The sequence below is a fragment of the Coregonus lavaretus genome (assembly GCF_964263955.1).
Source record: "Coregonus lavaretus genome assembly, chromosome: 10".
Classification (NCBI taxonomy): domain Eukaryota; kingdom Metazoa; phylum Chordata; class Actinopteri; order Salmoniformes; family Salmonidae; genus Coregonus; species Coregonus lavaretus.
Genome location: NC_139997.1, coordinates 39,801,264 through 39,945,442, shown reverse-complemented (window position 1 = coordinate 39,945,442; position 144,179 = coordinate 39,801,264). Strand labels below are relative to the sequence as shown.

Sequence of the window (144,179 nt, the reverse complement as noted above, 5' to 3'; positions counted from 1 at the left end):
ACTTCAAGTTAACACGCACAAAACAAAAGTCTCCACAACACTGGAGGAGTAACACGCTCAGTGCGTAAAAGGCGAACTAGATATGCCGAACATCAAACAGGACAAAATGACAATAACACACAAAGGCCAAACGTAAAACAAGGGAACTTATATGTTACACAATCAACACAAAATAAGTAACAGGTGTACAAACTAGACAACACAAGACAAACACCGAAACATCGATCGGCAGTAGCTAGTACTCCGGGGACGACGAACGCCGAAGCCTGCCCGAGCAAGGAGGAGGAGCAGCCTCGGCGGAATCCGTGACATATATACATATGAGATGAGTAATGCAAGATATGTAAACATTATTATTAAAGTGATTTCTATAGGCAGCAGCAGCCTCTAATGTGCTAGTGATGGCTATTTAACAGTCTGATGGCCTTGAGATAGAAGCTGTTTTTCAGTCTCTCGGTCCCAGCTTTGATGCACCTGTACTGACCTCGCCTTCTGGATGGTAGCGGGGTGAACAGGCAGTGGCTCGGGTGGTTGATGTCCTTGATGATCTTTTTGGCATTCCTGTGACATCGGGTGCTGTAGGTGTTCTGGAGGGCAGGTAGTTTGCCCCCGGTAATGCGTTCGGCAGATCGCACCACCCTCTGGAGAGCCCTTCGGTTGTGGGCGGTGCAGTTGCCATACCAGGCGGTGATACAGCCCGACAGGATGCTCTCAATTGTGCATCTGTAAAGGTTTGTGAGGGTTTTAGGTGCCAAGCCACATTTCTTCAGCCTCCTGAGGTTGAAGAGGCTCTGATGCGCTTTCTTCACCACACTGTCTGCGTGGGTGGACCATTTCAGTTTGTCAGCGATGTGTACGCCAAGGAATTTGAAGCTTTCCACCTTCTCCACTGCGGTCCCGTCGATGTGTATAGGGGGGTGCACCCTCTGCTGTTTCCTGAAGTCCACCATCATCTCCTTTGTTTTGTTGACGTTGAGTGAGAGGTTATTTTCCTGGCACCACACTCCCAGAGCCCTCACCTCCTCCCTGTAAGTTGTCTCGTCATTGTTGGTAATCAAGCCTACTATTGTTGTGTCATCTGCAAACTTGATGATTGAGTTGGAGACGTGCTTGGCCACACAGTATCGGGTGAACAGGGAGTACAGGAGGGGGCTGAGCACGCACCCTTGTGGGGCCCCAGTGTTGAGGATCAGCAAAGTGGAGGTGTTGTTTCCTACCTTCACCACCTGGGGGCGGCCCGTCAGGAAGTCCAGGACCCAGTTGCACAGGGTAGTGTTCAGACCCAGGGCCTTGAGCTTAATGATGAGCTTGGAGGGCACTATTGTGTTGAATGCTGAGCTATAGTCAATGAACAGCATTCTTACATAGGTATTCCTCTTGTCCAGATGGGATAGGGCAGTGTGCAGAGTGATGGCGATTGCATTGTCTGTGGATCTATTGGGGCGGTAAGCAAATTGAAGTGGGTCTAGGGTGACAGGTAAGGTAGAGGTGATATGATCCTTGACCAGTCTCTCAAAGCACTTCATGATGACAGAAGTGAGTGCTACGGGACGATAGTCATTTAGTTCAGTTTATTATTGCCCACAGAGTCCATGCAACTTATTATGTGATTTGTAAAGCAAATGTGTACTCCAGAACTTAGTTAGGCTTGCCATAACAAAGGGGTTGAATACTTATTGACTGAAGACATTTCAGCTTTTAATTTTTTATTAATATGTCCATTCAAATATTCAATAATAATAAGCCATTTAGCAGACGCTTTTATCCAAAGCGACTTACAGTCATGCGTGCATACATTTTTTTTGTGTGTATGGGTGGTCCCAGGGATCGAACCCACTACCTTGGCGTTACAAGCACCGTGCTCTACCAGCTGAGCTATAGAGGACCATTCACACAAACAGTACATGTTTCAGTAATCACTGAACAGTTAAATTGCCATAGAATATGTTATTTTTCTCAGGACCACCTAAAGCTGCAATACTGACTTAATCGTTTTCAAGTACAGGTGCTCTCAATTAAGTCATTATAAGATTTAATTGATCTGTGATGACCTTCCATTAAGTTTAATCGCATCAGATGAAAATTGAGAGCCATCACTGACAGTTTTAAAGTGACATAGCCCCAAAGGAAGGCAAAGCCACTCTGACAAAATCATGACTGCACGTTCAAAATGTCAATTTCCAGGACGTTGAGACAAGGGTGATGTGAACACTTAGGTATTTTTAATCATACTGTACAGGTCTAACCTTCACATCCATTGGAAAGTGCCACAGAGCATCCCTGGCTTCTCAGAGAGACATTTCCTGAAATTCTCCTCCATGTAAAATTCATGGCAATTGATCATTAAAAAATATATTTTTTTCCATTTACTGGGGAAAATGTAGTACTTTTAAATTAAGGGAGGCATAGTTTCAGAATGTGTCGGAGTCCATTGAGAGTTGTTCATGTTTCTATGTCTTCTCATCATATTGGTTTCAAGCAGTGTTTGTACATTAAAGGAGACTACGCCAGTGGGCTCGCAAATGCTCCAGATGTGCTAGTTTTTGTTTTAGGGTTTTTGGCATTGTGTCAGCGTCAGTCATTATGTGTTAAGCTGTCCCTGTGGTAAAGCACCAATGTATAAGCACCTGGAGGCAAGTGTCAGAGCTGGTCTGTGATGCACTGCACTGCTCGCACGCTCACCCAAAATATCACATCAGATATGCTAACCATGGCTCCCTAGATCCAACAAAAAAATGTGTGGCTGTACCATGGCATGCAAGACCACATAGCCTAGGCCTAGGTTGATTTGAAACATCCGTCATTTAGCCACATTCAGTAGACAGTAGCTATGCATTAGATGTGGCTGTAAAGTATACAGTATAGTATACAGTGCTTTCAAAAAGTATTCACACCCCTTGACTTCTTCCACATTTTGTTGTGTTACAGCTTGAATTTAAAATGGATTAAATGTAGATTCTTTGTCAGTGGCCTACACACAATAATGTAGAATTAGGTTTTTTGAAAGTTTTACAAATTAATATAGTTGAATGGACATATTCTCACAGAGGACAGTATAAGCCCAATGCTCACACATGTCAAAGGTATTCCCTAATGTTCTTAACTCCCAGGCTAATCCTGTTATAGAGACGGGCTGAAATGGAGAAAAAGCATTTAGTAAATGAAATCCCTTCTCTTAATGAGAAATAGCATGCTTTCATAAGCTTTTATCAATTAGCTGGCACAGTAATGAATATGTAAATGAGTATGCAGTAGTCTTTTCGTATCCTCCTAAATTTAACAACCCAGATGAAAGTATTATTAGCTTATTCATATCAAGAACCAAGAAATGGCTGTTGCTCAGGTTCTGCATGTTTGTCACTTCATGTTATAGGTGCCATTTGTATCGTATGTTAAAGGAGTTTACATTTTAGAGATTTATATGTAAACAGGCATGTTTTGATTACAATTCCAGTACTGTGAAGGAAGCAAACGCTTGAGTTTGTTAAGTCCTTAAATAGAAAGACTTTGATACTTTCTACAGAAATTCCCTCCCTTGGGAAACTTTTGTTTGGGGAAGCATGTACATCACACCGACACATCTGTCTATTCCATCTCATTCCCTTAAAAATAAACCCATCTTTTCCCAGAATATCTAAAGTGAAGGATGATAAATAGCAAATTCATGTCTGGTGTCAGCCTTAGCATTCATTATTTAGAATATATACATGTGGCTGACCGCTTTGACAGGTCACAGGTTACTTGGTCCAATAAATAGCAGTGGAGAACCCAACACCTCTGTAAACTAACAACTTGAAATGTGCACTCAGGAAGATGTGACAAGAGCTTTGCATAAAACACCTTTGTAAAAAGCCATCACACCATGTCCCTGATCAATTTAGAGTATGAGTCTGAGTTATTCTTGTAAAGAGCTAGGCTCTTTCCTGTAAGATTTATGTCTACAGTAACGAGGAAGCATGCAACTGGTATTTCATAATGTTTCATAATTGAATCTGTGTGGCATCAGGAGAGGCCGGACATAGATAATGTACAGTATGTGGCCAAAGCATTTGTATTTAAAGGAGCCTGTTTATGTGTCTAGTAGATATGATCAAACACTTTTCACTTTATACATAAGAATGAATTGATTAAAAGTGAGCCGTAGTGTAATAACTGCAGTAACTCTGCCCTGCAGGCTGCTCTATAGTGGCTTGCAATAGTATTCACCCCCTTGGCATTTTTTCTATTTTGTTGCCTTACAACCTGGAATTAAAATGGATTTTTTGGGGATTTGTATCATTTGATTTACACAACATGCCTACCACTTTGAAGATCCAAAAGAAAAAAATTGTGAAACAAACAAGAAATAAGACAAAAAAACAGGAGACTTGTGCGTGCATAACTACCCCCCCCCCCCCCCCCCCCCCATTAAAAATCATCCCAGTTGCTAGATGTGCCAAGCTTATAGAGACATACCCCAATAGACTTGCAGCAATTACAGCTGCAAGTCTATTGGGGTATGTCTCTATAAGCTTGGCACATCTAGCAACTGGGATTTTTGCAAAACTGCTCCAGCTCCTTCAAGTTGGATGGGTTCCGCTGGTGTACAGCAACCGTTAAGTCATACCACAGATTCTCAATTGGATTGAGGTCTGGGCTTTGACTAGGCCATTCCAAGACATTTAAATGTTTCCCCTTAAACCACTCGAGTGTTGCTTTAGCAGTATGCTTAGGAACATTGTCCTGCTGGAAGGTGAACCTCCGTCCCAGTCTCAAATCTCTGGAAGACTGAAACAGGTTTCCCTCAATAATTTCCCTGTATTTAGTGCCATCCATCATTCCTTCAATTCTGACCAGTTTCCCAGTCCCTGCCAATGAAAAAAATCCCACAGCATGATGCTGCCACCACCATGCTTCACTGTGGGGATGGTGTTCTCAGGGTGATGAGAGGTGTTGGGTTTGCACCACACATAGCTTTTTCGTTGATGGCCAACAAGCTCAATTTTAGTCTCATCTGACCAGAGTACCTTCTTCCATATGTTTGGGGAGTCTCCCACATGCATTTTGCAAACACCAAATGTGTTTGCTTATTTTTTTCTTTAAGCAATGGCTTTTGTCTGGCCACTCTTCCATAAAGCCCAGCTCTGTGGAGTATATGGCTTAAAGTGGTCCTATGGACAGATACTCCAATCTCCACTGTGGAGCTTTGCAGCTCCTTCAGGGTTATCTTTGGTCTCTTTGTTGCCTCTCTGATTAACGCCCTCCTTACCTGGTCTGTGAGTTTTAGTGGGCGGCCCTCTCTTGGCAGGTTTGTTGTGGTGCCATATTCTTCCATTTTTTAATAATGGATTTAATGGTGCTCCGTGGTTTGTTCAAAGTTTCTGGTATTTTTTTTATAACCCAACCCTGATCTGTACTTCTCCACAACTTTGTCCCTGACCTGTTTTGAGAGCTCCTTGGTCTTCATGGTGCCACTTGCTTGGTGGTGCCCCTTGCTTAGTGGTGTTGTAAACTCTGGGGCCTTTCAGAACAGGTGTATATATACTGAGATCATGTGACACTTAGATTGCACACAGGTGGACTTTATTTAACTAATTATGTTACTTCTGAAGGTAATTGGTTGCACCAGATCTTATTTAGGGGCTTCATAGCAAAGGGGGTGAATACATATGCACGCACCACTTTTTCGTTATTTATTTCATTTCACTTCACCAATTTGGACTATTTTGTGTATGTCCATTACATGAAATCCAAATATAAATCCATGTAAATTACAGGTTGTAATGCAACAAAATAGGAAAAACGCCAAGGGGGATGAATACTTTTGCAAGGCACTGTATATGGGTCAATGATAGGAGTCCCACTGATGTAAAAGGGATTATCAAAACATAAGACTATAGATATCATGGACTATGTTCTTTAAGTCTGAGAACAACCCATGCGGCTTCACCCTCAAATATGATGAGCACTTCAAAAAGACTAAAAGCAAGTCACTGTGAGACAGCTTCACTAGCTAAGAGAAAGACAACCTACTGTACGGAGATAAAAACCTGAATGCATGGCCCTGTCTGCTCCTTTTCTTTACTCTATTACTACTGAGTACAAAAAGAAAATGGCAACACTCATTAATGAGCCCACCCACATTAACATACTAATATCCATGAAAGCTGATAAGGATTCCCCATTTCCTCTTGATGGCTCTCTGTGTTAGTATCATTCATTCACATGCAAATGATATCAGTATGGTTGGCTCACCTGTGGTGTAATCACAGGGCCAAGTATTCAGACATTATTTCCCACTTATAGGCTCATAAAGAAGGAGATTTATGTAAAAAGAAAAAGAGATCCCATCTGGTGTGATACAGTTTATAGGGGCATATACAACGTGATCTGCAAATCCTGCAGATTAGATTTTGAATTAGTATTTTGTTGCTACCTAAAACGCTTTGTGAAAGACTGTTAATGACGTAGAGGGGACTAATGGGGAGGCTTGCTAGCTCGATGACATGACCACATCTACCCCTTGTGGCGGGAACCATGTACAACAGTTAGGGCAAGAACCAACAGTAACACAAATTACTAGCAATGTATTCCTGCACTAGAGGTGTGTGCTCATTTTAGTAGAGCAAATCAGGATTTTAAAAAGTAAGCCTGTTCATTAATTCTATTCTCTAAAAGGGACTTATATTTGCTTCTATTTTGCTTTTTACGAATCAGATGTAGTGACTCCCTCACCAACCCTTACCCCTGTTACTTAGCTCAAACAGTCAAAGTTCCCTCCCTTCTACAATGGTGGATTTTAGAGGGTCTGAGGAGGAGTAGACATGGGTTTGGGAATTGCACTCATAACTTATTATCTTTCTGTTGACACAACCCATTGGGCACAGACGTCAAATCATCATCTATTCTACGTTGGTTCAACATAATTTCCTTGAAATGATTTGGAAACAATGTTGTTTCAACCAGTTTGTGTCCAGTGGGAGTTGGCTTGGACAACAGCAGTGACCCCTCAAAAATGTATCCTCAGTGACTTCAAATGGAAAAGTTATTGGACAAGCTTCAGCATATTTGATCATCGTGAAAGCGAAGGATTCTACAGCCATACAGTGCCTTCAGAAAGTATTCACACCCCTTGACTTTTTCCACATTTTGTTGTGTTACAGCCTGAATTTAAAATAGATTAAATTGAGATTTTTTGTCACTGGCCTACACATACCCCATAATGTCAAAGTGGAATGATATATACAGTACCAGTCAAACGTTTGGACACACCTACTCATTCAAGGGTTTTTCTTTCTTATTTTTTTTACTATTTTCTACATTGTAGAATAATAGTGAAGACATCAAAACTATGAAATAACACATTTGGAATCATGTAGTAACCAAAAAAGTGTTAAACAAATCAAAATATATTTAATATTTTAGATTCTTCAAAGTAGCCACCCTTTGCCTTGATGACAGCTTTGCACACGTTTGGAATTCTCTCAACCAGCTTCATGAGGTAGTCACCTGGAATGCATTTCAATTAACAGGTGTGCCTTCTTTAAAGTTAATTTGTGGAATTAATTTCCTTCTTAATGTGTTTGAGCCAATCAGTTGTGTTGTGACAAGGTAGGGGGGGGGGGGGGGGGGGTATACAGAAGATAGCCCTATTTGGTAAAAGATCAAGTCCATATTATGACATGAACAGCTCAAATAAGCAAAGAGAAACGACAGTCCATCATTACTTTAAGACATGAAGGTCAGTCAATATGGAACATTTCAAGAACTTTGAAAGTTTCTTCAAGTGTAGTCGCAAAAACCATCAAGCGCTATGATGAAACTGGGTCTCATGAGGACCGCCACAGGAATGGAAGACCCAGAGTTACCTCTGCTGCAGAGGATAAGTTCATTAGAGTTACCAGCCTCAGAAATTGCAGCCCAAATAAATGCTTCAAAGAGTTCAAGTAACAGACACATCTCAACATCAACTGTTCAGAGGAGACCATGTGAATCAGGCCTTCACGATCAAATTGTTGCAAAGAAACCACTACTAAAGGACACCAATAATAAGAAGAGACTTGCTTGGGCCAAGAAACACGAGCAATGGACATCAGACAGGTGGAAATTTGTCTTTTGGACTGGAGTCCAAATTTGAGATTTTTGGTTCCAACCTCTGTGTCTTTGTGAGACGTGGTGTGGGTGAACGGATGATCTCCGCATGTGTATTTCCCACCGTAAAGCATGGAGGAGGAGGTGTTATGGTGTGGGGATGCTTTGCTGGTGACACTGTCTGTGATTTATTTAGAATTCAAGGCACACTTAACCAGCATGGCTACCACAGCATTCTGCAGCGATACGCCATCCCATCTGGTTTGGGCTTAGTGGGACTATCATTTGTTTTTCAACAGGAAAATGACGCAACACACCTCCAGGCTATGTAAGGGCTATTTTACCAAGATGGAGAGTGATGGAGTGCTGCATCTGATGACCTGGTCTCCACAATCCCCCGACCTCAACCCAATTGAGATGGTTTGGGATGAGTCGGACCGCAGAGTGAAGGAAAAGCAGCCAAAAAGTGCACAGCATATGTGGGAACTCCTTCAAGACTGTTGGAAAAGCATTCCGGGTGAAGCTGGTTGAGATTATGCCATGAGTGTGCAAAGCTGTCATGAAGGGTGGCTATTTGAAGAATTTCAAATATAAAATATATTTGATTTGTTTAACAATTTTTTGGTTACTACATGATTCCATGTGTTTTTTCATAATGTTGATGTCTTCACTATTATTCTACAATGTAGAAAATAGTACAAATAAAGAAAACCCCTTGAATGAGTAGGTGTGTCCAAACTTTTGACTGGTACTGTATATATAGATATATACACTGCTCAAAACAATAAAGGGAACACTTAAACAACACAATGTAACTCCAAGTCAATCACACTTCTGTGAAATCAAACTGTCCACTTAGGAAGCAACACTGATTGACAATAAATTTCACATGCTGTTGTGCAAATGGAATAGACAACAGGTGGAAATTATAGGCAATTAGCAAGACACCCCCAATAAAGGACTGGTTTTGCAGGTGGTGACCACAGACCACTTCTCAGTTCCTATGCTTCCTGGCTGATGTTTTGGTCACTTTTGAATGCTGGCGGTGCTTTCACTCTAGTGGTAGCATGAGATGGAGTCTACAACCCACACAAGTGGCTCAGGTAGTGCAGCTCATCCAGGATGGCACATCAATGCGAGCTGTGGCAAGAAGGTTTGCTGTGTCTGTCAGCGTAGTGTCCAGAGCATGGAGGCGCTACCAGGAGAAAGGCCAGTACATCAGGAGACGTGGAGGAGGCCATAGGAGGGCAACAACTCAGCAGCAGGACTGCTACCTCCGCCTTTGTGCAAGCAGGAGCAGGAGGAGCACTGCCAGAGCCCTGCAAAATGACCTCCAGCAGGCCACAAATGTGCATGTGTCTGCTCAAACGGTCAGAAACAGACACCATGAGGGTGGTATGAGGGCCCGACGTCCACAGGTGGGGGTTGTGCTTACAGCCCAAATTTGCCACTGGCGCCCTGTGCTCTTCACAGATGAAAGCAGGTTCACACTGAGCCCATGTGACAGACGTGACAGAGTCTGGAGACGCCGTGGAGAACGTTCTGCTGCCTGCAACATCCTCCAGCATGACCGGTTTGGCGGTGGGTCAGTCATGGTGTGGGGTGGCATTTCTTTGGGGGGCCGCACAGCCCTCCATGTGCTCGCCAGAGGTAGCCTGACTGCCATTAGGTACTGAGATGAGATCCTCAGACCCCTTGTGAGACCATATGCTGGTGCGGTTGGCCCTGGGTTCCTCCTAATGCAAGACAATGCTAGACCTCATGTGGCTGGAATGTGTCAGCAGTTCCTGCAAGAGGAAGGCATTGATGCTATGGACTGGCCCGCCCGTTCCCCAGACCTGAATCCAATTGAGCACATCTGGGACATCATGTCTCGCTCCATCCACCAACGCCACGTTGCACCACAGACTGTCCAGGAGTTGGCGGATGCTTTAGTCCAGGTCTGGGAGGAGATCCCTCAGGAGACCATCCGCCACCTCATCAGGAGCATGCCCAGGCGTTGTAGGGAGGTCATACAGGCACGTGGAGGCCACACACACTACTGAGCCTCATTTTGACTTGTTTTAAGGACATTACATCAAAGTTGGATCAGCCTGTAGTGTGGTTTTCCACTTTAATTTTGAGGGTGACTCAAAATCCAGACCTCCATGGGTTGATAAATTTGATTTCCATTGATCATTTTTGTGTGATTTTGTTGTCAGCACATTCAACTATGTAAAGAAAAAAGTATTTAATAAGATTATTTCATTCATTCAGATCTAGGATGTGTTTTTTTTGTGTTCCCTTTATTTTTTTGATTAGTGTATTTTAACAAATTGTATTAAAAATGAAACGCTGAAATGTCTTGAATCAATAAGTATTCATCCCCTTTGTTATGGCAAGCCTAAATAAGTTCAGGAGTAAAAATGTGCTTAACAAGTGACATATGTTGCATGGACTCACTCTGTGTGCAATAGTGTTTAACATGATTTTTGAATGACTACCTCATCTCTGTACGCCACACATACAATTATCTGTAAGATCCCTCAGTCGAGCAGTGAATTTCAAACACAGATTCAACCACCAAGACCAGGTAGGTTTTCAAATGCCTCCCAAAAAGCAGACATTGTATATCTCTTTGAGCATGGTGAAGTTATTAATTACACTTTGGATGGTGTATCAATACACGCAGTCACTACAAAGATACAGGCGTCCTTCCTAACTCAGTGGCTGGAGAGGAAGGAAACCGCTCAGGGATTTCACCATGAGGCCAATGGTGATTTTAAAAGTTACAGTTTAATGGCTGTGAAAGGAGAAAACTGAAGATGGGTCAACAACATTGTAGTTACTCCACAATACTAACCTAATTGACAGAGTGAAAAGAAGGAAGCCTGTACAGAATAAAAAATATTCCAAAACATGCATCCTGATTGCAACAAGGCACTTTATGTCCTGAATATTAAGTGTCACGTTTGGGGCAAATCCAAATACAACACAGTACTGAGTACCACTCTCCATATTTTCAAGCATAGTGGTGGCTGCATCATGTTATGGGTATATTTGTAATTGTTAATGACTGGAGCTAAGCACAAGCAAAATCCTACAGGAAAACCTGGTTCGGTCTGCTTTCCACCAGACACTGGGAGATGAATTCACCTTTCAGCAGGACAATAACCTAAAACACAAGGCCAAATCTACACTGGAGATGCTTACCAAGAAAACAGTGAATGTTCCTGAATGACCGAGTTACAGTTTTGACATAAATCTACTTGAAAATCTATGGCAGAACCTGAAAATGGTTGTCTAGCAATGATCAACAACCAATTTGACAGAGCTTGAAGAATTTTGAAAATAATAATGGCCAAATGTTGCACATTCCAGGTGTGGAGAGCTCTTAGAGACTTACCCAGAAATATATGGCGTAGCAGTGCGGTCATGTTCTTTGTTGTGTGTCCGTGTAAATAGCCAGTTTTTTGTATTTTTTTGTATTTTTCGTACATATTTCCCTATCACACTTTTCATCCTTCTACAAAATATACTTTCCTGCAACCCGCCTCACTCAATGTGGAACGGATTCTATTATTGACTTACCTTTTATCTAGAATCTCCAGTTGAAACTAGCTAGCCAGCTAACTAGCTACTTGCTATTAGCCACCGTTAGCGCTTTTCACCCAGGACATCTGATTTTCTGCCGGAATAACTGAATCACTGGACATTAACACCGGATCGCAACTAGCTAGCCGCAACCGAATGTATGTTGCTGTTGGCTAATCACCACTGCCCCCAAAGCAAGCACCAGTTAGCCTTGAGCTAGCCTCGAGCCAGGCCCATATCCCGGCTATCTACCTCTCTGTCTACCGGTCGGGAGTAGCCAGCTAACTAGCTACTTGCTATTAGCTACCGTTAGCGGTTTTTCACCATTGTCCGTGGCCTGCACTACCTACTAGCCAGCTCTAGCCTGGACTATTATCGGCCAGTCTGCACTGTCTGCACAGCGCGTTATAGACCCAGAACATATCGGTTTTTCTGCCGGAATCACTGAATCGCTGGACCTTTAACACCGGATCATTGCAACTAGCTAGCTGCAACCAAATGGATGTTGTTTTTGGCTAATCATCCTTTTTATTTATTTATTTTATTTTTATTTTTTGATCGATTAGTTTTCTTGATTTATATATTTATTTATTTATTTTTTATTTTTTATTTTTTTGCCTCGAGCTAGCCTTGAGCTAGCCTCGAGCCAGGCTCATCTCCCGGCTATCTACCTCTCTGTCAACCGGACGGGACCTCCTAGTGTTGACATGGAGCCCCGCCGATCCAACATGACTGGTCTGCCGACGAAATCGTCTGATGTGGTTTCAACAGGCTTCCTGTTACGACGTCAACCATGAAGATCCATCTGCTAGCCCCGGCCCGCTAGCACACGCAAGCCGTGGCCTCTTGCTCGCCAGTGCTGTAGCAGCCCCCGAACTACCTCCAAAATCTCCTATTGCTGTTCACCGGACCTTATGATAACTCAGCTATACAGCTGATGCCTGCTGGACTGTTCCTTTATACGGTACCGCATCCTGTTTATGTTTAGCCTCAGCCCAAACTTTGTCGCCATTAACCAGTTGTTGTCTTAGCTCTCTCGAATAACACCTGTGATTGCTTTATGCCTCTCCCATGTCAATCTGCCTTCCTTATTGCTGTTTCAGTTATTTCTTATTTTACTATTTCACTGTAGATCCCCCAGCCCAGCTCAACCTGCCTTAGATATCTCCTTTGTCCCACCCCCAATACACGCGGAGACTGACTCAATCGGTGCCTCCAGTGATGCTATCTCTTTCATCGTTACCCAACACTTAGGTTAACCTCCACTGTACTCATATCCTTCCATATCCTTGTCTGTACATAATGCCCTGAATCTATTCTACAACGCCCGGAAATCTGCCCCTTTTTTTCTCTGTACCCAACGCACTAGAAGACCAGTCCTTAAAGCCTTTAGCCGTATCCTTATTCTACTCCTCCTCTGTTCCTCAGGTAATGTAGAGGTTAACCCAGGCCTGTAGTCCCCAGTATCAATCCTACTCCCCAGGCGTTATCATTTGTTGACTTCTGTAACCGTAAAAGCCTTGGTTTCTTGCACGTTAACATCCGAAGCCTCCGACCTAAGTTTGAGTTATTCACTGCATTAGCACACTCCGCCAACCCTGATGTTCTAGCAGTGTCTGAATCCTGGCTTAGGAAGGCCACCAAAAATTCAGAAATGTCCATCCCCAACTACAACATTTTCCGTCTCGATAGATCTGCCAAAGGGGGTGGGGTTGCAATCTACTGTAGTGATAGCCTGCAGAGCTCTATCGTACTATCCAGGTCTGTGCCCAAACAGTTTGAGCTTCTACTTCAAAAAATCCACCTTTCCAGAAATAAGTCTCTCACTGTGGCCGCTTGCTACAGACCCCCCTCAGCCCCGAGCTGTGCCCTGGACACCATATGTGAACTGATTGCCCCCCATCTATCCTCAGAGTTCATACTGCTTGGTGACCTAAACTGGGATATGCTTAACACCCCGGCCAACCTACAATCTAAACTAGATGCCCTCAATCTCACACAAATTATCAACGAACCTACCAGGTACAACCCTAAATCTGTAAACATGGACACCTTCATAGATATCATCCTGACAAATTTAACCTCTAAATACACCTCCACTGTCTTCAACCAGGATCTCAGCGATCACTGCCTTATTGCCTGCGTCCGGAATGGGTCCGCAGTCAAACGACCAACCCTCATCACTGTCAAACGCTCCTTAAAACACTTTAGCGAGCAGGCCTTTCTAATTGACCTGGCCTGGGTATCCTGGATGGATATTGACCTCATTCCGTCAGTAGAGGATGCCTGGTTGTTCTTTAAAAGTGCTTTCCTCTCAATCTTAAATAAGCATGCCCCATTCAAAAAATTCAGAACTAAGAACAGATATAGCCCCTGGTTCTCCTCAGACTTGACTGCCCTTGACCAGCACAAAAACATCCTGTGGCATACTGCATTAGCATCGAACAGCCCCCGCAATATGCAACTTTTCAGGGAAGTAAGGAACCAATATACACAATCAGTTAGGAAAGCAAAGGCTAGCTTTTTCAAACAGAAATTTGCATCCTGTAGCACTAACTCCAAAAGGTTTTGGGACACTGTAAATTCCATGGAAAATAAGAGCACCTCCTCCCAACTGCCCAATGCACTGAGGCTAGGAAACACTGTCATCACCAATAAATCTACAATAATCGAGAATTTCAACAAGCATTTTGCTATGGCTGGCCATGCTTTCCACGTGGCTACCACTACCCCGGCCACAAGCTATGCACCCTCCGCTGCAACTTGCCCATGCCCCCCCCCCCCCCCCCCCCCCCCCCCCTCTTCTCCTTCACACAAATTCAGACAGCTGATGTTCTGAAAGAGCTGAAAAATCTGCACCCCTACAAATCAGCTGGGCTAGACAATCTGGGCCCTTTCTTTCTAAAATTAGCCGCCGAAATTGTAGCAACTCCTATTACTAGCCTGTTCAACCTCTCTTTCGTAACGTCTGAGATCCCCAGAGATTGGAAAGCTGCCGCGGTCATCCCCCTCTTCAAAGGGGGTGACACTCTAGATCCAAACTGTTACAGACCTATATCCATCCTGCCCTGCCTTTCGAAAGTATTTGAAAGCCAAGTTGACAAACAGATCACCAACCATTTCGAATCCCACTGTACCTTCTCCGCTATGCAATCCGGTTTCCGAGCTGGTCATGGGTGCACCTCAGCCACGCTCAAGGTCCTAAACGATATTATAACCGCGATCGATAAAAGACAGTACTGCGCAGCTGTCTTCATCGACCTGGCCAAGGCTTTCGACTCTGTCAACCACCGCATTCTTATTGGCAGACTAAATAGCCTTGGTTTCTCTAATGACTGCCTCGCCTGGTTCACCAAATACTTCTCAGATAGAGTTCAATGTGTCAAATCAGAGCGCCTGTTGTCTGGACCTCTGGCCGTCTCTATGGGGGTGCCACAGGGTTCAATTCTCGGGCCGACTCTATTCTATGTGTATATCAATGATGTCACTCTTGCTGCTGGTGACGCTCGGATCCACCTCTATGCGGACGACACCATTTTGTATACATCTGGCCCTTCATTGGACACTGTGTTAACAAACCTCCAAACGAGCTTCAACGCCATACAACACTCCTTCCGTAGCCTCCAACTGCTCTTAAACACTAGTAAAACTAAATGCATGCAATTCAACCGAACGCTGCTTGCACCCGCCCACCCGACTAGAATCACTACTCTCGGCGGGTCTGACCTAGAGTATTTTATTTATTTATTTAACCTTTATTTAACCAGGTAAGCCAGTTGAGAACAAGTTCTCATTTACAACTGCGACCTGGCCAAGATAAAGCAAAGCAGTGCGATAAAAACAACAACACAGAGTTACATATGGGGTAAAAAAAACATAAGGTCATAAAATACAACAGAAAATATATATACAGTGTGTGCAAATGTAGCAAGTTATGGAGGTAAGGCAATAAATAGGCTATAGTGCAAAATAATTACAATTAGTATTAACACTGGAATGCTAGATGTGCAAGAGATTATGTGCAAATAGAGATACTGGGGTGCAAAAGAGCAAAATAAATAACAATATAGGGATGAGGTAGTTGGGTGGGCTAATTTCAGATGGGCTGTGTACATGTGCAGTGATCGGTAAGGTGCTCTGACAACTGATGCTTAAAGTTAGTGAGGGAGATAAGAGTCTCCAGCTTCAGAGATTTTTGCAATTCGTTCCAGTCATTGGCAGCAGAGAACTGGAAGGAATGGCGGCCAAAGGAGGTGTTGGCTTTGGGAATGACCAGTGAGATATACCTGCTGGAGCGCAGACTACGGGTGGGTGCTGCTATGGTGACCAATGAGCTAAGATAAGGCGGGGATTTGCCTAGCAGTGATTTATAGATGGCCTGGAGCCAGTGGGTTTGACGACGAACATGTAGTGAGGACCAGCCAACAAGAGCGTACAGGTCACAGTGGTGGGTAGTGTATGGGGCTTTGGAGACAAAACGGATGGCACTGTGATAGACTACATCCAATTTGCTGAGTAGAGTGTTGGAGGCTATTTTGTAAATGACATCGCCGAAGTCAAGGATCGGTAGGATAGTCAGTTTTACGAGGGCATGTTTGGCAGCATGAGTGAAGGAGGCTTTGTTGCGAAATAGGAAGCCGATTCTAGATTTAACTTTGGATTGGATATTCTTAATGTGAGTCTGGAAGGAGAGTTTACAGTCTAACCAGACACCTAGGTATTTGTAGTTGTCCACATACTCTAGGTCAGACCCGTCGAGAGTGGTGAGTCTAGTTGGGTGGGCGGGTGCCAGCAGCGTTCGATTGAAGAGCATGCATTTAGTTTTACTAGTGTTTAAGAGCAGTTGGAGGCTACTGAAGGAGTGTTGTATGGCATTGAAGCTCGTTTGGAGGTTTGTTAACACAGTGTCCAATGAAGGGCCAGATGTATACAAAATGGTGTCGTCTGCATAGAGGTGGATCTGAGAGTCACCAGAGCGACATCATTGATATACACAGAGAAAAGAGTCGGCCCAAGAATTGAACCCTGTGGCACCCCCATAGAGACTGCCATAGGTCCAGACAACAGGCCCTCCGATTTCACACATTGAACTCTATCTGAGAAGTAGTTGGTGAAACAGGCGAGGCAGTCATTTGAGAAACCGGGGGAGAAGCGGGGGGGGGGGGGGCATGGGCAAGTTGCAGCGGAGGGTGCAGAGTTTGTGGCCGGGGTAGTGGTAGCCAGGTGGAAAGCATGGCCAGCCGTAGCAAAATGCTTGTTGAAATTCTCGATTATTGTAGATTTATCGGTGGTGATAGTGTTTCCTAGCCTCAGTGCAGTGGGCAGCTGGGAGGAAGTGCTCTTATTCTCCATGGACTTTGCAGTGTCCCTAAACTTTTTGGAGTTAGTGCTACAGGATGCAAATTTCTGTTTTAAAAAGTTAGCCTTTGCTTTCCTGACTGCTTGTGTATATTGGTTCCTAACTTCCCTGAAAAGTTGCATATCGTGGGGGCTATTTGATGCTAATGCAGTACGCCACAGGATGTTTTTGTGCTGGTCAAGGGCAGTCAAGTCTGAGGAGAACCAGGGGCCATAGTGGAGTTTGGAGTGTGACTGTTTGAGGTTGTGGACAGGTGTCTTTTATACTGATAACAAGTTCAAACAGGTGCCATTAATACAGGTAACGAGTGGAGGACAGAGGAGCCTCTTAAAAAAGAAGTTACAGGTCTGTGAGAGCCAGAAATCTTATTTGTAGGTGACCAAATACTTATTTTCCACCATAATTTGCAAATAAATTCATAAAAAATCCTACAATGTGATTTTCTGGATTTTTTTTCTTCTCATTTTGTCTGTCATAGTTGACGTGTACCTATGATGATAATTACAGGCCTCTCTCATCTTTTTAAGTGGGAGAACTTGCACAATTGGTGGCTGACTAAATACTTTTTTTCCCCACTGTAAATAAAGGTTAAATTAAATAAATTTAAAAAAGACACAGCTGTAATCGCTGCCAAAGGTGCTTCTGCAAAGTATTGATTTAGGGGTGTGAATACATACTTATATTTCATTTTCAATACATTTTCTAAAATTCTAAAAACATGTTTTCACTTTGTCATTATGAGGTATTGTGTGTAGATGGGTGAGATTTAAAACATATTTAATCCATTTTGAATTCAGGCTGTAACACAACAAAATGTGGAATAAGTCAAGGGGTATGAATAATTTCTGAAGGCACTATATGTCCTGCGATAGTGATACAAAACTCCACCAAAATAAAGTTAGCTAACTTTATGCTTTGTTTTTCAAACAAAAGAACACCACATCACATGAAAACATTATTTTCATTACCAGAATACAGTACATTCTGCGGGAGTATAGCTCATAAAATCCAGAGAGCTTTAGTGGGAGGGATGGGACAGCTAAAACAAAATAAATATGCTCCAAGCCCATTCGCTGTGGTCTTCACACGCATGCCAAAACTAACAGGGGAACTCACAATCCTGAGATGACTGCCACGCCTTGACTTGCTCCACAGCCTGATAGGGTCAGCTGCGAGAGCCATTTTTACACTGCGTATGCAAATTCATGGCAATATGGCATTCTGTTTTTACAGTTTTCCATGCAACCTCTCTGTGCCCCTATAAGAGGTTAGAATAAATCTGCTGAGGGTGATGCGAAGCCTTTGAGAAAAATGTGCAGCGTGGTCCGAGACCATGAACCCTGATATGCAGTGAAATCTGGAAGTAATTTCCATTGCATTTGGGGATTTAGGATGACATGCCCGCTTAATTTCCTTTGAGGAAATACAACCCGCGGGTATAATTATAGCGTTATTGCATATACAATCCCATATTGTTTATTCAATACAAATTAAAACACAGCTCTCAAACTTATAATGCCAAGCAGATAAAGAAAGGCCAGGCGGAATTCATTAGGTTGTGGCGCGTCCTCTGCTTTCCCTTTAGATGGCAGAAATTAGGGAAATATGATTAGAAGAGACAAGGGAAAAGAAGAAAAAAAACTATTCCTGTTCTGATATCCTTGAAAATCTAAATAAACTGAACATAAGAAAAGGAAAAACAAACCTATTTAATGGAGCGATGTGACTTCCAATCACTCTAAAAAATGTGAATACAAAAAAAAAAATAAGTTCACTTTAACATGTTTATATTCCTTTGTGCATTTATTGGTCTACAAGCTATTTAGAGATTTAAAAGGGAATTCTATGATCGTGTGAACACTCAAGTTAACCTGAGGGAGAAAAAGAAAATGAGATGAGAAGTTCTCCATAAGATTGTTTTGCTTTAGGGGTGTGTGAAAATAATCACAATGTGAAACAGAAGTTCTTCCACCTGCCCAAAGAAACCGTGCTAAAACTTAATAATAACTGTCATGAATAAGCATTAATAAATTATTTATAAATAATGTACATTGTACTAATTACATATTGTTAAAAGCATTCAAATTAATTTATAACATGTATAATTCTATATAAATATTTACTAATTTATTTACATTTATAGAAATGTATATTGGCTTATTTATGAAAATTATTATAAGGTGTAACAAATCCTTTACTGGTGTTTAGTGTCATGGTGCAGCCACAGCAGTGCCCCGGACCCCTGCTCTGTTGAGCGGCATGACACAGTGAGAGTGAGACATAAAAGGCCTTCAGGTCAAAGCAGTGAGAGGTGCACTTCTGAGCATGCCCTACCAAGTGTAAAGTGCACTGAGCAGATGTGGTTCATGTGCTGAGGTCATGCAGGCTACACGTCTGCCTAGGGAAAAAATGCATTTGAAAAGAAAAAGGTACAAGGAGAAATTATGGCACCCATTAATCACCAAGTTCAATCTAGCCCTGAGGGTGAGAGACCAAAAACATGGTACCTTTTTGAAGGTTGTTGAGAGGGCAGTGGTAAGGGAACACAAGGCATGATGGTTAGGAGGGTTATCGTATAACATTTGAGGGCTAAATAAAACAACAGCTAAGACTGGGGAAATAAATTGAACAACACTTTTGAGATTGTTACTTGGTGCATCACAAACCCTGTTCAACTAACTGGATTGGTCCCAACAATTTCCCTTCCTACTAATGTTTCAAATAGCGTGAGTAATTGTCAATCCAACCCTAACTGCTACTTTTCATGCCCCAAAGTAGCTAAACAACTAGATAATCACAGTAATTTTATTTTGACTATATATGTTTTGTTTAATCATAGCTGTAATTTGTAAATTGTTGTAAATGTATGTTTATACAGTATATTGTGTTAAATCAGGCTGTTTATTTTATGTACAGTTGAAGTGATACAGCCCTCCTACAGTAATTGAGTTACTACTTTTTTCCCTATCCCACATATACCATTGTAAAAATAGGTTATCTGTCTAATATTGCTGTCTCATTTAATGTTCATGTCTGCTCGTAGAGACCCACTTCAAGTCTCTGTAGTACCTATGTAATGAGGAGTCCTCTGTTGAGCAGTGAGGGTTTGATTACTTTTCCTCTTAAGTTCATGTTCCTGTGGAAGATGAATTTCCTCCTATGTGCTCCCACAGTAGATACACATCCATTAGGGGAGCCATCTCATCCAATCATTCCCTCATCCTGATCAGCAGCACTCAGCTAGGCTCCACTAGCAGCTGCCTGGTTGCCTTCTCTATTAACCTCTCATTGTTAGATTGGGTCAGGGAACATACACCATACACAGTACCGTGTTGGTCAAATCTAATGGCTATAGCATACATTTGTACAGTTATCTGTTTAGGTACAAACCAGGCTTTTATCAAAATGGCACAGAAGCTGTAAAAGCTTTGAAAAATACTGAAATTATCAAATTAGAATTTATTAGTAATTCAGACCTGTTCAGGTAAAGTTCAAAGTCCAATCATTTATCCAAAACTTTGATATTGCATTCTTTGGCATATGTGTAATGCTTTCATTGATTTTTTTGTTATTTTTACAATTATTTTTGATTGCCATGAGTGCATGGTCATTGCTAGCTTTTTGGAAATTACAGTACCAAACGGTTAGTTTAAATCTAGACATGTATACAGTTACTACTACGAGATTCTTTTTTTGCCCTGTGCCAGTAGTGCAAACTGATCATTATATGTTAGTATGTCATAATTGCAACGGTTGAGCAGCTTTCTTAAAATGGGGCCTTGTTTCCACTTTAGACTATGGACTGCGTGGGGCTGGGGACGCTTTCCTTTTGTTTTTATGTTACTGTAGCTAACACAACCCCTCTAACAGAGTGTGCCACAGGGGCTGTATGGAGCAGGGGACAGAATGCTATTTATTAGCTGAAACTTCAAGTAAAACAGGTGATGTCATGTGACAGAGTCGGCGAAGGGACATTGCTGCAGGTCAATACAGCCAGGTTGATAAATGTCAGTCCCAATCTGAGATTTCACTAACACGTTGTCAGAAAGAATATAATAATTGTGGCTTTCAGTATGGGAGTCCATGGACAGTGCTGTCCCTTCTAAAGGTTTCCCACAAGGGCAGAACAGCCTAAATGCCAAACATCACAGTTTCCCAGCAGGGTACTGAGGAAATAGCCGTGTCGTCGTTCTCCTTCAGTGATTTTTTCAACGCACTATAAACATCAAAGCGCTAGATTACTGATACTGTTGTTTTTAGTCATCATTGTTATTCGTTAATCACTTTGTATTTATTACTCGTGTCATTGTTTATATTTAATTTTTAATTTTTAATTGTTGCGTTGTTGAAAAAGGACCTGTAAGCATTTCACTGTTAGTCTACACTGGTTGTTTACGAAGCATGTGACAATAACATTTGATTTGATTTGATTTGATACTGCATAAACACAGTGCTTCTTAGCTTCGTTTACATGCACTGTATGGTCTCTTCATTTTCTAAATGTTAATCCGATCATGATGTCTAATTTTTTTCCTAAACAAAATGTGCCTTTGTCTCTTTAAGAACCCAACTAGGTCGCTAGCAGAGCTTGCATTCCCAGTTTCCCACTGTCTCAGAGGAGCTGATATGATTGGTGCTGATGAGGTCCATTTCACATAACTTAGTTAATGTGGGCCCAATGTCAGGAAGTATCACTTCCACACGAATGCTTCTCAATGGAGAGCACAAAAGGCCTGCCGCTTGAACTTGTAATCCAAAACTTGCATGTCTACTTACTTCAAAATAAACAGTTTGCTTACGTAAGGGGTTCGAGCAAGGTCCTCTCCAATGTTTTTTTGTTTCATTGGCAGTTTCACTAGACTACATAGAAGCAACTTTGCTCGGAAAGCTGACCAAATGTTGAAAGGTTGATAGATTACAAATTAAGTAACAAATGACCATATTTGAATCACTTGTTGTTTTATACAGCTATATGCCTAGTAGCTGTTGTTTGCTAGTGTTTTGCAGTAGGCCTGTGCTCACTTTTAACGAGCATTGTTGACTTATCTGTTCTGCAGGAGGCAGGGATGCAGCAGACAGGCATTCAAATTAATTTCAGAGTTTTTCATGGTGTAGAGAATCCACTGCAGCCTAATTAATTACATGGGTAGATAAATGATAGTGTTGTGGGCAGCCAGTCCACCATCCAAACCTCCCATGAGCTGTAGCTCAGTCGAGGTTCTGGAGGGCTGGAAGGCAGGTTTCATAGGACTATGGGGATCTCAGCAGCAAGCCAAATATCATAAGACATGGCAAACAAGCCAGTAGATGCCATGCTTTAGTCATGAGTAGAGAAAATGTCCATGCAAGATAGGATTTTCAATGTAATTGTAGGGGAACCTCCCATCACTTTGGACTATTCATTAGGGCTGAGGGGTTAACTTAGGGCCAGAAACATACTCAATATCAGCAATGACATGATACTCATCGTCTTGTAACAGAAAGCCCTTTTGATCTTAGGGTGTAAATCAATTAATAGTAAATGCTCCATTGGGACTTGAAGAGACATCTGCCAAGTCTGACAGTCATATGTCATTGCATCCTTTGAGTCTCTTCTCTGGTTTTATCTCAAAGGCGTTCTTACATTTTCATTTACATTTTCGTAATTTAGCAGACGCTCTTAGCCAGAGCGACTTACTTCTCTTTTGATATGATATATTCATGGTAATTTAGAAATGGAAGTGCATAATGGTTTGATATACATCCACCTTATTCACATGTCATTAAATAATTCACTATATTTGACAAGATACATGATAATGAAATTATTTTCATCATTTTCAAAAGACAGTACGGTGTACATACTGCATGCAATGACAAAAACTGTCTTTGATTGTAATTCCTCCATTTATGTTGGAATAGGTATACCAACAAATGTAGGTATTCAGACAAAGTAACCTACTGTAGGCCTATGCTTTACAAATTAATGTAACATGAATCAACTTGAATTATTCAGAATTTTACTGCATTTTACTACATTATCTGTGCTACTGTACTACTGTACTGTAGCTGTACTGCGGATGGCATTACCCCTACCTACATGTGCATAATACCTCGACTAACCTGTACCGCCGCACATTGACTCTGTACCGGTACCCCCTGTATATAGCATCGTTATTGTTATTGTGTTACTTATTTTTATTTTTTTTACTTTAGTTTATTTAGTAAATATTTTCTTAACTCTATTTCTTGAACTGCATTGTTGGTTAAGGGCTTGTAAGTAAGCATTTCACGGTAAGGTCTACACACCTGTTGAATTTGGTGCATGTGACAAATACAATTTGATTTGATTTGATACATTCATTTGTACCATGTGACCGACCGAGCGTACATGTCTGTTTCCAAAGCCTCACTGTTCAGATAGATAGTGTGTGATAGTGATAACCAGGAACTCACCCTCCCAGTGAAACAAAAGGAGCATGTGATCCCTCCCCCAATTACTGCGCTCTAATCGGATCATAATGCGTGGCCCCTCGGTGAGGCAGGCCTGATCACACGAATAATGAGAGGATTAATTGTGTATCAACAAGGTGCCCTTCTCGCTTGATTGAGATGCGCTCAGACCCGGATGGCTCTGCCATCTGAAATGGCCATTTGTCACCGAGGCTGCAGACTGGTGCCCGTCTGTATTAACCACATCAGTGAGCCATTATCTCCACAGGGCAGCATGAGAGAGAACCCCACTGTTCCTGTCCTCTCAATCACCAGCCAGCGCCAAGGACAGCACAGCATCATGCAGCTCTATTGAGACTTGTTACGCTCACTTGTTGTGTGGTACTTTATGGGTGGTACTAGATAATTGTATTATAGATCTATTACTGTGTTTGCAAATATTGAACAAGGCTTCTTGCCATTCCATTGCTTAGGTATTTCTCCTCTAGTCCATATTCCAAAAAGCATTAAATGTGCTATTGACTCTCCAAATGTATCTCAATTGTTTTCTACACCTGAACACAAAGTGGAAAACTGCAGGACTGACATACACCTGGACTGGCTCAATTTGGAGGCAATCACACATCAATGTATATCATTGTAGCACTATGGCATGATTTCTGTATTGTCTTCACAGTTTAAGAGCCATTAAAAACAACAAAGATTAAGACTGGGGCAAAGGTTCCTCATTTACTGGGTAAATGCCTGGTCTGTGGTCTCAGTCTGGTGTTACTTGACATGCTGGACTTGCACTTTCGTGGTTTTGAGTTACACACTCAATTCTCCAAACGTGAATAATGCCTTTCATGCCATAATTTCCTATATTAATGGCCTAACCCACTTCATTAGTCCCTGTTAAATTGATCTGATATTCAACCTCTAGGTCATGTAGTGTACATGTAATCTCATCTATACGTTCTGGTGCTGATATGTAATGCATGCCAATATTAGCAAGATTGCTTGTAGTGTCAGATTTCTCTAAAGTATCACCCCCTACCATTAACACACTGCAGTATCGCTCCACATCAATGATGTGACTATTTCCTGTAATGCAGGATGGATAGAATAAGAGCTGATCTCCCCCAGGGAAACAGTGAATAATGGAGGGAGAGAAGGTCAGTAAGAAACACATGAAAGTCAGCAGAGCAGAGAACTTCTGACTGAAAAACACAATAACACTGTACTGTAAATGAAACACGAACTGTATGCAACCTTTTGACTTTTCATATCATCAGATTGTGTAGAATTATGAATCAACTCCAAGTTTACACCATCTTCTGAAACATCTCTGCAGTTGTTTAGAATCTATCCAAAAGACATTTGCTTTTTGAAGTTAAATTGAGAACACTGATCCAAAAATGTTTCCCCTTGAAAATACAACAAATTGGGAGAGTTATTACTTTCAAAAACTCTGGTGCGTATGCCCAAACAATCAAGACAAATTAGGGAACACTGAAGCTTAAATGTTGTTTATAACCTACTTGTGCTTTGAAATTTGCAGGCATGCCAATTTTGGGTATGTAATTGTAATAGGACACCCTGCTGGGTACTGATTGCGCCCAATCCTGATTTTTTTTTTCTCCTGCCATTTAGGATTGACAACACTGTTAGTTAGCCCTGATGTATTTCAAAATGTGTTAAGTTTCCTATTCCAACATACTGACATTTTGTTTTACTTCATTGCAAAGACTCACTAAAAAAAGGGCACTGGTAAACTGAGTAGGCCTATATATTTATTTCCAATGTACATTATTCAATGTATAAACATCTTTCAATAATTTTGCCTAGTTACTTGGCTGGATAACCCTTTGACCCCTAAATTCAAAATAAACTGAGTAGTTCTGCTTCTCCTTGAACAGTCTCATCAATATCCAGAACACAACTTTGACTTAATGCTGCCACCAAGTGGAACTATATAATAAAAGTATATAGGTCGTCAGCTGCTGAGCAGTTGTAAAGTAAGATCATCATCGTATCATCAACTCCCTCTCTCTACCGCACCTGCTGTCTCGACCTCTGAATGCTCGGCTATGAAAAGCCAACTGACGTTTACTCTTGAGGTGCTGACCTGTTGCACCCTCTACAACCACTGTGATTATTATTTGACCCTGCTGGTCATCTATGAACATCTTGAAGAACAATCTGACCTTAATGGCCATGTACTCTTATAATCATCACCGGGCACAGCCAGGAGAGGACTGGCCACCCCTCAGAGCCTAGTTCCTCTCTACACTCTAAAAAGTAAAGGTTCCTGGAGGATCCTTTAGGGGTTCTTCAAATTGAAACTGTGGGGGAAATCCTGTAAGTTCTTCAAATAACCCCTTTTAATGGATCCTCGAAGAACCTTTTGAATAACCTCCCCTATTAATATTATTATTAATAATACGCTTAACAATAACAACAATAGCACAATATTTCAGTTGTCAGTGTTTATAATGATTTTAGTGGCAAAGCAGAATATTTTTTTTTTAAATATGAGGTAAACTCCCAGCAGAGCCCCAAGTCCAATGGGTATATCCTCTGGCGTGTTGATGTTAATGTGTTGATGTTCTCCATATCCATAGCCAGAATGATTTTTGCAGTGCATGGTGATCGAGCAAGTTTCCTGTTATATTCATCAGAGGTGTAAGGAGGGTGAAGTCTGTAATCCAAAAAATTGTAGTTATACAGATGATTAACAAAACATGCACACGACAGTATTCATACCTTGGTTTTTGTGGTAAATGTGAATGAAAAAAACTGTTTTAATAATGGTTTTCATACACATACCTTGTCCATAATGTAGAGGCCTATGGGATATGCATTGTAGAGGTAAGGGAGAAGGATGGTAAATGTGATCTGCATAACATACCAATACCAATTGACATACCTTTGTATGCCTCCTCGTCTGTATACCTGCAGACACAGACACAAAAGTGAGCAGTTCAGTCATCTGCACGCAATACAGCTAGCCTTCAACATATTCTTATAGCCTACAGTACATATCCTTACCTCTTTGTTGATTGATATCCATTGAATTGTGTCCATTTTCTGTTTTAGAAAGATTTGCACAAATATGAAAAGATGGATAGTGTCATCAGAAAACAATATCAATTTAGATCATACAAAGGACAAACCTAACCTTAAATTGAGGAGATCTTTAAATTGTTCAGTTAAGTGCCTGCACCTGCTGTCCTTTCAAATTCAAATCCAAATGAAGAATCCCCACCAACTAAGGAGGCTCCTTGATGAACCCCACCTCATATGGGGTTCTTGGAATAACCTTTTGGGTGCAATTTTCAGTGCCAAGGACCCTAAGGTTCTTCAATGAACTTTGAAGATCTTAGAAGAACCCTTGTTGAACCTCTAATTTTTAGAGTGTGTGTTTCTTCCTAGGTTCCTGCCTTTCTAGGGAGTTTTTCCTAGCCACCATGATTCTACACCTGCATTGCTTGCTCTTTGGGGTTTTAGGCTGGGTTCTGTATAAGCACTTTGTGACATCTGCTGATGTAAAAAGGGGTTTAATCCAGGCTCTGTCGTAGCCGGCCGCGTCCGGGAGACCCATGGGGTGGCGTACAATTGGCCCAGCGTTGTCCAGGGTAGGGGAGGGAATGGCCGGCAGGGATGTAGCTCAGTTGGTAGAGCATGGCGTTTGCAATGCCAGGGTTGTGGGTTCGTTTCCCACGGGGGGCCAGTATGAAAAAAATAAATAAATAAAATAATAATGTATGCACTCACTAACTGTAAGTCGCTCTGGATAAGAGTGTCTGCTAAATGACAAAAAAAAAATTTTTTAATGTAAATTTTTTTTTTTAACAATTTTTGGGATTGATTGATAGGATAGTAAAACCCTACGAAGACAATATATAAAATCAACAATTACAGAACATAAAAGCATAATGGTAAAACACTACAAAATGTAGGCTGTAATTCAATCGTAATGGCCTAATTTAGAAGTCCAGCTTGGTCACTACAGCTGTGGTGGCTATAAGGTGACAATATTGCATTCTCCTCCCCTCAGCAAGCCCATGTCCTATAAAAACAGATCAATTTAACATAACCCATTAAGTTAGGAATGACAGCTTGTCAGTATTGAACACCACACAGTTCTTATTTCAACATGCCCCTGTTCCTCCTTATACAGCTGACACTTCTTGCACTCATTATTCTTTATTCTAGGCAAAACGGAGATATTTCACATATTTGTACAACATGTATGCTACAGCTTTAGTTCAACAATGTTAAATACTGATCTACACATTGCTCTTATTACAGGAATGGATGTGCTTCTTTACACCACCAGGTGGCAATCCAGCTCTGTAAACGCTTCATCTGTTCTTGCCACATCAACCACGTCAGGCAATAAACAAGTCTTACTGTATGTGTAGAAACTCCTATTTCTTCTTGGAGAACATCCTACCACTGATGAAAACAGGCTGCTACCAGAACTCTCCTATCCCATACTAAACAAAATAACATCAACATGCACACAAGTTTATAAATCTGCCAATATATATTTGTATTTTGTCAATCATAATCACATGTATTGTAACATTGTAGGTTTATTATACTTTGGGGAGATAACTTATAGTTGTAGGCCTACTGTAAGTTCATGCATGTACTGTAACTATGTCCTGTAAATTGGCATACAATACAGTCTATGACTAAACCTGTGGCTGTTCTGTAAATAGTGGATAAGATCTGTCCTCAAAAGCAATATTCTTTAAAACGTCATATTTTGTACATTAATTGGGTGGAGTGACTTGGGAATTGGATGATTATTTTCCTTCATCCATACATACTCTGGTTAAGCCTAGAGCAATTATTTTGAGTCCTATCCTATTGCATTCGTTTGCACAGCCAGACAATTTTAGGTGGTTTCAAGAATTAATAAAAAACCTAAGATGTATTAAATGTAGGCTATAAACCTCTTATTAATACACAGCTGCTGGTGTAATGTAATAATTTAGACTTGATCCCTCATAGTTTTACTTACAATCTGAGTATTGCTACATGCACACAATAATGCGATTATTGTGGATAGATTAATACACTGCTCAAAAAAATAAAGGGAACACTAAAATAACACATCCTAGATCTGAATGAATGAAATAATCTTATTAAATACTTTTTTCTTTACATAGTTGAATGTGCTGACAACAAAATCACACAAAAACTATCAATGGACATCAAATGTATCAACCCATGGAGGTCTGGATTTGGAGTCACCCTCAAAATTAAAGTGGAAAACCACACTACAGGCTGATCCAACTTTGATGTAATGTCCTTAAAACAAGTCAAAATGAGGCTCAGTAGTGTGTGTGGCCTCCACGTGCCTGTATGACCTCCCTACAATGCCTGGGCATGCTCCTGATGAGGTGGCGGATGGTCTACTGAGGGATCTCCTCCCAGACCTGGACTAAAGCATCCGCCAACTCCTGGACAGTCTGTGGTGCAACGTGGCGTTGGTGGATGGAGCGAGACATGATGTCCCAGATGTGCTCAATTGAATTCAGGTCTGGGGAACGGGCGGGCCAGTCCATAGCATCAATGCCTTCCTCTTGCAGGAACTGCTGACACACTCCAGCCACATGAGGTCTAGCATTGTCTTGCATTAGGAGGAACCCAGGGCCAACCGCACCAGCATATGGTCTCACAAGGGGTCTGAGGATCTTATCTCGGTACCTAATGGCAGTCAGGCTACCTCTGGCGAGCACATGGAGGGCTGTGCGGCCCCCCAAAGAAATGCCACCCCACACCATGACTGACCCACCGCCAAACCGGTCATGCTGGAGGATGTTGCAGGCAGCAGAACGTTCTCCACGGCGTCTCCAGACTCTGTCACGTCTGTCACATGTGCTCAATGTGAACCTGCTTTCATCTGTGAAGAGCACAGGGCGCCAGTGGCGAATTTACCAATCTTGGGGTTCTCTGGCAAATGCCAAACGTCCTGCACGGTGTTGGGCTGTAAGCACAACCCCCACCTGTGGACGTCGGGCCCTCATACCACCCTCATGGAGTCTGTTTCTGACCGTTTGAGCAGACACATGCACATTTGTGGCCTGCTGGAGGTCATTTTGCAGGGCTCTGGCAGTGCTCCTCCTGCTCCTCCTTGCACAAAGGCGGAGGGAGCAGTCCTGCTGCTGGGTTGTTGCCCTCCTACGGCCTCCTCCACGTCTCCTGATGTACTGGCCTGTCTCCTGGTAGCGCCTCCATGCTCTGGACACTACACTGACAGACACAGCAAACCTTCTTGCCACAGCTCGCACTGATGTGCCATCCTGGATGAGCTGCACTACCTGAGCCACTTGTGTGGGTTGTAGACTCCGTCTCATGCTACCACTAGAGTGAAAGCACCGCCAGCATTCAAAAGTGACCAAAACATCAGCCAGGAAGCATAGGAACTGAGAAGTGGTCTGTGGTCACCACCTGCAGAACCACTTCTTTATTGGGGGTGTCTTGCTAATTGCCTATAATTTCCACCTGTTGTCTATTCCATTTGCACAACAGCATGTGACATTTATTGTCAAGCAGTGTTGCTTCCTAAGTGGACAGTTTGATTTCACAGAACTGTGATTGACTTGGAGTTACATTGTGTTGTTTAAGTGTTCCCTTTTTTTTTGAGCAGTGTATAATAATTTGATTAAAACATTTACATGCTTTGCAAGAAGATAGATTTCCCAAATAATCCTGTTACATGGACAAATCTGAAATCAGGCTACTTGATGGCACTCTGATGAACGCAGAAAATCGCCAATCAAAATAAACGTTCTATCACAGCGAACATGTTATTTCTGGGTTCGACATAATTTATAAAGTTTATATGTGAAAACGACTTCCACTACGCTTACATTCGTTGTTCCGAACTCACTCCACGAGCACTAAAGAGGGAGGCTCCCTCGGCTGGTACCAGCACATGCGCAGAACAAATACACCGCTGGAACGCCGATTAAGGTGTTTAGATGTCCTAATAATTCGAAAGATTGCTCAGAAAACAAGGTGTAGGCTTACTTCGTTTTTTACTTTACGACGATTAAGACAAGCAGAGTAAGGTGTTTACATGACTATTGCATCATCTGCCTGCTGCCATAATCCGTTTAATATCGAACTATTAGTGTGCATGTAAACGTAATTAATGAGAAGCAGCCTCAGCTCGTTACCTGTGCATGAGTGACTTTCCTGAGCTTCACATCTTCATTGCTTTTTAAGCGAGTCCCAGTGCAACCCAGCTGGAATAGGGATAACCTTTTCCCTTAACAGGCAGCTCAACCAGGGTTGTTTCCTCTCATGCAGAGAGGTTACTTAAAATTCATGCCTTCCTCCTGGTATAATCACGTCTGCTGAGTATGGTTGTATTTGCCTTATGCTCATTAATATATATGTTTGATCTCAGATGTCTTTTTGTACAGCCTCAGTAAGATGCTTCATAAAAACCTTTCATAGCATTTTTGACACTAAAAAATTATCTGGCAGTGTGGTAAAGTTCAGTGATGTCCACCTGACATCATCTCCTCAGTCACCACTTTCTCTTGTAGTTTCAATTCATATCAAAATATTTTTGATCATATGAAACGAAATTAAACTATTAAAAAGCATATTTTTTGACATGAGATAGATATTAAGCTGCTAACTGCCACTGCATTTCTCTCTTTTATTTTTTATTTTTTTTATTTCACCTTTATTTAACCAGGTAAACCAGTTGAGAACAGGTTCTCATTTACAACTGCGACCTGGCCAAGATAAAGCAAAGCAGTGCAATAAAAACAACACAGAGTTACATATGGGGTAAAAAAACATAGTCAAAAATACAACAGAAAATATATATACAGTGTGTGCAAATGTAGCAAGTTATGGAGGTAAGGCAATAAATAGGCTATAGTGCAGAATAATTACAATAGTATTAACACTGGAATGCTAGATGTGCAAGAGATTATGTGCAAATAGAGATACTGGGGTGCAAAAGAGCAAAATAAATAACAATATAGGGATGAGGTAGTTGGGTGGGCTAATTTCAGATGGGCTGTGTACAGGTGCAGTGATCGGTAAGGTGCTCTGACAACTGATGCTTAAAGTTAGTGATGGAGATAAGAGTCTCCAGCTTCAGAGATTTTTGCAATTCGTTCCAGTCATTGGCAGCAGAGAACTGGAAGGAATGGCGGCCAAAGGAGGTGTTGGCTTTGGGAATGACCAGTGAGATATACCTGCTGGAGCGCAGACTACGGGTGGGTGCTGCTATGGTGACCAATGAGCTAAGATAAGGCGGGGATTTGCCTAGCAGTGATTTATAGATGGCCTGGAGCCAGTGGGTTTGACGACGAACATGTAGTGAGGACCAGCCAACAAGAGCGTACAGGTCACAGTGGTGGGTAGTGTATCGGGCTTTGGAGACAAAACGGATGGCACTGTGATAGACTACATCCAATTTGCTGAGTAGAGTGTTGGAGGCTATTTTGTAAATGACATCGCCGAAGTCAAGGATCGGTAGGATAGTCAGTTTTACGAGGGCATGTTTGGCAGCATGAGTGAAGGAGGCTTTGTTGCGAAATAGGAAGCCGATTCTAGATTTAACTTTGGATTGGATATTCTTAATGTGAGTCTGGAAGTTGAGTTTACAGTCTAACCAGACACCTAGGTATTTGTAGTTGTCCACATACACTAGGTCAGACCCGTCGAGATTGGTGATTCTAGTCGGGTGGGCGGGTGCCAGCAGCGTTCGATTGAAAAGCATGCATTTAGTTTTACTAGTGTTTAAGAGCAGTTGGAGGCTACTGAAGGATTGTTGTATGGCATTGAAGCTCGTTTGGAGGTTTGTTAACACAGTGTCCAATGAAGGGCCAGATGTATACAAAATGGTGTCGTCTGCGTAGAGGTGGATCTGAGAGTCACCAGCAGCAAGAGCGACATCATTGATATACACGGAGAAAAGTGTCGGCCCAAGAATTGAACCCTGTGGCACCCCCATAGAGACTGCCATAGGTCCAGACAACAGGCCCTCCGATTTGACACACTGAACTCTATCTGAGAAGTAGTTGGTGAACCAGGCGAGGCAGTCATTTGAGAAACCAAGGCTATTTAGTCTGCCAATAAGAATGCGGTGGTTGACAGAGTCGAAAGCCTTGGCCAGGTCGATGAAGACGGCTGCACAGTACTGTCTATTATCAATCGCGGTTATAATATCGTTTATGACCTTGAGCGTGGCTGAAGTGCACCCGTGACCAGCTCGGAAACCGGATTGCATAGCGGAGAAGGTACGGTGGTATTTGAAATGGTCGGTGATCTGTTTGTTAACTTGTCTTTCAAATACTTTCGAAAGGCAGGGCAGGATGGATATAGGTCTGTAGCAGTTTGGATCTAGAGTGTCACCCCCTTTGAAGAGGGGGATGACCGCGGCAGCTTTCCAATCTCTGGGGATCTCAGACGTTATGAAAGAGAGGTTGAACAGACTAGTAATAGGGGTAGCGACAATTTCGGCGGCTAGTTTTAGAAAGAAAGGGTCCAGATTGTCTAGCCCAGCTGATTTGTAGGGGTCCAGATTTTGCAGCGCTTTCAAAACATCAGCTGTCTGAATTTGTGTGAAGGAGAAGCGGGGGGGGGCATGGGCAAGTTGCAGCAGAGGGTGCAGAGTTGGTGGCCGGGTTAGTGGTAGCCAGATGGAAAGCATGGCCAGCTGTAGCAAAATGCTTGTTGAAATTCTCGATTATTGTAGATTTATCGGTGGTGATAGTGTTTCCTAGCCTCAGTGCAGTGGGCAGCTGGGAGGAAGTGCTCTTATTCTCCATGGACTTTACAGTGTCCCAAAACTTTTTGGAGTCAGTGCTACAGGATGCAAATTTCTGTTTGAAAAAGTTAGCCTTTGCTTTCCTGACTGCTTGTGTATATTGGTTCCTAACTTCCCTGAAAAGTTGCATATCGCGGGGGCTATTTGATGCTAATGCTGTACGCCACAGGATGTTTTTGTGCTGGTCAAGGGCAGTCAAGTCTGAGGAGAACCAGGGGCTATATCGGTTCTTAGTTCTGTATTTTTTGAATGGGGCATGTTTATTTAAGATTGAGAGGAAATTACTTTTAAGGAACAACCAGGCATCCTCTACTGACGGAATGAGATCTATATCCATCCAGGATACCTGGGCCAGGTCAATTAGGAAGGCATGCTCGCTAAAGTGTTTTAGGGAGCGTTTGACAGTGATGAGGGGTGGTCGTTTGACCGCGGACCCGTTACGGACGCAGGCAATAAGGCAGTGATCGCTGAGATCCTGGTTGAAGACAGCTGAGGTGTATTTAGAGGGTATGTTAGTCAGGATGATATCTATGAGGGTACCCATGTTTACGGATTTAGGGTTGTACCTGGTAGGTTCGTTGATAATTTGCGTGAGGTTGAGGGCATCTAGCTTGGATTGTAGGATGGCTGGGGTATTAAGCATATCCCAATTTAGGTCACCAAGCAGTACAAACTCTGAGGATAAATGGGGGGCAATCAATTCACATATGGTGTCCAGGGCACAGCTGGGGGCTGAGGGGGGTCTGTAGCAAGCGGCAACAGTGAGAGACTTATTTCTGGAAAGGTGGATTTTTAGAAGTAGAAGCTCAAACAGTTTGGGCACAGACCTGGATAGTATGATAGAGCTCTGCAGGCTATCTCTACAGTAGATTGCAACTCCACCCCCTTTGGCAGTTCTATCTAGACGGAAAATGTTATAGTTGGGGATGGAAATTTCAGAATTTTTGGTGGCCTTCCTGAGCCAGGATTCAGACACTGCTAGAACATCAGGGTTGGCAGAGTGTGCTAACGCAGTGAATAACTCAAACTTAGGAAGTAGACTTCTGATATTTATGTGCAAGAAACCAAGACTTTTGCGATTACAGAAGTCATCAAATGATAGCGCCTGGGGAGTAGGAGTGATACTGAGGGCTGCAGGGCCTGGGTTAGCCTCTACATCACCAGAGGAACAGAGGAGGACTAGAATAAGGATACGGCTAAAGGCTTTAAGAACTGGTCTTCTAGTGCGTTGGGTACATAGAATAAAGGGGGCAGATTTCCGGGTGTTATAGAAAAGATTCAGGGCATTATGTACAGACAAGGATATGGAAGGATATGAGTAAAGTGGAGGTAAACCTAAGCGTTGGGTAACAATGAAAGAGATAGCATCGCTGGAGGCATCAATTGAGTCGGTCTCCGCGTGTATAGGGGGAGGGGCAAAGGAGCTATCTAAAGGCAGGTTTAGCTAGGCTGGGGGGTCTACAGTGATATAGTAAAATTAGAAATAACCGAAACAACAATAAACTAACCATGTTTGGGATGAGGCTAAACATAAACAGGATGTAGTACCGTAAAAAGGAACAGTCCAGCAGACATCAGCTGTATAGCTGAGTTATCATAAGGTCCGGTGGTAAACTAGTGAGTAAGAGGCCACGGCTAGCGTGTGCTAGCGGGCCGGGGCTAGCAGATGGATGGAATCTTCGTGGTTAACGTCGTAACCACATCAGACGATTTCGTCGGCAGACCAGTCGTGTAGGATCGGCGGGGCTCCGTGTCAACACTAGGTGGTCCCGTCCGGTTGACAGAGAGGTAGATAGCCGGGAGATGGGCCTAGCTCAGGATGATTAGCCAGACCACAGCGTCTGTTTTGTTGTAGCTAGCTGATAGCGATGAATCCGGAGTTAAAGGTCCAGTGATTCAGTGATTCCGGCGGAAAAACTGATATGTTCTGGGTCGATAACGCGCTGTGCAGACTGGCCGAATATCCGGTGATTAATGTCCAGTGATTAAAATTAATCCCGCAGAAAAAATCCAATGTTCTGGGTGAAATACCGCTAGCTGAGGCTAATAGCAAGTAGCTAGTTAGCTGGCTAGCTAGTTTCAACTGGAGATTCTAGATTCTAGATAAAGGTAAGTCAATAATAGAATCCGTTCCACATTGAGTGAGGCGGGTTGCAGGAAAGTATATTTTGTAGAAGGATGAAAAGTCTGATATGGAAATATGTACGAAAAATACAGAAAAATAGGGTATTTACAGGCTATTTACAGACATACGATAAAAACACAACTGCACTACTACGCCATCTTGGAACAATTTTTTTCTCTGGACATTGCTGTAAGCAGCAGGCATGATAACTGGGGTCTACTGCACAGCATATGTTATCATGCAACTCCTGGAGTCTTTGTGCAGTGAACTGTATATTATTTAAGACCAGAGTCACAGGGTCCTTAACAACATGTGACATTTGATCAATGGAGAAGTATCTAGTGAGCTTTAGTAACCTCAAGGGATTAACAGACATTTGCAGGAGAATCAATGTCAGGAGAGATGATCCAGGTGATATTGCTCACCACAGAGACAGACAGAAATTTGGTTCAGTCAAAAGCAAGCTACTCTACCAGGCAAGGGGCCATCAAATGTTGCAAACAGAGCAGTACCTTCACCTGCAATTTCACTAAGGAGTTTAGTTTATTAGGATCCATATTAGCTACCGCACATGCAGCAGCTACACTTCCTGGGGTCAACATAAAACATACAAATACATGACATGGTACAGAACAGAGTTGTGACAAAATAATACAAATTGGAATTCAGGTCATGCAAGTGTGCATTCCTGTTAAAGCCATAGCAACCACTTTTCCTGCTGTGGTTTCCATATATAGTGCGATACTACTTCAAGCATCTACTTATTTCAAGCAGTCATTTTATTGTCTCAGCTGAATAGACAAATGAAACTCAAAATAACATTACTGTACGTCACTGCTCCACATTTAATTTTAAATCAACATAAGAAAATTGGTACAGTATATAAAACATAGCCAAAATGCTTCATAATACATTTCCAAGGGGCCATAGAGTGCAATTCTCTATGTACATTTGATTTGAAAAGTATGTACAACTGTCCTGCTTCTCTCACATCCCTCTATTTGAACTGGTTATCGATGAGGGTGCCTTTCATCTTGGTTGTCTTTACCTCCAGTTCAGCCTGTTGATAGAAATAAAATTATAAAGGCCCAGGCAGACAACATTCTATTTTTCCTGTGTTTTGTATCATATTGTACAACAGCTGATGAAACTAACACTGTAAAAGTCTGAACAAATTTGACCAGTGTTATTTCCTGATAGTACAATCTACACAGGACCTTCTAAATCAGCAGGTTTTGCATGGGTGGAGATTTGGCTTGCCTGGTGACATCACCAGGCGGTATACATTTTATTATAAACTGGGCGGTTTGAGCCCTGCATGCTGATTGGCTGACAGCCGTGGTATATAAAACGGGTATAACAAAACATTTATTTTTACTGCTCTAATTACGTTGGTAAATCAGTTTATAATAGCAATAAGGCACCTCGGGGGGGGGGGGGGGGGGGGGGGTTGTGGTATATGGCCAATATACCACGGCTAAGGGCTGTATCCAGGCACTGCGCGTTGCGTCGTGCGTAAGAACAGCCCTTAGCCGTGGTATATTGGCCATATACCCCACTCCCCCGGGCCTTATTGCTTAAATAAACCATTAACAAAGAGAGTTCCAAACCTCTGCCAAGCTATTTGTTTCTTTTTGACAATTTTAAAATGGGAAACTATTACAGTAGGGTACTAAAGTGTTAGCCAGAAATGATTTGATGTTGAGATAACAGTTGCATTGGGCCTTTAAAAGGAACATGTAATATTTTAGCCATTATTATGATTTCCTCATGGGTTTTTTTTAAGGACACTGCTTAGAAAAGGTTAGAATGGCTTTATATTGCTTCTTACCTTATCATAATCCAAAAAACATCCATTGCCAGGATGTGAAGAAGTTTGTATTGCTAATGTTATTGCTATTGTTGTCAACTTTGTGAATGAGAACCAATTGTGATACAGGAAGTTGTATACACAACAGCCTGAATGGCTAGTTGGGATTTTTTTTTTAAAGAGCTAATTTGCAGCGTCACGCAGCGTTCTAAACAATATATTTTACTCTTGTGGATTTCTATTCCTTTGCTACTGCTGGTATGTACAGTGCATTCGGAAAGTATTCAGACCCCTTGACTTTTCCACATTTTGTTACGTTACAGCCTTATTCTAAAATGGATTAAATTGTTTTTTTCCCCCCCTCATAAAAACGTAAATATCACATTTACATAAGTATTCAGACCCTTTAATCAGAACTTTGTTGAAGGACGTTTGGCAGCGATTACAGCCTTGAGTCGTCTTGGGTATGACGCTACAAGCTTGGCACACCTGTATTTGGAGAGTTTCTCCCATTCTTCTCTGCAGATCCTCTCAAGCTCTGTCAGGTTGGATGGGGAGCATCGCTGCACAGCTATTTTCAGGTCTCTCCAGAGATGTTCAATCAGGTTCAAGACTGGGCTCTGGCTGGGCCACTCAAGGACATTCAGAGACTTGTTTATGTGCTTAGGGTTGTTGTCCTGTTGGAAGGTGAACCTTCACCCCAGTCTGAGGTCCTGAGCGCTCTGGAGCAGGTTTTCATCAAGGATCTCTCTGCTCCGTTCATCTTTCCCTTGATCCATCCCCACAGCATGATGCTGCCACCACAATGCTTCACTGTAGGGATGGTGCCAGGTTTCTCCAGACGTGACGCTTGGCATTCAGGCCAAAGAGTGCAATATTGGTTTCATCAGACCAGAGAATCATGTTCCTCATGGTCTGAGAGTCCTTTAGGTGCCTTTTGGCAAACTAAGCGGGCTGTCATGTGACTTATACTGAGGAGTGGCTTCCGTCTGGCCACTCTACCATAAAGGCCTGATTAGTGGAGTGCTGCAGAAATGGTTAACCTTCTGGAAGGTTCTCCCATCTCTACAGAGGAACTCTGGAGCTCTGTAAGAGTAACCATCGGGTTCTTGGTCACCTCCCTGACCAAGGCCCTTCTCCCCCGAATGCTCAGGTTGGCCGGGTGGCCAGCTCTATGAAGAGTCATGGTGGTTCTAAGCTTCTTCAATTTAAGAATGATGGAAGCCACTGTGTTCTTTGGGACCTTCAATGCTGCAGACATTTTTTGGTACCCTTCCCCAGATCTGTGCCTCGACACAATCCTGTCTCAGAGCTTTATGGACAATTCCTTTGACCTCATGGCTTGGTTTTTGCTCTGACATGCACTGTCAACTGTGGGACCTTACATAGACAGGTGTGTGCCTTTCCAAATCATGTCCAATCAATTGAATTTACCACAGGTGGACTCCAATCAAGTTGTAGAAACATATCAAGGATGATCAATGGAAACAGGATGCACCTGAGCTTACTTTTTTGAGTCTCATAGCAAAGGGTCTGAATACTTATGTAAATAAGGTATTTCTGCTTTTTACAAACCTGTTTTCACTTTGTCATTATGGGGCATTGTATGTAGATTGATGAGGAAATGTTTTTATTTAATAAATTTTAGAATAAGGCTGCATGGTAACAAAGTGTAGAAAAGTCAAGGGGTCTGAATAGTTTCCGAATGCACGGTGTGTAATTTACATTCGGCACTAGTTGCAGGTTGAAATGTTACTTGCATAACCTTTGAGTGTATGACCAACACAGACTACAGTTGAGTGGGTGTGAACACTGGGTAACTGAGTCAGAAATCCTATTAAGATCACACACTAGGATCAGGATAAAGCTCAAACACTTGACAGGAATGGAATTGGAATCCTCACCAGCTCTTGGAGTCTCTTCTTGCTCATCCCCTTTCTTTCCAACTGCTTCTCAATCACTTTAGCATTCTGGGCATATGAGTCAGCAATTTCTCTCTGAAGAAGATGAAACGGACAATAGTATGTACTGTATAATCATCTCTACTGTTTTTGAGCACATGTTCATCCAGCCAGCAACAATCATTTTGACGTTGGGAGAATGACTTGCATATAATCTTCAGGTTTAAGATTAGGCTTCAGGCTGAAGATTAAATTAAACAATTCAAAATTTGGTCTCCAACACGCACGTGCACACACACAAAGAGAAACACCATAAATGCAAACCTACCGCCTCAATTTCCTCTTCCTCTTCATCAACGGTAGACACGGTGACAGAGCTGAATTTCCCCATGTCTTTGGTCCTTTTTGTCATCATTACCTGGTATAAGGATTAATAAAAAACGCTAAATTCAAAGAAAGGAACATTTCTCTCTGATTTTTCCTCATTTAAGTTATAGCTGTTGGGCTATCAATGAAGCGTGGGAACATAAATGGGATTTCATGTCCTGTCTTTGTCTGCTCAGAAATACTGACTGGCAGCACAATGGACAGATTTAACACACTAAGCTTTTACACTTTTCGGACCAATCATGTAATAAAAAAGCAATTACTATGTAATGAATGCAAATTATTAGTTTAACTACAAAACTAAAAATCTGAGGAAACGTGTCACATACCCTGACTTTTTTAGGAGCCTCTGGCTTTTGACTGTAGACACTGGTGTTCCCAATCCCAAGTCCAAACTTGACAACAGCTCCATCAACGATGAATGTAACTGGGGTATTCTTCATTTGGTGTTGATAGAAAAGAAGTAGGCCACACCTGTTCAGAAAGACAGAGCAAAAGATGACAGAGGTCAGCCAGTCCATTTTGAAATGTAACATTTGTATTCTTTTCTGTTCACTTGAGTTTACTCTTCCATTTTCTTAAAGTTCTGTGTGTTAGATTTATATTGTGGCTGAGAACAGAGGAGCGGTTCTCAGAGGCTTTGGATGAGGACCAAAGAACAGCAGGAGAGAAGAAATAGGTTACATCAAATCAAAATTTATTTGCCACATGCGCCGAATACAACAGGTGTAGACATTACCGTGAAATGCTTACTTACAGCCCTTAACCAACAATACATTGATTTCTTAATAAAAAAGTAAAATAAAACAACAACAAAAAGAGCAGAAGTAAAATAAAATAACAGTAGGGAGGCTATATACAGGGGGGTACCGGTGCAGAGTCAATGTGCGAGGGCACCGGCTAGTTGAGATAATATGTACATGTGGGTAGAGTTAAAGTGACTATGCATAAATAATGAACAGAGTAGCAGCAGCGTAAAAAGATGGGGTGGGGGTGCAAATAGTCGGGGTAGCCATGATTAGCTGTTCAGGAGTCTTATGACTTGGGGGTAGAAGCTGTTGAGAAGCCTTTTGGACCTAGACTTGGCACTCCGGTACTGCTTGCCGTGCGGTAGCAGAGAGAACAGTCTATGACTAGGGTGGCTGGAGTCTTTGACAATTTTGAGGGCCTTCCTCTGACACCGCCTGGTATAGAGGTCCTGGATGGCAGGACATGTAACTGAACAAGAGTTATAAATAATATTACAGCATATAACAACAATTATATTAGTGACTTTTTGTTCTCAAAGTTGATTAAGAGTAGGCTATTTGGCCTAAAGTTCAACTGTGAGAGTTAAAATCACTCATATTTAAATTATACTGTAAAAATCAAACTTACTTTCCGCATTTCTTGCGATACTGCCTTTCAATTCCCTCTGCCCTGTGATGAAAAAAACAATATCAATCTGCATACGTTTAATATTTTGGGCATTTTTTCAGAAACACATTTACCAACCGAAATTGCATAGGCTAATTCCACAAAGCAATTTCTCAACACATTTGAGATCAAACTGATGAATTATGATACAGATGGATGGTGTGGAAGGCTCATCAGCATGATATCTAGATAGTAGACCGAGACAAGTGGTGAACTTTTCAGTACCTTTTTATGTAAACATTCTCATCATCTTCTACATTACAGAACTTATGTGCATGTTTGGCAGCATCTATTACTCTTGCTTTGTCTCGTGGCCGCATGGGTAGTTTCTCCAGTTGACAGTCTGTAAAAACAAGGGAAAATAACATTTACTTCATTTAGCAGACGCTCTTATCCAGAGCGACTTACAGTTAGTGAGTGCATAAATGTTTACCCCCATACTGGCCCCCCGTGGGAAACGAACCCACAACCCTGGCGTTGCAAGCGCCATGCTCTACCAACTGAGCTACATGATGTCAGTTTCGTGTCCTAATACAATATTTGACAAGTATGCAAAAACGGACGGCATTTTCTCTATGGTAGCTCAAGATTGTGAATCCATAAACTGAACTATGTTAAACCAAGACAATATAAAAAGGCTGAAACAGAACACATCTTTCTCCACCTCCATGTTATAGCTGAGCAGTAGGCATCCAAAATAACCCGACACCTTGTCTGCTTACTCAATACTCACGGGAAATAACATTTCACCCTGTAAACAGCGTGTGATACTGATGGTTTAAGATCAACGAAAATAGATACACTAAAGCTGTGGTGTGATGAAATATTTGAAAGCTTTCTCCTGTCTAGATTATTGACTGTGAAAAACCTCAAATGTAATTTCTCTGCCTCTTATCAGCCTGTGTGACACAATGGCCGGGGTAGCTACTGTTGGCTAGAGCTAAGTTAACATTTGTGGTGGTTGCAGCAAAGTTAGCTAGCTAGCTACCTACCTACCTAGGGCCACGCTTACCCGGAAAACTAGCTAGCTCTCTCTGCCATGTTATTCTTGATTAACTAGCTAGGTATAGATCAAACACATACCTTTATATACACCCTTTGAATACTAGAGCTAGTCAACGTTTGCTAACTACCTAGGCTAGCTAGATAACTGTGCTAACTAGTTAGCTACTCACCGAGAACCAACACCATTTGCCCACACAGACAATAATACACATGAAGAGGCTTTTCTCCGTCATCGTATTCCTCTCGATCTCGGGTGTCCGAACAAACAACACTTCGTGAGACGACTTTCGGCATTGTTCCTAAAATTAGCTACTTCAAATTGGCCAAACAGAGTAACAAAAAGTCAATAAACAAGAAACGTTTTGGTTTAGCTAGCTACGTTAGCATCGATTAATGATTACGTAGACATTAGTACGTCATATAAAGGCGTGTATTAAACGTTCCTTTTCCAGCACTCCCAATAGGTGGCGGTGTTGAAGTAAAATAAGAACAGTGAGATATTCATTTTTAAAGTGCTTTGGTACTATTTTCACAAGTATGTTGCACATTTTCACAACTCTTAGTACAAAGCTCCAAACTGGTCACACTTGTAACGCAGCCAGTCTTTCATTCAAAATCTGTCATTCATTTGGATTGTAAACATCTCTCACCACACAACAATTGATTCAAAATATACGTTTATTGTGAAATGTAATGACAGCATTGGTTTAATCAAAACACAACATAATGGTATCTCTTCAATTTAGTCGTTTTAACTACCAGTTAATGAAATAGCAAACAATGCAAGATACGTGTTTCAAATCGCACTTAGAAGTGCTGAAAGTAATATGCTAGTACTGTAAATTACAGTAGATTACACATTTTTCACATTAGGCAATACACTTACATTGCCCAATAAAATTGACAGTAAATCTACAATTTCCATAATATCTATCCAATGTGTAATCAAAGGTTTGATCAATGAAAAAAATCCTCTACAATCATTCATGCAAAAAATAAAATAAAAATTTCAGATAGAATTGCAACATAGGTTTACTGTCTGTAATCAAATGTAAGAAAATAAATTAAACAAATTAAATTAATGAAAATAAAACATAACGTTTAGCACGCATTAATTTGCATCAAGCCTGTCTTGAGCATTTGGCCATAAATTCTCATCCACATCACAGTGAATGTCGTCATTGTTCATGCACCGCGGGAAAAACCTTTTGGCATGGCAAATCCAAGCTTGACATTGGTCTGCATTGATGTCGTCGCATGCCTCATCCATGGCCAGGAGGGTGGCACGCTCATGGGGATGGCGATCGTACACCTTTCACCTCCATGCTGAAAGAAATTCCTCAATAGGGTTGAGGAAAGGAGACCCTAAACCTGCCCCCATACTTCTTTCCTCAACCCTATTGAGGTTTTTCTTTCAGCATGGAGGTGGAAGGTGTAGGATGTCAGGTTTCACCATGCAGAGGTGGTTCGGGCATGGTTTGGGGCCCATCCCCGATGCCTGACCCACCTCTGCATGCTGGAACCTGACATTGTCCCACACAATGACATAGGTGACCCCTTCACCTTGACAGGCCTGCTCAATTTCATTGAGAAACACAATGAGGTGTGCAGCGTTGTAGGATCCAAGTAATGGCCTACGTCCTACCACACCATGTTCAGAGATAGCTGCACACATGGAGATGTTTCTCCCACGTTGTCCAGGCACTTTGACGGTTGCCCGTTGGCCGATGAGGTTCCGCCCATGGCCATGAGTTTTGGCCAGGTTGAAGCCCGCTTCATCAATAAAGATATACTTATGATGGTTCACAGCAGCATCAAGCACTATCACCCTCTAAACATATATTTTGGTTAGTTATTCTTATAGTATAGATCTAATAGGATATTGTGAAGTAGCATGTACATCAAATAGTAACAGTAATACAGTATATAGTGCTGTACCTGAACCTGAATGAGTGGATGTTCAGCCAATGCAATGTGTGTGTGTGTGTGTGTGTGTGTTTGAGAGAGAAAGAGTAAGTGAGTGAATGAGTGAGTGAGTAAGAGAGAGAGAGAGAGAGAGAGAGAGAGAGAGAGAGAGAGAGAGAGAGAGAGAGAGAGAGAGAGAGAGAGAGAGAGAGAGAGAGAGAGAGTGTGTGTATGTACTGTATGTGCTCTGCACTGCATGCACTTAACTGCAAGTGGTTATATGTTTGAGAGACCTGACAGTGGAGCCTCAGCCTCGCTTGCGATCACTTGGATCAGGACTACAGCAAAAGAGATGCATCTCGTTACTGCTCCTATAATGCACCATTTATGCATCCTCATTTATATTTCTCTGACAGCCGTCATAGGTAAGTCAGTTCATTTGAGTATCAATAATAGGATAATAACTGTATAGACTGAGATTCAGGCATTGACAGAATCAATGAATACCCAGCTTCTATGAATAATGTGCACTTCATTCTCATTAGTGAAAAGTGAGGAAGTTGAATCAAACTGTTAATGGATGGCACTTAAAGTCTTTACAGCTTATTTGTGATTACATACACAGATGGTTTGAATTGCCTGTGAATGTCTGCTAAATAATATATATGAATTTCCCTCCTGTGTATAATGGTGCCATTGACACACAGTATTACATTATAATTGTTTTGCATTAGTCCATTAAGTATGACATCTCCCTCGAAATAGTGTTTTAAACATTAAGGTCTAGAGTAATTATGATTCTGAATATGAGTAGCATACAATTAATCCTGTATTAACCCATTTGGATAATAATTATATCTGTTACCTATATGGTTTCGGCGGCAGGTAGCTTAGTGGGTAAGAGCGTTGTGCCAGTAACCGAAAGGTCGCTGGTTCTAATCCCTGAGCCGACTAGGTGAAAAATCTGTCGATGTGCCCTTAAGCAAGGCACTTAACCCTAATTGCTCCTGTAAGTCGCTCTGGATAAGAGCGTCTGCTAAATGACTAAAATGTAAATGTAAATGTTTCTCATCACCATCATTATTGTATGAGTACTGAATGTTAGTTTATGCATCAAAACAGTAAAGGTACCATAGAGGGTATAATGCAAAAAAAATGATTAGTATTCTGTTCATCATATATATTATTATTATTATTATTATTATATCTCCCATAGTAGATGACAATCATAACTAGCCTAGTGTATGTTTAAATCCAATTCATTTAACTAAACTCAGAAGCACATTCATTATTAAAAACAAACAGGAAAAAACAATATCTCCTGAGAACGACGGTGTGGATGGAAGGTGATGAGGAAATGTCATCAGTGTGATGCCACACAGCATTCCTGAATACATTAGAATACATTTATCTTCCTGTGTACTCTAGTGGTTCACCCAAGCAGCAGGTGGGTGGGGAGTTTCACAGTGTGAATACAAGCAAACAGCCACTTGTTGCAATGTTTGCTTTTTGTACCAATTCGTTTTCTATATCTGTTTTGTTTGGATTCCCCTAGTTGTGCATTTTGCAGTGATTGTTTGCAGAATGTGAAATAGTGTTAAACATGGAATGACTTGCTGTTTTTTTATTTTAAGAAAGGCACTAATGTAAGATCCACATTTAGTAACTGCACTGAACGGAAGCAATGTATGATTGAAAGAACCACATGTTTATGGAAATTAAACAGTTGAATGAGTTGGGGTGGTATCCCACTGGGCACACCATGTCATTTCAACGTGGATAATTGGGTAATATTTGAGATTACAACCTACAATCAGTGGCCAGTTTGTTAGGTACACGAAAATGGTTCGCTCTCACAGACAGTGAGTCATGTGGCCGTAGCTTGCTATATAAAGCAGGCAGACAGGCATGGAGGCATTCAGTTACTGTTCGATTGAACGTTAGAATGGGCAAAATGAGTGACCTAAGTGACTTTGAGCATGGTATGATCGTCGGTGCCAGGCACGCCAGTTCCAGTTTCTCGGAAACGGCTGGCCTGGGCTTTTCACGCAGACAGCAGCAATCATGTGAGTGAAAACAGCTTGTTGATGAGAGGTCGAAGGAGAATGGCAAGAATCGTGCAAGCTAACAGGCGGGCCCCAAATAGGAAAATAACGGCGCAGTACAACAATGGTGTGCAGAACGGCATCTCGGAACGCACAACTCGTCGGTCCTTGTCACGGATGGGCTATTGCAGCAGACGACCACACCGGGTTCCACTCCTATCAGCTAAAAACAAGAAGAAGCGGCTCCAGTGGGCACGCGATCACCATCACTGGACAATTGAAGAGTGGAAAAACATTGCCTGGTCCAACAAATCCCAGTTCTTGAATCATCATGCTGATGGCAGTGTCAGGATTTGGCATAAGCAGCATGAGTCCATGGCCCCATCCTGCCTGGTGTAAATGGTACATGCTGGTGGCGGTGGTGTAATGGTGTAGGGAATGTTTTAATAATAAATAATAATAATATGCCATTTAGCAGACGCTTTTATCCAAAGCGACTTACAGTCATGCGTGCATACATTTTTTTGTGTATGGGTGGTCCCGGGGATCGAACCCACTACCTTGGCGTTACAAGCGCCGTGCTCTACCAGCTGAGCTACAGAGGACCTCAGTTTTCCTGGCACACGTTATGTCCCTTGATACCAATTGAGCAACGTTTCCATGCCCTGAACAATTCAGGCTGTTCTGGAGGCAAAGGGGGGTCCGACCCGGTACTGGATGGGTGTACCTAATAAACCGGCCACTGAGTGTATAATTCATTCACTTAAAAAGACAGCCAAAGTTAGTTGAATTTTCAATGTGTTATCATTATGCTTTCAACCATCTAAAAGCCCAACCAAATTCCAATGGAAAAACAATGTCTGATATGTTGCTTATTTATACAACAGATTAATGTGTTATCACTGTGCTTCATCTAATAGCAGAACCAAATGACCTGGATTGCAGTTGAGATTACGTTAAACGTACATGGTGCAAGTGATCAATGCCATTCGAGATTCTGCTCAGATTATTACAGCAATTGTGAAGATCTCCCCAGTCCTGCGATGACCTATGCATGCTATCTTGAACATGCACACTTCATAAGATTACATAAGAAGAAATGTATAGTTACCGTAACCTCAAAATGTGGACCTGGATGTGGTACTCATTTTATGGTTGAATGTTACATTAGTTTAAAAGCCTTAACTTTAGGCTATATACTGTATTACAAAAGTAATATTGAATTGCATTTGATTGATAATGTAGCCAAATATCCACATTTGAAGGAGATTTAACTTCTGCTTGGATAGTTCCATTTCTGCCACTGACTTAGTCTGGCTTTAATTCCACTTTGTCTACAAATTAATAATGTATATTTTGGATTCACATCTCCATCTCAAACAAAAATCTAAGTTAAATAATAGGACAAAATCAAATCCAATTGTAAATGTTTGATTTCATTTAGGCCTAAATCCAACATATCAATTATTAATTCAGTCAGTGGCACAGATGGAACTATCCAAGCATTAGATACATCTCCTTCAAATGTTGGTATTTGGTTGCATTGACAACTAAACACAATTCAATATTTAAGCGATAATGCCAGAGAAGCCGGTGTTTGGAGGATATATTGGCACGGGTGTTATTTCGTCGAGGGCCGGCAAACTGTGCCAATATATCCTCCAAACACCGGCTTCGAGGGCATTATCACTTTTATACAACGGATTACCATATTCAAATAATGATTTACATATTTTCATTAAATACTTTATTTTTATTAATTTATTCATACTATTTCATCCTTCCTCAAGATATAGTCCCGACACAAATCTAGGGTTGCTACCCAAGCCTGCTGGTCGTTCATTCTATCGGTTCGGTTGCCAGAGACGCGACCAAGTCGTTCAGTCTTTTTGTTCTGGATCTATGGCCAGTCATTAGTTCTAAATGTTCTATTGGGGCGGCAGGTAGCTTAGTGGTTAAGAGCGTTGTGCCAATAACCGAAAGGTCGCTGGTTCTAATCCCCAAGCTGACTAGGTGAAAAATCTGTTGATGTGCCCTTGAGCAAGGCACTTAAACCTAATTGCTCCTGTAAGTCGCTCTGGATAAGAGTGTCTGCTAAATGACTAAAATGTAATACTGGCTGGCAATGTTCTTATCCCTTGCTTTCTAGCTAGCTAACGTACAGTCACGTCAAACAGTGCAGCCAGAGTAGCTGCATTTATTTAAGCTGTTTTCTAGTGACATTTATTTGTATACATCCATATCAATGCTAACGAAGGCGCAATTTCACCTGGCATAGAAAATGTGCTCTCTCATCAGGACACTGTTGTTCAGAGGAGCTAGCCAACAACACAGCTAACACAATCACTTCAAACGGAAGCTGGAAAGACCACAAACTAGCTTTGTTTCGTTTGACCTGTTTTCTATTGATATTTATTTGTATACATTACAGGTCAAAAGTTTTAGAACACCTACTCATTCAAGGGTTTTTCTTTATTTTTACTATTTTCTACATTGTAGAATAATAGTGAAGACATCAAAACTATGAAATAACACATATGGAATCATGTAGTAAACAAAAAAGTGTTAAACAAATCAAAATATATTTTATATTTGAGATTCTTCAAATAGCCACCCTTGAAGACAGCTTTGCACACTCTTGGCATTCTCTCAACCAGCTTCACCTGGAATGCTTTCCCAACAGTCTTGAAGGAGTTCCCACATATGCTGAGCACTCGTTGGCTGCTTTTCCTTTACTCTGCGGTCCGACTCATCCCAAACCATCTCAATTTGGTTGAGGTCGGGGGATTGTGGAGGCCAGGTCATCTGATGCAGCACTCCATCACTCTCCTTCTTGGTAAAATAGCCCTTACACAGCCTGGAGGTGTGTTGGGTCATTGTCCTGTTGAAAAACAAATGATAGTCCCACTAAGCCCAAACCAGATGATATGGCATATAGCTGCACAATGCTGTGGTAGCCATGCTAGTTAAGTGTGCCTTGAATTCTAAATAAATACAGAGAGTGTCACCAGCAAAGCACCCCCACACCATAACACCTCCTCCTCCATGCTTTACGGCGGGAACTACACATGCAGAGATCATCCGTTCACCCACACCGTGTCTCACAAGAACGCGGCGGTTAGAACCAAAAATCTCCAATTTGGACTCCAGACCAAAGGACACATTTCCACCGGTCTAATGTCCATTGCTCATGTTTCTCGGCCCAAGCAAGTCTCTTCTTCTTATTGGTGTCCTTTAGTAGTGGTTTCTTGTCAGCAATTCGACCATGAAGGCCTGATTCACACAGTCTCCTCTTAACAGTTGATGTTGAGATGTGTCTGTTACTTGAACTCTGTGAAGCATTTATTTGGGCTGCAATTTCTGAGGCTGGTAACTCTAATGAACTTATCCTCTGCAGCAGAGGTAACTCTGGGTCTTCCATTCCTGTGGTGGTCTTCATGAGAGCCAGTTTCATCATAGTGCTTGATGGTTTTTGCGACTGCCTTGAAGAAACTTTCAAAGTTCTTGAAATATTCCGTATTGACTGACCTTCATGTCTTAAAGTAATGATGGACTGTCATTTCGCTTTGCTTATTTGAGCTGTTCTTGCCGTAATATGGACTTGGTCTTTTACCAAATAGGGCTATCTTCTGTATACCCCCCCTCACAACACAACTGATTGGCTCAAACGCATTAAGAAGGAAATAAATTCCACAAATTAACCTTTAAGAAGGCACACCTGTTAATTGAAATGCATTCCAGGTGACTACCTTGTGAAGCTGGTTGAGATAATGCCAAGAGCGTGCAAAGCTGTCATCAAGACAAAGGGTGGCTATTTGAAGAATCTCAAATATAAAATATATTTTGATTTGTTTAACACTTTTTGTGTTACTACATAATTCCATATGTGTTATTTCATAGTTTTGATGTCTTCACTATTATTCTACAATGTAGAAAATAGTAAAAATAAAGAAAACTTTGCTGGGAGACCAAAGGGTAGCTGTAGATTGATAAATTCTCCGGTAAGGAGGTTCTGCCCAGCCTTTTTTTGTCTGATAGTGGATATAATATTGAAGATCTGATGTTTTAAATGTACAAATTCCACATTTTATACAAGGTTTGTCTATATTGAAATTTGGTTAGCATGATGACATAATCCTGTGGTTGAAATTTCACCCTAAAAACAACCAATCCAATCTACTTTTTTCAAATCCAATGTATATTCCACGTAGATTCCATGCACAATAGGTTGATGAATTATGTTGAAACAACTTTGATTCAACCACTTTGTGCCAAGTGCGATGTTGCTTGTGATTATGCAGAGCATCACATGTCTGAAATGAAATGTACAGTAGTAAAATGATGTGAAATTCTCTAATGGCTTAATTCCCTTGGGTATCTCAGTTCTACAAATACAAACAATTGAACTGTAAAGTGAACTTTTATAATGTTTTTAAAAAAATTTATATACACATGAAATGTGGCAAACTGTTGTAATAATTTAGAACACAAACATCCATTCCACCCCCGGAGCTGTTCCACTGCCGCTATGGGGAATGTGGGGGAATGTAGGGGAACCTGCGTGACGTCTTGAGGCTGTGAGGTCACACGAGTGGTGGCAGATCAGTCAGAGTTCAGAGTACAGCTTCCATCAGTCATGTGACCTGACAGCATCACGAACTCAGACATCTTGAAAAGAAGGCAAAACTATAATCACAGATGTCATGTACCATCTATTCTTTCAAAGGTCTTTGCTGTTGGACTGTCTACTTGTTATATATCAAAAAGCTTGTTCATTTGTTTTTATTTCATCACTGTATTTAACCATAGTTAATAAATGTCATGCATAATTTAGAATAAATCTATGTCTCTATATGAAATATGACAGTGACAAATAGGTGCACTTAAATGTTTCCTGATACCTCCAGGCCCTATACAAAGCCATTGTGCTCATACAATGTTTTCAGTTTTTCATCAATTGTCTTAATTTCTCTGTATTTCCTATGTCAAATTAATTAAATTAAATCTTACAGGTTATTTTACAACTATGCAGAGTTCCACATAAAGATTAAAATATATATATATATATATATATATATAGAGAGAGAGAGAGAGAAAGAGAGAGAAATAGTGACACAAGGAATAAATACACAGTGAATAACAAATAATAATAACGAGTAACAATACTTTTCCCACACTTTGTTGTGTTACAGCCTGAATTAAAAAATGGATTCAATTGAGAGTGTCACGACTTCTGCCGAAGTTGGTGCCTCTCCTTGTTCGGGCGGCGTTCGGCGGTCGTCGTCACCGGCTTTCTAGCTGCCACCGATCTAAGTTTCTTTTTCCATTTGGTTTGTCTTGATTGTACACACCTGGTTCCCATTACATTATATTATTTCCCTATTTAACCCTCTGGTTCCCACATGGTTTTGTGCGTGTTTGTTCTTTGTTTTGTGTCTAAGACTTATGTGAGCTGGTGTGTTTTCCCTGCGTGGAAATTAGTGTTGTTTATTTTTCGAGTAAAGTACGTTGTTTACTCAGTTCTGTGTCCTGCGCTTGACTCCGTCCTACCGCTGCACATTGACACATGACAGAGAGTTTGTGTCACTGGCCTACACACAATACCCCATAATGTCAAAGTGGAATTATGTTTTTAGAAATGTTTACTAATTACTTACAAATGAAAAGTTGAAATATCTGGAGGCAATAAGTATTCAACCCTTTTTTTATGGCAAGCCTAAATAAGTTCAGGAGTAAAAATCATGTTTACCATGATTTTTGAATGACTACCTCATCTCTGTACCTACAATTATCTGTAAGGTCCCTCAGTCGAGCAGGGATTTCAAACACAGATTCAACCACAAAGGCCAGGGAGGTTTTCCAATGCTTAGCAAAGATGGGCACCTATTGGTAAATGGGTAAAAATAACAAAAGCAGACAGTGAATATACCTTTGAGCATGGTGAAGTTATTAATTACACTTTGGATGGTGTATCAATACACCCAGTCACTACAAAGATTCAGGCATCCTTCCTAACTCAGTTGCCGGAGAGGAAGGAAACCGCTCAGTGATTTCACCATGAGGCCAATGGTGACTTTAAACCAGTTACAGAGTTTAATGATCGTGATAGGAGAAAACTGAGGATGAATCAACAACATTGTTTACTCCACAATACTAACCTAAATGACAGAGTGAAAAGAAGGATCCTGTACACAATACAAATATTCCAAAACATGCATCCTGTTTGCAATAAGGCACTAAAGTAAAACTGCAAAAAATTATGTTTGGGGCAAATCCAACACAACATATCACTGAGTACCACTTTTCATATTTTCAAGCTTGTCATCGGCAAGGACTAGTGAGTTTTTCAGGATAAAAAGAAACGGAATAGAACTAAACCCAGGCAAAATCCTAGCAGAAAACCTGGTTCAGTCTGCTTTCCAACATATACTGGGAGACAAATTCACCTTTCAGCAGGACAATAACCTAAAAAACCAGGCCAAACATACACTGGAGTGGCTTACCAATACGACATTGAATGTTCTTGAGTGGCCTAGTTAAAGTTGACTTAAATCTGCTTGAAAATCTATGGCAAGACTTGAAAATGGCTGTCTAGCAATGATCAACAACCAACTTGGCAATTTCTAAAATAATTGTACAAATATTGTACAATCCAGGTATGTAAAGCTCTTAGAGATTTACCCAGAAAGTCTCACAAATGTAATCGATGCCAAAGGTGATTCTAACATGTATTGACTCAGGGGTGTGAATACTTATGTAAGTGAGATATTTCTGTATTTCATTTTCAATACATTTGCAAAAATTTGTAAAAACATGTTTTCACTTTGTCATTATGGGATATTGTGTATCGATGTGTGAGAAAAAAAAATCACTTTAATACATTTTGAATTCAGGCTGTAACACAACAAAATGTGGAGGGGTAAATTGACTAGGCAACAAGATAGATAATAGACAGTAGCAGCAGCGCATGTGGTGAGTGTGAAAGTGTGTGTGTGTGAGTGTGCGTGTGCGTGTGTGTGTGAGTGTGTGAGTGAGTGTGTGGCGTCAGTATGCTTGTATGCGCATGTTGTGTGTGGGCATATGTAGTGTGTATGTGTGTATGTACAGTACATACAGTGGGGAGAACAAGTATTTGATACACTGCCGATTTTGCAGGTTTTCCTACTTACAAAGCATGTAGAGGTCTGTAATTTTTATCATAGGTACACTTCAACTGTTAGAGACGGAATCTAAAACAAAAATCCAGAAAATCACATTGTATGATTTTTAAGTAATTCATTTGCATTTTATTGCATGACATAAGTATTTGATCACCTACCAACCAGTAAGAATTCCGGCTCTCACAGACCTGTTAGTTTTTCTTTAAGAAGCCCTCCTGTTCTCCACTCATTACCTGTATTAACTGCACCTGTTTGAACTCGTTATCTGTATAAAAGACACCTGTCCACACACTCAATCAAACAGACTCCAACCTCTCCACAATGACCAAGACCAGAGAGCTGTGTAAGGACATCAGGGATAAAATTGTAGATAGCACAAGGCTGGGATGGGCTACAGGACAATAGGCAAGCAGCTTGGTGAGAAGGTGTGGTGTCGAGAAAACTATGCTGAGATGCTGTGAGAACAAGAATTCCGCAACACTGTCCTTTGATTATAAAGGTTTATTATATCAAAGTATTCCAGCGTCAATTTACAGATATCTGCAGACATCTGGAGAACAACGACCCAAAATAATATGTTGTTCTGTCCTCCTTTGTTTTAACCGCGGTATTTATATCCTATGCCCTATGTAACATAATATGGGTGTTTTCCCTACAGACCAATCCCAGGAGGCCACCTAACAGACTTCCTCGGCTTTAGGGTGCCCCTATAGAACTACTCCCCAGATGCTCCCTTTAACCCCCCCCCCGTTGTCCTAGGGTCAAAATGACCCGCCACTGTGTTGAACCAACTTTATTTAATTTTTATATTTTTGGGATCATTTGTGAGAAGGAGTCAGTGAGACTTTAAAGAAAGTATCACTGCCTCCTTCTCACAAATGATCCAAAAAATATAAAAATTAAATAAAGTTGGTTCAACACAGTGGCGGGTCATTTTGACCCTAGGACAACGGGAGGGTTAAGCTGAGTCAACATCCTCTAAAACCATTTGAAACCATTAGCAAAGTCATAAATTCCTCAGATACCACATATTTCCCCCCTTCGAGACGAATTAAGTCTCGAAAACAAAAAGAATAGGTTTATGACAAATAACAATTTTTCTCTTATTGAGTAACTTTTAACAATAAACCAAAAACATTTTTTTCTATGGAGTGTAAATAAATTTCTATGAAATATGAACAAATCTCTATGGAGTGTAAATAAATTTATATGAAATATGAACAAATCTCTATGGAGTGTGAGAGCGAAAAACCTGTCTGGCAGCTTTCTTTCCAAATATCCATCAATCAATCAAGACAGTAAAATTCTCTCATGGCCCCTCTGCCCCAGGCAACCACTTAAGTACTCCAGATCAATTCATACATCTTTATCAATGCATTTTAAACTATGATGCAATTTGAATACACATGAAAGCCTCAGCAAACAAAATACAATCAAAAATGTCCACATTCAGGCTGGTCAACGCATCGGACCCTCCTGTGGATTCTCTCTATCCCTGCCTAGACCCAATATCCCTAAGCATCCACGAAATAAACAAAAACATCTGAGATCCCCACATGTACCCAATAACAGCAAATATCATTCTACAAAAAGTAATACAGAAAGAATAAGACACAAATTATGTATTACACATGCAAATATGTCTATATATCATTGCAGACACTGGAATGTAGTCCACTACACTTCATCTCCTCAGCAGTGTCGACTTCCAATGCATCTTCGATGATGGAATCTGAACCTTTCCACACCTTCCTTGTTCCACTTCCTCCAGTCCCTTCATATTGTCCCTTCATATTGCCCCTTCATATTGTCCCTTCATATTGTCCATGTTTGAGTATTTGAATCCCCTCTACACATTCCCCCATATGCTTCTGGAAGAAAAGAAAAGACCAAACAGTATCTTTTGCAAAACAACACATTCAAATTAAAACATCAATATCAACTAAAAATATAAAAATTATATATAAAATGAATCACATACCATTTCCCCCCTTTGATTCATCACAAAATACTAAAATCATCATAATATTTAAACCCATGTGAAAAATGATCGGATATTCAAAATGGATATCTATCTATCAATACTCCTTTGAGTCTTGACAGAAGGTTAAACCCTCTTATCGTTTCATTTGCAAAACCCTTCAAATTATAGGTAATATTATCTATGTTATCTCCCCAAAATTTTACACCATACCATGGAAAAAATCCCAGTCCCCACTTCTCTCCTAGACTTATCCTCCAATGGTAGGCTTCCCAGACTATTAAACTTCTCTCTTTCAGAATCAGATTTCTCTCTTTCCCCGAGCTTCCCCTCTTTTAATTTTTAAAACCTCATATGGAAGCTTCAACTTCAACATGTAACAACATCCTAGCCATCCATAGGGTAAGAATATATTCTCTCACCACAAACCCCAGATGTTTCTAAAATCCCCAATAGTCACATTATCAGGCAAAAGCTGATCTTTCACCATCAAAGTCCTGCTCTTCTTACTAACTGGAACATAAAAAGTTACATTATATTTCTCATTACTAACCTTATGTTCATGCTTACCCAAAGTCATCACATAATCATCACAATCTGATATTCCCATAAACATACCCTTTCCATCATATGTTTTATTAGAACAAAAACAGCTTTTAGCCCTCACTGGTTTCACCTCCAATTCTTCGTGAAGCGCTGTTAACTGATTTTCCTTCCTATCTAACAAATTCACATAGGTTAATTCACTTAACCAATAACACTTAAACCTAGGCCTAAACAAATGTTTCCACAACTACATTATTTTATCTCTTAATGATTGTTGCTGATACAACAGCCATTATAAAGCATAAGATTGACACGTACTTGATAGAGGTTTAGCTACCGTCTCTAAGATAGAACCCCATGTGCCTGGTGCTGGAATTCTCAACAGGCATGGACCCTCAAGATTCCTTACTGATCTTACAGAATGAGTTAACTCCTTGAACTAAAGATTCCTACCTGCCCATCCATCTTTAATTTACAAACAGAAAAATCAAATCCATATGCCTTCCATTTAGTTTCTCTCTTTCCTAACGAACAGTATTGATCAGATATATCTTCTTGTCTTCTATTAAAATCAAACAACTCATCCTGTACCTCCATGATAGTATTCTGCACTCTTTCAGATGAATCTACATCATTCTCTACTACCATCTGCTCTCCTATCTCAACACTATCCTTACTACCATTGACAGCACTCTCCATCCGTATCATAAACTCCTGAGTCACTCTTGCTACATCCTTTAGTTTCAGGAAAGTTGTTGTTGGTGTCTGTGTCATATTTCCTACATTTGTTATTGCCGTCGTACCATTAATCTCTTTCAAAGTTGCTATTAAAATAGTTGCTTTAGTTGATGTATTAACACTCTTAACTATTTCCAGTGGGAAAGTTACAGATATCCTCTGTGTATTATTTACTGTTGGAGTGGCTACTGTAATATACTTCTCCTGAACTCCTTTGGTGACTGTGGAAGCTTCAACAGACTTCAAATCTTCCATCATAAGCGTCACCTTACGAGTTACATAGCCTTTTAACCAATAATTCTTAGCCGGAACAAATTTTAATGCTTGCACTAAATAAGTACACATATATTCACCCTGATCTTTCCATGTAACATTACGCAAAATAAGTGAGCAATCACTCATAACCCTCTTCCACTTCATATCGTTGTACAAAATATACTTCCTTTCACTAGGTGAAACAGCTTCTACTTCTTATCCTCATAACAACACTTCTTCTCCATAATTATCTCTCCACATGAGAGGAATCTCACCTCTACACATTCCTTCTCTCACATCTACAAGGAAGATGAGCTGTACCACCCATCCTAACCCTAATGACAGTCTTTTCCTCTAAAATTGGTGCTGGAGCAATTGGCTCCCTTGTAATCAAATGTGATATATTTATAGCTTTAATAACTGTCAATGTTGAAAGAGTTGAATTGCTTCTCACTGTTGTTTTAATAGACTGAAGTGTTGATGTCATTGTTGTTGATTCATCCATTTTCCCCAAAGCTTTGAACTCTTTCCTTGTATTTCCATCTATCACCACTAGTGTCACTACATTAACTCTCAGTCCCAACTCTAATCCCTCACTTTCAAACTGTTAATTATAAAAAATACATTCATAATCACCTTGATCCCCCTGCTGGGAATTGTAGATATAGATACTACAATCACCCTCAATCTTCTCTTATCATTCAGCAACGCATACTTTCTCAATGCAACTGCTCCTAACAGATCTAAACTCCTACCATATCTATCTTCCCACTGAACTCTAAATTTCCCTTCACCACTGTTCTCTCTCTCTTCCTACTAACATTGAAGCTTAGCTGACTGTCATAGAGTTACTTCAATTCTAGTTTTCATAACTTTTTAGTCTGACTTTTTCCCCAAATTTTTCAAAAACCATTTCACTGATTTATCCACAAATTCCTTTCCCACTAATTTTAGGATATTTGATCCGGAAGTCCCCACCTGCTTATGACTTCTTTACACAAAAACTTGGCAAACGACTGAGCATCTTTTAGCTAAGTTTGAAATCTTATTCCCCTCTTGGTGTAGGAATGTAACCAAGAATAACAGTCACCCCCTTTTAAACATCACTTTTCAGACAGATTGTCCTCCTTCCTATGATATAGTCAATCTTTTCAATCAAATATGGTTCCCAAAAACCCTACTCCTTTGTAATCTTTCTCCTAATCTCCCCCCTTGCAACATTAGCTAACCCCTAGCTTCCTAAATCATCAGGTCCAGAGGCGCTACTATCAACCCCTCATGGTTTCTCCCAAAATAACAAACATTCTTACTCTGAGGATTTTTCTATTGTCTTCAAAACACCTGCTTTTGAAAGTCCTTCAATTTCTGGTTCAATCCCTTGGATTGTTTAATCTTTCAATGGATACTGATTCTTCCAAGGAGGTCTCCCTCCTCGTCGAAGTTCAACTTTCACCTCAATTGGGCTGATTTCACAAATCCAATATCAGTACTACTTTGATATCACAAACATTCTTGAACTTTTTGCAACATCTCCTCTTTAATAGATTCTCAATCCATCTTCACACTTCAAACAGATTCATTTGTCATCCGTACAGCTTATGACTCTCCTTGTCCTTGAGCCAAAATCATCATTTTCAGAAATCGCTGATCTTCACTCCTCCAAATCCCCCAATTCTCTTCCATCATTAACAATTGGTAAACCTTTTCCTTTGGCACTTCTACCAGACAGCCGTCTGGTGTACATCTTATTGTACAGTTCAACTTACACAATGCATCTCTTCCCAACAATACAATAGGTGTATGTTCTGATACCAGTATGGGTATTGTAATTTTCTAATTTTCATAGCAGAGCTCAATTGGTTCCTTAAGAGTAATCAACTGTTTTACTCCCTCAAATCCCTATCCTAATTAGTTGATTTTACATAGTGAGATGTGTAACCTCTTCAGGCTGAACACAGATAAAAGCAGTTCCGCTATCCATCATCACTTCCCATAGTCCGTTGTTTATTTTCACTTCAATTTGTTGGATCTTTTTTCCCTAAACTGGTGCTACCAGCTGACACCCCCCTTTCGGATCTTCTAGGCACCCCTAGAATCCTTGCTCCTTGCCCCTATAAGGGTTCACCTGTCCTCCAGATGATCTTCACTTGCTCCTGTATCTTCCTCTGAAATTCCCTCTTGTGTTTCCTTCTGGCCCATTACTCTCACAGCAAAGTCACCAACCTGTCCACACTCATAACACACTTCTCAAGATTGCTGGAAGTATGGCTTAAATCTTCCTCCTCTTCCTCTTTCTAAGCCTTCTCGACCTCTTCCTCTCCAATTCTTTGTCTTTCCAGAAACTGTCTATGGATATGAAACAACTTGTACCACTAGTTGTGGCTGGTACAATTGCATTTGACCTTGTTCAGTTGAAGCTGTGGCAGTGATTGTTGATTTGGTGCACACTGATTCTTCATAACCAAAGCTTTTCTTCTCCTTCTTATTCTCCCCCCAGTTGTATTTCATCAAGTTTTCTGAGAGTTTCTTGGTCCTGTTCTTTCTTGTTGTTGACATATCGGTATTCTTCAAAGGCGTATATTCTATGTTCTGTCCTCGAAATATCATCTTGCATCATCTTCTTACTTGTGCTCTCTTTCCTTGGCCTCAATGTATTATTCTTCTCCAATTCTTGGGATCCTTTTCTCAGCAGTTTTTTCTTCTGTATCTTCAGCTTCTTGAGTTGTTGTTCCAGTTCTCTTACTTCTTCTAAATTATTCGCTTTATCCAGGCATAATACGCATCGGTCTATATCTCTTTCTATTTCTTCTGTGCTAGTCATTGTAGGATAAAATCCTCTTGAATATGAAGCACCTTTAATCTCCAAATCTTCATTGCTTTCTCATCTTCACTTTCCTCAGAGATCGAATCTCTAGTATCCTTCTTCTTTCTCCAACTTCCATCACCCCTTCTTTCCTCTCTTGCCAACTTCCTTCTAATCACAGAGTCATATCCACCCATGATCTCTTCTCAATCACTCTGATCATCATCATCATCATCTTCTTCATCTTCAAGTTCCATCTTCCTGAACCTCACTCCACCCTTAGTTTCCAGACATCTCGTTTTCTTCCTACTTTTGGAGTTTTGGATTCATCTTTATCGTTGTTTCTGCTTGTCCTCTCTCTATTATTCAATCACTTTCATCATGTTGATGACGTCAGGGTTAAGAATCCCTTCCACTAGCTATGGTTGTTCAATGTCAAGCCAACGTTTATTCCCTTTCCAGATAACCTTGCAATACCATTAACTAGAGGATTACTATTTTCTACTACATCAACAGGAGTAATTACTTTCATAGTTTTTATGTCCTTTTTCCCCCTTGTAACAACTCTTTAATATTCCTTTATTGTAAATTATTTAATTATTTTAGACAATATAGCTTATAGTTCCCTCTTTTTTTTTTCTTCCCCAAATTAATTAATTAATCAATTAATTTATTCATTTATTCATTTTATTTTATTTTACCTAATTATTGATTAGTGGCAATCTTACCACATCCGATCAGGAAAGTAAATGAAAGTAGTCAACTTCAGAGCAATCCAAAAAATAAAGACCTCTAATCCAGCAACACTACAGCACTCACAACCCCATTGCTTAATAAGCACCCAATTACCTTAATTTTACAGAATAATGTCAGTACTCGATTCCCCCTCATCTCTAATCAAACCCACTCATGCACAAAAACTCCAAAATGCAATTCCTAATTACATCAATTGATCAGTCTGTTGCCAAGTCCTTGTCAAATTGTCATAACATCAAATATGCTAGGCACCCAAAATATCCTCTATGGGAAGGTATGTTTTGTAAATAGAACAGTACTAGCCTTGATTTGACTTGATCCGTTGCAGCACACTCTGTCGCATGATGCACTCGTCAGCACTTCCTCTCTCTCTCTGTCTCCTCCTTCCTATCGTCTCTCATATGACAGAATAACAAAGGACAGACAAGAATTTAGTATTTTATGCACTCACTGAGTTATTTCAACCATTCAATACTCCTCTGTTCACATTCGCGCTAAGAAATAAGCAAACAACTTAACTCAGGAATAGTATAAATAGCTCAATAAGATTTTATTTTATTTATTTTTAATCCATCAACATATCTCTAGTTTATCAATTCGATAGGTCTCAAGAAAACAGTTTCATCGCTAAACAACAGCCGATTTAACAAACAGAACATTCTATTCGTGTTCAAATCTCCCCCACTCCCTGTCTGTCTGCTCTGCTCTGAGACTGCGTCTCCCAGCAACTCAGTGCAGGCAGAGGAGTGGCACATTTGCCCTACGTAACTCTAAACTCATAAAATCACACGCATGCGTAGTTCATACACCAATACGATTTCAGAGTGGAGGGAGCTCTCTCCCAGCTAAACAACAGAAAGTAGACACACCAACTTTACCTCCGTTCTTCATGAGGCAAACAGTAACATTTAACAGAGCTCACAAACCAACATAAAACATTGAACACAAATCCTACTTTGAAGTTTCTTAACTTCCCTTTATCCTAATCTGCAGATTTATAGTGATTTTCTTATCCATTACAAAACATCTCTATACACTATTAAAAACTCCTCCCTGTAGGCTCATGATATTCTAATAGTTAGTAAACGTTCTCTTTTTATAGAGAGTCATGACATTTTTAACCTTAACGTCCAAGGGGGCTCACATATAGTTAACAACCACCAACGTTCTCACCCACGGAGACTCATAAGATCTCCAACACAAATCCCATCCCAACATGAGTCGACACACAGCTCAGACACAACAGAGACGTCTCCACTCCACCATTTTTCTCTCTCCCATACACACACATACATACACAGTTTAAGAGGCTTGTCCCATTCCTATGGACCTCTAAGGTAGTATTCTACCTCCAATGCGCCGTATAGTTCCATTGTTCCTAAATTTCTGCTACCACGAGTTCGCGGACATTTCGATGAGCGGTCACATCAAACATATAATTTGTCAATCATAAATTGAGCGGTAACTTGCAACCGAATATATATACCACAACCTCAAGTCCCCGGGACTTACCTAAATACACCTAACGTGCTGTTAGGATTTTTCGGCCCATCCTAATGATCGCCTCGTTAGAGGGCTTTCCTAGATTCACAATGTCCTAATTTGTATACATTTACCTTAGTTCCTGGCCTTTCCTTCATTGTACAGTGGGGAAAAAAAGTATTTAGTCAGCCACCAATTGTGCAAGTTCTCCCACTTAAAAAGATGAGAGAGGCCTGTAATTTTCATCATAGGTACACGTCAACTATGTCAGACAAAATGAGGAAAAAAATTCCAGAAAATCACATTGTAGGATTTTTAATGAATTTATTTGCAAATTATGGTGGAAAATAAGTATTTGGTCAATAACAAAAGTTTCTCAATACTTTGTTATATACCCTTTGTTGGCAATGACACAGGTCAAACGTTTTCTGTAAGTCTTCACAAGGTTTTCACACAGATCTCCTCTAGAGCAGTGATGTTTTGGGGCTGTCGCTGGGCAACACAGACTTTCAACTCCCTCCAAAGATTTTCTATGGGGTTGAGATCTGGAGACTGGCTAGGCCACTCCAGGACCTTGCAATGCTTCTTAAGAAGCCACTCCTTCGTTGCCCGGGCGTTGTGTTTGGGATCATTGTCATGCTGAAAGACCCAGCCACGTTTCATCTTCAATGCCCTTGCTGTTGGAAGGAGGTTTACACTCAAAATCTCACGATACATGGCCCCATTCATTCTTTCCTTTACACGGATCAGTCGTCCTGGTCCCTTTGCAGAAAAACAGCCCCAAAGCATGATGTTTCCACCCCCATGCTTCACAGTAGGTATGGTGTTCTTTGGATGCAACTCAGCATTCTTTGTCCTCCAAACACGACGAGTTGAGTTTTTACCAAAAAGTTATATTTTGGTTTCATCTGACCATATGACATTCTCCCAATCCTCTTCTGGATCATCCAAATGCACTCTAGCAAACTTCAGACGGGCCTGGACATGTACTGGCTTAAACAGGGGGACACGTCTGGCACTGCAGGATTTGAGTCCCTGGTGGCGTAGTGTGTTACTGATGGTAGGCTTTGTTACTTTGGTCCCAGCTCTCTGCAGGTCATTCACTAGGTCCCCCCATGTGGTTCTGGGATTTTTGCTCACCGTTCTTGTGATCATTTTGACCCCACGGGGTGAGATCTTGCGTGGAGCCCCAGATCGAGGGAGATTATCAGTGGTCTTGTATGTCTTCCATTTCCTAATAATTGCTCCCACAGTTGATTTCTTCAAACCAAGCTGCTTACCTATTGCAGATGCAGTCTTCCCAGCCTGGTGCAGGTCTACAATTTTGTTTCTGGTGTTCTTTGACAGCTCTTTGGTCTTGGCCATAGTGGAGTTCGGAGTGTGACTGTTTGAGGTTGTGGACAGGTGTCTTTTATACTGATAACAAGTTCAAACAGGTGCCATTAATACAGGTAACGAGTGGAGGACAGAGGAGCCTCTTAAAGAAGAAGTTACAGGTCTGTGAGAGCCAGAAATCTTGCTTGTTTGTAGGTGACCAAATACTTATTTTCCACCATAATTTGCAAATAAATTCATTAAAAATCCTACAATGTGATTTTCTGGATTTTGTTTCCTCAATTTGTCTGTCATAGTTGACGTTTACCTATGATGAAAATTACAGGCCTCTCTCATCCTTTTAAGTGGGAGAACTTGCACAATTGGTGGCTGACTAAATACTTTTTTTCCCCACTGTATTCTTTTTGAATTTTATTCAAGCAAAATATCCCTATAGACACTCCCCCCTGTTTGCGTTGCTTTCAACGCAAACAAATTTTGAACGGACTCCTATCCCACAGCAAATAACAGCAAAGCACACACGCAAGTTCTTAACGGTGCATTCATTCAACGCACACACACAGACACATGAACTGACCAGTGCTCAAAGTAGTGAGAAAACTCACCCTTATCTGCCGGACTCTGGAGCGAGAGTCAGATCGGCGCCCATGAATGGAACGCTGAGAAAAGACGCAACACGACCTAAATACCTCGTCGCCATTTTGTGGTGTCGAGAAAACTATGCTGAGATGCTGTGAGAACAAGAATTCCGCTGACACTGTCCTTTGATTATAAAGGTTTATTATATCAAAGTATTCCAGCGTCAATTTACAGATATCTGCAGACATCTGGAGAACAACGACCCAAAATAATATGTTGTTCTGTCCTCCTTTGTTTTAACCATGGTATTTATATCCTATGCCCTATGTAACATAATATGGGTGTTTTTCCTACAGACTAATCCCAGGAGGCCACCTAACAGACTTCCTCGGCTTTAGGGTGCCCCTATAGAACTACTCCCCAGATGCTCCCTTTAAGCTGAGTCAACATCCTCTAAAACCATTTGAAACCATTAGCAAAGTCATAAATTCCTCAGATACCACAAAGGCAACAACTGTTGGCGCAATTATTAGAAAATGGAAGAAGTTCAAGATGACGGTCAATCACCCTCGGTCTGGGGCTCCATGCAAGATCTCACCTCGTGGGGCATCAATGATCATGAGGAAGGTGAGGGATCAGCCCAGAACTACACGGCAGGACCTGGTCAATGACCTGAAGAGAGCTGGGACCACAGTCTCAAAGAAAACCATTAGTAACACACTACGCCGTCATGGATTAAAATCCTGCAGCGCACGCAAGGTCCCCCTGCTCAAGCCAGCGCATGTCCAGGCCCGTCTGAAGTTTGCCAATGAACATCTGAATGATTCAGAGGAGAACTGGGTGAAAGTGTTGTGGTCAGATATGTGGTTTCTGTACCAAATATTAAGTTCTGCTTTTCTGATGTATCAAATACTTATGTCATGCAATAAAATGCAAATTAATTACTTAAAAATCATACAATGTGATTTTCTGGATTTTTGTATTAGATTCTGTCTCTCACAGTTGAAGTGTACCTATGATAAAAATGACAGACCTCTACATGCTTTGTAAGTAGGAAAACCTGCAAAATCGGCAGTGTATCAAATACTTTTTCTCCCCACTGTATGTGTTGGGGTGTCAGTGTACAGCGCCTTGCAAAAGTATTCATCCCCCTTGGCGTTTTTCATTTTTTGTTGCATTACAACCTGTAATTTAAATAGATTTTTATTTGGATTTCATGCAATGGACATATACAAAATAGTCCAAATTGGTGAAGTGAAATTAAAAAAATTACTTGTAAAAAAAAAAATCTAAAAAATAAATAACGGAAAAGTGGTGCGTGAATATGTATTCACCCCCTTTGTTATGAAGCCCCTAAATAAGATCTGGTGCAACCAATTACCTTCAGAAGTCACATAATTAGTTAAATAAAGTCCACCTGTGTGCAATCTAAGTGTCACATGATCTGTCATATGATCTCAGTATATATACACCTGTTCTGAAAGGCCCCAGAGTCTGCAACACCACTAAGCAAGGGGAACCACCAAGCAAGCGGCACCATGAAGACAAAGGAGCTCTCCAAACAGGTCAAGGACAAAGTTGTGGAGAAGTACAGATCAGAGATGGGTTCTAAAAGAATATCCAAAATTTTGAACATCCCACGGAGCACCAATAAATCCATTATTAAAAAATGGAAAGAATATGGCAACACAACAAACCTGCCAAGAGAGGGCCGTCCACCAAAACTCACGGACCAGGCAAGGAGGGCATTAATCAGAGAGGCAACAAAGATAGCAAAGATAACCCTGAAGGAGCTGCAAAGCTCCACAGCGGAGATTGGAGTATCTGTTCACAGGACCACTTTAAGCCGTACACTCCACAGAGCTGGGCTTTACAGAAGAGTGGCCAGAAAAAAGCCATTGCTTAAAGAAAAAAATAAGCAAACACATTTGGTGTTCGCCAAAAGGCATGTGGGAAACTCCCCAAACATATGGAAGAAGGTACTCTGGTCAGATGAGACTACAATTGAGCTTTTTGGCCATCAAGGAAAACGCTATGTCTGGCGCAAACCCAACTCTTCTCATCACCCCGGGAACACCATTCCCACAGTGAAGCATGGTGGTGGCAGCATCATGCTGTGGGGATGTTTTTCATCAGCAGGGACTGGGAAACTGGTCAGAATTGAAGGAATGATGGATGGCGCTAAATACAGGGACATTCTTGAGGGAAACCTGTTTCAGTCTTCCAGAGATTTGAGACTGGGACGGAGGTTCACCTTCCAGCAGGACAATGACCCTAAGCATACTGCTAAAGCAACACTTGAGTGGTTTAAGGGGAAACATTTAAATGTCTTGGAAAGGCCTAGTCAAAGCCCAGACCTCAATCCAATTTAGAATCTGTGGTATGACTTAAAGATTGCTGTATGCCAGCGGAACCCATCCAACTTGAAGGAGCTGGAGCAGTTTTGCCTAGAAGAATGGGCATAAATCCCAGTGGCTAGATGTGCCAAGTTTATAGAGACATACCCCAAGAGACTTGCAGCCGTAATTGATGCAAAAGGTGGCATAGTTATACACGCTCAAGTTTTCTGTTTTTTTTGTCTTATTTCTTGTTTGTTTCACAAAAAAAAATATTTTGCATCTTCAAAGTTGTAGGCATGTTGTGTAAATCAAATGATACAACCCCCCCCCCCCACCAAAAAAAAAAATGCCAAGGGGGGTGAATACTTCCACAAGCCACTGAAAGTATGTGTGAGTGTGTGGGTAGAGTCCATTATGTGTGCATAGAAGAATTAGTGCAAGAAAGGGTCAATGCAGATAGTCCAGGTAGCCATTTGATTAGCTATTTAGCAGTCTTGTTTAGCAGTATTATGGCTTGGGGGTAGAAGCTGTTCAGGGTCCTGTTGGTTCCAGACTTGGTGTACTGGTACCGCTTGCCATGCGGTATTAGAGAGATCAGTCTAGCGCTTGGGTGTCTGGAGTCTTTGACAATTTTCTGGGCCTTCCTCTGACACCGCCTGGTATCGCCTATGACTTCATTATCTTGTTTTTGATTACTTCTATCCATTGATACTCGAAATACGGCCATGCTCTCTGAAATAAGAAATAAGAAAGTATTTTAACGTAGTTTTGGATTGAATCAGATATGTTTTAGTGTCTCCTTTAGAATCATCCACAGACATCAGCCTCTATCCTGGTGCTGATGTCTGCTCACTGGGCCAGTTCCCCTGTGGCAACCTGTCTGTGTGCCTGCCCCAGCTCTACCACTGCAATGGGGTCCAGGACTGTGCTAACGGAGCTGATGAGGAGAACTGTGGTGAGTCTTGAACCACAGCAGTTACAGGAGGGTAAACAGATGGTTAGTGTGCAGTGTCTGGTCGTTGAAGTGGGAGGGAGGGCAGTGGTGGTGGAAATAAGATAGCATTTAGAATACTAATTTCTGCTTCAATGAATCTGCACTGAGATATTCATCAAGCAATTTGTCACAGTCACACAAAATATGAACAAACATGTTGATAACTTCACACAATTAAGTTCCGCACAAAGATATACAAATGCACAAAAATAAAACATGTCTCTATCGTCTTTCCCTGTACAGTGGACAACAGCGGCTGGCCACATCTTTTTGATGCCTTTATGAAGAAAAATGTTGAAGAGTCGAAGGAATGCAGTGAGTATAAATTATATTTTCAGAAGCAAATGCACTGCTTTACATTAATAATACGTTAACTAAAGCTGAAGTAAAGCAAAAACTTAATCAACCCATTTGAAATATGAAATCATACATTGAGGTCATCCATTCATATCCTTCTGTTACTGTGAATAGTATAAATCATTTGAGCAATTACAAGAAACTTCTTGGAATTCTATCAAACAATAATTACAGGAAATGGTATGTGGGGCATCTGCGTGTGTGCATGTTTCTTCTGTGCTTCTCTCCTGCAGTGTTGGACGTGTTCCCAGAGGTATGTTTCTGTGAGGCCGGGAGAGTAAATTGTAACAAAAAGGGACTACTCAGCGTCCCAGCTGTGTCTTCCAATATAACAGCTCTGTGAGTATACTGGATTCCTACCCTTGGGAAGTCTAACACTAGAACACAGTTATTGGTATTGGGATGGCTAGAGTAGATTGTATTGTAACATCTGGACAAAATGTGTACATCTATGATGGTGTCGTGGCAGTCAAACTAGCAGCTATCTCTACCCTCAGTGAGCTGAACAGCAACCAGATAACAGCTCTCCAACCAGACCAGTTCATCCGCTACAGACACCTTGAGAGACTGTGAGTGTGAACCCCTCTTTTGACCGTTCCTTCTTTCTCTGCACTTGAATCTATTTAAAGGTCCTGTACAGTCAAAAACATGTTTTTCTTCAAATCCAATGATATTGGGATGAAACCAGATCAACAAAGTATGAACAATTATTGTTGCTGGTACATACAGTGAGGGAAAAAAGTATTTGATCTCCTGCTGATTTTGTACGTTTGCCCACTGACAAAGAAATGATCAGTCTATAATTTTAATGGTAGGTTTATTTGCACAGTGAGAGACAGAATAACAACAACAAAATCCAGAAAAACGCATGTCAAAAATTTTATAAATTGATTTGCATTTTAATGAGGGAAATAAGTATTTGACCCCCTCTCAATCAGAAAAATGTCTGGCTCCCAGGTGTCTTTTATACAGGTAACGAGCTGAGATTAGGAGCACACTCTTAAAGGGAGTGCTCCTAATCTCAGCTTGTTACCTGTATAAAAGACACCTGTCCACAGAAGCAATCAATCACATTCCAAACTCTCCACCATGGCCAAGACCAAAGAGCTCTCCAAGGATGTCAGGGACAAGATTGTAGACCTACACAAGGCTGGAATGGGCTACAAGACCATCGCCAAGCAGCTTGGTGAGAAGGTGACAACAGTTGAAGCGATTATTCGCAAATGGAAGAAACACAAAATAATAATAAATAATAATATGCCATTTAGCAGACGCTTTTATCCAAAGCGACTTACAGTCATGCGTGCATACATTTTTTTTGGTGTATGGGTGGTCCCGGGGATCGAACCCACTACCTTGGCGTTACAAGCGCCGTGCTCTACCAGCTGAGCTACAGAGGACCACTAAAATAACTGTCAATCTCCCTCGGCCTGGGGCTCCATGCAAGATCTCACCTTGTGGAGTTGCAATGATCATGAGAACGGTGAGGAATCAGCCCAGAACTACACGGGAGGATCTTGTTAATGATCTCAAGGCAGCTGGGACCATGGTCACCAAGAAAACAATTGGTAACACACTATGCCATGAAGGACTGAAATCCTGCAGCGCCCGCAAGGTCCCCCTGCTCAAGAAAACACATATACATGCCCGTCTGAAGTTTGCCAATGAACATCTGAATGATTCAGAGGAGAACTGGGTGAAAGTGTTGTGGTCAGATGAGACCAAAATCGAGCTCTTTGGCATCAACTCAACTCGCCGTGTTTGGAGGAGGAGGAATGCTGCCTATGACCCCAAGAACACCAACCGTCAAATATGGAGGTGGAAACATTATGCTTTGGGGGTGTTTTTCTGCTAAGGGGACAGGACAACTTCACCGCATCAACAGGGCCATGTACCGTCAAATCTTGGGTGAGAACCTCCTTCCCTCAGCCAGGGCATTGAAAATGGGTCGTGGATGGGTATTCCAGCATGACAATGACCCAAAACACACGGCCAAGGCAACAAGGGAGTGGCTCAAGAAGAAGCACATTAAGGTCCTGGAGTGGCCTAGCCAGTCTCCAAACCTTAATCCCATAGAAAATCTGTGGAGGGAGCTGAAGGTTCGAGGTACCAAACGTCAGCCTCGAAACCTTAATGACTTGGAGAAGATCTGCAAGTACTAAGTCTTGTTTTGCAGAGGGGTCAAATAATTATTTCCCTCAATAAAATGCAAATCAATTTATAACATTTTTGACATGCATTCTTCTGGATTTTTTTGTTGTTATTCTGTCTCTCACTGTTCAAATAAACCTACCATTAAAATTATAGACTGACCATTTCTTTGTCAGTGGGCAAACGCACAAAATCAGCAGGGCATCAAATACTTTTTTCCCTCACTGTAGGTAAAATTTGATTATTGATTATTGGGCAGGTTAGCGTTTTTCGTCATTAATCTTATTAAGTCATCATCTCATCTCTATAGAGCTGCTGCCTATGCTTTCTGAAAAAATAGTTATTCAAAGTAAATAAGGCATACTTTTATGACTACTGAATGCTAACTATCAATCAGTTAGATCATGTATTTTCAGGTAGAGATACCTCACGAAGCAACTGCTTTCAATCCCTCTCAATCTGTAGGCCGTCATTGTAAATAAAAATGTGTTCTTAACTGACTTGCCTAGTTAAATAAAGGTAAAATACAAATACAAATCTTACCTTCTCTCTTCTCTCCATCTTCATGTCTTCCCCACACAGACTGGACAAATAGGCGCGCAATGGATTATAGTCATATAGTTAATTACCACATTTTCTGCACTAAACTATGTAGAATGTTGGCCTGTTGGAAACTAAAACGTCCTACTATAGAGCACAGTTTGGGTTTGATCTGATTAATCTCTAGAGAAACTGTGCATTGAGCTCACAGAAGAAACCAGAACGAAATGGAATTCAAATAATTTGGTAAATTAGTTGTTTAAAAAACGAAAAATGACATTTTGGTTAATCGCTCAGCACTACCTCCTGGACAAGACTCGTGACAATAAATGTTAATTATTGGGGATGTATGCGACAACACATTTAGCCAGTCATTTTAATATACCAACGGTAACGTCTTATTCTCTTACCAAACATAAATAAGTACCGCTTTGTAACCTTCATCGCAGAAGGCGTGTTCGCAGAGGGGCGTGGTTTACATAGCTAGCTAGTCTACTGGTGCCAACATTTGACTGCAGGGTGTAATATAAATATAACTATAGATTTCCCCTATTCGTGTGTGGCAAAGATACTTATAGTTTTTCCCTTTTATCTGTGTCTGGTGTTAGCTAGTTACTGGCTAGCTAGGTCTTCATCCATCCTGCATGGAAAAATGAAGGCTATGACTCTGTTCCGAACTCCCACCCAGTTGTCATGTCAACACACCTGTCAGTGCCTCTGCGAACCGCAACAGATGAGATATGTCAAACCGGACATGTATAATTTATGAAGTGAACCCAGACCTTTCCCTGTCCAGTTTCAACTGAAATTGTCCAACATGAACCGAGCTAGATAGCTAGGTAGCTTGATATAACAGTGCTGGCAGTTTCATTTTGGATATACATTTTACTGCCAGAATTTTGTATATATCGATGCTGTTACAATAACCAAATAACCAAATAATTTGTGAAACCATGATGTGATGTATGACAGGATTAGATGTTGCATGCAATATCAATCTTGTTTGCTTGAGATGATCGCACTGCAACATTGTGTCTAAGTTGCTTGACATAGATAGGTGTTTCAAAGAACTGTCAGTCAAGGTGAGCTCCCCACCCACTCAGCCTATTAGCTTCCCACCCACTCAGCCTGGTCCTTCAGGTTGGTCCTTCAGCTTTACTGATAGTTAAATATGAGAGATAATGTACATTTTCTAAAATTCTGAGCATTTTAAATGGGAACAAATATTGATATTTTACTTGGGAAATAGGATGACTGTTCAGGACCTTTAAATGCATGCAATTCAAGTTGTATGTCTAATGTTAATTAAAAAATCACAAAGAGGGGTTAAAACCCTGGACAATAAAATGCCACACCAAAAAAATGTGTTTAAAAATATATATATATATCATTCAGTAAATGTTTCTATTCATCCATACTTATGAAAAGGCAGGATGTAGCCGTACCTTTACCTTCAATAGCCACTTCTGTTGAAGGTTAACATGTTTTGTGGAATGTCCTACATAAATAATTGTCCAGATTGTCCAGTCTCTCTATGTTACACCATAAACAGAGAGGACTGCATCCACCAACAATGTGTGGCCTCGAATGGTACAGTATCTCCATTCAACTGAATGATAAAGCCATTGTTTTTGGAAAGTTGTTAATTAAGAAAGTTGTGTTTGTCACATACTAACATACTCCTCAATATAATTATCCTCGCTCTGACGATCATCATGTAGTTTTGTCTCATTATTGATGAGATCTTATTTTCTTCCTCATTATACCAGGGCTTTCTCATTAAAACCTTTTAATATGTTTCTGTTCCACAGACACTTGGAAGACAACAGGATCAAAAGTATCGCCAAGCAGGCATTCTCAGGACTCTACTCACTAAGAAGACTGTAAGTCCAAATTCATTATGGGCCACAGTCTGACCGGCGGTAACATGTGCACATCCCTTCATCACCACAAATCGTTGCCCTACATCACACTTCATGAAAACGTATTGAAAGTTATGTAGTATGTAGTACTGTAGAATGTGTATGTGGGCCAACAATTTGTGTTGAGCTCCTTGAGAACAAAACATTTAGGGAAATAAAAGAGAACCAGTCAATTACTAATTTACTGACTAATTTACTGGCGCATCCTTGAGAAGTGTAAATACATTCAGATTGAGATACTGTAGTCTTTCTCCGCTATTCAAACCTAAGACATGTGAAGCGCCCAGGTCTAGTAGACATAAATCAGATGATGCCCGGCTGGTCTGTAATTAAAGGAAGACATGAAAGCCCTTCATCCTCCTCCGTCAGGATTCGCACAGAGGACAGGGCATCCTGGAGATTATATACCAGTCACTCTGACAGCTAGCCTTGGATAGTTGACAGCAAAATCAACTACTCCTACTTTCCACTTGTCACAGCTATTTTCACATCCAGCTTAATGTTAGTGGGAAAAGGCTTGTAAGTAAGCATTTCACGGATAAGTCTACACCTGTTGTATTCGGCAATTGACAAATAAAACATGATTTGATTTAGTGTCTCTCCTCTGTATTCCTGAGGGTCCCAGGGTGTTATCGGTGTCAGTGCTCTGTCCTAATACACTCAGATAGAATTTGCATGAGGAACAGATGGATGTGTTACCCTACCCTACCTCATTCCATATTACTTGCAAGCAGTGGAATGTTCAAAGTGAAGCAGTAAGATCTGCAATTACAACTGTCCCTTTGTCAATATTGTTTTATTTACTATATGTTGTCCCATATTAAATATGAATATCTGGCTTTTCATCTTAAATGTACCTCCTCATTCCCTTTTATGTGTGTTTTTCCCTCCCTGTAAAACTGGCCTGCTGTGATAAGATTTCTCAGTCAGAATCGGATTACATCATTGAAGGCTGGCATTTTTGGAGACCTGTGGAACCTGGAGTGGCTGTAAGTGAACTGGTGTGGAGGATGTTTTCAGTTACCTTTAAGACACCTTCATTAGGAAATGCTTCAGTGCCTTTTTTTTTCTTCTTTTTTTTCACCTTTATTTAACCAGGTAAGCCAGTTGAGAACAAGTTCTCATTTACAACTGCGACCTGGCCAAGATAAAGCAAAGCAGTGCGATAAAAACAACAACACAGAGTTACATATGGGGTAAAAAAACATAAAGTCAAAAAATACAACAGATAATATATATACAGTGTGTGCAAATGTAGCAAGTTATGGAGGTAAGGCAATAAATAGGCTATAGTGCAAAATAATTACAATTAGTATTAACACTGGAATGCTAGATGTGCAAGAGATTATGTGCAAATAGAGATACTGGGGTGCAAAAGAGCAAAATAAATAACAATATAGGGATGAGGTAGTTGGGTGGGCTAATTTCAGATGGGCTGTGAGATCCTCAGTGGGATTCATGAGATTGGTAGACAGTATTTATCTAATTGATACAAAAACACCTGTTTATATTGTTGGAAAATGTGCTGCACTGGGCAGTTGTTTTCAGTGACCTTAAAGGGATAGTTAGAGATTTTGGCAATAGGCCCTTTTTCATACTTACCCAGAATCAGATGAACTCATGGATACCATTGTTGTCTCTGCATGCAGTTTGAAGAAAGTTAGAGGTAGTTTCTGGAGTGATTGCTAACTAGCATTAGCGCAATGACTGGAAGTCTATGGGATCAGCTAGCTGATTGCGCTAACGCTAGTTGATCCCATAGATTGCTAGTTAGCAATCGCTCCAGAAACTACCTCCAACTTCCGTCAAACTGCACACAGAGATATATAAATGGTATCTATGAGTTCATCTGACTCTGGGTAGTAGAAAAAAGGTTTGGCTTAATTGCCAAAATCTTGAACTATCCCTTTAAAGCCACCTTCATTCTCTGCCTCAGAGAATGCCTCAGTACCTTGTTTGTGCTGCACTATTTTCCCAAGAAAGCAATGAGCATAAGGTATAATACAGTGTGACATTTATGGTGTAGCTAACAATCCTCATGTGTGATACATGATGGGATGATATCAAGGCCTATGTACTAATGCCCCCTAAGACTGTTCTTTGACAACAATAATTACAGCTCACGTATAGCTCCAGAAGCTCTCTATTCATTTTGTCTAATGTGACGGATGTGAAACTCGTGATAATTACATGATCAAAGTCAACAAACATAGATGTAAAGGGTGGAGTGTGACACATAAATGGATCTATTTCCCTCTGTTCCCTCTGGGTGTAGGATTCTTGATGAAAATAGAATCGCATCTCTGAGACAGAAATCGTTTGAGGGGCTGATATCTTTATTTTTCCTGTAAGTATCATGCCACTGTGCTTATCACTTTAAGATCTCATGAGATATGCATCATCATTTAACCAACATGCTCTTTAAATGTAATTTAATTTGGCTGCAGGTCTTTGTTGAACAATTCCCTAGAATCCATCCCCAAGAAATCTGTCTGCCTGGAAATGCCTAGATTAAACTGGCTGTGAGTAACAACAGAATAACATCTAACCCACTATGATGGATAATATATGTTGTTGTATTTGACAACTCTTAATCATATTTCCTCATAACCATGTTTATTATTTATGACTGTTTGTCATAATCACTCTGCAACAGTATCTGTTTTCAGAAACGTATCATTTTCTCGTCAAAACACTACCTTGAGTATTTACCAACTACCAGATACTGATACTGATATGATGAATTAATGCCATTCTGGTCTGACACATCTTTTTCACAGAGAACTGGAAGGGAACAGGATTTCATCTTTGTGGGTTTCCAGCTTTCAAAACTGCACCACTCTAACAGTACTGTGAGTTTTGTTTAATTAAAAATATATATTTTCCTCAACTCATTTACAAAATTTTGTAATCTTTGTACCAAATCCAATTACATAGAATGTCTTTACTGTCATTAATTTATTTTACAACAATTACATCTTCACTAGAGAGATGAATGTAATGATATGATTTATATTTCAAATTAAATTCTGCCCTACCCTAAGGAGAAATGTCCTACCGTAAAACCCACACTGGTAAGTGGTGCTAATGCTAAAGCTATGTACTTCAGTCTGGAGCCTCTGCACTACTGCAGCTGATAATGATAATTCAGTCTGAGGGAGAGAGACCACTGGAGCCCACACACATTACATTGGCAGTTTCTATCACTAGTGATTGCCTCTAGGGCCATGTGTGATGCTGAGAGTAATCAGTACAGTCAGGGAAGAAAAATTCTGAAATGCGTGGGGTGTATTAAAGCTTAGACACACCGGTAGGATTGCCAAACGTTTGCCTGCCTAAAGTACTTAACACCTCTGAACAGAGTGTCGGCAGTCAATCTGTTTTGTGTTCACACAGCAAAGACCTTGGAAGTCGTCAGCCACTCAGCCTTAAAATAGCATTGCTTGACAATGCATATCTGTGCGTATTGCTTATGGTCTAGATTCGAAGCTATCTGCGCTAATGTTGGTATTTTGTAGAAATCCCTTGTTGATACTAGCCAGATGGCTACAGCTAGATAACTACTTCGCAAGATGATGAATAAACAATTGAATGAACTCTCATAATCCCATACAGCCAGCGCCAGCCCATAGCCAAATGTTTAGCTAGCTAGCTAACGTTAGCATATTCGCTAGCTCGCACAAAATAGCTAGCTGGCTAGCTAAGGACACTGCACTAACTCGGCAGCTAACACAGGCAGCTGTTTCATGGAAACTAGCTAATCCATTGTGGTTTAATTATAATGTCAAGCTACAGTGGTTAGCTAGCTTGGAGGAAGTATTTAGTGTTGTGTGCATTGCGTCTGTGCACTTAGCTAGCTACCATCCCATAGCCTACATTGCATATGAAGTGTGACTAGCTCATCCAATGGATGTATGAAGAAAATGCCCTATTTGTACCACAAAGAAAATTGTTGGCTCCCCAACGTTGGGATTCTTGCCCTCTGATTGGCTCAAAGTCTAGTTGTTGGCCACTGACGAGCATAGAGCTCGCAAGGTTGTAGTCCTAAATCCTGGAAACAAGTTACCTGTGGTTTGTCAAAGATTATGGATATACTGACATCATACATGTCTCTCCGCACTAAAAATGAAAGTCGTTGTCCACAAAGCGGCACAGCGGGCTGTCTAGCTCCCGCCTATCCATTCTTTGAATTGGTGGATACATCTCATTATTGTAATCTTTTTTTCAATATTCGATGAGGGTTGTTGACGTCAAACGCCTGTATTCAATGGAGAGAGATGCTATGCTACTAGCCTTATGCCATGAATATGTATAGCCATCTTGAGACAACTCCAATATAAAGTATTTTTTCTCAAAGTTGGCGGGATGTCACGTGTCTTACAAATATTTTTTATTTGATTTATTTTACCTTTATTTAACTAGGCAAGTCAGTTAAGAACAAATTCTTATTTACAATGACGGCTTACACCGGCCAAACCTGGACGACGCTGGACCAATTGTGCGCCGCCCTATGGGACTCCCAATCACGGCCGGTTGTGATACAGCATGGAATCAAACCAGGGGGTCTGTAGTGACGCCTCAAGCACTGAGATGCAGTGCCTTAGACCACTGCGCCACTCGGGAGCCCATATCAGTACACTCATAACAACTTAAGCGTTATGAAACTTCTTTTTGATCAAATAAATCTCATGTAGCAAATAAGCAATTAATGTTTTTATTTTATTTATTTTATTTATTTTTTATTTTTTAGGGGGTAGATCAGCTTTAATACTTCAGATAGATTGTAACTTCCACCAATGTAATTGTCTGCATCACTTCCAATCCAACCATATGTTTTTTTTCTCGCAAATATATACAGTGAAGAAAAAAAGTATTTGATCCCCTGCTGATTTTGTACGTTTGCCCACTGACAAAGAAATGATCAGTCTATAATTTTAATGGTAGGTTTATTTGAACAGTGAGAGACAGAATAACAACAAAAAAATCCAGAAAAACGCATGTAAAAAATGTTATAAATTGATTTGCATTTTAATGAGGGAAATAAGTATTTGATCCCATCTCAATCAGAAAGATTTCTGGCTCCCATGTGTCTTTTATACAGGTAACGAGCTGAGATTAGGAGCACACTCTTAAAGGGAGTGCTCCTAATCTCAGTTTGTTACCTGTATAAAATACACCTGTCCACAGAAGCAATCAATCAATCAGATTCCATACTCTCCACCATGGCCAAGACCAAAGAGCTCTCCAAGGATGTCAGGGACAAGATTGTAGACCTACACAACAGTTGGTGCGATTATTCGCAAATGGAAGAAACACAAAATAACTGTCAATCTCCCTCGGCCTGGGGCTCCATGCAAGATCTCACCTCGTGGAGTTGCAATGATCATGAGAACAGTGAGGAATCAGCCCAGAACTACATGGGAGGATCTTGTCAATGATCTCAAGGCAGCTGGGACCATAGTCACCAAGAAAACAATTGGTAACACACTACGCCGTGAAGGACTGAAATGCTGCAGCGCCCGCAAGGTCCCCCTGCTCAAGAAAGCACATATACAGGGCCGTCTGAAGTTTGCCAATGAACATCTGAATGATTCAGAGGAGAACTGGGTGAAAGTGTTGTGGTCAGATGAGACCAAAATCGAGCTCTTTGGCATCAACTCAACTCGCCGTGTTTGGAGGAGGAGGAATGCTGCCTATGACCCCAAGAACACCATCCCCACCGTCAAACATGGAGGTGGAAACATTATGCTTTGGGGGTGTTCTCCACCAAGTACTAAGTCATGTTTTGCAGAGGGGTCAAATACTTATTTCCCTCATTAAATTGCAAATCAATTTATAACATTTTTGACATGCGTTTTTCTGGATTTTTGTTGTTGTTATTCTGTCTCTCACTGTTAAAAAAAACCTACCATTAAAATTATAGACTGATCATGTCTTTGTCAGTGGGCAAACGTGCAAAATCAGCAGGGGATCAAATACTTTTTTCCCTCACTGTAAATAACATTCTATTGGTAGCAAGAATTTTGTATAATAATTTAAAGTTTTGAATCCGGCGTCGTTTTGCGTATCAATTCATAAACACTATGCCATGGAATCGGTACGTCAAAAATCTCTTCCCAACTATTTTGCAATCTATATGGGACGGCTGTCAATCCTTTGGTCCTTAAATGAAACTGGTATACTTTTTTATTTATCACAATTTTCTTTAACCAATTATATTCTTTAATGCAAGGCCGGCAGACAAGTTCCTTACTTTTTCCCCCTTCCACTTTCCTTTTCCATTTTTGTGGTAATGCTGCAATTATTTGGTTGTAATTTTGTGTAGAGCAGACATTTCCATATGTTTTTGTTAGCTGCATGTGCGACATAACTCCACCAGTCCTACCGATAATATAATTTACGAAGATTATACCTTTTGTAAACATTTTGTCAAAAGAAATAGGTTTTTTATCAATTAGTATATTTGAGTTTAACCACAATATTTGTTGCATTATTTGTTCTGTCGTTTCTGAAGGATTAAATTGAAATTGCAACCAACTTTCTATGGCTTGTTTTAGAAATAGTGATATTTGGGAGATTATTTCCTTTTCAAATAATTTAAAGTGAGAGGTTGTAATCTGAATAAAGGGAAAAATGCCATTCTTGAACATTGGGTGAGACAATCTTACTAATTTGCTAGAGAACCAGTTCGGATTTAAGTATAACTTTTGTATGACTGAAGCTTTTAGTGATAGGTCTAATGCTTTAATATTTAATAATTTCTGTCCTCCGAATTCATATTCATTATATAAATAGGCCCGTTTAATTTTGTCTGGCTTGCCGTTCCAAATAAAATGGAATATTTTTTTCTCATATAATTTAAAAAACTGTTTGCTAGGCGTAGGCAAGACCATAAGCAAATAGGTAAATGGGGATAATACTAAAGAGTTAATCAGGGTGATTTTTCCACAAATTGACAGGTATTTACCTTTTCATGGTAGCAAGATCTTATCTATTTTTGCTAACTTTCTATTAAAATGTATTGGAGTGAGATCATTTATTTCATTTGGGATATGTATTCTGAGTATATCCACATCACCATCAGACCATTTTATTGGTAAACTACATGGTAATGTAAAAATTGTATTTTTTAGTGATCCAATACGTAATATAGTACATTTATCATAATTTGGTTGTAATCCAGAGAGGTTAGAAAATGTATCTAGATCCTCTATGAGGCTGTGTTGGGATTCAAGTTGTGGATTTAAAAGAAAACATGAATCATCAGCGTACAATGACACCTTTGTTTTAAGCCCTGGATTTCTAATCCCTTGATATTATTGTTGGATCTGATTTTAATAGCTAACATCTCGATGGCAATAATAAATAGATATGCCGATAGTGGACAACCTTGTTTCACTCCTCTTGACAGTTTAAAACTTTCTGATAAATAGCCATTATTTACTATTTTACACCTAGGGTTACTATACATGATTTTAACCCAATTTATAAGAGATTGTCCACAATTGAAATGCTCCAGGCTTTTATATATAAACCCCAGTCGTACTTTATCAAATGCCTTTTCGAAGTCTGCTAATATAGTAGGCCTGGTTTCCCAGATTTTTTATAGTGTTCTATTGTTTCCAGTACTTGCCTTATATTATCTCCAATGTATCTTCCATGTAAAAAACCTGTCTGATTAGAATGAATAATGTCCGACAATACCTTTTTAATTCTATGCGCTATACATTTTGCTAGAATTTTTGCAGTGTAACCGGCCTCCAATTTTTTTAATGGACTGGATCTTTATATTTTCCACTTGTATCCTGTTTCAGTAATAATGAAATCAGACCTTCTTCTTGAGTGTCTGATAATCTACCATTTACATAGGAGTGGTTAAAACATGCTAATAACTGTCCTCTGAGTATATCAAAAAAGGTTTGGTATACCTCGACTGGTATGCCATCCAACCCTGGAGTTTTCCCAGACTTAAAGTCTTTAATTGCATCCAGAAGTTCCTCCTTTGTAATTTCACCTTCACATGAGTCTTTCTGTATGGCTGTTAATTTTACATTATCAATAGAAAAAAATCTCTACAATTTGCTTCAGTTAGAGGAGATGGAGGCGATTGAAACGAAAACATATGCTTAATGTTATTAATGTTTTTGTTGACCATACAAAACGTCCTTGTTTGGTGGGCCAAACAAAGAAAGATCTCCACCTGCTGGAGCGAGACAGATTTTCCGCTGAGTTGGGTCTCTCTCTTCCTCTTCCTCTCTGGGTTCGTTCAGCCATCATTATGGGGGGAAAAAATGAATGGCTAAAGAATAGGGTTTTGGAATAAACGCCGAAAACAAGGTCTGAGGTTAACACAGTCTGAGGTTAACACGTTTTGTTCTATGAGATAATAGCAGTCAGTTAACATTACCTTTATAATTTATGAAGCTTTTATGTGCTTTTATAAATGATAAAAATTCTTCCAAATTCACAAAAAGTGATGTAAGCTAATGAAGATTATCTCATAGAACAAAACATTTAAGATCTCCTGAACCTGTGTTTACCACATACCTTATTTTCAGCTTTTATCTAAAAACCCTACAAAAACTCCATTCATTTTCTCCCTAGGTGTCACGAATTCCGCCGAGTCTGCTCCTCCTCCTTGTTCGGGCAGGCTTCGGCGTTCATCGTCCCCGGAGTACTAGCTACTACCGCTTGATGTTCTCTATGTTTGTTTGGTTTTGTCTTGTTGGTGCACCTGTTTCGTCTTATGTATTGATTATGTCACCTATAAGTTTCCTTTGGTTTTGTTTGCAGTTGTGTGTTGTTGTCCGCCTGTCCGTTGGTGTACATTGTATTTTGTTGTTAGTGTATTTACGCACTGTTTGCGTAATCGCTCGCCTCCTGTGTTCGAGGCCCGTTATTTTTGCATTGTCGTGGTGAACTAGTAAAGTCGTTTTGACTGAGCTTCTGTGTCCTGCGCCTGACTCCTACACCGCATCCACATCAGCTTTGTGACACTAGGCTTTGTTTAATGAACCATGGCGGAGTTAGTGCCTACAAAAAGACGCCTTTATTATTTCTCTCCATTGCGATTCTACAAGTAGAATCGGGTTTGCCACTACCGGGTCGGCACGCAGCAGGTACCGCTTTTGTTCTAGCAAGAGAAGGAACAGCCTCCCACTGTGATAGGTACCTATCGTGAGTCTATCGGCAGTGAGATTCTTGGTGTGTTTCATGCTTTAGCTCTCTCAATTGAAGGTGATGGTGGAGTCAATGTGGGGTCGAGAATCTGGAAATACTCTGGTAGACTCTTTGGGTGTTTCTCAATATGCATACTATCATGCTCCACACTCTCATGCTCCGAGTGTATTCTCCGAGGACGTTCTCTTGAGTACGTTCTTGTGAGGACCAGGTTGTGGAGAACGCATAAAACATTACATTTGAGAAGCACTCGCACTCCCGCCACTATATTACCTCACGCTGCACCTCCCCATTCACTGAACCTTCTTCCAACCAGGACAATGGCAACAGAGACAAAACAAGATATACACAAAACAAATGTTTTACTTTATAACTATCAGCTAGCTATATGTGAATTGTATTAATGTAGCTAACCAGATAGTTGAACAGGCAAAAATGACCTAAAACTAATGGGTAGATGTCAATTATTTTTGGGTAGCTAGCTCTCTGACAATTCTTGATGGCTTTCTGGCTAGCTAACTGTAGTAGCTAGCCAGTTAGCCCTATTGACTTACTATGGGTTTGCGATTTACGCAAACTTCAGTGGGCATTGTAGGCAGGTAAACATGCCAAAATTAACACAGCATATACAGTGCATACGGAAAGTATTCAGACCCCTTCACGTTTTCCAAATGTTATTATGTTACCGCCTTATTCTAAAATGGATTAAATAAAACATTTTCCTCATCAATCTACACACAATACCCCATAATGACAAAGTGAAAACAGGTTTTTTGTATTAAAAATAAAAAAACAGATACCTTATTTACATAAGTATTCAGACCCTTTGCTATGAGACTCGAAATTGAGCTCAGGTGCATCCAGTTTCCATTGATTATCCTTGAGATGTTTCTACAACTTGATTGGAGTCCACCTGTGGTAAATTCAATTGATTGGACATGATTTGGAAAGGCACACACCTGTCTATATAAGGTCCCACAGTGGACAGTGCATGTCAGAGCAAAAACCAAGCCATGTGGTCGAAGGAATTGTCCGTAGAGCTCCAAGACAGGATTGTGTCGAGGTACAGATCTGGGGAAGGGTACCAAAACATTTCTGCTGCATTGAAGACCCCCAAGAACACAGTGGCTTCCATCATTCTTAAATTGAAGAAGTTTGGAACCACCAAGACTCTTTCTAGAGCTGGCCGCCCGGCCAAACTGAGCAATCAGGGGAGAAGGGCCTTGGTCAGGGAGGTGACCAAGAACCCTATGGTCACTGACAGAGCTCCAGAGTTCCTCTGTGGAGATCGGAGAACCTTCCAGAAGGACAACCATCTCTGCAGCACTCCACCAATCAAACCTTTATGGTAGAGTGGCCAGACGGAAGCCACTCCTCACATGACAGCCTGCTTGGAGTTTGCCAAAGGCACCTAAAGGACTCTCAGACCATGAGAATCAAGATGCTCTGGTCTGATGAAACCAAGATTGAACACTCTGGCCTGAATGCCAAGCGTCACGTCTGGAGGAAATCAGCACCGCTCATCACCTGGCCAATACCATCCCTACGGTGAAGCATGGTGGTGGCAGCATCATGTTGTTGTGGGGATGTTTTTCAGCGGCAGGGACTGTGAGACTAGTCAGGATCGAGGGAAAGATGAACGGAGCAAAGTACCGAGAGATCCTTGATGAAAACCTGCTCCAGAGCACTCAGGACCTCAGACTGGGGAAAAGGTTCACCTTCCAACAGGACAATGACCCTAATCACACAGCCAAGACAACGCAGGGGTGGCTTCGGGACAAATCTCTGAATGTCCTTGAGTGGCCCAGCCAGAGCCCATCTTGAACCCGAATGAACATCTCTGGAGAGACCTGAAAATAGTTGTGCAGCGACGCTCCCCATCCAACATGACAGAGCTTGAGAGGATCTGCAGAGAAGAATGGAAGGAACTCCCCAAATACAGGTGTTCCAAGCTTGTAGTGTCATACCGAAGAAGACTCAAGGCCGTAATTGCTGCCAAAGGTGCTTCAGCAAAGTACTGAGTAAAGGGTCAGAATACTTATGTAAATGTGATATTTCAGTTTTATTGTAATTTTTTTGCATTTGCAAACATTTCAAAAAATATGTTTTTGCTTCGTCATTATGGGGTATTGTGTGTAGATGTAATCAATTTTAGAATAAGGCTGTAACGTAACAAAATGTGGAAAAAGTGAAGGGGTCTGAAGACATTTCGAATGCACTGTATTTATTAACATATCAAGTAAAAAATATTGTTGTCAGGCAACATATAAGATGGGAATAGGCAACATTTATTTCCGAAGTCGGAGTGCATTTTCTCTCGCTTCAGCTCAAATAATGTCCGGCAGTGAAAAAAAAATATTTGCATAATTTTTTAAGTGGTTGCATCATATTTCTGTGCATACTTTCCGTTAAGCTTGCATCCATGCATGCTTAAAAATATGTACACACGGAGTACGCATTCGAGAAGTGCCCATGCTCCAATTTGCATGCTCGGAGCACAGTAGTATGCATTTTGAGAAACACCCTTTGACTTATCTAAACCTGAGTGCTAAATATAGCATGTATCCTGTGATGTCAGCTTAATGCCTCGATCACACCGACAGTGTCATTGCATTTCTGTACACCAGAAGTACATTAATTTCCAATGGAACACTGCCTTTGCCTTGCAGCATTGCATTGCAGAGGAAGTTTACAGTGCATCCTGAGTGGTGCATTCATTGGATTTATCGAACATATGCATCAAATTATATGCGTAGAAGGCTTGATGGAAATGGTAGCAGAAGGTGAATGTTGAACTTCTGCTGCGCACATATCCAGATGATGCTGCATACCATTTTGCGCAAAAACGCTGTAGGTCTGATCGAGGTGTAAGCATTTGCTGGCCGAGAGTACTTAGCACCTCTGAATGGAATTTGCAGAGTCCGCACCGATTTTCCATCAGGTATCAGGTGAAAAATGTGGGTGGCCCCTAAAACACAGTGGCTGAACCAGCAGATGAATGCTTGACCACTTGATCCACGTTCGATGTGCGATTATTGAGGCAGGGCTGGATTTCCTCTGGTGAGGGATGAGTAAAATCAATAAATCAAATAGAGTTTGATAGGTATTAGTGGGAGAAAATAATTTGTTTTGCTTTTATATAAATAGTACCTAATTTCTTTAGGATATACCTACTATCAAATTAAACTCTAAATAAAATCTAACAAACAGTGTATGTAAATTACTATTCAAGTCATGTAACTGGTCTAGTAGGGACTGTTCTTGAATAACAATTACTACTTATAGGGACATTTATTTTGCAGGGCTCTTCGAAAGAACAGAATACAAACCATTGAGGAGGGAATCTTTTTTGGAATGCCAAACCTGATAGACCTGTGAGTTAACTTTACTTAACACAACATGATATGGGTCAAATAATGCTGTAGAATGTATTTCATTGTTGAAATTATTATTTTGTCATTCCAGGGACGTATCTGTAAACAAAATTGAGGAGTTCTCCTCAACTATGTTTAGAAATCTTCAAAACCTAAAACAGTTGTGAGTATATCCAATTTCTATTTGAATCCTATCCCTAATATACACTGAGTATACCAAACATTAGGAACACCTTCCAAATATTGAGTTGCAACCCCTGCTTTTGCCCTCCGAACAGCCTCAATTTGTCGGTGCATGGACTCTACAAGGTGTCGAAAGCGTTCCACAGCGATGCTGGCCCATGTTGACTCCAATGCTTCCCACAGTTGTGTCAAGTGCCTTGCTCAAGGGCACATCAGCAGGTTTTTCACCTAGTAATCTCAGGGATTTGAACCAGCAACATTTCAGTTACTGGCCCAAAGCGCTTAACCACTAGGCTACCTGCCAAGCCTTCCAAAGGCACTTCAATCTTTTGTCTTTCCCATTCACTCTCTTAATGGCACACATAATCCATGTCTCTATTGTCTCAAGGCTTAGAAATCCTTCTTTAACCTGTCTCCTCCCCTTCATCTACACTGATTGAAGTAGATTTAACAAGTGACATCAATAAGGGATCATAGCTTTCATCTGGATTCACCTGGTCAGTTTATGTCATAGAAAGAGCAGTGTTCTTAATGTTTTGTATACTCAGTGTATATACTATTTTGAAAGATGTTCTTGTTACTTACAATGGATTTACTGAATGCGTTTGATCCACTTTGTACGATCAAGTAGGAGAAATACTAACTTTATATTGTTGAGTTGCAGTTTATTAACTGCGCTGCTCAAAGAGTCTTCCATCAACCTGGCCTTGAGGCCATGTTGACCACAGAGACAGGGGCGATAAATCAAAGTGATATAACCTGCCCTGTATTGATGTTTCCCCCTCTTCTCTCAGGAACATCTCAAATAACCCTCTAACTCATATCTATGATGATCAGTTTGACATGTTTGTCAATTTGCAGTCTCTGTAAGTAATAGTTTTTATTTTATACAGTACTTATGTGACATGGTCTACTAGCTTTAGGGAATTGGAGAAAGAGTAATGTTTTTGCTCCCCTCAGGAGTATAGAGGAGGTTGAGATACCAAACATCAGTATTCAGATGTTTCGCTCTCTTAGCAACTTGTCCCATATGTGAGTATATATTCTGTCTTCATTTATTATTCTTATGTCATCAACATTTTATTTCATACTGTATAAACGGTAAGGCACTAAGCCTGTAGAAGCTGCTAATTGGGATTTAATTCATTTAATAGTTTGTTAGAAGCTTACTGTACAGGGTAAAAACACGGGATAAATATAGTATGCGTAAATGTCTAAACATTCGTTGCCAATTACCTACCAACAAGTAATGAATTCATGGCTTCTCATGCATGCATAATACAGGACTGTTTATAAGTGTTTGATAAGCTACTTACAAACAGTGGACCAACGACTAATTAGCAGCTTATACAGGCTTAATTAGGCCATTATACAATAAATGGACTCCTAAAATAAGCAGCTGTGTTGCTTGGTGTACAGTAAGGTGTTGTTACTACAAATAATGTTTAATCAACAATAATGTTTAGTCAGCACAGGTCAGGTCCACACTGCATATAAAGCACCAAAGCCTAGTTAGAGGGCAGTTAAGCACTCTGTATAACTGTATCCATTTGTTAGCTAATCTCTCTTCTCTGACAAAGCACATTATAATACCCTAAAAAAATTGTTAACTGTTAACTTCAGAAGTAAGTTTGTAAATTCATTCAAAGGTGATTAATTGTGATATTTTTAAATATTTTTTCTTGACCCAGTTATTTTAAGAAATTTGAATACTGTGGCTACTCTCCTAATGTGCGAAGTTGCAAGCCAAACACTGACGGGATTTCAACATTTGAGAATCTTCTTGCGAACATCATCCTTCGTGTTTTTGTGTGGGTGGTGGCCTTCATCATCTGCTTTGGCAACGTCTTTGTGATCTGCTTGAGGTCTTGCATTGCATCTGAAAACCACCACCACACCATGGCCATCATATCACTGTGCTGTGAGTAGACTACCTCAACACAATGAGGGCAGCAATCACTTCTCATTACCTTGTACTTAGCTAACTCATTATTTATTGAGATTCGTAAAACTCCTCTCATAACAAACTATACATACTAACTAAGATCCCTGAAATCCATCCTATCTGTTAGGTGCTGACTGCCTGATGGGAGTCTACCTGTTCTTCATCGGTGCGTTTGACATCAAATACTGTGGAGAGTACAACAGACATGCCCAGCTGTGGATGGAGAGCCTGCAGTGCCAGTTGATTGGCTGTCTGGCCATGCTGTCCACTGAGGTGTCAGTCATGCTTCTGACCTACATGACTCTGGAGAAGTACCTGTGCATTGTGTTCCCCTTCCACAACTACAGAGCCGGACGTAAACAGACGCTCTGCTACCTCATCTTCATCTGGGTCCTGGGTTTCATTATTGCCGTCATTCCCTTATGGGACAAGCAGACATTTGGGAATTACTACGGCAGGAATGGAGTATGTTTTCCACTTCACTCAGACGAGATGGAGAAACCAGGGGCCCGATGCTACTCCACTGGAATATTTCTGGGTAAGAGGAACATCCCTCTGAGCACGCTGAAAATACATATTTTTGGTTGAAAATATGTCCTTTTGGTTGAAAATGTATTGTGCTCACTGGGATAGGAATCAGCCCTGATGGTGGTGAATCAACAAAATAATGAGGATAATATGAGATGAGGATGGAATTCCACAGGCCTTGGATTGTGTTTCATGTATTTCCCTGGGTGGACATGAGACTGCCATGAAAAAAAGGGTTTATCATCTCATCATCATCATCTTAGATCTCAGCTAGACTTTTCTCTCACAGCGATAAGGACTTCTTATATACCAATTAGTTCTACTCAATTCTAATCCGTTCCAATCAGTTCAAATCTCCATGAGAAAAGAAAGATCACGAATTTCAGCAAGTTTTGCAATACCTTTACACTGATTATGGTTTTACCTACATAATTTGGTTTTATTCAATGCATATGTCAGGACGGGTACATTGTAAAGTGTAATGAAAGCATGTTTTTCACATTTTGTCCTTCAGGGTTGAATCTCTTTGCATTCATCATGATCGTCTTCTCCTACACCAGCATGTTTTACTCTGTACAGAAAACAGCTAAGACAGCAAGACAGTCTGTCTACAACAAGGAGGTCTCTATAGCCAAGAGGTTTTTCTTCATCGTTTTCACAGATGCCATGTGTTGGACACCTATATTCATCCTAAAGATCCTCTCTCTTTTACGAGTGGAAATAGCAGGTAAACCAGATACATGTGGTTACATGATTACTACTATTAAATTGCAATCATTATGTTTAATCTTTGTGAACTCCTCGTCCTCTTCCTCCGGCTCCTCCTCCACCCCATCATCCTCCTCTTTCTCCCTGTCCTCCAGGAACAATCGTTCTATGGGTGGTGATCTTCATCCTGCCCATCAATAGTGCTTTAAACCCCATCCTGTACACCATCACTGCCAGCTCCTTCCAGGAGAAATTCAAACTCTGCCTGAAGGCCAAGTGCAAACAGGCTGGGCTCAGGGAAACGTCCCAAAAAGTATCTGAAGTCTACCAGAACCCCAGTGCTCCCCCTTAATGAAAAGGACCCTCTCAGTCAGGGAGCTGGCCAACCGTCTTCCTGGAGAGCTACTGCCTGGGTATGCCGGCTTTTGTTCCAGCCCTTCTGGAACACACCTGATTCAAAACATCAAGATCTGGCTGAGCATCTGATTAGTAGGATCAGTGTGTTTGAGCAGGGCTTGAGCAAAGCCTGCATACTGAGTAGCTCTCCAGGAGGAGGGTTGGCTACCCATGTTCTTATTTATTTGATAGGGGTGAGATGTATTCTTGTAATCATTCTTTACCAGCAAGAGAACACATTTTCTGGGAACCAATTTATTAACAAATGTTTTGTGTGAATACGTAAAGTACAGTTATTGTAAACACAGATGTGCAGAATCACAAATTATTTTGCCTACCCAATTGATATTGCACAAATTGTATTGTATAAATGTATAATAAAAAATGTTACAAAAAATATTGAAAACATATATGGAATTGAAAAGGTGTAAATGAGTGACGTGTTTTGGGTTTTAGGGTGTGACATTTGGTTAGGTTTGGTATATTTGACATTCAGATGCAATGTTACTACTTGCTTCTCAAGCGCAACTGTGACAAGAAGGTAAACAAGAAAACAATTGAAAACGAATTATGATGGTGAAAAAGGGCCGGGGGATTTTGGGAGAGAAACTACACATTTCACTAAGCCAGAACTCAAAATAGCATTCATTCGTTTTTCAATATTTAAATGTTTATTGATTTTCTACTCTGTTTTACAGTAAGAGCAGTATAATACAAATAGGTAGTAAATGAAGAGTAAATAGTAATAGATGAGACAAATAAGATAAACACATTGTTGTGGGCTAAAATGCAAGTTATATACAACTGCTTCATTGAGTACAATACAATGGCCTGTTATGTTACAAAAAGTATTAACTCAAAACTACCCTGTAGTTTACAGAAATGTAATACTTGTGTGTTTATGGCTATTACTTCCCCACAATTGTTAAAATTATGTTAAACGCATTAGTTATTCAATGGAAGTAATCCCATTTAGGTGCATGGGCTACTAGTGTATGTATGTAAAGCATATGGCATAAGAAAACACTGAAAATGTTTACATGCATTCAGTCATTGCACTTCCACCCATTGCATAACTCAGATTAAGATTAGATCTAATACAAAATCATTCCTGTACATAATGCCCAACAGAAAAATACGGCCATGGTTCGATTCTGTACAGACAGAGGTAGTCACATTCCTATGACTCATACAAAGACTCATTCATACAGACATAAATAAAACACTGATTACTGAGACACAATAAAATACAATAATACTGTAGACAAACACCGTCATTTAGTAATCTACACAAACGCTGCCTAAAGCTCAGGTTGTCTGTCCACTTTGGAGCATGTCATGATCCTTGCCCCTTCTCATTGTGATCGCAAATCCTGACACAAGCAATTACTGTTGAAAAATCTTCAACTGACATCATAGTGTGACTTATGCAAATGTTTGAGCTCCATGCTTATATCTTATAGTTTGGCCCTTGGTGAACAGATATTTGCCTATTTCACAAATGGCTCTGTTCCTATTTCTAATCTTCTGAAGATCTGAGGAAGAAGAATGATCCCTAGAGCTCAGCAGCTAAGCAATAGCTAAATTAAAGTGAGCGGAGGATAACCAGTTAGACTTTTAAAGATAGGAGTAAAAAGAAGAGACATAACAGGAAGTCCAGAGTAGAGTCCCCTCTTATGACAAACACTTGAGTAATACAAACAGTTAATTTGAATGTACAGCTGAAGCAAGGCCTGAAAATACACAGCGTTTTAAGACACACTACCACCCACATTATCAACACTGGGGCTAGCTATTGAAATAGCAAGGTAAGGTGCCATTCTCAAGTTTGAGACACATCTAATGAAAATAGTAAAATATATTAGCTCTGTGAATTTATCATGAAGAAATTACATAGCATACAGTACAAACATGGATGGTTTCTATAGAGCTCTCCTGAATTATTGTGTAAAGCAGGTTGCACCTAAAAACATGACATGGCATTTTGGTATCATCACCTTAAGTCTTGCTCCTTTCACAGCAGCATTAACCCTTTCAGTCCCGAGACACCAGCAAAAATCGGCTTTTCATTTATCTGACTTTCATTTATCTGCATGTCCAGCCCTTATATTTAGCTTCACAATGCAGTGTTTTACCATTTTATTTTCAGGGCAACAATTTGACATAAACAGTTGCAAAAACCGGATGAAAATGAATTGATATGAATGCTGTAAGTACAGAAATTGTTTGCTCAGTGGGAAATGAATATCCAACTAGTCAGTGACAACTTTGTGGACTTTGGAGTTTGTGACAGCAACTATGTGTGCTTATTACAGTATTATAGATGCTATGTCCTGGGATTTCCTATGATCTTCTATGTAGAAGAACCCCTTACCTTCTAACCTCCTGTGTAGCTTGTGAGTGTCATAGAGCAAAACATGTTACATGTGTGTATTTGTGAGAATCCCAGTTTTCATACAGTGAGGGAAAAAAGTATTTGATCCCCTGCTGATTTTGTACGTTTGCCCACTGACAAAGAAATGATCAGTCTATAATTTTAATGGTAGGTTTATTTGAACAGTGAGAGACAGAATAACAACAAAAAAATCCAGAAGAACGCATGTCAAAAATGTTATAAATTGATTTGCATTTTAATGAGGGAAATAAGTATTTGACCCCTCTGCAAAACATGACTTAGTACTTGGTGGCAAAACCCTTGTTGGCAATCACAGAGGTCAGACGTTTCTTGTAGTTGGCCACCAGGTTTGCACACATCTCAGGAGGGATTTTGTCCCACTCCTCTTTGCAGATCTTCTCCAAGTCATTAAGGTTTCGAGGCTGACGTTTGGCAACTCGAACCTTCAGCTCCCTCCACAGATTTTCTATGGGATTAAGGTCTGGAGACTGGCTAGGCCACTCCAGGACCTTAATGTGCTTCTTCTTGAGCCACTCCTTTGTTGCCTTGGCCGTGTGTTTTGGGTCATTGTCATGCTGGAATACCCATCCACAACCCATTTTCAATGCCCTGGCTGAGGGAAGGATGTTCTCACCCAAGATTTGACGGTACATGGCCCCGTCCATCGTCCCTTTGATGCGGTGAAGTTCTCCTGTCCCCTTAGCAGAAAAACACCCCCAAAGCATAATGTTTCTACCTCCATGTTTGACGGTGGAGATGGTGTTCTTGGGATCATAGGCAGCATTCCTCCTCCTCCAAACATGGCGAGTTGAGTTGATGCCAAAGAGCTCAATTTTGGTCTCATCTGAACACAACACTTTCACCCAGTTCTCCTCTGAATCATTCAGATGTTCATTGGCAAACTTCAGACGGGCATGTATACTTGCTTTCTTGAGCAGGCGGACCTTGCAGGCGCTGCAGGATTTCAGTCCTTCACGGCGTAGTGTGTTACCAATTGTTTTCTTGGTGACTATGGTCCCAGCTGCCTTGAGATCATTGACAAGATCCTCCCGTGCAGTTCTGGGCTGATTCCTCACCATTCTCATGATCATTGCAACTCCATGAGGTGAGATCTTGCATGGAGCCCCAGGCCGAGGGAGATTGACAGTTATTTTGTTCTTTCTTCCATTTGCGAATAATCGCACCAACTGTTGTCACCTTCTCACCAAGCTGCTTGGTGATGGTCTTGTAGCCCATTCCAGCCTTGTGTAGGTCTACAATCTTGTCCCTGACATCCTTGGAGAGCTCTTTGGTCTTGGCCATGGTGGAGAGTTTGGAATCTGATTGATTGATTGCTTCTGTGGACAGGTGTATTTTATACAGGTAACAAACTGAGATTAGGAGCACTCCCTTTAAGAGTGTGCTGCTAATCTCAGCTCGTTACCTGTATAAAAGAAATCTTTCTGATTGAGAGGGGGTCAAATACTTATTTCCCTCATTAAAATGCAAATCAATTTATAACATTTTTGACATGCGTTTTTCTGGATTTTGATGTTGTTATTCTGTCTCTCACTGTTCAAATAAACCTACCATTAAAATTATAGACTGATCATTTCTTTGTCAGTGGGCAAACGTACAAAATCAGCAGGGGATCAAATACTTTTTTCCCTCACTGTAGATAGCTTTTAATAGTGTAGCTCAAACCATTCGGACTCTCTCTTATTTTGTAAAAAGACCGGGCCCCGGGCCCTTTCGGGATCCGCCCGTCTCACAGACACCGCTCTAGCTCAGCCCCCGTTAATCACACAGATGCAGAAGAAATAGATGAATCCAATAGTACAACCCAGAAGTCTGTAGCTCAAACACATGATGTATAAAAGGGGTTAGAAGTCCAAATCGCGCAGGTGTCGTGGTGGGACTCATAAAGCTATCAAGACAGTTATCATAATCTAACCTCATCTTTCAAAAGAATGGCTTTTGCATAAAGAAACTGTCTATTTTCTTTCATTCAAAGTACTTTTTAATGTTTTAGGGTCAGTTAATGCATAGTCTGGTTTAGATTTGTAAATATTGCTGCCATTTCCTCAGTGGCATCAGTGCAATCTGAGTGAGAGTCCACATCCTGACAGTCCCCTGTTTATGACACTGGAGAGTTTGTCAGGCAGATGTAATGTAATGCTACAGATAGGCACCCTTAATTTGAGTCATTGTGAGCTGTAGGCAGCACGTCTCAGGTGGACCGGCGGTCCGTCTCAAAGTTCAAAGCTTTGTCTCGGTTCCCTTCGCTGTCAGCACAGGGAAGGAGCCCCGTATCCTAGCAACCTCCACCGCACAGAGATGGCCAAACACTTTGTTGTACCACTCAGGTGATCGTCCCCTGAAAAATTACAACAGAAGGTCAAATAAGAAATTCGTACCAATTACACAATTCAATAGCAGGGGAGGTACCCCCACTCCTCAGAAGGATATTTAAATAGAATTAGAGTTTCTTTCACACAACATGTTTATGTTGCATTATTATTTTAATGGTAATTATGCCAATATTTAAAAGTAAAAAAAATTCTTGCATGAGCTCTCGGTCAACATGTTGTTCATAGGCATTTAATCAATAAGCCATTTAAATCATAATTGAATTACATGAGTCCAGTCCAATGGAAATTAATGCGTAGATGAGAAACTGGATTCCTACCTGAGGTCTGCTCTGCAGTAATGCGTCAGCCTGGACCGGCCCATCCCTGAGGGCTCAATCAGGACCCGTGAGGTAAGCAGCACTGCCCGTAGCCCTGCCTCCAGGTGCACATTGTCATGGTCCACAGAGGAGGACACTAGCAGACACAGGCCCTGAGGAAGGTCACTACACCACCGCCTAAGCAGGAGAAAAATACAGCAAGGGTCATTACTGTCATCTTTGATTTAAAGGTCCAATGCAGACGTTTTTATCTCAATATCAAATCATTTCTGGTTTACAATTAAGTACATTACAGTGATTGTTTTCAGTTAAAAATTTTTTTTTTTTTTTTACAAAAATAGATTCTTAGCAAAGGGCAATTTCTCAAGCAAGAATTTGGCTAGGACTCTCTGGGAGTGGTCTGAGTGGGGAAGGGAAAACAAAACATTTGCTGTTATTGGCAGAGAGGTTTGGAACTCTCTTTAACTAATTTACAGCATAGTGATATCACCATGGAAGGACAAAACTCCATCCCACCAAAACAGGCAGAAATGTAAGGCAGTCTTTTCAAACAGCTCTTACACTAAAAGGGCATTATCATCATTTTCACATTTTCTCTGTATTATTTCAACCATTTTTGACTGCACTGGGCCTTTAACACCGCACCTTACTGAACCGACAACATGTTGACTCCCCCTGAGAAAAGTGCAGACATACGTATGATCGGCTTCTGGCCACTCTGCCCTTCTACCAATGTCTCCAAATGAGGCCTTGGATAGAGTCCCAGGCAAGACAGACAATTATTGAAGAGCTAATCTCGTCCTCCATGTGTACCTCAGCACTACGAAGTCCCTGCGGGGATGAGGTGCCATGCTGTCTGTCACATAGTGATACACCTCTGTGTTGTTCTCTAGAGCCTCGATTACACGGCTGTGGAGCAGGTCGTCATCCCACAGGTGGCGCTCACGCAGAACTCTGTGCAACACTGTCTGGGGCGGGGCCTCGATCTCAGTGGTCACTTTCCAAAGACGGATGGGATGACCGTCCCCTACCTGAAGAGAACAAATGGATTGTGAGATTATGGTCCAGGACTGGACAGTATACTATAGCTTTAACAAGCTAGCTAACATGCCATCACTCTTCAAAATGGACAGGATTTACTTCATTCCAACAGCCAAAGAAGCTATGCCAAATGGTAAATTAAATTATCCATGGAGGCTTACGATAAAAAAGGGAATTAAACATTTTCCAATCATACGATGATTGAAGGCCATACTGTTGTGACAATGTAGGGCAAAATCTAAGCAAAATGTATCTTCAATATAACAACATTGACAAACATGGACCTGTGATTGAATGACCTGCAGGCAACACTAATATTAGTATGCACTAGTGCAGGGGGAGGCAACTAGATCCAGTCGCGGGCTGATTGTTGCTCGGGGGGGTAGAAGATAATTATAATAATTTGTACACTGCAAATTGATCACAACTAAGCCCAAAAAGAGACTGTATTTGAAAATAACAATAATTTCATACCTTGATTATATTGAGACATGATCACATATGTCTCTTTTTTTTGTGGGAATACTTGGGAACTGACTTCCTAAAGAAAAAATGTTTGACCAAAAACTAAAATCAGAACTAAATCATTACTAAAAACTTTGGGGGCCAAAAAAATAACTTGCAGGCCGGTTATGGCCCACGGGCCGCCTACTGCCGACCTCTCCATTAGTGTATTATTGAGCAGTACATTCTGGTTTTGTATGACAACAGACATTATAGTATCAGTATGCAGCAGTGTCACTGAGCAGTACCTTCTTGTATGTCAGCTCTGTGTTTTCTGGGCCCTGGGCGCTGTGCCATCCTTTGCTCTTCTCTGTGGACTCCCGCAGTAGAGCCTGGATATTATCCTCCAGGTAGGCTCTGTAATCCACAGGCTCGCCCTTCATGTTCAGGCCCAAGCCGTGGAGAGGGAGTGGCTGGGCATCTGCTGCGACATAGGAGTTCCGCGACTGCAACATCATCTCATGAGGGATCTGTCACACCAAATAAGAGGCCAACTGGGTTATTTTTTGAATTAATAAAAATATATACATATATAGCAGTTGTCATGTACAGTACATATAGTGCAGCCTACTAAATTCCTCTGTGAAAGTACATCAAGTTCATATCCGACATGGCATTTACTCTATACACTGTAAAATGTGAAAGCATGTCTATTTCATTTATTCTTAAATAAATGCTTTCAACAAATAAAACACTCCTCAAATGGCTCACATTTTTTGTACAATACATAGTCAATGCATGTGGGTGGTTTTTCATTAGAGATTGATTGTTCTGAGGGATCATCCTATTCAGAAAATAGATTGTTTACTTCAAGGACTGTGCATGTATTCTGTATAATACCTGGAATAATTTCTTGCACTCCACAATCATGTGGCTGAGTCCTTGAGTGGCAGCCATGTTCTCACTCAGGTCCTTGTGGTCGGGTTTTCCCCCTGCCCCCCTTCGGTGGATTAATCTTCCACAAAGATGGAACATAGTCAACACACATCACAATCATCCACTCAGCTTTGACTTCAACCACAGTAAAATGTTGTTAATATGTAGCATTTTGATGAGGAAATAGTCAAGAGGAAATGTAATGGTCCAACACTGTCAGTCCTCAGTAGTTTTGTTTGGGCTTCATTTTGACATGATACATCCATGAGGATGTTAATATGCAGCATTTTGGTACCTTTCTTTAGCCCAGAAGAAAACCACTGGTCCAACACTGTGTGAACTTTTGCTAAGACCATTGGTTTAAGCCATTGGTCTTAAATGGCTAGCTGCTAGCTTTTCTCATAGGTATTCCTGGCACAATTATCAAATCAAATCAAATCAAATTGTATTTGCAACATGCACCGAATACAACAGGTGTAGACATTACTGTGAAATGCTTACTTACAGCCCTTAACCAACAATGCATTTATGTTTTATAAAAAAAAGTAAAATAAAACAACAACAACATAAAAGTGTTGAGAAACAAAGAGCAGAAGTAAAATAAAATAACAGTATGGAGGCTATATAGGGGGGGGGGGGGGGGGGGGGGTACCGGTGCAGAGTCAATGACACGATGCTGGGGATGGCCATCTGAGCAGATAATTAAATCTGGTAACTAAATAATGAATCAACCTATCAGATACCTTAAACCAGGGGTGTCAAACTCATTTTAGCTCAGGGGCCACATGGAGGAAAATCTATTCCCAAGTGGGCCGGACCGGAAAAATCATGGTATATATAACTTAAAAACAACAACTTCAGATTGTTTTCTTTGTTTTAATACGATCAACATACAACATAAAGCTGGAGCCTGAGGACAGTGTGTCCAAAATAGTACAAGCACAACATCACTATTAATCATAAAACACGTCAAGTTTATTTGAAAATTCTAAAGAAAAAGAACACACAAACACACAATGCCTCAGTGATTAACAGAGCTGTTTCACAGATCACAGAACTATATCAGGGTGTCATTTCTCAGGCAGAAATGTAGATAAAAATAATGAAATCCTGTTCCCCAAACAAGTGCAAGAACCACAGAGTCAAGAATAGGTTAAATATACAAATAAAATAAAATCAATTAAAAACAATAGCACATCAACATAAAAACATATAAACATAAAGCTGGAGCCTGAGGACAGTGTCCAAAAGCACAACATCACTATTAATCATAAAACACCTCAAGTTATTTGAATGTTCTGAGGACAAAGAACACACAAACACACAATGCCTCAGTGATTAACAGAACTGTTTCACAGATCACAGAACTATATCAGGGTGTCATTTCTCAGGCAGAAATGTAGATAAAAATAATGAAATCCTGTTCCCCAAACAAGTGCAAGAACCACAGAGTCAAGAATAGGTTAAATATACAAATAAAATCAATTAAAAACAATAGCACATCAACATAAAAACATAAACATAAATCTGAAAGCGTTGCTCAAACTCCCGTAACAGTCCCGTTATTTTATCTTTGAACCGCTTCATGTCTGCCACATGTTGGGTCGCGCACACATTTTTCAGACAGGGGAAGTGAGCTGCATCACCACCGGCAAGTTGCGTCTCCCACAATGACAGCTTCAACTTGAAAGAACGTATGCTGTCATAATACTGCGTGACAACTTTGTTGCGCCCTTGCAGCTGTTTGTTCAAGTTATTCAGGTGCTCTGTAACATCCACCATAAATGCAAGGTCCTGCATCCATTCTGCGGAATGAAATTCTAACACTGGTTTGCCCTTTTCTTCCATGAACTGTTCAATTTCTTCTCGTAAATCAAAGAAACGCCTCAGCACAGCACCTCGGCTTAACCATCTTACCTCAGTGTGGTATGGCAGGCCATAGATGTGGTCTTTCTCTCTGAGAAGGCTGTCAAACTGACGGTGATTCAGGCTTCTGGATCGGATGAAATTAACAGTTTGGATGACCACCTTCATGACGTTATCCATCTTTAATGACTTGCAACACAAAGCCTCCTGGTGCAAAATACAGTGAAAAGTCAAAAAATCACATCCTCCATTTGCAGATTGCACTTTCTCTCTGAACTTTGTCACAACGCCTGCTTTTTTCCCGATCATTGAGGGCGCACCATCTGTAGCCAGGCTGAAAGCGCGGGACCAGTCCACTCCGACCCTGTCCAGCGCGCCGACGAGTGCGGTAAAAATATCAGCTGCTGTCGTTGTATCTGTCATCGGCACCAACTCCACAAACTCCTCGGTGACGGTCAATGTGTCATCAACTCCGCGGATGAAAATGGCCAGTTGTGCAACATCTGTAATGTCCGTGCTTTCATCAATTGCAACCGAAAACGCAATAAATGACTTTACTTTTTGCTTCAACTGGCTGTCCAAATCCACTGAAAGATCGGAAATCCTGTCTGCAACTGTGTTTCTTGTCAGGCTGATATTTGCAAAAGCCTGCCGCTTTTCAGGGCACACAATCTCCGCTGCCTTCATCATGCATGTTTTTACAAATTCACCCTCACTAAATGGTTTTGAAGCCACTGCGATTTCATTAGCAATGAGGTAGCTAGCTTTCACTGCAGCGTCACTGATGTCTCGGCTGTGAGTAAACACAGACTGCTGTTTCTTCAGACCCGCCAACAGTTCATTCACCTTCTCTCATCTCCGCTGTCCTTGAAAGTTGTCATATTTGTCGGCATGAAGACTCACATAGTGGCGACGAAGGTTATATTCTTTCAGCACTGCAACATGCTCTGAACACACCAAACATACAGCTTTCCCATTCAATTCCGTGAATAAATAGGATGACCATTTTTCTTGGAACACTCTGCACTCTGCGTCCACTTTTCTCTTTTTTGACAGAGACATATTGGGGCAATGAGGGTGCCAAAGCACATAATGTTAAAAGTAGAAGCCGTAATAAATATCGCGGGCAAAACAAAGTAGCTCATTGGCTGCACGTGCTTGACCTACTTGCTCTGCCCCGGTATAAATAGTTTGCTTGCTTAACACAATTGCTATTGCGCCATCCAGTGGGCGCAATTGGAACAGCAGTTTATTTTATTGAAAAATTGCAGCGCATTTTTATACTTTACAAAAAAAAAAAAAAAAAAAAAAAATTATTATTATTATTTTTTATTTTTTATCATCTCGCGGGCCGGATTAAACCCGTTTGCGGGCCTGATCCGGCCCGCGGGCCGTACGTTTGATACCCCTGCCTTAAACGGTAGAGCCATCATCCGATTGCATTTGTTAAATGTCAATTTGGCCGCCAGAGGGAGATTGTTAAACCATCTAACTGCTTGGTTTAGTTTGTACCAATGGTCTTGCCAATATTTTTGAATAGCGTTGTCAAAGTTAACGCGTTAATAACGTGTGACATTTTTAATGGCATAAATTTTTTTGACGCCATTAATGAGAAGGGTGCAACTGCGGCCTGCAATTCGGGGCGTTTCTGTATGTATGCATTCCTGCATCTGCAGGAACCCCTCTTTATACTTTTATTGGGGAATTTTTTAACTAGGACTCCGGTACACAAACGGGAGGTGGGGGCGCTCCAGTACAGTAGGTGTCGGTAATGCACCATAACGTTGGATGCCAACAGCCGATAAACCCCACAGAAGAAGAGGTAGCTAGCACACCGGTAGACAGTGTCCTTCGCTCCTGCCTGTCTGGCACTGTTTTCCTGCAGTTCTGTTAACAACGGCGAGGACAGGTGTTCGGCAGGCGGGAGTGAAAGACACTATGTGTTAGCTAGCTAATTTAGTAGGAGGTCTCCGGTACAAAGCAGGTGGGGGCGACACTGTATGCTAGCTATCTAGCTAGCAAGAAGGACTCCGGTACACAGGAGTCGGAGGCAACAGCGGTAGCTAGCTAGCTAGTACACCGGTAGACAGTGTCCTTCGTCCCCGAAAAACTCAGATAATACTTTTATTTCCCTTTTGACCCACATTTTAATCGCACAGACAATCAGAGGAAATCAAAAGTGTCACACAGGCATGAAGATGTTGCGCTTGAGGGGGGTGTTCATGCAGGAACCAATGGGATGCTCGGGGGGGAGGGTGTTATTGTAGATGCAGGAATGCCCACATGCTGGAACCCCCGGAGTTGCGGCCCACAGTCACACACTATTGCCATTAATCGCATATCAATTTCTTCACAGCACTGACCCTTTTAAACACAGCACATTACCTCGGTAACGCTGAACACCTTCTCTAACGCCCCAAAAGCTCAGATTCAAACTCCCATTCACCTGCTCTGCAAGCGTTATAATGTCAAAATACGTTCGTTGATCACCAAATATGTAGTTTGAATCTGAGCATTCTCGGCGTTAGAGAGGGGTCTTTACTAGTTACCTCAGCCACAAAGTCATAAATAATAATAATAATAATATGCCATTTAGCAGACGCTTTTATCCAAAGCGACTTACAGTCATGCGTGCATAAATTTTTGTGTAGGGGTGGTCCCGGGGATCAAACCCACTACCTTGGCGTTACAAGCGCCATGCTCTACCAGCTGAGCTAATTTATCTTCTTAAAATCTGATTTTACACTTAACCCTAACCACACTGTTAACCTTATGCCTATCCGTAAATTAAGACCAAAAAGCACATTTAGGTTTTCCTGAATTTTTTCAATATAGCCAATTTTGACTTTGTGGCTAGTGGAAACCGTTAGGGAGGTCTCTAATGCACAGATACCTGTTCAGGCAGAGCTATTGGTCTCTGTTTTGGTGCACTGTGTGTGCAACTTTTAGCAACATTTTAAAAATTAGAATGTTTTGGGTTTTTACCCCCTTTTTCTCCCCAATTTCGATCTTGTCTCATTGCTGCAACTCCCCAATGGGCTCGGGAGGCGAAGGTCGAGTTATGTGTCCTCCGAAACATGACCTGCCAAACCGCGCTTCTTTACACCCGCTCGCTTAACCCGGAAGCCAGCTGCAGCAATGTGTCAGAAGAAACACTTCAACTGACAACCGAGGTCAGCCTGCAGGCGCCTGGCCCGCCACAAGGAGTCGATAGAGCGCAATGAGCCAAGTAAAGCCCCCTGGCCAAACCCTCCTCTAGCCCGGACGACGCTGTGCCAATTGTGCACCGCCCTATGGGACACCCGATCACAGCCAGTTGTGACACAGCCTGGGATCAAACTGTCGTGACTGTCGTGATGCCGCTAGCACTGCGATGTAGTGCCTTAAAACGCTGCACCACTTGGGAGGCGCAGAGCAACAATTATGAAGGAAAACTTACACAAAGTTCAATCATAAACACATTCCCAGACGTCGCTTTAGATAACAGCAAAACCTTCATTTGCACAGAAGTAGCAAGTTAGTTATGCTAACGTTAGCTAGCTAGCTAACCAAAATAAAATGTACAATGCCATGGCTGAATGCCTCGTGATTCAACTAACTTCCCACAATGATTTTAATCAGAACAAGACCTTCATTCCATTTAGCTACTGGTTTTGTTGTAGTTCTCAGATCAAAAGATTAAGCAAATTATCCCAATTGTAGAAGTAGCTGCTTGTGACTAGTTCATGTTGAAAAACATGGATAAGTAGCCTAGGCTAGATCTAATAGCTGTAGCTATTATATTTTACATGAACTCAAACCTGGCTGGACTGTTGTTAATATCTTCTGTGGAATTCATAACATATTCTGAACAAGAATATAAACGCAACATGCAACAATTTAAATGATTTTAATGAGTTACAGTTCATATAAGGAAATCAGTCAATTGAAATAAATAAATTAGGCCCTAATTTATGGATTTCACATGACTGGGCAGGGGCGCAGCCATGGGTGGGCCTGGGAGGGCATAGGCCCACCCACTTGGGAGCCAGGTGCCCCCACTGGGGAGCCAGGCCCAGCCAATCAGAATGAGTTTTTCCCCACAAAAGGGCTTTATTACAGACAGAAATACTCCTCAGTTTCATCAGTTTTCCGGGTGGCTGGTCTCAGACGATCCTGCGGGTGAAGGATGTGGAGGTCCTGGGCTGGCGTGGTTACATGTGGTCTGCAGTTGTGAGGCCAGTTGGACGTACTGACAAATTCTCTAAAACGACGTTGGAGGTGACTTATGGTAGAGAAATTAACATTACATTCTCTGGCAACAGCTCTGGTGGACATTCCTGCACTCAACATTCCAATTGCATGCTCCCTCAAAACTTGAGACATCTGGGGTGGCAGGTAGCTTAGTGGTTAAGAGCGTTGTGCCAGTAACTGAAAGGTCGCTGGTTCTAATCCCCGAGCCGACTAGGTGAAAAATCTGTTGATGTGCCCTTGAGCAAGGCACTTAACCCTAATTGCTCCTGTAAGTCGCTCTGGATAAGAGCGTCTGGTAAAAATGTAAATGTAAAAATCTGTGGTGTTGTGTGACAAAACTGCACATTTTAGAGTGGACTTTTATTGTCCCCAGCACAAGGTGCACCTGTGTAATGATCATGTTGTTTAACCAGCTTCTTGATATGCCAAACCTGTCAGGTGGATGGGATTATCTTGGAAAAGGAGAAATGCTCACTAACAGGGATGTAAACGAATTTGTGCACAACATTTTAGAAAAATAAGCTTTTTGTGCGTATGGAAAACTTCTCAGATCTTTTATTTCAGCTCATGAAACATGGGACCAACACATTGCGTTTATATTTTTGTTCAGTATAGTTGGACAGGTTTAAAAGCAGTTTGTTCTTTGTATCCACATAGAGCCAGTTATTTTTTTTTATAGTCAACCCTCCAATCAGAAATTCAGAGAACACTCATTTAGAATGCCTGAAGCTTTAACAGTACTTGAGTGTGTGTGTGCTGGTTTGTGTGCGCTTGCGCGCAAGTGTTTAACTTCAAGAACATTGATCAGAGGAAGTAGGCCTACTTAAACATTTGGAGCATTAATAGCTGTATGTCACAGTGACTTTTGTGTTGTTTATGGTGAAAATGATGAGCTATTGATAAGAGCTAGGTAAATGAGTAATCCGTTTGGAGAAGGGGATTGTAAATACACATAGCAATTGTTTTAGATGATCCCTGGAGATGAATGTGAAACCAGTCATATGGAAACAAACCGAAAATCATAAAGTCAATTAATTATGTTAATTGTTTGGCAGCCCTAATTCTGCATGATGCTTCCTTGACAAGGCTACTGATGTTACACAAAATGCAAAAGGCCGTAAGGCACATTTCTGGATATATGATCAAATTCCATGTTTTTGCTTTCATACACATCCAAGTGCTTTTACGAAAAGAAAAAAAAATCTACAAGGATTATACGTAGCTACATCCATCATAAAACGAAATCAAAGACGATGGTATTTTTCCCCCCAGCTATTATAACTGGTTGGTGGCACAGTCCGCTAAGACAGTTGGACAGTTGGCTCAATGTTCAATGGTTGAGTTCAAATCCCATATAGGGTAAGGTTTTTTTTAAGGAAATGTCACTCCACTGCTGGTCCTCAAGTCAAATAATGCATATGTGACGAAGTAGAAAATTATAAAAATGCATGTAAAAATGTATAGGTCTACATTTAGATGTACACATCTATGCAATATACAGTCGTGGTCAAAAGTTTTGAGAATGACACAATTATTGATCTTCACAAAGTTTGCTGCTTCAGTGCTTTTAGTTATTTTTGTCAGATGTTACTATGGTATACTGAAGTATAATTACAAGCATTCCATTAGTGTCAAAGGCTTTTATTGACAATTACATTAAGTTTATGCAAAGAGTCAATATTTGCAGTGTTGACCCTTCTTTTTCAAGACCTCTGCAATCCGCCCTGGCATGCTGTCAATTAACTTCTGGGCCACATCCTGACTGATGGCAGCCCATTCTTGCATAATCAATGCTTGGAGTTTGTCAGAATTTGTGGGTTTTTGTTTGTCCACCCGCCTCTTGAGGATTGACCACAAGTTCTCAATGGGATTAAGGTCTGGGGAGTTTCCTGACCAAGGACCCAAAATGTCGATGTTTTGTTCCCCAAGCCACTTAGTAATCACTTTTGCCTTATGGCAAGGTGCTCCATCATGCTGGAAAAGGCATTGTTCGTCACCAAACTGTTCTTGGATGGTTGGGAGAAGTTGCTCTCGGAGGATGTGTTGGTACCATTCTTTATTCATGGCTGTGTTCTTAGGCATAATTGTGAGTGAGCCCACTCCCTTGGCTGAGAAGCAACCCCACACATGAATGGTCTCAGGATGCTTTACTGTTGGCATGACACAGGACTGATGGTAGCGCTCACCTTGTCTTCTCTGGACAAGCTTTTTTCCGGATGCCCCAAACAATCGGAAAGGGGATTCATCAGAGAAAATGACTTTACCCCAGTCCTCAGCAGTCCAATCCCTGTACCTTTTGCAGAATATCAGTCTGTCCCTGATGTTTTTCCTGGAGAGAAGTGGCTTCCTCGCTGCCCTTCTTGACACCAGGCCGTCCTCCAAAAGTCTTCGCCTCACTGTGCGTGCAGATGCACTCACACCTGCCTGCTGCCATTCCTGACCAAGCTCTGCACTGGTGCTGCCCCGATCCCGCAGCTGAATCAACTTTAGGAGACAGTCCTGGCACTTGCTGGACTTTCTTGGGTGCCCTGAAGCCTTTTTCACAACAATTGAACCTCTCTCCTTGAAGTTCTTGATGATCCGATAAATGGTTGATTTAGGTGCAATCATACTAGCAGCAATATCCTTTCCTGTGAAGCCCTTTTTGTGCAAAGCAATGATGACGGCACATGTTTCCTTGCAGGTAACCATGGTTAACAGAAGAAGAACAATGATTTCAAGCTCCACCCTCATTTTAAAGCTTCCAGTCTGTTATTCTAACTCAATCAGCATGACAGAGTGATCTCCAGCCTTGTCCTCGTCAACACTCTCACCTGTGTTAACGAGAGAATCACTGACATGTCGTCAGCTGGTCCTTTTGTGGCAGGGCTGAAATGCAGTGGAAATGTTTTTGGGGGATTAAGTTCATTTTCATGGCAAAGAGGGACTTTGCAATTAATTGCAATTCATCTGATCACTCTTCATAACATTCTGGAGTATATGCAAATTGCCATCATAAAAACTGAGGCAGCAGACTTTGTGAACATTAATATGTGTCATTCTCAAAACTTTTGACCACGACTGTATTTATTATAATACTGTATGATTATAAGGCCCTGGCAGTGTTTGTGAACAAGGCTGAAGAAATCTTCATTCTTAATCTTCATTTTCAAGGTGATGACTGCAATTTTCTTCTCAACACAGTACTGCAATGAATGAAAATCCACATTACTAATGAAAAATTATCACCCCCTGAGGGATTTGAATTTACACTTCAAGTGGTGATAGATGTCAGGAACTTGGTGGTTTACACTGTGAGCTAATTGTCATGACATATTTACATGTGATGTAGTTAATTTGATTATCAGAACGCGCCAGTGAACCTCTGGTAAGGATGTTTTAGTGAAAAAGTGTTGGGATCAGGTCCAACTACGTTGAACATTTTTGAACCAATACTTAGCAAAAGGTCACAAGTATGGCCCCTGTCAGTCCTAGGTAGTTTTGTTTGTAATACATTTTGACTTTACACATATGAGGATGGGTAGAGCGGAGCCACTAAAGCATGATTCACTGTTCCCTAATGGTGATTGAGCATACACCAGCAGGAGCTCTGGGTGTATTTCATTTAGACATTTAGAAACACTGATTAAATATGATCCAGCTGCAAAGGGAGCTTTTTATTTCCCCCAGGCATTTAGGGGGATATTCAGACCCGAGCTACGCGTGTGTAAATGGAACTTTAGCGTTTTCTCTCGACAAGTATTCTGACCTTGAACTTAAGCATGGGAAAATTGCCAGTGCCAGCAAGGTACAAGTTGGGGTGGAGATCAAAGAAGAAGGTGTGGTGGAGGTGTGTCTAGTGGAGGCTCCTCAGAGGAGGAAGGGGAGGACCATCCTCCTCAGTGAATTTCATAAAGATCTAAATAGTGAAACATTGAAAAAGTTATCCTTTTTAGATAAACCTATACTAAATATATTCACCTCACCAAATAATTGATTAAAACACACTGTTTTGCAATGAAGGTCTACAGTAGCCTCAGCAGCATTCTGTGTGGTAGCACCATGGCGTAGCCGGAGGACAGCTAGCTTCTGTCCTCCTCTGGGTACATTGACATCCATACAAAACCTAGGAGGCTCACGGTTCTCACCCCCTTCCATAGACTTACACAGTAAATATGACAACTTCTGGAGGATGTCCTCCAACCTATCAGAGCTCTTGCAGCATGAACTGACATGTTGTCCACTCAATCAAAGGATCAGAGAATGAATCTAGTACTGAAAGCATAAGCTACAGCCAGCTAGTACTGCAGTGCATGAAATGTGGTGAGTAGTTGACTCAAAGACAAAGACAATAGTTGAACAAATTAATTTCTTCCAAAATTGAGGAGAAGCGAGAGAGAGAGAGAGAGAGAGAGAGAGAGAGAGAGAGAGAGAGAGAGAGAGAGCTGTATTTGGTAGTACTTTTTTTAAAACTTTCACTTAGCTAGCAAATGCAGCTAGCTAGTTAGCTTACTCAAACACCAGGCTCAAACAGAGAGGGATGCTATGTTAGCTAGCTTGCTATGGCTATCCAACACTGGAACTCTTCCAAATCAAGGTAAGCTTTTGGTTTAATTAATTTCTTGCCACTGGGTCCCGCCGGTGTAACTGCTAAAACGCTTTACTGCATGATTGTAGTGGGTTTACTAACACATCAGTTCTAGTAGTTCTAGTTGACTATTACGTGACAACGATGTAGGCTATGTGTAGCGTTTAGCGGTCATGATATGAAGGTTAGGCTTGGAAAGGTTTTTTCGCCTGGTCACAGACAGCTGATGTGTTGTGCACTGAAGTCTACAAGCGAAGGGAAAAGGTTAGAGGAGGAGAATTCATAGATAGATGCGAGAAGGAATTATATATACAATGAGCAAAGTGTTCATGCTGTTTTTATGTGGCTGCTATGAAAGTGAACTTTTTGCGTGTGATCAGGGTGTATTCATTCCGCAGATTCTGTTGAAAAAGGTTTCTTAAATGGAAGCAAACGGAACGAAACTGGGATTAACATACCTGAATTTGGCCAACAATAACTCTCATTTGCAACTGTTCTACTAATGATTACACCCTAGATCAGCTAGATGCAGTCAAGAGTGTGCAAGGCGGTATTGAATGTGTCACTGTCTGTCACCTTGATTACTCAAAATTCTCTCGACCTGTGCACATATGTTATAAACGTTCATTCACAGGCTAGGTTGTAGGGTACAGGGAATATTCGAGTATCATGTAGTAGCCCAAACCTATCAATGTTACATTGAGCTGGGTGAATGGAATATGAATGACAGTCATCCAATATGCTGTAACAGAAATAAGGCCATGCTCATGACATTTTTTTATCATCCTCCTTCATCTTAAACGGCACCGACCACCACTGGTGTCTACACCGTATTCTGACCTTGACTTAATTCCCTAAAAATTCCACCACCTTTACGCGCGAGGAAAGCTATGATCCCTTATTGATGTCACTTGTTAAATCCACTTCAATCAGTGTAGATAAAAGGGGAGGAAACAGGTAAGCCTTGAGACAATTGAGACATGGATTGTGTATGAGTGCCATTCAGAGGGTGAATGGGCAAGACAAAAAATGTAAGTGCCTTTGAACAGGGTATGGTAGTAGGTGCCAGTCGCACCAGTTTGTGTACTGCAATGCTGCTGGGTTTTTCACGCTCAACAGTTTCCCGTGTGTATCAAGAATGGTCCACCACACAAAGGGCATCCAGCCAACTTGACACAACTGTGGGAGTATCACTGTGGAACGCTTTCGACACCTTGTAGAGTCCATGCCCCAACGTGTTGAGGTTGTTCTGAGGCCATAAGGCGTTGTGCAACTTAATATTAGGAAAGTGTTCCTAATGTTTGGTATACTCAGTGTACATTTATAACTGTCTACTGTCACTTTAGTGTTAGTTTCCTTCAATTTGTAGCCAACATTTTGCATCAATTTATTCCATTCCGTTTACCTTTCTTTCCTCTGTCACGTCCGTGTAGTTGTTTCTGAGGGTCGCTAGCAATAGTGGATCATATTAGGCTAACATTGTGCAATAATTTGGGACATGTAGCCTATTTGAATCATTATGGAACACAGACCACACGTAGCAGTTTTAACCTGGAGCCTGGCGCATGGTTCACTATGACTGGACTGTTGTCATACAGTTCTATGATTAGTGAGGATTAGGGTAGATTTATAGGACTATTGTTCAACCCCTATTGTACACTTTTTTCCACCTTCCGACATTTAATGGATTTAACTTGAATATGGCAACTTTCAGGATGAATCAAACCACTGTATTTTTTATTCATCTATATATTTTGTCCATAAAGGCTCTCCAAACTTACATACTTTACTAACCCAAAAATCTGCCTAAATAATGTACAAGATCAGTGTATTTCTAAATCTACCAGTTGGTGCTGAAACAGAGATGAATATGCATATATTTAGATGGCTTTCTTTCATTGATCCCTATATTCAGAATTCGTTCTCTCTGTGTATTCTAGTGAGTCTGTCGACAGAATTCTAATTAAAGGTACACCATATTTAAAGGGATGGCTTAACTGTGTTGAACCAACTTTATTTAATTTTTATATTTTTGGGATCATTTGTGAGAAGGAGGCAGTGAGACTTTAAAGAAAGTATCACTGCCTCCTTCTCACAAATGATCCAAAAAATATAAAAATTAAATAAAGTTGGTTCAACACAGTGGCGGGTCATTTTGACCCTAGGACAACGGGAGGGTTAAGATCAATTTACTGAAAACCCTATTGAATGAAAACACCACGAGAAAATCTGTTGGCCAGCAAGTGGGAGGGTTTTCAGCAGTTGAATTACATTTATTCAGTGTGCGCAAGGTAGCCACACCTGTAGAGTGCATTACACGCCTGCATTAGGTAAGTCTGAATACCAACTACTGAGAGTGCATAGGAAAGGCGTGTGTAGGAAAGGCGTAAATGTCCTAAGTCTGAATCGGCCCCTAAGTCCCAGGCCACACACACCAAAACATGTAATGATACACACATAGACAGAAACACGAATACCAGTACATACCTGGGGGAGGTGCCCTCTTTCTTGGAGATGTTGAGGTGCAGGATGGAGGGGGCCAGGCACACAGCCAGGTTCCCAGCTGTCATCTGGTTCTCCTCAGCAGAGGCGATGTCACTGAGGAAGTAGAGCAAGGTCTGCAGTACCTCCCGGTTCTCGTCAGGCAGAAGGATGACTGCAGCCTGGGCCGCCTGAAGACGCATGTCCTTAGGGACACCTGGGAAACAAACATGACAGATACAGTCCCAGTCAAAAGTTTGGACACACCTACTCATTCAAGGGTTTTTCTTTATTTTTACTATTTTCTACATTGTAGAATAATAGTGAAGACATCAAAACTATGAAATAACACATATGGAATCATGTAGTAACCAAAAAAAAGTGTTAAACAAATTCTTCAAAGTAGCCACCCTTTGCCTTGATGACAGCTTTGCACACTCTTGGCATTCTCTCAACCAGCTTCATGAGGTAGTCACCTGTAATGCATTTCAATTAACAGGTGTGCCTTGGTAAAAGTTAATTTGTGGAATTTCTTTCCTTTTTAATGCGTTTGAGCCAATCAGTTGTGTTGTGACAAGGTAGGGGTGGTATACAGAAGATAGCCCTATTTGGTAAAATACCAAGTCCATATTATGGCAAGAACAGCTCAAATAAGCAAAGAGAAACGACAGTCCATCATTACTTTAAGACATGAAGGTCAGTCAATCCGGAAAATGTCAAGAACTTTCAAAGTTTCTTCAAGTGCAGTCGCAAAAACCATCAAGCACTATGATGAAACTGGCTCTCATGAGAACCACCACAGGAAAGGAAGACCCAGAGTTACCTCTGCTGCAGAGGATAAGTTCATTAGAGTTACCAGCCTAAGAAACTGCAGCCCAAATAAATGCTTCACAGAGTTTAAGTAACAGACACATCTCAACATCAACTGTTCAGAGGAGACTGCGTGAATCAGGCCTTCATGGTCGAAATGCTGCAAACAAACCACTACTAAAGGACACCAATAATAAGAAGAGACTTGCTTGGGCCAAGAAACACGATCAATGGATATTAGACCGGTGGAAATCTGTCCTTTGGTCTGATGAGTCCAAATCTGAGATTTTTGGTTCCAATCGCCATGTCTTTGCGGATGATCTCCGCATGCGTGGTTCCCACTGTGAAGCATGGAGGAGGAGGTGTGATGGTGTGGGGGTGCTTTGCTGGTGACACTGTCAGTGATTTATTTAAAATTCAAGGCACACTTAATCAGCATGGCTACCACAGCATTCTGCAGCGATACACCATCCCATCTGGTTTGTGCTTAGTGGGACAATCATTTGTTTTTCAACAGGACAATGACCCAACACACCTCCAGGCTGTGTAAGGGCTATTTGACCAAGAAGGAGAGTGATGGAATGCTGCATCAGATGACCTGGCTTCCACAATCACCCAACCTTAACCAAATTGAGATGGTTTGGGATGAGTTGGACCGCAGAGTGAAGGAAAAGCAGCCAACAAGTGTTCAGCATATGTGGGAACTCCTTCAAGACTGTTGGAAAAGCATTCCAGGTGAAGCTGGTTGGGAGAATGCCATGAATGTGCAAAGCTGTCATCAAGGCAAAGGGTGGCTACTTTGAAGAATCTAAAATCTAAAATATATTTTGATTTGTTTAACACTTTGTTGGATACTACATGATTCCATACGTGTTGTTTCATAGTTTTGATGTCTTCACTATTATTCTAGAATGTAGAAAATAGTAAAAAATAAAGAAAAACCGTTGAATGAGTAGGTGTGTCCAAACTTTTGACTGGTACTGTACATCTGAACATCAATTGTTATGTTGGTTGTAAGATCTTAGCATGATACCGATGACAAAACGGATGAATTTGAATGCACCTGGTAATTATAGCAGCAGACATTCCATATACATTATAACCAGACATCAAATCCAGACAGTGACTTAATGCCATGTTTGCAAAACCTCGATAAACCCTAACTCTAGCTATAAAGTCCTAGCTGGAGGACATCATAGAGTACAGTATCATTACTGTGCCTTTCAATTAGTTGATTGACTTCTCAGCTTTATTTAGTCAATGATTTAAATCTGATAAGTGTATGCTGAAGGGCAATGTGAAGTAGACACAGGGGTTCAGAGCTTCCCAGAGTGGATGGGAGAGGAGCACTTAGAGCCACTGACTCACACTGGTAGATCTGCAGGAAGGTTTCAGTGAGTTTGGTGGTGAGGACAGGCTCAGGCAGGTCTCTGAAGTACTGTTTCAGCAGGTCGGCCACATCGTAGGCTGATTGGCCCTGGTAGCTCACGTGGTCTGGGGAATTTTCATTCAGCTGCCGCAGAGTCTGGATCCGAGACTTCACCCCAGACTTACGGAAAATGCCAACCTTAACAGGAATAGGAGTGAAAAACTGTTGATAATGTCATAGGTGTATTAGCATCATTCATAAACTTCAATGCATGATAATATATAATGTATCACAAGTACATGAACTATCACTACAATAGAAATACAGTAACATAACATATCTGGAGTGGAACACATACTAAAATTATAATGTTTTACACACACTGTAGCATGAGGGAACACATGATCACTTTGAGGGGATGAGAGTGACTACCTTTTCCAGACATTGGCTGCGGAGGTAGCGCATGGCCTGCTGGATGCTCTGGGGTAGGGGTTGCCCACTCCTTTGGACATTGATGATTGGCGGGACACCAAAAACCTGTTTGTCCCTGTAGTCAGGGACCTTACTCCTCTTCATAAATTTAGGAATAGACCTACCAAAACAGAGGAAAATGGGCATTAGATTCAATCTTTTCATGTAGATATCACCATAAAAGTTGTTAGCTGAAATACAGTGAGGGAAAAAAGTATTTGATCCCCTGCTGATTTTGTAAGTTTGCCCACTGACAAAGAAATGATCAGTCTATAATTGTAATGGTAGGTTTATTTGAACAGTGAGAGACAGAATAACAAAAAATCCAGAAAAACGCATGTCAAAAATGTTATAAATTGATTTGCATTTTAATGAGGGAAATAAGTATTTGACCCCTCTGCAAAACATGACTTAGTACTTGGTGGCAAAACCCTTGTTGGCAATCACAGAGGTCAGACGTTTCTTGTAGTTGGCCACCAGGTTTGCACACATCTCAGGAGGGATTTTGTCCCACTCCTCTTTGCAGATCTTCTCCAAATCATGAAGGTTTCGAGCTGACGTTTGGCAACTCGAACCTTCAGCTCCCTCCACAGATTTTCTATGGGATTAAGGTCTGGAGACTGGCTAGGCCACTCCAGGACCTTAATGTGCTTCTTCTTGAGCCACTAATTTGTTGCCTTGGCCGTGTGTTTTGGGTCATTGTCATGCTGGAATACCCATCCACAACCCATTTTCAATGCCCTGGCTGAGGGAAGGAGGTTCTCTCCCAAGATTTGACGGTACATGGCCCCGTCCATCGTCCCTTTGATGCGGTGAAGTTGCCCTGTCCCCTTAGCAGAAAAACACCCCCAAAGCATAATGTTTCCACCTCCTCCAAACACGGTGGGTTGAGTTGATGCCAAATAGCTCCATTTTGGTCTCATCTGACCACAACACTTTCACCCAGTTCTCCTCTGAATCATTCAGATGTTCATTGGCAAACTTCAGACGGGCATGTATATGTGCTTTCTTGAGCAGGGGGACCTTGCGGGCGCTGCAGGATTTCAGTCCTTCACGGCGTAGTGTGTTTACCAATTGTTTTCTTGGTGACTATGGTGCCAGCTGCCTTGAGTTCATTGATAAGATCCTCCTGTGCAGTACTGGGCTGATTCCTCACAGTTCTCATCATCATTGCAACTCCACAAGGTGAGATCTTGAGCCCCAGGCCGAGGGAGATTGACAGTTCTTTTGTGTTTCTTCCATTTGCGAATAATCGCACTAACTGTTGTCACCTTCTCACCAAGCTGCTTGGCGATGGTCTTGTAGCCCATTCCAGCCTTGCTTTGGTCTACAATCTTGTCCCTGACATCCTTGGAGAGCTCTTTGGTCTTGGCCATATGATTGATTGATTGCTTCTGTGGACAGGTGTCTTTTATACAGGTAACAAACTGAGATTAGGAGCACCCCCTTTAAGAGTGTGCCCCTAATCTCAGCTCGTTACCTGTATAAAAGACACCTGGGAGCCAGAAATCTTTCTGATTGAGAGGGGGTCAAATACTTATTTCCCTCATTAAAATGCAAATCAATTTATAACATTTTTGACATGCGTTTTTCTGGATTTTTTTGTTGTTATTCTGTCTCTCACTGTTCAAATAAACCTACCATTAAAATTATAGATTGATAATTTTTTTGTCAGTGGGCAAACGTACAAAATCAGCAGGGGATCAAATAGTTTTTACCCCTCACTGTACATGTAATCTTGTCAAATTGGATGTGTCTAAACGATAGTCTAAATTGGTAGTTTAAAGTGGGGAAAAGGCTAAAACTACGCAAACAGCACCACAGTTAACATTAGATATTTTCCTTGGACATTGATGTCTTTTTTGGATGAAAACTGTTTGGTCTATCGCCAAATCCTAATCAGTCTATTTCGGAACAAAACAGTTTCCATTTTGTCTGATGCATATTCACATAATGCTTTTTCAACTAAGGGATGAAGCCTAATTGGGTGACAGCACATGGCAGATGATGCAAGAGAAATTTAAGTTTGAACCTTTTAGGATGATAAAACCTGCTAATTTACTGCTGACAACTGAGCGTGCGCTAAAATGTCCACTGCATGTCACGCCCTGACCTAGAGAACTCTGGTTGGTTGGGTCAGGGTGTGAGTTCAGGTTGAGATATATGTTATTAGATTCTATGTTTATGATCTAGAATGTGTATTTCTATGTTTGGCCGGGTGTGATTCCCAATCAGAGGCAGCTGTCGCTCGTTGTCTCTGATTGGGGATCATACTTAGGTAGCCATGTTGCCTACCTTAGTTGTGGGATCTTGACTGGTGTTTGGCTTGTTAGTGTGTAGCCATTGTTGGAGCTTCACGTTACGTTGCTTTTGTTGTTTTGTCAAGTGTTTATCGTCATTAATAAATATGTACGCATACCACACTGCGCCTTGGTCTGACCCGTCTCTCAACGATCGTGACAGAAGATCCCACCAAACAAGGACCAAGCAGCGTGCCCAGGAGCAAAATGACTTGGAAGGAGATATTGGCTGGTAGAGGACCCTGGGCGAAGGAGGAAGCCCAGGCAGGAGAGGAGAAACGGCGACTCAAAAGGACTCGGTCACGAAGAAAGCCAGAGAAGCAGCCCCAAGAAAAAAAATTGGGGGGGCACACGGGGTGGACGACGAGGCAGCAGGAGGCCGTGAAAGGGCTGACTATAGAGGAGGAGGCCGCTATTTTAGAGGTCCTCCAAGACCTGCGGATCGACTGTTTAAGAGAGGAGGCCACCACATTACGGGGGGCTGATAGGAAGAACAGAGCAGGAGAGCTCCCTTAAAGAGGAGGAGCTGCAGGAGGCCCGTAGGGAGAAGGAAATAGTGGAGGCACGGAGAGAGGAGCTGGTCAGGCAACAAAAGGAGCGTGTGTTCATTGAGAAACCTAGGTATGCGGAGATACAGTGAGGGAAAAAAGTATTTGATCCCCTGCTGATTTTGTAAGTTTGCCTACTGACAAAGAAATGATCAGTCTATAATTTTAATGGTAGGTTTATTTGAACAGTGAGAAACAGAATAACAACAACAAAATCCAGAAAAACGCATGTTCCACTCCGGAGCCAGAGCTGTCCGCTCCACCGGTGCCTAGTCCAGCTCTGGTCAGCGGTTCCACTCCGGAGCCAGAGCAGTCCGCTCCACCGGTGCCCAGTCCAGCTCCGGTCAGCGGATCCACTCCGGAGCCAGAGTAGTCCACTCCACCGGTGCCGAGTCCAGCTCCGGTCAGCGGATCCACTCCAGAGCCAGAGCAGTCCGCTCCACCGGTGCCCAATCCAGCTCCGGTCAGCGGCTCCACTCCAGACCCAGAAGTCAGCCCCTCTCCAGGGTCGGGGCCTCCCACACCAGGGTCCAGACAGGGCTTGGTGCATCGTGGGAGGAAGGAGAGGGGAAGCATCGCGCCGAGGTCCAGACCAGACCAGGGGCGCAACGGGGAGGGCAGAGAGGGAGAGGCCGCCTCCGAGGCTGATATGCCCACCCGGACCCTCCCCTAATGAATCAGGTTGGTGCGGCTGGAGTACGCACCTTTGGGGGGGGGGGGGGGGTACTGTCACGCTCTGACCTAGAGAACTCTGGTTGGTTGGGTCAGGGTGTGAGTTCAGGTTGAGATCTGTGTTATTAGATTCTATGTTTAGGATCTAGAATGTGTATTTCTATGTTTGGCCGGGTGTGATTCCCAATCAGAGGCAGCTGTCGCTCGTTGTCTCTGATTGAGGATCATACTTAGGTAGCCATGTTGCCTACCTTAGTTGTGGGATCTTGACTGGTGTTTGGCTTGTTAGTGTGTAGCCATTGTTGGAGCTTCACATTACGTTGCTTTTGTTGTTTTGTCAAGTGTTTATCGTCATTAATAAATATGTACGCATACCATGCTGCGCCTTGGTCTGACCCGTCTCTCAACGATCGTGACACTGCAATTATAGATAATGGATTCTTTGTGTAGGAAAATGTGATTGATTCTTGAGAAGCAAGAGTCCTCCGCATGAGAAATAAGAGCCTGAATGAGAGAAGGTTGCGAAATTGTACAAATCCAAACTTTTTAACAGCTTTCTTTATGGAAAGCAGGTTTTCCTTTTAAACTACTATACATTGGCTGCATAAATGTAGATCAAAGGCCTTGCCATTTGGAATGATGAATACAATGCATTTTAAAAAGCAATTTCCTTACCACAAAAAAATACTCGCTGCCCTGATTAAATGCATATCAAAAGGACAGTATAATAGAGTGCACTTCTTTACGTAACTGCCTTTTATCTATATTTAAATCTCCAGTCCCCAAGGGCCCTCCACTCACCAGCTCCAGCCATGTTTGTTGGGTTCGCAGTACTTCTCCATTATAGCAGTGAGCCGGAGCAGAGAGAACTTTTGCAGCAGGTTAAGCTGAGCGGCTGACTGACGGTTAATTTCCTGGGAGGCTGAAGTCAGGCTCGGCCTGTGGGAGTTCTGGAAACTATGCCACCGTAGCTTCCTAGAGAGAGGGGAAATGTAATGGGAATAAAGGTCAATGTTTTGATCTATAGCGATGCTATGAGTGTCCATTTGTGGTATATCTTAGAGGCGATTAAATCAATTAATTTATGGGTCTTTACTATTATACTATCTAAATGTCAAGAGCTATTTGACATTTGGTGAAATACTGATAAACCTGAACGTGTTATCATCTTTATGTATAACAATGTATGTTTACCTGCTTGGCCTGGTTAAGGAAGCACCCACTCCTGAGTCCCTTCGTTCTCTTGTCTCAACATCTTCCACCTCATTCAAAGAGTTTCCTGTGCTGTCGTAGTCACTGGCCATCGTGCCTACATCTGACATAGACTGCTCCTCAAAATGGAGGCTGGAGGAGAATGTTGTTTCTCTGGTCTCGTCAGTGTCCTCCTCCTCCTCCTCATGCTTGTCACTGAGCTCCTGGCACACCTTCTTGGACCACTGGTCTATATTCTGCTGAAGGCCATGGACATGTTGAAGGATATCATCCAGGTGCTCAAAGACCTTTTCTCTCAACTCATCTGAACTGCCACTAGCCTCATGCACATTGTCATAGATGCTCCCCACTGAGGAACACGAGTTTCTTCTTCTAGGAAACATGTTGAATTCCTGGGACTCATGACTGCTGCCCAGGGAGAGGTTGACGTCCTCCATCTGCCATTCACGCAGCTCGTGAGAAGTGGAAGTAGTGCACAGGCTCTCGATGGATAGGGACTTGGGGAACGTGCCTGGCTTGTGGTCCACTGGCAGATGAACCAGACAATCTAGTCCATTTTTATAGCCACTCTTCTGACTAACCTGTTTAGCCCCCTTCCACCCTACCATGTCATAGTCCTCTAGATAGAGCCAACTGTTCTTCGCATTAGCTCTGTCCACTACTGGGGACCTATGGCCTGTACGACAGATAGTTTGGGCCTTTCTGCTGTAATTTACACTGCTCTTTTCTGTAGTGTTATTTTTTAAACCAGGTAGACTTTCATTGGAAGTGCAATGCAAACTGCCAGGGGTTAGAGGGAACTGCAGCGGAGAGGTCACAACTTGGCCATCTGTCACTTCCCTCTCTTTATCCTTTCTCTTGATCGACTCCATTCTCTTCAGGAAGGTATTGGAACACCTCTTGGTCTTCTCTCTGCTGACAGGAACAGTAACCAGGTTTTTGGGAGACACAGGCTGGCCCTCACAGGCGGATCCATTGGGAGAGTGGGAATCATGGGAGTCATGGTGGGAGGTAAGGATGTAGGGCTCTGCCATGCTGGTGACCTGACTGGAGGGGGTGCTGGACGTGGTACCTCTGGCACTCTCCACACTCAGGCTGCTGCTGCTGTGGGTGGAGGTGACCTCCAGGTTGCTGAAGTCACTCAGGATGCTCTCACTACTGGCCGAGGCCCTCAAGGGGCGCAGGGTGGTGGAGGAAAGGACCTCCACGCTGGGGGAGATGTGTTGGGAGAAGTTACGCAGTCGGGACCATGTTTTACTCTCTCGCTGGAATGCCCAGCGGTCACTGATGGCACATAGGTCATCCTCCTCGGAGTCTTCACTCTGCATCAGATGAGAGACAAATGAGAGACCATTTTATAACATGGTTATGGAAGGATTATTTACATTGACAAGGGCTATGTCTAAGTGCAAAGCAAATATAGACTTATTTGTGCATGTACAATGGACTATAAAACAATTGTAATATACAAGGCCGTCAAGCAAACTCAGACATGTAACAAGCTATAGCAGTGGATCTAGTGGCTGGTCTACTCACCTGTTTGCACTGAAAATGGACCTCCAGTCTCATGGAGGCACACTTGTTCAAGGTTGACAGCCTCCTACATGGAAATGAAAGAGATCAAATGAATAAACATAGGAAATATCCAAGTATTTGGTTTGTTTACAAGTGCAGTGCCAATCCAAATTACACTGAACAAAAATATAAACGCAATGTGCAACAATTTCAAAGATTTGACTGAGTTACAGTTCATATAAGGAAATCAGTCAATTGAAATAAAACAATTAGGCCCTAATCTATGGATTTCACGACTGGGAATACAGATATGCATCTGTTGGTCACAGATACCTTTTTAAAAAATGTAGGGGTGTGGATCAGAAAAGCAGTCTGTGACCACCATTTGCCTCATGCAGCGCGACACATCTCCTTCGCATAGAGTTGATCAGGCTGTTGATTGTGACCTGTGGAATGTTGTCCCACTCCTCTTCAATGGCTGTGCGAAGTTGCTGGATATTGGAGGGAACTGGAACACGCTGTCGTACACGTCAATCCAGAGAATCCCAAACATGCTCAATGGGTGACATGTCTGGTGAGTATGCAGGCCATGGAAATGGAAGAACTGGGAATTGCTTCCAGGAATTGTGTATAGATCCTTGCGACATGGGGCCGTGCATTATAATGCTGAAACATGAGATGATGGCCGCAGATAAATGGAATGACAGTCGGCCTCAGGATCTCGGCACAGTATCTCTGTGCATTCACATTGCCATTGATAAAATGTGTTCGTTGTCCATAGCTTATGCCTGCCCATACCATAACCCCACCGCCACCATGGGGCACTCTGTTCACAACGTTGACATCAACAAATCGCTCGCCCAAACAACACCATACATGCAATCTGTCATCTGCCCGGTACAGTTGAAACCGGGATTCATCTGTGAAGAGCACACTTCTCCCTCGTGCCAGTGGCCATCGAAGATGATCATTTGCCCACTGAAGTCGGTTACGACGCCGAACTCCAGTCAGGTCAAGACCCTGGTGAGGATGACAAGCACGCAGTTGCGCTTCCCCGAGATGGTTTCTGACAGTTTTTTGCAGGAAATTCTTCGGTTGTGCAAACCCACAGTTTCATCAGCTGTCCGGGTGGCTGGTCTCAGACGATCCCGCAGGTGAAGAAGCTGGATGTGGAGGTCCTGGTCTGGCGTAGTTACAAGTGGTCTGCGGTTGTGAGGCCGGTTGGACGTACTGCCAAATTCTCTAAAATGGCGTTCGAGGCGGCTTATGGTAAAGAAATTCTAGAACTTCTAAAACTCTACCCACATGTACATATTACTTCAACTATCTCAACTAGCCGGTACCCCCGCACATTGACTCTGCACCGGTACCCCCCTGTATATATAGCCTCCCTACTGTTATTTTATTTTACTTCTGCTCTTTTTTTCTCAACACTTTTTTTGTTGTTGTTTTATTTTTACTTTTTTTGTTAAAAATAAATGCACTGTTGGTTAAGGGCTGTAAGTAAGCATTTCACTGTAATGTCTGCACCTGTTGTATTCGGCGCATGTGACCAATAAAATTTGATTTGATTTGATTTGAAATTAACATTCAATTCTCTGGCAACAGCTTTGGTGGACATTCCTGCAATCAGCATGCCAATTGCATGCTCCTTCAAAACTTGAGACATCTGTGGCATTGTGTTGTGTGACAAAACTTCACATTTTAGAGTGGCCTTTTATTGATCATGCTGTTTAATCAGCTTCTTGATATGCCACACCTGTCATGTACAGTGGGGAAAAAAGTATTTAGTCAGCCACCAATTGTGCAAGTTCTCCCACTTAAAAAGATGAGAGAGGCCTGTAATTTTCATCATTGGTACACGTCAACTATGACAGACAAATTGAGAAAAAAAAATCCAGAAATTCACATTGTAGGATTTTTTATGAATTTATTGGCAAATTTTGGTGGAAAATAAGTATTTGGTCACCTACAAACAAGCAAGATTTCTGGCTCTCACAGACCTGTAACTTCTTCTTTAAGAGGCTCCTCTGTCCTCCACTCGTTACCTGTATTAATGGCACCTGTTTGAACTTGTTATCAGTATAAAAGACACCTGTCCACAACCTCAAACAGTCACACTCCAAACTCCACTATGGCCAAGACCAAAGAGCTGTCAAAGGACACTAGAAACAAAATTGTAGACCTGCACCAAGCTGGGAAGACTGAATATGCAATAGGTAAGCAGCTTGGTTTGAAGAAATCAACTGTGGGAGCAATTATTAGGAAATGGAAGACATACAAGACTACTGATAATCTCCCCCGATCTGGGGCTCCACGCAAGATCTCACCCCATGGGGTAAAAAAATCACAAGAACGGTGAGCAAAATTCCCAGAACCACACGAGGGGACCTAGTGAATGACCTGCAGAGAGCTGGGACCAAAGTAACAAAGCCTACCATCAGTAACACACTACGCCGCCAGGGACTCAAACCCTGCAGTGCCAGACGTGTCCCCCTGCTTAAGCCAGTACATGTCCAGGCCCGTCTGAAGTTTGCTAGAGTGCATTTGGATGATCCAGAAGAGGATTGGGAGAATGTCATATGGTCAGATGAAACCAAAATATAACTTTTTGGTAAAAACTCAACTCGTCATGTTTGGAGGACAAAGAATGCTGAGTTGCATCCAACGAACACCATACCTACTGTGAAGCATGGGGGTGGAAACATCATGCTTTGGGGCTGTTTTTCTGCAAAGGGACCAGGACGACTGATCCGTGTAAAGGAAAGAATGAATGGGGCCATGTATCGTGAGATTTTGAGTGAAAACATCCTTCCATCAGCAAGGGCATTGAAGATGAAACATGGCTGGGTCTTTCAGCATGACAATGATCCCAAACACACCGCCCGGGCAACGAAGGAGTGGCTTCGTAAGAAGCATTTCAAGGTCCTGGAGTGGCCTAGCCAGTCTCCAGATCTCAACCCCATAGAAAATCTTTGGAGGGAGTTGAAAGTCCGTGTTGCCCAGCGACAGCCCCAAAACATCACTGCTCTAGAGGAGATCTGCATGGAGGAATGGGCCAAAATACCAGCAACAGTGTGTGAAAACCTTGTGAAGACTTACAGAAAACGTTTGACCTGTGTCATTGCCAACAAAGGGTATATAACAAAGTATTGAGAAACTTTTGTTATTGACCAAATACTTATTTTCCACCATAATTTGCAAATAAATTCATTAAAAATCCTACAATGTGATTTTCTGGATTTTTTTTTCTCATTTTGTCTGTCATAGTTGACGTGAACCTATGATGAAAATTACAGGCCTCTCTCATCTTTTTAAGTGGGAGAACTTGCACAATTGGTGGCTGACTAAATACTTTTTTTCCCCACTGTATTATCTTGGCAACGGAGACATGCTCACTAACAGGGATGTAAACAATTCAGTTTTTCATGTCAATGTGTAATATTTTGAATGTTTTTCAAGGACTACTCCCATGGCTCCCCTTTGTAATTGTGTTCCACCTCTGCCAACCCCCCCCCCCAACATGGTGTGAAATTCAGTCTGGGGTGGCGTGATGTAAAAATAAAACAAAATGCATGACTTTTTCAGAGCAAGAGTATGCAGACATGCAGGCCTTGAGCCAGGCTGTTTTATTTTTACATCACGCCACCCCAGACTGAATTTCACACCATGTCAGTTGCTGCACCACAGATTGAAATGAGTCTGTGTGTGAGGCATTTCACTAACCGGTTTATTTTGGAAAACAATTGTCAATAGATATGTCGTAAATTTCAAGAGTCAGGAAGTCTACAGTGAACTTTAACACATTTCATTTTATGCTTGATTCATGTCTTTTTTCTGAAGACAGACAGCAGTTCAACTTTTCTCTTACAGCTCAAAGTTTCCATAGTTGGAACTTGAAGACATAAAAAAAGTTTGTCTTTATCATATATTTTTTTGCATTATTGTATCGTATCGTATCATATCGTATCGTATCATATCGTATCATTTTGTATCGTATCGTATCGTATCATATCGTATTGTATCGTATCATATCATATCGTATCGTATCATATCGTATATTTGTATTCTGAGAGCATAGATTCATAGCTACTCCTCTGAGGACAACCTGACAGCATGAAGTGACACTGGGAGCTCAGGTGATTTATTGGGATTTGATTGGCAATTCAGTCACCGTGTCTCTACTGCTCTTACACACACACACACACACACACACACACAGAAAGTCTATCAACTCAAGTTATAGTTTGCTATCCACCAGAACGCTGTTCAACAGAGTTAATATATTCATAGATTTGTGCAACTGATGTTCGAGTTAATGACCAGCAGTGAAAACCCTCTTTATCACACCTCAAAAGATGGATATGGGTATGAATAATTATTGTAATTATTCTTGACAAAAAGTTTTAAACAAATGATTGTATTTATAATAGCAACAATAACAATCCACATCATTATAGTGGGATTCCTATACCTCCCAGAAAACAAATACAAATATTTTTTATTCAACTTAATTTAAAAAATTGCAAAACCATTACCAACAATGCATAGCATACCTTATAGTATGAGACTTGGATGCAGACATATGAAAGGTAATGGAAATGTGAATGTCTTACCTGCATAGTGACTTCAGTGAATCCTGGTCCAGAAACTCATGGTCTTTTTTCACAGAGGAGATGTCTAACGGAAGCAGTCCCGCTGCAGATCAAGAGAGGTGGATATGTTAATAGATGTGTTTTGACATTTGTTTTATGGGAACTTTACTCTCTCTGCACCAAAGACACCAGAATAACAGCATATGGCCATGTCAAAGTTGATGAATATATGTTTTGCGGGTAAGTTATACTGTTGGGTGATTTGATCAGGTTCTAGGAAAACACGACCAACCTCTGAGGTCATAAATATTTATATATTTTAAACGCCAGGGTTGTGGGTTCGATTTCCATGGGGAACCAGCACAAAAAAATATATGAAAATGTATGCACTCACTACTGTAAGTCGCTCTGGATAAGAGTGTCTGCTAAATGACAAAAATGTAAATGTCTATGATATAAAATTATTATAATAATAATATAATATGCCATTTAGCAGACGCCTTTATCCAAAGCGACTTACAGTCATGCGTGCATACATTTTTGTGTACGGGTGGTCCCGGGGATCGAACCCACTACCTTGGCGTTACAAGCGCCATGCTCTACCAGCTGAGCTACAGAGGACTACATTCATGCCAACCGGGCATGTGCAGACATTCATTTTGAGACATGCTGCCTGCAGTCCTTGGCAATGCATGTATTTTATACAGTATTATGTAGTTGCGACTAAATCAGCAAAAGTATATTGTTTGACAAGCCTTCACATTACTGATCAATGGCTGGATGCTATGGACTCCAAATCTCATTAATTTTTTACAACAGTTTGATTAAAACTGTAAAAAGTGGTTACAAATTCTATGTGGCTCTACGAGGGGCTATTTTGTGTGCATAGGGATATTAGAGAAAGAAAACTGTTCATCACACAACATTCCAGAGGCTTCTCATTTCCAGCTTTTGTTTCTCTCTACTTCCCTTTTGCAGAGGCTACACTGTTAGGAGAGGGTGCTTTCCTTACATCTGATGAGTACTACCTCCTGGCATGTAGAACAAAGTTGATAAACAATTAAGATAGGCTGAGAATAAAATGTAGTACCAAAAGGAGATGATTTGTTAACACATACAGTACCACCAACCAACTGCAAACATAAACAACGTTTAGTCAGAATGCCTTCACTCTTTTCTTTCACTATAGCTTCTATTGACTGGCAGTGGTGCATTTCCTACATTTCTAATTAATGTGAATTATCACTAACATTGAACTTTGAGACTTTTCCAATTTGCCAGACTTTGATCTATGATTTACCTGTCGAGTTCATTCTCCATAGAATATGCATAGCAACAACCAGCAAATTGAAAGAAAGCGATTCAGTCAAGAATAATCAGATATTGCAATTCAATTAGCTTTCAACCATGGGGATAGCTTGATAAGAAGCCTGCTGAGCGGAGGGAAATAACACCGCTCATTGACAACTTCTGCATCATTTACATTTTAGTCATTTAGCAGACGCTCTTATCCAGAGCGACTTACAGTAGTGAGTGCATACATTTTTCATACTGGCCCCCCGTGGGAAACGAACCAACAACCCTGGCATTGCAAGCGCCATGCTCTACCAACTGAGCTACAGGGGACTAAGCCTACCGTCAGGTATATTTTGTTACCCAAATTTAGCTCTAACACCCTCTAACACAGTACAGTAATTGGTGATGGGAGATGATTACATTGTGTAAATAGTGGCAAATGTGGTTTGTTTCATATCACTATAGTACTGTGCATGCATTGATGAGCTAGACGTTAATGGATGTAAACCTTTCTTTGTACTGTAGGAGCTAACCAAATACAACAAGTCTCTCTGGACCATAGTTGTTATATTCACTTGGTTGAACATAATAGAGTCTAGAGTCCATAAACCACAGGGAGAACTATTGATTACCTTCATAGAGCTGGGCATATTGCGGAAATCCAGCTGCCCGCAGCCAATTACAAGCTTCTTTAGCCTCCAGTTCTGAAAAGGAGAAAGGAAAATGCATAAAGATACACAGACACATGTATTGTACTACAGTTTCAACCTAAGTACATCTTCTAAATTAAAAGTTAGGTGGTTGCTATGACTTGACTTGTTACATAAAGCCAGAAGTTACGCAATAGTTTAACTTTACATATTTCTCCAACCAGATTCGGAGAGCCTGATAGAAGGCAATGGTGACGGCCAAATGAAAGACCCCAATGCACAAAGGCAAAGCAGAGGCTTATCTATAAAGTTGGTTTAGCATTTTATTTTGTCTTTCTACTTTCCACAGTTTAACAATACTGTCACTACTGGTGCATGACATTGGCCTGACAAAGGCAAAAATTAATTCATAGAAACTAAACACGTCTGGGTGGGATATGTGGACGCACTGACATTACTGCCTCCGGCATATTGTCAATGTGGCCTTTTAGCAATATGGTTGGTTCAGATTACCTCGTATGTTGCCAGGTGGTTAATAGAACATATCCTCAGAAGGTTACAAATGAAGCCCATCATGAAATTCAACCCATGCCTTGAAAGTTCTGAAAATGGTTAAGATCGCAAAAATGTACATTCATCTTCCTGCTTAGTAAATATTTCATTTGTAATGGTTTACAAACAAGTAGCCTACAGCGTTGGATTTTTAATGGAGAGACAATTGATAGATTGTGTGTGTGAGGACCTCTCTCCATATGAATATAGTTTCTCTAAAAGGTAATGAATGGACATACAGTAACCAGTGAGCCTTTCACACAAAGACCAGTTTGCTGTACTATAGCCTACTGTATGTTTGACTCACGTCTAAATTGTCCCTCTCTTTTCCTCTCCGGGAGACTCCACCTCCTTACGACATTCCTTAACTCCCATACTCCCCGAGTTCCGACTGGATATCATAACTGAGGCCTGTGTTCCCAAGCACCATTACTGTTTCACTGTGCTATCCACCAGGGAAAGCCTGAAACTCCAGCAGTAAAAGAGCATTTGTGTAATAGGTCTTCGCAACACCAACTTTCAGAAGGGATAGAGCGGTATCTGAACAACTGCCAAATTACCAGTCTACTCAGTTATTCAGAATCACAATTGATATCAAAGGAACATGAACTAAATATGTGTGGCCTATATCATTATTGAGATGGTGAGTGTAATTGTAAGGAACCTCTCATTAATTCATGAGTTCCAAGCTAAAAGACCTGTGAGCTGTGCGGGTCCCCGGGGAAGCCATGCTTCCTTCCCATGTAGATATCTCCTCCCTAACTGCCCTGCCCTACAGCAAACTGGCTCCAGGAAAAGGCCTGTTGTAGCCTATATGCAGACTCATTGGGATTACTCATTGAATACATACTAAACCAGTACAAGCCACCCACTGAAACTAAAATAGCTACATGACATACACCATTGAGACTTGGTTAGCCTCATGCCCTCTTAGTTCATGGGTTTCTATCACATATTTAAGCCAAACTAGCGGAATCCTCTATGCTGTGAGGTCAGTAAGCAACATGATTAAATTCCAATAGGAAAGTCAAAACCTAAGACACCCAAGAAGAAAAACCAAGAAACTACTACAGCGACTGACGTTTAGAGGAATCTCCCATTGGTATGTCGGAAAGCTCCTTCACTGCAAAAATATCCTGCCTCTCATCTCTAAAGATCGACTGTCCCTTCCCTGTAATTAGTCAGAGAAGCAGCTGGGAGGCTGTTGAAACCTCAAACAGATTTGCCTTGAGGCAAGTGCAGCATCCTGACCAGCGCTACCATCTGGTTTTCCTTCTCTACGGTGTTCATTTGAGCCGCCTGCCAATTGGAGTCTTTCCCTCATGCTGAGGCTTGAAGCCGCCCTCTGAACCTTGACACCATCAGATACCTGAACAGCTGAGACTTGGGGAGTATTAACAAGTCGTCATTCAGAGCTCCTTACAAGGGAACACTGATCATGTTCTCCTCTGACTTCTGCACTTCACTGCCACCATCAACAAGCTTTACAGCCGTAAGATAATTAAGTATATAATATGAATGCCATACTGAATTTCTACAAGTGATGATTGAATTCATTAAATTGGCAGCAGATGTTTACAAAAAAAAGAAAGGGATTTTCTGCATTCGTGTAAATCATACTACAGTTGAGACACTTCAAAGACAGTATTTTCATTCATCAGCACTTTGAAAGTTGGACAGAAGGTGAAGCAACGCATTTTTATGAGACTTGTTGTTTGATTAGATAGCGAGTTTTGACCAGTCACGTTCTATAGATTTTATAACTGTTGTGTCTGAATGTAAATGTGGCTGTCTCTTCAGGGGTCGGGGGTGAACAGAAAGGATGACTATTGTTCTGGTGGTGAGAGGTGAGCAGGAGGCCTGCCTGCCTATCTTTCACCTGCCTGCCTGTCAAGTTAACTGGAAGGTTAGACAGGGAAGACCTGGTTCTCTATGAGGGAGCAGAGTGCTGCCTTTTTTTCTAGAGTGAAGTGAAGGTTAACCACAGAGCGAGCTGCTGTTTTCCTGTCTGGGTGTGAGGTGAGCAAAGGGGCAGAACGGTCGGTACCCATCCCTGGGTTGGGTTGGGGGAGAGAGCACTGATCAGGAGAGGTGTCTGTCTCGCTGGTGGTTGAGGTGTTGCTTCTGTTTAAACTCCTCATCTGAGGAGCAGATGGTTTGACACCACAGAGAAAGAGAGAGAGACATGGTGGGGCAGGCTGGGTTAGGGTGGATGGGAGGCTAATGGCCGACAGGAAATCCCCAGCACTAGGAGGGAGTGTTGACACAAAGGGAGACGTTTATACCACAGTGTCCTGAGGGGCTCTGCATATTTTATGATAGAGTGTGTTCTCTGTGCTGCTGAGGGCATCAATTACTATATAACCCATCGTTTACATGCTATCTAATGATCATGTTCTTCTCTGACTGCTGTACTTCTCAGGGCATTTCTGAGGACCATTAAAACCAGAAAATAAAATAGGCAACATTGTGATTGGCCTAAAAAGCCTTGCTGTGGTACGAGTTCTACATTCTCCAATGTAATTTATTACCTAAAAATCTCTAAGCTTGTGCCTTTTTTCATACCATTTATAGTTTTTATCCATTTTATACCTTAAAATGTAATTAATGCAAATGTTATTATAAATGCTTTACCATAAACACAAGAATAACACCGTGGTCCCAAGATAGAGAGGGGATATTCTCTCAGTAACCACAAATCCCTGCATTCCCATTTCTCTTTCAAAACTGAATAATTGGTATTGTTCGCAGGAGATGTAAGGCTGCCATTGTTTCAAACCCAACTTTGCAATGGAAGGCTAAGCTACCACAATGTAAGCCATTGATCACCAAGGGTTCAAAGCCCACACGATCAACAAGTCTTACTGTACATTTCCATTTTATTAAAATTCCATCAGGATTGAGCGTGTGTGGTGACATCAGGAGTTCAAAGGTCTCATTCTCTCTACACTGTGGATGGCTTTAACATTATGGTTAGGCATATAACATTATAATATATAATTACGTAAGGTAAAAAGCTGTATAATTGTTCACTACAATGGGCTGTAAAAAATAATCAGAATGTATTCAGAAGTAGATACAGTTGAATAATGACTCTAAAAAGAGAACTTCTTTAGAAGAAAGAACATGATGTTTTTCAAAGCACATCATAAGCTTTCTAAAACATACCTTTCATTCTATGTTTTTAATTCTTAATCAGTAGAATTTTAATAGATCTTTCAGAACTTTTAAAAATAAGAATTAAATCAATCATATGGTCTATCTAAAATGTCCCTCTCTTTTTCTCTCAGTGGGTCTCCATAATATACTGATGTAAATTAATGTAAATAAACTAACTAAAAATAAGATGATCTTTTCAGAAAGGATAAGTCTCATACTCACCATTTTTTCCGAGCAGTTGCTGAAACTTAGTTCGACCACTCATTAACAAATAAAAAGGGCATTGAAGCCCAAAACACTCAACAGTAGCCTGGTGGTGGAGGTCAAAACTTTACAGATTCCATAAGTCATTGAGAGTTAGTTACACAAATCCAAGAAGAAAAGTTTCAAGCAGGCAAAAGAAACCAAGCAGGGGAACAGAAGCCAGGGATTCCAAAGAAATGGCCACTTTTCTATTTGCGAACAACTGTACCAGCCTAACTGAACCTGCCCTTCATGACCCCATTCATGTTGAAAACCATCTGTTTCCTCTTGAACAAATGTCCCACCTCAGACACCCCACCCCCCTCCAGGAAGGCCATACCATTTGAGCTAGTGAGGGGGTGAATTACAGGCTTTCCAAACTCTAACACAGCCTTACAAACCACAACTTTAATACAGAAAGATGATTCATTTCTTCCTTTCAAACTATAAATGATGGCACAATTATAATATGTTTTATTCTTTTTACTTAACTACCCTACATTTAGGCCTAATACTGTTTCACTGACTAGCCTTTCAGAGCTTCAGTAAATAACTTTCTTGTTTAACTTGTCAAATCTATGACACCTCTAAAATAGTTATTTCAACTCTTTAAACATATCTCTGAAGCTGTCACAAATGCTATCAAACCAAACATGATGTATTGTAGGCTGTGTGAGCTCTGTTCACACAACAGACTTGTTGGAACAAGCCAACAAGCCAGATTTGAGGAGAGGAAACAATATACAGTGCCTTCAGAAAGCATTCCTACCCCTTGACTTATTCCACATTTTGTTGTGTTACAGCCTGAATTCAAAATGGATTAAATATATTTTTTTCTCAACCATCTACACACCATAATGACAAAATGAAAACATGTTTTTAGACATTTTTGCTAATTTATTGAAAATGAAATGCAGAAATAGCTCATTTACATAATTATTCACACCTCTGAGTCAATACTTTGTAGAAGCACTTTTGGCAGCGATTACATCTGTGAGTCTTTCTGGGTACGTCTCTAAGAACTTTCCACACCTGGATTGTGCAATATTTGCCCATTATTCTTTTCAAAATTCTTCAAGCCCTGTCAAATTGGCTGTTGATCATTGCTAGACAACCATTTTCAGGTTTTGCCATAGTACAGTCGTGGTCAAAAGTTTTGAGAATGACACAAGTATTGGTCTTCACAAAGTTTGCTGCTTCAGTGTTTTTAGATATTTTTGTCAGATGTTACTATGGTATACTGAAGTATAATTACAAGCATTCCATTAGTGTCAAAGGCTTTTATTGACAATTACGTTAAGTTTATGCAAAGAGTCAATATTTGCAGTGTTGACCCATCTTTTTCAAGACCTCTGCAATCCGCCCTGGCATGCTGTCAATTAACTTCTGGGCCACATCCTGACTGATGGCAGCTCATTCTTGCATAATCAATGCTTGGAGTTTGTCAGAATTTGTGGGTTTTTGTTTGTCCACCCGCCTCTTGAGGATTGACCACAAGTTCTCAATGGGATTAAGGTCTGGGGAGTTTCCTGGCCATGGACCCAAAATGTCGATGTTTTGTTCCCCGAGCCACTTAGTTATCACTTTTGCCTTATGGCAAGGTGCTCCATCATGCTGGAAAAGGCATTGTTCGTCACCAAACTGTTCTTGGATGGTTGGGAGAAGTTGTGTTGGTACCATTCTTTATTCATGGCTGTGTTCTTAGGCATAATTGTGAGTGAACCCACTCCCTTGGCTGAGAAACAACCCTACACATGAATGGTCTCAGGATGGCATGACACAGGACTGATGGTAGCGCTCACCTTGTCTTCTCCGGAGAAGCTTTTTTCCGGATGCCCCAAACAATCGGAAAGGGGATTCATCAGAGAAAATGACTTTACCCCAGTCCTCAGCAGTCCAATCCCTGTACCTTTTGCAGAATATCAGTCTGTCCCTGATGTTTTTCCTGGAGAGAAGTGGCTTCCTCGCTGCCCTTCTTGACACCAGGCCGTCCTCCAAAAGTATTCGCCTCACTGTGCGTGCAGATGCACTCACACCTGCCTGCTGCCATTCCTGAGCAAGCTCTGCACTGGTGGTGCCCCGATCCCGCAGCTGAATCAACTTTAGGAGACAGTCCTGGCGCTTGCTGGACTTTCTTGGGCGCCCTGAAGCCTTTTTCACAACAATTGAACCTCTCTCCTTGAAGTTCTTGATGATCCGATAAATGGTTGATTTAGGTGCAATCTTACTAGCAGCAATATCCTTGCCTGTGAAGCCCTTTTTGTGCAAAGCAATGATGACGGCACGTGTTTCCTTGCAGGTAACCATGGTTAACAGAAGAAGAACAATGATTTCAAGCACCACCCTCCTTTTAAAGCTTCCAGTCTGTTATTCTAACTCAATCAGCATGACAGAGTGATCTCCAGCCTTGTCCTCGTCAACACTCTCACCTGTGTTAACGAGAGAATCACTGACATGATGTCAACTGGTCCTTTTGTGGCATGGCTGAAATGCAGTGGAAATGTTTTTTTGGGATTAAGTTCATTTTCATGGAAAAGAGGGACTTTGCAATTAATTGCAATTCATCTGATCACTCTTCATAACATTCTGGTGTATATGCAAATTGCCATCATAAAAACTGAGGCAGCAGACTTTGTGAAAATTAATATTTGCGTCATTCTCAAAAATGTTGACCACGACTGTACATTTAAGTCAAAACTGTAACTCGGCCACTCAGGAACATTCACTGTCTTCTTGGTAAGCAACTCCAGTGTAGATTTGGCCATGTGTTTTAGGTTATTGTCCTGCTGACAGGTGAATTCATCTCCCAGTGTCTGGTGGAAAGCCTGTGCTTAGCTCCATTCCGTAAATTTTGTATCATGAAATACTCCCCAGTCCTTAACGATTACAAGCATACCCATAACATGATGCAGCCACCACTATGCTTGAAAATATGGAGAGTGTTACTCATAAATGTGTTGTATTGGATTTGCCCCACTTTTTTATATTACTTTAGTGCCTTGTTGCAAACAGGATGCAAGTTTTTGAATATTTTTATTCTGTACAGGCTTCCTTCTTTTCAGTCTGTCAATTAGGTTAGTATTGTGGAGTAACTTCAATGTTGTTCATACATCTTCAATTTTCTCCCATCACAGCCATTAAACTCTGTAACTGTTTTAAAGTCACCAATGTGTGGTGTACAGAGATTAGGTAGTCATTCAGAAATCATGCTAAACATTATTATTGCACACAGTGAGTCCATGCAACTTATTATGTGACTTGTTAAGCACATTTTTACTCCTGAACTTATTTAGGCTAGCTATATCAAAGGTGCTGAATACTTATTGACTCAAGACATTTCAGCTTTTCATTTTTTATTAATTTGTAAAAATGTCAAAAAACATAATTCCACTTTGACATTATGGGGTATTGTGTGTAGGCCAGTGACCAAACCATCTCAATTTTATCAATTTTAAATTCAGGCTATAACACAACAACAGCTGTTATCATATTGTAGAGCAACACAAGTTTAACCTTCCACATAAAGCTCTGCAATAGCACACTATATGATGGCATACTCTTCATAACTGTTTTCAGATAAGCTAAATCTACCCTAGGAAAGGCCATTAGGGCCTGATATTCATGATCAGATCAAAGTTCAGAAGCAGTTTGGAACTTTCTCTCTTTTCATTTTCCATTTCTATGACTAATCCATGACAGACATTTCCTTGCATCCCGGCAGATGGGCTCAGAGGGAGGTATGGCCTTCCAGGAAACTACAGTGAATATGTAACACAGACAGCAAAAGGAAAAGGTGTGGTACAGAAGAGCTGACCTCTCAGGAAATGGGTTGTTAGAGGAGGCTGGTAGACTAGAACATGTAATAATGTCATAATCCTCCTAAACACAGGACTGCTTCTCTGATGGTTTTCATTGCGTAATTATACCTTACTTTCAAAAATATATACCCTGCTGTAATATTCCAGCACACAAACATGCAATATGTACAAACGCTCACATTTCTCACATGGGTCATAAACCTGCACCTGCTCCTCAAATTCCAATTTTGGAACAGAATGAGTAACTACAAATCAATCATAGATCAATCAAAAAGACCAGACCATACACTGTTTATATCTCTTCCTCTACCAGGATGACATGTGCCCAATACCTCACCACCATTGTCATTCCTCAGAGCGGGTAGTCCATGTGATGCTGTGTGCCCACCTAGTGCTTGACTTGGGCAAGAGCTCACCGGAGTTGAGCACCAGCACCTCAAATAATCTACTGCTTGAGCTCCTGCACCTCTTATAGAATATCCGCTCAAAAGTATTGTGGAACTCCTGTACCTAAATAATAAACAGTACCGGCATCCAAAATGAGTACCGTCACCTATTTCTGTCAAAGTCAAGCACTGGTGCCCATCACATGGCTGCGCTCGATGTCACACAACTTTCCTTCACCCTCGTTAGAAAACAATACCCTCATTTAAAACATGCTGTGTGTCTGTCTATGCATCTGAATAATGTTTGTCTGAGGGCACCTGAAGAAATTATATATAATATATCTGATACATCCTCTAATTCTTGTTTCATCTCAACAGGATTTCTCCTTTTTACTGAGTGCATCGCCTGCCCTAACTACTGAATCATACGACCTCTTACTATACTATAGGACAATTTGTGCAATGCCTGGTAGTATTGAACATGCTTTGTCTGTGATATTATAGAGGAGAAACACTTTCACAAGAGGGCTATAGAATAGGGACAATAATCAACAACATTTCCACATGATTGCAATCACCTTTCAACTGTCAGAGAAAACCATAAATAAGAGGTGTAAATTATAATGTTCACCGGATAGAGCCCTTGCAATTATAGCTGGTAGGCCTGCTTTGCAGTACATGTACATTCTGACATCAAGTCCTATGCATGAGACTAGGACATTATCCACCCATATAGTTTTTTACCTAAACATTGAAGATATCACTGAAAGTAGCAATAAGGTAATTTAAGTATTTGTTTAAAGGAGACAATTCTAATCTCTTCTAGATCTATGCTTTTTTAGAAGCTCTAAAATCTTTTATAGTAGAAAAATCACCACCCTCAGCCCTTCACCATGTTATTAATGGCACTGGGCTGTCTCTAGGGAAACCATGGCCTTTAAACCTGAGCCTGTGATTGGAGAGCAACTGTTGCTTTATTAAGCCTATCATATCTCCAGGGCCTCCCACTCCTCTTTCTATTCTGATTAGAGACAGTTTGCGCTGTTCTGTGAAGGGAGTAGTACACAGCTTTGTACGAGATCTTCAGTTTCTTGGCAATTTCTCGCAAGGAATAGCCTTCATTTCTCAGAACAAGAATAGACTGACGAGTTTCAGAAGAAAGTTATTTGTTTCTGGACATTTTAAGACTGTAATCGAACCCACAATTGCTGATGCTCCAGATACTCAACTAGTCTCAAGAAGGCCAGTTTTATTGCTTCTTTAATCAGCACAACAGTTTTCAGCTGTGCTAACATAATTGCAAAAGGGTTTTCTAATGATCAATTAGCCTTTTAAAATGATAAACTTGGATTAGCAAACACAACGTGCCATTGGAACACAGGACTGATGGTTGCTGATAATGGTCCTCTGTATGCCTATGTAGATATTCCTTTAAAAATCAGCCGTTTACAGCTACAATAGCCATTTACAACATTAACAATGTCTACACTGTATTTCTGATCAATTTCATGTTATTTTAATAGACAAAAAAAATGCTTTTCTTTCGAAAACAAGGACATTTCTAAGTGACCCCAAACTTTTGAACGGTAGTGTATGTCCTGTTTTCAATGAAGATATGCTCAATTCATCTTTCTTACTTTCCTGCTGCAATAAAGTTCGCTCTGAACATTTAAATGTGCACCTTCCAAGAAAGGCATGGCACACGATGCATAGACTACTACAGTACTCTCTGGTGTGGTGTGGGATATTAAGTTCATGGCTATAATTGTCCTTCAAATCATGACACCTAGCGGACTTAAAACAGCAGTGTAGACTTCTACTTTGAAGATGAACAACAAGTGATCTTCAGTCAGAAGCTAAAATAACCCATGGCCGGAATTCAAGAAATTGTATGTTGGTATTTTCATTTACATTACATTTATATCATTTAGCAGACGCTCTTATCCAGAGCGACTACTGCCTTTCACTGTGCATTTGATTTGCACTGCAGAATTGTCTAGTAGGCTACTAGACTCTATAGAGGGAGCTGACACTTGATTTAGAAATTGTCCATCTGATTGCGTGGGCTGAATGACTTCTCAGCCAGGTTTGCCATCAGAACTAAATGGGTCACAAGTCACGCCACGGGGCTGCCACAAGTGTCAATCCTTCTATCTAAGACACACTACGGTGGTGCAAATCAAATGCTCCTCTGAGAGTGCCATCTAGAGTGTACAACCAATGATGTATATACATTTTACATTTTAGTCATTTAGCAGACGCTCTTATCCAGAGCGACTTACAGTTAGTGAGTGCATACATCTATATATATATATATATAGATTTTTTTTATACTATAAACCCTGGATTGCTGATGCTATGTTTCGGCCAATAAGAGGCTTTGATGCCACCGGTCGGCCATATTGGCACTCCTCAGAAAAGCAGTGCCACAGATAGAACAATGAGACAGATATTTCACTGGACGTATAAATGTGAATCATCCGCTTGGCGTTTCCACTCACTACCAAATATGGTAGTGAGAGGAAGCCCAGTGGCCGGCAGTAGGAGAAGATGGAACAAGATGGATGTTGGCCGACGTTCTGCAAATGTTCTCATGAATGAAACATTTTATCTCAATACAGTTTTCTGTTCCCAAAACTAGAATCTGTTTCGAACAGAGTGGACAAAGTGTTGTAGACTTTACCCTTTGCCAAAGTTTTAAACAATTGCGTTGTTTAGAAGGAGTGCAAAGGCGAACTGAGTTATTGCACACACGCACTTCACAGAGTAGGCATTCCAGAACGGAAATATGCAAATGCATGCTAGAACACGCCAATAGGATCTCGCTAGCTCGTGCTTGGCTCTGCCCACCTCCTTGCTTGTTCTGCACACTATGACTAATTTGTTCCCATTGGAAACGACAGGCTGTGGTCTATCTTTGTTATAAAAATCTTTGGCAGTCCTCCAAAGGAGTATTTCATTTAAATGTTTCAAGGACAAAATTACATGTATTTAAGTGTTTTTGTTGTTGTAGTGGGGACAGTAACATTAGTACTTTCAAATAATTATACTTTAAGGAAAATGTATATATATATAAACAATATATATATATATATATATATATATATAACTATTATTTATTATTACTTTTTTATGTTTAGCTAACAAATATGATTTTGTCACGACTTCCGCCGAAGTTGGTGCCTCTCCTTGGGCGGGCGGCTATCGGCGGCCGTCGTCACCGGCTTTCTAGCTGCCACCAATCTGCGTTTCTGTTTTTCATTTGTTTTGTCTTGTTTGTACACACCTGGTTCCCATTGTATGATGACTATTTAAAATAAAATAAAATTTTATTGGCCACATGCGCCGAATACAACAGGTGCAGACATTACAGTGAAATGCTTACTTACAGCCCTTAACCAACAGTGCATTTATTTGTAATAAAAAAGTAAAATAAAACAACAACAAAAAAGTGTTGAGAAAAAAAGAGCAGAAGTAAAATAAAATAACAGTAGGGAGGCTATATATACAGGGGGGTACCGGTGCAGAGTCAATGTGCGGGGGCACCGGCTAGTTGAGGTAGTTCCCTATTTAACCCTCTGGTTCCCATATGGTTTTGTGCGTGTTTGTTCGTTGTGTTGTGTCATACGCTTTTGTGAGCTGGTGTGTTTTCCCTGCGTGGAAATTAGTGTTTGTTTTTTCCGAGTAAAGTACGTTGTGTACTCAGTTCTGTGTCCTGCGCCTGACTCTGTCCTACCGCTGCACATTTGACACCCTGACAGAAGCACGCACCTAATATGGAGTCAGCAGGTGCAGCCAGTCCTCCGGTACCCGTGGAGGAGCGCGTCCAGCAGCATGCGACGATGCTCCAGAATCTGGGCACTGCAATGGATCGCGTGTTGCAGACCATGGAGCGATAGGAGAGAGGGGATTTTCCCACAACCCAAGCAACTTCAGGTCAACCCACACCGATGTCCACCCCTCCATCACCTGGACCCAGTGGGATTCGGCTCTCGCTCCCGAGGGCATATGATGGGACGGCTGCCGGGTGCCAGGGGTTCCTGCTCCAGCTATACCTGGAGCTATACCTGGCGACCATCCACCCGGCTCCCTCGGGATACGAGAGCGTGTCCGCCCTCATCTCCTGTCTGTCTGGGAGAGCGCTTGAGTGGGCCATACCGAATGGGGAGGAATAGACGCAGCGTTGGTTTGCTATGAGGATTTCACCCGCCGATTCCGGGCGGTTTTCGATCATCCACCAGAGGGGAGAGCGGCGGGGGAACACTTGTTCCACCTCAGACAGGGGAAGAGGAGCGCACAGGACTTCGCACTGGACTTCCGGACCTTGGTGGCCAGCGCGGGATGGAATGAGAGGGCCCTGATCGACCATTACCGGTGTAGTCTACGTGAGGACGTTCGTCGGGAGCTGGCATACAGGGACACCACCCTTACCCTCGACCAGCTGGTGGATCTATCTGTACGGCTGGATAACCTGTTGGCCACCCGCGGACGTGCGCATCAGGGTCTGTCCCTTCCATCCCCAGCACCTCCGACCCTACCCCTATGGAGCTCGGAGGTGCTGCTCCTAGGGTGACCGGAGGGGGGGCCGGTTCCTGCACCAAGTGTGGCCGCAGAGGGCACACTGCTGGTCGGTGCTGGGGAGGTTCCCCAGGGAGTCGAGGCAGCAGGCAGGACACTGGTGGATCATCCCAGGTGAGTAGGCACCTGACTTACCCAGAGCTCCCTGTTGCGCACATGTATGTTTGTATAGAATTTCCTGAGTTTTCCCCACATTCCCAGCATAAGGTGATTCAGGCGCAGCTGGGAACTTTATTGACAGTTTATTTGCACGTAGATTAGGGATCCCTATTGTTCCTGTTGATGTGCCCTTCCCAGTACATGCCTTAGATAGTCGTCCTTTAGGGTCGGGCTGATTAGGGAGATCACAGCTCCACTATGGATGAAAACACAGGAGGGTCCTGAGGAGAGAATTAGTCTCTTCCTGATCGATTCTCCTGCGTTTCCTGTGGTGTTGGGGCTTCCCTGGTTGGCCGCTCATGACCCCACTATTTCGTGGCAACAGAGGGCTCTCAAGGGATGGTCAAGTCAGTGCTCAGGGAGGTGTGTAGGTGTTTCCATAGGTGCAACTACGGTGGAGAGTCCAAACCAGGTCTCCACTACGCACATTCCCCCCGAATATGCCGATTTGGTTCTCGCCAAAGGCGACTCAACTACCACCCCATCGACAGGGGGATTGTGCAATAAATCTCCAGGTAGGCGCAGCACTTCCCAGGATGACCTGTACGTCAAGGCTGAGAAATGTATGTTCTTCCAACAGTCCGTCTCCTTCCTAGGGTACCGCCTGTCCGTGTCAGGGGTGGAGATGGAGAATGACCGCATTTCAGCCATGTGTAATTGGCAGACTCCAACCACGGTAAAGGAGGTGCAGCGGTTCTTAGGGTTTGCCAACTACTACCAGAGGTTTATCCGGGGCTTTGGTCAGGTAGCGGCTCCCATTACCTCCTTGCTGAAGGGAGCTGTTAGCTGTTGTCAGGGCTCTGAAGGCGTGAAGGCATTGGCTTGAGGGGGCTAAACACCCTTTCCTCATTTGGACTGACCACCGCAATCTGGAGTATATCCGGGCGGCGAGGAGACTGAACCCTCGGCAGGCTAGGTGGGCCATGTTTTCCACCCATGTTGTTTTCACCCTATCCTACAGACCAGGTTCCCAGAACGCTAAGCCAGACGCACTGTCCCGGTTGTATGACACAGAGGAGCGGTCCACGGATCCCACTCCCATACTTCTGGCTTCTTGCCTGGTGGCACCGGTGGTATGGAAGGTTGACGCGGACATCGAGCGGGCGTTACGTACGGAGCCCAGTCCCACCTAGTGTCCAGTTGGGCGTCTGTACGTTCCGGTTGATGTCCACGATCGATTGATCTGTTGAGCACACACGTTATGGATCGGTTTTCTAAGTCCTGCCGTCTCCTTCCTTTGCCCGGTCTCCCTACGGCCCTACAGACTGCGGAGGCTCTGTTTACCTACGTCTTCCGGCACTACGGGGTGCCTGAGGATATAGTGTCTGATCGGGGTCTGGAGGGCTTTCATGGAATGTCTGGGGGTCTCGGTCAGCCTGACCTCAGGTTTTCACCCCAAGAGTAATGGGCAGGTGGAGAGAGTTAACCAGGATGTGGGTAGGTTTCTGCGGTCCTATTGCCAGGACCGGCCGGGGGAGTGGGCGGCTTTCATCCCCTGGGCAGAGATGGCCCAAAACTCCCTCTGCCACTCCTCCACTAACATGTCTCCATTTCAGTGTGTACTAGGTTATCAGCCGGTCCTGACACCGTGGCATCAGAGCCAGATCGAGGCACCTGCGGTGGATGAATGGTTTCGGCGCTCGGAGGAGACCTGGGACGCTGCCCATGTGCGCCTGCAATGGGCCATCAGGCGACAGAAGGCGAGCGCCGACCGCCACCGCAGTGAGGCCCCGGTGTATGCACCGGGGGATCGGGTCTGGCTCTCGACCCGAAACCTGCCCCTTCGCCTGCCCTGCCGGAAGCTGGGTCCGCAGTTTGTGGGGCCATTTAAAGTCCTGAGGAGACTGAACGAGGTATGTTATAGATTACAGCTTCCCCCTGATTACCGTATTAACCCCTCGTTCCATGTGTCTCTCCTCAGGCCGGTGGTAGCAGGTCTGCTCCAGCAGTCTGAGGTGCGGGAGGTTCCTCCACCCCCTCTGGACATCGAGGGGGCCCCGGCATATACTGTACAAGCCATCATGGGGGCCTTCAGTACCTCGTGGAGTGGGATGGGTACGGTCCGGAGGAGAGATGCTGGGTGCCGGTGGAGGACATCCTGGACCCTTCCTTACTGCAGGAATTTCACCGTCTCCACCCGGATTGTCCTGCGCCTCGTCCTCCGGGTCGTCCCTGAGGCCGGTGTCGGCGCGCTGCTGGAGCCACGCGTCGGGGGGGGGGGGGGGGGGGGGTACTATCACGGCTTCCGCCGAAGTTGGTGCCTCTCCTTGTGCGGGCGGCTATCGGCGGTCGTCGTCACCGGCTTTTTAGCTGCCACCGATCTGCGTTTCTGTTTCTGTTTTCCATTGGTTTTGTCTTGTTTGTACACACCTGGTTCCCATTGAATGATGATTATTTCCCTATTTAACCCTCTGGTTCCCACATAGTTTTGTGTGTGTTTGTTTGTTGTGTTGTGTCATACGCTTTTGTGAGCTGGTGTGTTTTCCCTGCGTGGAAATTAGTGTTTGTTTTTTCAGAGTAAAGTACGTTGTGTACTCAGTTCTGTGTCCTGTGCCTGACTCCGTCCTACCGCTGCACATTTGACACTCTGACAGATTTAAAAATATGCATTAAGCTGTCTGTAATAGAATAAACATGGCAAAAACAGACATTTGTAAATGCATTTCTATAGCATCCTAAATATTTATTACAACGGTGGGGGAGTGCTACGATTGAGGTGCGGTGGCTTCAAAACAGCGGCCTCTCTCAGTCATGTAGTGTATATATAAATCATTGGCTACTACTTGCAATTTACTTAATACCAGGCTATGTTTTTCTTTGAGAAGACCAGCTGATGGTTATACACTTCTAGATAGAGTAGACAACATGATTAACCAACAACAACAAAAGAGAAACACATATTATGCTCTCAATGCTTTGCTCTTAAATCAATTTTCTCTGAATGATGGTCAGTCTCTTATCCTTACCTGCATTCTTGTAGCCCCATGATGAGGACATCACCTGAAAGAAGGAAAATAGAGCATATCATTTCCATACTTGGAATCTTTCAGATGGAATGTTTGCAGCATCAAGTGCAGTAACTCTTTATTTATTTTCTAACATATGATATGTATTTGAAATGTGTTGTCAATACATTGTTAGAAAACAATATTTAGGTTACAACTTTGTTATATATAGGTCATAGGCCCAACATTCTTGAAGTAAAATTAGACAAATTAAGTAAGACTTGAGAAATGTAGTAGACTGTGACATTTATTCAACAAAGGATCTACTATTCTATGTAGTTCCAGGTTTATATTATGATCTTACATTTTCGATGATGTCAGAACTTTCTAAAAGGGGCACTATTGGCTCCAAGTGGACGCTTGTGAAAGGCTACTTTTGAATCCCGTTGCTGCGGTAACTCTGGGCTAACACATCCTTGAGCGCATGCTCACTGAGAACAAGCCAGCCTTCACTCCATTCCTACACCCACTCCCAACTGTCTGGAATGTCAGTTACTTTGGGAGTCACATGCTGAACAGACCACTACTATGAAACTGTAGCAAGTTATGAGAACTCTCATATTTTTATGTTTCTTTCTGAACAATAGTATACAACTGTAACTATATACATATGTATTTTATAAAAAATAAGTGATGTGTTTCTTATTACAAGGAGTTAGAATGACTTCTTAAAAGCAGACAAATCTTATATAGTAATAATATGTCATTTAACAGACGCTTTCATCCAAAGCGACGTACAGTCTTGCGTGCACATTTTTACCTATGGATGGTCCTGGGAATCGAACCCACAATCTTGGCGTTGCAAGCACCATGCTCTACCAACTGAGCCATACAGGACCAAAACACAGTTGGAGTATGATAAATACTTAATTCTACATTTAAAAACTGATTATCTTTATCACATTAATTCGCATCCTTACCGGTACACATTTCAAACAACATTCCAAAATATTTCAACTTTTTAAAACTTTGTTTACATTTAAAAAATCTTACTTACTTTTGCTCTTCCAAACAATGAGCACAAACAGCTGAAGAAGGCCATGTTCAGGTGTCCTATGAAAGGTCCCAGGTCCTGGATCCGGGGTCACAGGGGGGCCAAAGGTGCTGGGTCCTGCATGGCTGTTCAGTGTCCACCACAGCCCAGCGTTTGAGCTGGAGCTGGGAGGCAGGATGTCGAGAGGCAGGCTGAGGGACGTGGGCAGGGCTTGGGACAGTAAATCACAGCAGTAGCACAAGCCTGTTCCAAAGGATGCTTTATGCATACCAATGGACTGAAGCACTGGACTCTGGCTCTGGAAAAAAATGCCCCTCAAAAAACAGCATACAGTATAATGTAGCTCTGAAACCAATAGATGGCTGGATTCACTGCAGCTTAGGAGGGGCTCGGCATACAGTATCTGTCTCTCTCTCTGTTGGTCAAGAGGGGAAGTACAGTGTATCAGAACTACTGAAGGGATTTCATGACAGTTCTAAACAATTCAAGACCATAATCCTCCCAGCCCCCAGTAATGGAAAATACTAAATTTACTTATTTCAATGATGAGTGAACACATAAACAACTGTTGACTGACATAGAATGCACTAAAGTCCCAATGTGCGAAGGCCAAGGAATGTCCTCTGGAACCATGCTATACCCACGCACTGTGGAATGCGTGACAACGGAACAATGGACAATATTGTTATATTTCTATGCCCCCATCTCATATACAATACTGTTTGTTCAACTATCCAGGATAGCACACATATTTTGATTAATATTGTCATTCAGGCCTGTTAGGATGAGAGCAAGCATGCCGATCAACATTGTGTCTCAGGCTTACAAGTATCAGAATATGTTGTATTTTTATGGGTTTCCAATATATTAAGTCAACAAAACTCAAAGACTGCAAAATCGGGTGTTTTCATCCCTAACAATAACATAAACGTGGTTACAATGTCATAGAGTCCTCATAGAACACTTGAATTGTATTGCACTATGTGACAACTGCTGATGTAAGTGCTTTATAAAATACATTTGATTGATTTTGAATTGACTGGTGATGTATGGCCTTCAATCAGATGTCTTTCACTCTTGACTACATGCAGAATATAGAACACACGTTTATTGTTTGTTGCCCTATCATAAATGCATAGAGAAGCAATCACCTTGCAGACTGACAAACATAATGCAGAATAAATGGCGAGCTGTCAACAATGACAATAATGGAATTCATCACAGTGCCTTTTGGCAATGCATTTTTCTACACTACATGCATTCATTACGTCTTTGTTTTCATTACACAAACAATATAACGTGTGTGTGTGTGTGTGTTGCTTGCTATAAGAGATAGGCCTAATACAAAAACCCATTGGTATTTGAACAGACCTGTACCAGTAAATGTACATGTCCACTCAGAAAAATGACAGTGCTGCCTGAGTGACATTTCTAGAACACTGTTTGTTGAAGACGTTATAAAAGATTCATAAAGGGTGATGTGATAGACAGATACCATAGAAAAGGTGTCTGCTAGGCTGGCAGTTAAGCCTGACCTCTCAACTCGGGGAAAGTGGCAATCTTACCGGCTTTTTCCTCCTCTACAAGAATATCAAACTGTCGTCTGCTGGGCCAAGATAGTTCCTTTTCCAAAGATCCCCCTAAAGCTTTTGTGGACTTAAATAATGGAGGTGAGATGGTGATAGGAAATAACTTCAATTAAGATGCTATATCGTCTCTGTTCTGTTGGTGATGGTCTTCAGTCACATCAAGGACTTAGATGAGTTTCAGATAGGCCTAATAGAGGTTGGCTCTAGTATTTGTGGGTACTTCAATAATTGTGGAGAGAAAAACCCATCCAACTGAAGCATGTTCTGAGCTCTAGACTACACAGAGTACACTTTTTACGTGAGGGTTCCATGCGGTCTCTATTAAATTGTAACCAAGTTTATGTTATTGTTGGGGATGAAGAATAATTGATTATTTCTATATTGTGGGGATGGCAACAATATATTAATGGTCATCCACGGTAAAACACTTGACTAGGTGGGGATTACAGTGCCTTCAGAAAGTATTCATACCCCTTGATTTATTCCACATTTTGTTGTGTTCCAGCCTGAATTCAAAACTGATTAAATTGATTTTTTCCACTCACCCATCTACACACAATACCCGATAATGACAAAGTGTAAACATGTTTTTCGAAATTTTTGCAAAGGTATTGAAAATGAAATATAGAAATATCTCATTTACTGTACATACAGTGAGGGAAAAAAGTATTTGATCCCCTGCTGATTTTGTACGTTTGCCCACTGACAAAGACATGATCAGTCTATAATTTTAATGGTAGGTTTATTTGAACAGTGAGAGACAGAATAACAACAAAAAAATCCAGAAAAACGCATGTCAAAAATGTCATCAATTGATTTGCATTTTAATGAGGGAAATAAGTATTTGACCCCTCTGCAAAACATGACTTAGTACTTGGTGGCAAAACCATTGTTGGCAATCACAGAGGTCAGATGTTTCTTGTAGTTGGCCACCAGGTTTGCACACATCTCAGGAGGGATTTTGTCCCACTCCTCTTTGCAGATCTTCTCCAAGTCATTAAGGTTTCAAGGCTGACGTTTGGCAACTCGAACCTTCAGCTCCCTCCACAGATTTTCTATGGGATTAAGGTCTGGAGACTGGCTAGGCCACTCCAGGACCTTAATGTGCTTCTTCTTGAGCCACTCCTTTGTTGCCTTGGCCGTGTGTTTTGGGTCATTGTCATGCTGGAATACCCATCCACGACCCATTTTCAATGCCCTGGCTGAGGGAGGGAGGTTCTCACCCAAGATTTGACGGTACATGGCCCCGTCCATCGTCCCTTTGATGCAGTGAAGTTGTCCTGTCCCCTTAGCAGAAAAACACCCCCAAAGCATAATGTTTCCACCTCCATGTTTGACGGTGGGGATGGTGTTCTTGGGGTCATAGGCAGCATTCCTCCTCCAAACACGGCGAGTTGAGTTGATGCCAAAGAGCTCGATTTTGGTCTCATCTGACCACAACACTTTCACCCAGTTCTCCTCTGAATCATTCAGATGTTCATGGGCAAACTTCAGACGGCCCTGTATATGTGCGTTCTTGAGCAGGGGGACCTTGTGGGCGCTGCAGGATTT

At 41.6% G+C, this 144,179-nt stretch overlaps 3 protein-coding genes across 3 annotated transcripts; 1 reads left to right on the top strand and 2 right to left on the bottom strand.

The window, feature by feature from the left end:
* Nucleotides 1-36,175: 36,175 nt before the first annotated feature.
* On the bottom strand, nucleotides 36,176-42,302 carry steep1 (STING1 ER exit protein 1). Its single transcript, XM_084170804.1, has 7 exons — nucleotides 42,045-42,302; nucleotides 41,095-41,212; nucleotides 40,831-40,872; nucleotides 39,783-39,927; nucleotides 39,395-39,484; nucleotides 39,070-39,162; nucleotides 36,176-36,415 (listed from the first exon to the last, which is right to left on the bottom strand). The coding sequence occupies exons 1-7, from the start codon at nucleotides 42,166-42,168 to the stop codon at nucleotides 36,353-36,355; spliced, it is 675 nt and encodes a 224-aa protein (XP_084026930.1). The 5' UTR covers nucleotides 42,169-42,302; the 3' UTR covers nucleotides 36,176-36,352.
* A 1,829-nt stretch (nucleotides 42,303-44,131) lies between these two features.
* Nucleotides 44,132-88,032, top strand: LOC311135977 (relaxin receptor 1-like; the record flags this gene model as incomplete). Its single annotated transcript, XM_084170022.1, has 18 exons — nucleotides 44,132-44,204; nucleotides 66,604-66,753; nucleotides 67,036-67,107; nucleotides 67,383-67,488; nucleotides 67,647-67,718; nucleotides 71,652-71,723; nucleotides 72,680-72,751; nucleotides 74,038-74,109; nucleotides 74,210-74,284; nucleotides 74,543-74,614; nucleotides 84,245-84,316; nucleotides 84,408-84,479; nucleotides 85,294-85,365; nucleotides 85,460-85,531; nucleotides 86,191-86,420; nucleotides 86,572-86,982; nucleotides 87,487-87,699; nucleotides 87,836-88,032. The coding sequence occupies 18 exons, from the start codon at nucleotides 44,132-44,134 to the stop codon at nucleotides 88,030-88,032; spliced, it is 2,175 nt and encodes a 724-aa protein (XP_084026148.1).
* A 4,423-nt stretch (nucleotides 88,033-92,455) lies between these two features.
* On the bottom strand, nucleotides 92,456-128,375 carry stard8 (StAR related lipid transfer domain containing 8). The gene is made up of 14 exons (XM_084170555.1): nucleotides 128,079-128,375; nucleotides 124,128-124,199; nucleotides 122,221-122,302; nucleotides 117,626-117,689; nucleotides 116,072-117,411; nucleotides 115,679-115,852; nucleotides 111,319-111,478; nucleotides 110,886-111,084; nucleotides 108,714-108,924; nucleotides 95,525-95,639; nucleotides 94,933-95,154; nucleotides 93,953-94,170; nucleotides 93,140-93,316; nucleotides 92,456-92,827 (listed from the first exon to the last, which is right to left on the bottom strand). Exons 1-14 carry the CDS (start codon nucleotides 128,119-128,121, stop codon nucleotides 92,710-92,712), a joined length of 3,195 nt encoding a protein of 1,064 aa, XP_084026681.1. The 5' UTR covers nucleotides 128,122-128,375; the 3' UTR covers nucleotides 92,456-92,709.
* Between the last annotated feature and the right edge of the window lie 15,804 nt (nucleotides 128,376-144,179).

Coding starts and splice junctions, on each gene's coding strand:
- stard8 (XM_084170555.1), bottom strand. CDS start 128,121: ATGAGTGGTCGAACTAAGTTTCAGCAACTGCTCGGAAAAAATG. Junction 117,412..117,625: donor TCCATTTTCAGTGCAAACAG/GTGAGTAGACCA, acceptor CATCTGATGCAG/AGTGAAGACTCCGAGGAGGA. Junction 111,085..111,318: donor GCAGCCAATGTCTGGAAAAG/GTAGTCACTCTC, acceptor ATTCCTGTTAAG/GTTGGCATTTTCCGTAAGTC.
- steep1 (XM_084170804.1), bottom strand. CDS start 42,168: ATGCCGAAAGTCGTCTCACGAAGTGTTGTTTGTTCGGACACCCGAGAT. Junction 39,485..39,782: donor AGGCTCCTAAAAAAGTCAGG/GTATGTGACACG, acceptor TCCTTATACCAG/GTAATGATGACAAAAAGGAC. Junction 36,416..39,069: donor AGAAGAGACTCCAAGAGCTG/GTGAGGATTCCA, acceptor TTCTATCAACAG/GCTGAACTGGAGGTAAAGAC.